The sequence below is a fragment of the Mustela nivalis genome, assembly GCF_964662115.1.
Source record: "Mustela nivalis genome assembly, chromosome: 5".
Lineage (NCBI taxonomy): Eukaryota > Metazoa > Chordata > Mammalia > Carnivora > Mustelidae > Mustela > Mustela nivalis.
Genome location: NC_139024.1, coordinates 34,134,684 through 34,278,862, shown reverse-complemented (window position 1 = coordinate 34,278,862; position 144,179 = coordinate 34,134,684). Strand labels below are relative to the sequence as shown.

General features: G+C 37.3%; 1 long non-coding RNA gene across 1 annotated transcript; it reads right to left on the bottom strand.

Moving 5' to 3' along the window:
• Window positions 1–48,679: 48,679 nt before the first annotated feature.
• LOC309864880 lies at window positions 48,680–133,331 on the bottom strand. The gene is made up of 4 exons (XR_014311808.1): window positions 133,242–133,331; window positions 130,934–131,037; window positions 55,910–55,941; window positions 48,680–50,209 (listed from the first exon to the last, which is right to left on the bottom strand). It is a non-coding gene; the product is annotated as an uncharacterized lncRNA (long non-coding RNA).
• Between the last annotated feature and the right edge of the window lie 10,848 nt (window positions 133,332–144,179).

The following is a 144,179-nucleotide window of genomic DNA, read 5'->3' as shown; positions in this document are numbered from 1 at the left end:
TGTTTACATTCAGTAATTCCAGTTGTGCCCAGCTTGACAGCCCTTTCAAAAATTTTCCTTGTATTCAATATATTTCTGTGTAAAAATTCAGAATAGCTAGTTTCTAAATCAAATTTTGACTGTTTAAATATTAGATTTACTTTTTAAATTTTAAATATTTTAAGATCATTTGAGTTGCTTATATTTATGATGTTATATATGTAATTTTTGTTTAAAACAATATTGAAAGCCAAAGAATATATAATTTGCTAAGTCCATATGTATAGACTTTGAGGTTCATTAGACATATTTAAGAATTTATGAAGTCACTTTCATTTGAGTTATAGCTCTGTCTTGTTCTGCATATAATTGTGCTTAAGATAATTAGGTATATTAGATTTAAGATGTTAGCACGAACTAGCTACAACTAATCATTAATCAACTATTTAAACTGTACTAAAACCTAGGGAATTTAGTCTGGTAAATCTATACACAAATTGAACATTAATGGAAGAGAACTAAAATGAGCATTTTAATTTAAGCAAAAAATTAATTGGTTTTAAAAATAAGATTTGTAAGTTAAGCTTTAAGAGTTGGTTTTTAAATTCAATTTATTGAAGTTATAAATTTTAACAAAAATCACTGTCAGTACCTTTTTTTATACACTAAAGCTTTCCTCTCCCAATACTAGGCACTAAAAACCAAAGTGACAGCCCATAACTTTGGATTTCATCGTTTTCTTTTTCCAACAATGTAATTCGTTTCCACTGTGCAAACATCTGCTATTTAAGTAGTCTACCGGTACAGTAAATACTTGTCAGAAAATTCCTAGAGCTTTCATAGATTTTGATATTGTGCTCAACTATATCTTAATTTTATTGTGTAATTTTTTTGGAGATTTCATGACACCATGAGGTGCCAGTAAAAGAGGAAAAAAAGGAGATTCCTGACGACATATAATTAGTAATTACAATGAAGACACCTATTGTAGGTGTAGTAGACATACTGTAGATACACAAAATAGAACAGAGAAGGAATGGAGTCAAGAGAGCAAAAGGTAAGGCCAGAAAGTAATAGCTAGAACATTCAGGAAACTGCATTCACCAATGCCTGCAAGTCCAGCTCAGTCTGTACGCTTGGCCTATCCTAGCATCAGCCACTGAGACACATAAGCCACACCAAAAATGTAGCCTGATTCTTCAGACTTCTACAAAATCTGATGTTATAACAATGCTAAGAAAGAAACAACAGATAAATAATTCAGTATATGCCATGTAAGGTATTCAACCCTGATAAATGCAAGAAAGCATGGTAATACTGAATTTGGGAATGGAGAGAATGCATAGGAAAATTGCCACTGTCAGGTGTGCCAATGTAGAAGACTGAAGAAGATGGGAAGACCAAAATCAACACTGTGGGATCCAACTAGAGGTGGTATTGGCTCAGAAGAGATGGTGTTCTGATTATCGGATTTTGCGCCAATAGGATGTTTAGAGAAAGAGTGGAAAGGAACTTAGCAAGTTTGGGCCACTTACCTTTTAATCTTCAAAATCATACTATGAGGGAGATAGTATTTCCATCGAAAAGAGATAAGAGATGGCACAAATTAGACGATCTAGAACTTAAGCGAGGCTGCCACTGATTTTATGACAATCACTTAGGAATTCACAAAAATAGTGATGAAGACATTGTGACATTCAAAGGTAGATAAAGTAGATTTTGAGGATTAGGGACAAACTGGTAATAAGGTAGCCCATAGGATTTGGGGATATCATTTATAAGTGGACTATCTCGAGGAGAACTTCAAATACCAGATTTAGGGTTTTTTCTTAATAGTAAATCATAAGGTCACCTTTTATATTTTTATATTATTTCTTCCCCACCCAACAAAATGTCATGTTGAGTTTCTCAACAATGTCTGTATGTTGATATCACTTCTAAGTAGGATTAGGAGTTGCCTACAGAATAAGCAAACGAAATGTGTTCTTTGTGTAGTCTATATCTCAAATTAAATAATGAAGTGTTGCTATAGATAGAGATGTTGCTATAGAAATGTATACTTGAAAAATGTGCTTCTTGACAGTAATGAAATTGTCTACTTTTTATTTAAATGTGCTCTGATGTAAAAGTAATAAGGCAACTTCCAAATAATTCTTTTAAACATTTCATCAGTTCCTTTCTAGCAATGGCACACCTTTGAGGTTATTAAAACTTTAGCTTTACTTGTCAAACCCAGACAGGTACTATATCCTCTTAAGAAAGAATCGAAGCGTCATGGAAAGACAGTAATGCCATCAGAGATGTGGGGTTTGAGGGTGAACCTGTCATGAATTCTAAGTGTGGCTCAAATAAAATCATTTTCTGCCTATGTCAAACCAGGGCTCAGTTAGTAAGAATACCTGTGTTCAATGAGGCTTAATGTTTTGTCGGTCATTTATCTTCACATTGAAAATACACTGTCAACCATAAGTCGACTTCTACTAAAATGAATTACAAACCTCCAGGGAAAAATTCCCTTTTCCCCAACCATAAAGGATCCTCAGAGACCAAAGAGATTGTTTTCCTTGCCTCTTTTAACTAACGAAAACTTCAGTACCCAGAAATTCTCTTCAGTGTGAGTAAATACCAAATAGATTTGTTTTTCCAGGGTTAGTTTTTAAAGGGTATGTTTATAACTTATGTATAATATTTAATAACTAGAACAAGAAGTATAGTAAATTTCCATGTATTAGGAATTCAAATAGCAAAAAACAACAACAACAACAAAAAAAACCCCTCAGGTACCTGGTGTTTTAGATAAGCTTTCATGGACTGAAAAAGTGAACACATCATTTCCATAATTTTCAAGAAAAATGGGTTATAAATAAGTTTCAAGGCCGAGATTTGTCTGCTTATTTATCAGCAGAATAATAAAAGATCATTAAAGACAACTGCTGTTGACACCGCCAGTGTCAAACAAGAGACACAGAGACCACTAAGGAACTGAAAACTTTGTGACAAGGGTGAGGGAAAGGAGATGTAAATTTATTCCTTGGTATATGTTATCATGTGAGGTAGTGCAACTGGAACAGTAAGAGAAGAAACTAGGTCGAGGAGGGACATAAGCATAATCGTAAATCTAATCAGAGCTTTGAGTAAGGGCAAGTTCAGGGGTGTTGTGAGTAATGGGATTACCCACACTCCATGGATCTCAGAAAATTTGTATTGGTCATGTTTATTTCATACAAGTAGAGTAGCTGGCACATGGTAGGTGTTCCATACTTTGAGGAAATGAATTCTGAACTTTATGTGACGATGACATTGGATGTCTGCCATTGACCCATGCATATAGATGACAGAATAGGATAATAGAGACTTGGGTCACAGGCAGACTTTGGCTTAAACTTTAGTTCTGCATTTTTAACCATATAAACTCTGCCTTTCAGCAGGTCACTTGGCTAACTGACTTTAGTCTCCTTAGGTACAAAAGGAGGGTAATAATAGGATAAGCTATAAAGGCTGCTGAGAAGATTAACTAGGATAGGTAGCTTAAGAAAAACATTTAGCAAAGTGTTTTGCAAAACACAAACAAGAAACTCTCTAACAATGGTAGCTAAAAATGTACTGATGATTCTAATTAAATGACTTAAAAATTGTGTTTTATATCAAAATTGTTTTAGACTTATGGAAAACTGACAGAAGATAGTACACAGATGTTTCTGTACACTGGGGGGGGGGTATAGAAACATTTTCTATAAGGGGGCAGCAAATATTTTAGGCTTTGTGAATGAGATGCCCACTGTTTGAATTACTTGACTCTGCCATTGTAGAGTAGAAGCAGCTGTAGATAATACATAACACAAATGAGTACAGCTCTATTCCAGTAAAATGTTATAAAGACTGATGATGGACTAGATTTGGCCTGCCCTCTTAGTTTTATTTAGATGTCTCCAATTTTGGCAATAATGTCTTTTCTGTTCTAGGGTTCAACCCAGGAAACCACATCATCATATCTCCTTGGTCTTCTCCAATCTGAGATAGTTCCTTGGTGTTTTCTTGTCTTCATGAACTTGACACTTCTGAAGAGTACTGGCCAGGCATTTGTAGAATGTCCCTCCATTTAGTTTGTCTTATGTTGTCTGATGATTATATTGAAGTCATGAATTTTTTGGAAGAATATCATATAGATGACATTCCCTTCTCATAGCATCACATGGGGTATTACTGGTGACCTTAACTTTGATCATTGGTTAAGGTGACATTTTCCAGATTTCTCCAAAATAAAAACTATTGGTTTCCTTTCCAAGCTCTTTTTTGTAAGAAGCAAATTACTAAGCCTGATCCCCTCACAGAGAGGGGAACTAAGCTCCACATCCTGGAGGGAAGACTGTGACTAACAGACTGAATATGTCCCCTAAAATTCACGCTGAAATCTAACATCCAATGTGATAGTATTGAGAGGTGGGGCCTTTGGGATGTGCATAGGTCATGAGATTGGAGCCTTATAAAAGAAACCGCAGAGAGCTCCCTTCTTTCATGCAAGGCCACAGCAAGAAGACAACCCTCTGTGAACAAGGAAGCAGGCCCTCACCAGACATGGGATCTACCAGACCTTGACCTTGGAATTCCCAGCCTCCAGAACTATGAGAAATATTTTTTGTTGTTTTTTAATAGGTGCCCAGTTTGTGATATTCTGTTAAGGTAATCTGTATGTATGAGGACAACTATTAAAGAATTTGTGAACATGTGCTAAAAATACCATAGTAATCAGTTAATATTTTAGTGGAGGCTGTGCAAGTGTCCTGTTAATCCTTAATATTTTTTCCACTAATTTTAGCATTTATCAATGTTTCATCTACAACAGTTACTACTGTGCTATACTAATCATCAATATACTAATAATATATTAATTCCTTCCACATCTATTAATTGGAATTCTATAAAGAAAGTTAATTTTTGGGGCGCCTGGGTGGCTCAGTGGGTTGGGCCGCTGCCTTCGGCTCAGGTCATGATCTCAGGGTCCTGGGATCGAGTCCCGCATCGGGCTCTCTGCTCAGCAGGGAGCCTGCTTCCTTCTCTCTCTCTCTCTGCCTGCCTCTCAGTGTACTTGTAATTTCTCTCTGTGAAATAAATAAAATCTTAAAAAAAAAAAAAAAAAAAAAAGTTAATTTTTTCTTCCCATTCATTCATTCATTCATTCCTTTATACTAGTATGCACTCAAAAATATTTATTTTATTCTTTGGCTTATGATCCAATATTATTATTATTTATTCGACTGCTTAAATTGTGCAGTTTTGGCAACTGAGAGCTCTTTCACTAGATGGCTTCAGTGTCCTTGACATGACTTTGTCTTTGTTTTCTTCTGTTTTGTTTGGTGTACCTTCTAACTTTCTGATGCTACAATACTCCAGGCTCATCTTTGTTTCCCTGCCCCAAATCCAGAATCAGCCATTCCTTCAAAAAGCCTTGTGTATTGTATTTAAAAAATTAATATTTAGAAACCAAAATTTGGGTGCTAGTTGTCCTTGTTGCTACTGGGATTTCATGCTCTAGATCCTCTCAGAGAACAAAGCAGGACATTAAAGTATGCATCTTCATATATGTATGTACATATATCTATAATTTAGGGTTGCCAAAAAATGTAAGATTCCCAGTTAAATTTAAATTAGCATAAATATGTTCTAAATATTGCATGTAGTATACTTATATTAAAAGATTATTTGTTTATCTGAAACTCATATTTAACTGGATGTCCTGTATTTTCAGTTGCTAAATCTAGCAACCCTGGTTTTATTTCCGTATATATTTTTTGAACAAACATGAGTTCATCTTGATATGACCACACAGTTCATTCTAAACTCCCTCTGATTTTTTTTTTTTAAAGATTTTATTTATTTATTTGTCAGAGAGAGAGTGAATGAGAGCAAGCACAGGCAGACAGAGTGGAAGGAAGAGTCAGAGGGAGAAGCAGGCTCCCTGCGGAGCAAGGACCCCGATGCAGGACTCGATCCCAAGACGCTGGGATCATGACCTGAGCCGAAGGCAGCCGCTTAACCAACTGAGCCACCCAGGCGTCCCTGATTTTTAACTTCTTTCTCCAGCAGTGAAAAATCTGGCTCTTGGTATATTTACTTACTTGTTCAATCCTAGTTTACATGTAAATTAGTTTAAGGTGAGCAAAACCACACCCTCATGAGAAATAAATTTATTAAACTACAATTTTAGCAGACACTTTATGCTTTTAGCTCTAACAGGATCTAGATGAAACAAAACATTTTATGTCAGTTCTTTTCTTCCCCCGCTGCCTTTAGTGAGGCTATCTCATGCATTCATAATATGCTTAGGATGTATTTGTCCAAATCTTCATTCTATTCTGGGATACTCAAATCTTGGTTAACTTTTTTATTTACATATAATAAAATTTATGCTTTGCTTTTACAGTTTATAGTTTTAAAGGCATAGACAATTGAATAGAATCATGTTCACCACCACCACAGCACCATATAGAGCAGTTAAATAACTCTACTAATTCTCCTATGCAATTTTTGTAGCCAATCCTTATTTTCATTCCCAACCTCTGCAACCACTGACCTATTTGCTATGCCTATGCCTTTACAAGAATGTCATATAAATAAAAGGCTATTACGTAACATTTTGAATCTGGGTTCTTTCATTTAGAAAAGTGCATTCAAGATTTACTTATGCTGTAGCATGAGTCAGTGGTTCAGTGGATATACTATAGTTTTGTTTATCCATTCATGTGTTGAAAACTATCTGGATTGTTTACAATTTTTAGACATTACAAATATTCACATACAGATTTTTGTGTAAACGTTAAGAATTCGGTTCTCTTGGGTAAATACTATGTCTAAGAACACTGGGTCCTATGCTAATGGTGTTTGCAATTTAATAAGAAACTGACAGACTGTTATCAGAATGGCGGTATCATTTTGCATTCCTGCCAGCAATGAATTAGAGTTCTTACTGCTCTGTGCTCTGGTCAATGCTTGGTATTGTTGGGCTTTTCTTATTTTAGCCATTTAATAGTTTTGAAATGATACCATATTGTTGTTTTAATCTGCATTTCCCCATCAAATCATTTGTTAATTATCTTCCTATATGTTCACTTATAATTTGTATACCTTCTTTGGTTAAGCATCTGTTCATATTCATTGCCCATTTTTAACTTATTTTTTATTAGATTTTACATTCTTTTTCTATTATGGAAAGAACTATTTTATTGCATATGGGATTTGCAAATATTTTCTCTCATTTTGTGGTTTGTCCTTTCATTTTCTTACCATTGTCTTTTATAGGATAAAATTTTAATTTTAATAAAGTACACATCAATTTTCCTAATATGGACCATGCTTTTGGTGTTATAGATAAAAACTTATTGTCAAATCCCAGTTGAGTCAGTTTCAACTTTCTAGTTTTATACCCTTGCATTTTTTATTTAAGACTATGATCTGTTTTTCACTAATTTTTGTACAAAATTTGAAGTGTGTGTTGAGATTATTTTTTGTTTTGTATTGTTTTGTTTTGTTTTTTTTGCATATGATTATCCAAATCTTCTAGCACCATTATTTGAAAAGACTATCCTTTTTCCATTGATTTTTCTTTGAGCATTTTGCAAAATGAGTTGACTAAAACAGTAGTCTATCTTTGTGTGGGTATATATCTGTGCTATGGAGTTCATTAATGTGTATATCTCTCTTTTCACTAACATACTGGATTATTATTGTAGCTTTAGGGTAAATCTTGAAATCAGACAAGATGTCTTCTAAATTTAAACTTCTTTTTCAAAATTAGTTGACTGTCCTAGTTCTTTTGATTTTCCATATAAGTTATAGAATCAGCATAATGATACCCAAAAAATAATTGGTTTTCTCAGGGTTTGGTTGGTATTACATTAAATTTATAAACTAAATTGAGAATAACTAACATCTTACCAATATTGAGTCTTCTGAGCAATATACAAGGTGTATATCTTCATGTACTTAAATATTCTTTGATTTCTGTTATCAGAGTTTTGCAGTTTTTAGCATTTGTAACCTGCACATTATTTTTGTTTAATTTATACCTAGTTCATTTTTTGAACAATGATAAATGGTATTTTTTAATTTTAAATTCCAATTGTTCTTTGCTGAAAATGACTAGTTTTTGAATATGGACTGTGCAGTCTACAGACTTGCTAAACTCATTTATGTACTCTGCAACTCTTATAACATCCATGGGATTTTCTAGACAGAAAATCCTGTTGTCAGCAAATATAGATCATCTTATTTCTACCCATCTAATCCATGTATTCTGTCTCTTATTCTTGTCTTACTGAATTAGCTAACACTTCCAGTGCATTGTTAACAACATTAGTGATAGACAGTATTCCGGCCTTGTTCACACCTTATGAGAAAGCATTCAGACTGTCAACACTGAGTATATAGCTTGATGTAAGTTTTCTGTAGATGTCCATCCTAGTTTGCTGAGGACTTTTTTTAAATCATAAGTGGAAATTGAATTTTATTGAATATTTTTGCATCTACTGATATTGTCTTGAGGTTTTTTGTTTTTTGTTTTTTGTTTTTTTACTTAATCTGGTAATAAGGTGTATTGCACTGATTTTTCAAATTTTGAATAAGTCTGTCACTCCTTAGATAAATCACATTGGAGTGTGAGATACTATTCTTTTATATATATTGTAGTTTTTAATTTATACATATTTGTTGAGCATATTGATATATATATTCATGAAGGATATTGGTTTCTAGTTTTGTTTTTGTGTCATATCTTCTATAGGTTTTGATATTAGCATAATGCTGACCTCATAGAATGAGCACAGAAGTGCTCCCTTGTCTTCTATTTTCTTTTTTTTTTAAGATTTTGTTTATGTATTTATTTATTTAGCAGAGGGAGAGATCACAAGTAGGCAGAGAGGCAGGCATAGAGAGAGGCGGAAGCAGGCTCCCCACTGAGCAGAGAGCATGATACGGGGCTCTATCCCAAGACCCTGAGACCATGACTTGAGCCCAAGGCAGAGGCTTAAACCACAGAGCCACCTCGGCACCCCTCGTCTTCTGTTTTCTGAAAGAGATTATGTAGACTTGGTATTATTCTTTCCTCAAATATTTGATAGAATTTGCCATTGAAAACATCTGGGCCTGCAATTCTATTTTTGAGAAAGATTTTTAACCATGGTTTAAATATTTTGTATGGATAGAACTATTCACATTTTCTGTGTTTTCTTGAGTGAGTTTTGGTAGTTTGTCTCTTTCAAGAAATTGGTCTATTTCATCTTAGTTGTTGAACATATGGGCATAAAGATGTTTTTAGTAATACCTTGCTATCTGTTTAATAACTGTGGGTTTGTAATGATGATCTATCTTTATTCCTGCTATTATTGTATGTCTTTTCTCTTTTTTTCTTGGTCAGTTTTGCTAGAGGCTAATCAACTTCATTGATATTTTCAAAGAAATTCTTCATTATAACCTTTAGCATATAAATAATTAAATACTCTTTCTGGCAATTGCCCCATCCATATCATATCTGAGCCATGATTTTTTGGTCACTTTAGACTATTTTTTCTTGTTTTCCATTTATTGCATAATTATTTTTGAAGCTGTATATATGTGTAGGCCTGTTGATGCTGAGATAGTATATTTTATGCTTGAGGATAAGCACAACTTCTCTTCTGCTAAGGGTTTTGTGAATCTGGTTAAATGGGCTGAGGTTGAAGTTTTTTGTTGCCACAGTTACCCATAATGCTCTAGACACCAAATTCCTCTGTGTTTCTTTGTGTTTGGAGTATGGGCTCATAAAAGGCTTTTCCCAAGGTTGCTTCCCACTTGGCTTTGGGTGTTCCCTTTCAGTGCCCCCAGGGAGACTTTGTCTCAGATATTTACCACTGTTTTTGTTTTTTAATCTATGCTTATCAGCCTGGAGGGAGTGGTCTGGAAAGGAGGCATTCTCTTATGTTCTCATTAAACCTGTTCTTAGGCAAGCACTGTGAAGGTGCACCTGGGCTCTGTGGTTTTCCACACTGTTCCCTCTCTTCCTCCAGCTGTATGTAACCTGAGGCTAGCATGAACTCCAGCCTCTTTCTTAGAGGTAGGATGTTTTCTTACCCCTTCTCATTTCTCCCCCTAGTCCCAAGGGTTCCCACCCATGAACCAATGCAATAGATTGTGCTGAAGTGTACTAGTGTATCAATGCCTTTATTCCATAAGGAAGATAAAGAACCAGGATCTAAAGAACAACAATGATTGCTGTTTCCCTGGCTCAGCCACAACCACAGGAAACCTTTCTCAGGATTCTCCATAATCACCCCTGCAAGTCTTTGGTGAATTTCATGGAGGAAAAGCCAAAAGAGAGTAAAAACCCCCATGTCTGTGGCCCCCAGAGTCTTCACATTATCATAACAGCCCATATTTGATCTTTAGCAATTCCTTTTAAAAAGCATTTAGCAGCATCTGGGCACCTGGGTGGCTCAGTAGGTTAAAGTCTCTGCCGTTGGCTCCTGGAATCAAACCCCAAACTCCCTCAGCAGGGAGTCTGCCTCCCCCCCCCCACCCTCTGCCTGCTTTTGCCTACTTGTGATCTCTGTCTGTCAAATAAATAAATAAAATCTTAAAAATAAAAAAAGCATTTAGGTGCATTGTCTTATTGGTTTACACAATCTTCAACAACATCAGCCCAAGTAATCAAACTCCAGGATGCTCTTTTTCCCTATCTTTCACCATTTGGGGATTAGTGATTTGCTCAAAAAAATCTTTAATTTGTAGTTAGGCCAGACATTTTTGTTGTAAGGGTGGGAATTATATCCTTTCCAGCTTTCTACATTTTTGAGCTCTCAGCTGACATTTTAAAAGATTCTTTAAATGTACTCAAGGATATTGCTAACATTAGACTGTCTTTACTCAGCTCAAAGAGCATCATGATTTGCAGTGATACCACAGATATGGAAATAGGTAAGTCCTTATGTTACCAATATATAGGTTGGCAACTACTATGGTATCAGTGCACAGGATGATTTAAAAAAAAATCATTCAAAATCTAATTACAAATTCTACAACAGATGTTTCTGCAAATGCTAATGTCTTAGCTGTTCCAATGTAAAAATGTACTTTAAAAATAAAGGTCAACAACACAAGGAATGAATTTCATTAGACTTATATCAACAGTTCTATAAGAAAGAAAAACTATAGCATGATATTTATTCACAAGTAGTGTCACCATAAAAGTTGACAAGAAAAAAGGTTCAGAAAAAAATCAAATAAAACGCCTAAGAAATCCCAGGATAATGTAAAGATAGAATTCAAGGAGCAACTTTCAAATCACCCTCTGAGGCACAGCCAGAGAAGAAACTCAGTCTGATTGCCACTTTCACAGGAAGTCTGGATGCACTTATGTTTACTAGACGATCCCAATAGTAGTTTATGTCTCAGCTTTATATAGCCAATGCATGATATAATAAAAATATTTACAGAGAGAAAGGCTACGTAGGCCTAACAGAAAAATAACTGTTATATATCAACACAAATGCCTTCAAAGGAGTGGGGATATTGTTATGTTGTATCTGAGCATTTTTATGGGTTTAGATTTGCAAGTTTGGGCCAGGAACTAGAGGTAAATGTTGCCCTACATAATGGGGAAAGGGGAGTAAGAAGAAGGAATTGGAAGGTCAGGAGAAGAGCAAGGAAGTTGGCAATCTGCCAAGGTTCCACCTGGGCCAGAATAACCACTATGATTTCTAAGTAGGAAATAAATTTTGTGATTGTAAGTTATTGTGAGGTGATCAAGCTGACCCTTTAGTGAACCTTTAACAAAAAACCCTTCTGTAACTTTTTTTTATCCATGGTGCTTTGGAGCATTATGATCCCTTGGTAGAATCTATTTCCACAACTGGATCAACCCCAGGGTAAAAATAAAGGACTTTGTCTGGAAGCAGGAATCAGTCAAAGGGACTTAAAAATGAAAGTCCCTTTACCTCTTCCCCTAGAAATCAGCAAAGACTCAAAAGAGCTTCTAGATTTTCAGTTGCTCAAATGAGGTGATATTCCTTTGTCAGTAGACGTCTACCTGTGTGTTTAATTCTTTACAACTCCAGAGCCTCACCACCCACTTGTTCATAGATTATATCTGGTTTCCCTCATTTGGGAAATCAGAAAAAAAATGTGGTATTTGTGTTTATGATTATGCAAATAATAATAATAAAGAAACTGCTCCCTGTTTTATCCAGGGCACCTCCAAGCACAGGAACCACAGAGCCTCTAAAAGAAGCATGAGGACCCAGGACCTATGGAATAATAAAAAGTCTCGTCACCATAATTCACTTTTGCTCATTCCTGATGTTGTTTACAGCACATTTTTACTAGTGAGGATCTCATTTTTTGAATGCAGTACTCATCTGAGAGAACTTAGGTCTGACTCCCAACCCAAAGTGCTGCCCATTGACCATAGCACCTCCTAATCACTTTATTACTTCTCCCAAGACTGTCCACCTACAGTCACACAGAATTATCAGGCATAGGTACTGATATATTTTCAACATTCTCATTAGCCACATAGAAAAGAATTTTTAAAGTTCCTTGAGAAAGAAAGAACAATCTTCCTTAAGATCTCACAAAACAAACTGAGGGTTGCTGGGGGGAGGGGGTTTGGGAGAAGGGGGTGGGATTATGGACATTGGGGAGGGTATGTGCTTTGGTGAGAGCTGTGAAGTGTGTAAACCTGGTGATTCACAGACCTGTACCCCTGGGGATAAAAATATATGTTTATAAAAAATAAAAAATTAAAAAAAAAAAGAATGAAGTCATTAGCTAATTGCATTTTTAAAACTGAAAATTAAGGACTTTGAAAGATGTCATTCAATATTGAAAATTCTTGGGGTGCCTGGGTGGCTCAGTTGGTCTGACTCTTGATCTCAGTTCAGACCTTGATCTCAGGGTCATGAGTTCAAGCTCCACATTGGGCTCCATGCTGGGTCCAATTTATTATTTAGTAAAAAAATTTATCTATATAAAAAATATATATAGAATTTTATACATATATACATATACATAATTCTTATGGATATTGACAAACCATCAACTTTCTTTTAAACATTCAACTTCACACTGACTATAATTATAAACAAATTAAAGGGCTTTGTTAGTAATACCTTACAAAATATTTCAGAACAGAACAGAAAGTATTAAAACTATACAGCAATATTTCAATAATCCTCTTTGTGGTGGGTAATCTGTAATTTTCACTTCATAAATTTTGCTTTAGAATTTTGCAGTTCTTTTCCAAGTTATGTGGATTTAACCTTTTAACTAAGAAAGTTGGTTGTTCCACAATTAGGTTGTTTGTGGCAGATATCAATATTCTTTAGTTAGAAGGGTTTTCTTCTGACATAGATTAATTGTTCTATAATTTTTTAAAATTTCTTTCTTCCCACAAAGCCTAACTGTTCTATATTTTTCAAATAAAACATTATCTTAAAAGTAGCCAAGAAACTATTAACTGTGTATAAAGGCATGCTATCAGGTAAACCAAAAAGGGTAAAATCTTGGAAGCAAGAGTATATCTGTTTTAAAATAGGATCTCTTAAATAAGCCAAAATGATCACTTTAGAAAAAGATCAACTAGTCAAATTACTTCATTTTACAAATGAGAAAACTAATACTGGAGAGGCAAAATGACTTCCCCAAAGTCACAGAGAATGGGATGGCCAGAAACAGAGCCCAGGTCCTCTCTCCTTCAGTCCAGTCCATGACATTGATCTGACCACAGAAATATAACCTATTGAATACAAAATAACTTGTGGCCTTTCATAAAAGTGCCTACTGCCATTACCTTCTCCAGTTGCACATCTTAATTGGTGTCAGGTCTAGGGAATAAAAAATAAACTAATGAACCTTAAATCCTGGCTCATCTCACATAATTAAATTCCTTTCATTCTTCATAGGCAAAGGGAAAAAAACAAAGAGGAGAATATCATTCCATTTTGTCCAAACCGGAAGGTAGAGTAATAAATTTCTATTTTAACAACTGGCTCCAGATTCCAGAAAGAAGTGCCTATGCCTAGGAAATACCTTCATAGAACTTTGATGAGAGAATCAATAATGCCTGAGATTATTTTCTTTATGGAAACAGCAGAATAAAATACACCTAAGCTATTCAAAGTAGCCACTTAACAGAAATTTGGTATTGGGGGAAGAAACTATGGAAAGGAAGAAAGAAATCCAAACAGCATGGCAGGATATTTGACAATAAAAATAAGAATCTTGATGATTAAAAACTGACATTTAATTTCATCAATTCTATTTACTAGCAAAACACATTCTCTTTATTTAGTGACAAAAATCCATAAGTCAGGGGTAAATCACCAAAATTTGTTGCACACACAAAAGTTTTGGGGAAATGGGTATCATTAGAAAGAGAAGTTATGTGGTTCATATTTTATGTCTAAAGCAGAGAAAGAAAAACAGCTGAAAGAGTTGAGACTTGGTAAGATTGAGAATTTGGTGGGAGACTTGGTAAGATTGAGAATTTGGTGGGAGCCCAAGCTCAGTAGAAGGTAAGAAATCACATAACTCCAACATGCAAGGTTATCTTCTCCAAGCATCTGACAAGTAGATAAAACATTAGCTTCATGAAAGAATTTTAATTCAATTTGTACTTAATTCTCAAAAAAAAAAAAGTCATTATTCCAGTTTTCATCTAGGTTATACTGGTATCAACCATATGTGGGTAAGTAGAAACATAAACCTTAACATCAGAGATATTTTGCCTCCCAATTTCATTATCACCAGGAGTGACTCCTACCTCTAAGTAAGGCTCCATTCAGTCTGTTCTGGTGATATGCAATGAAGTTAAAACATTTAGGAAAGTTCTTTAGATCATATTAAATGCCATGTACAAAATGAACTTTATGGTAATTAAAGCGACACAAAGAAGACCTTAGAGTAATTAAAAGTTAAGTGTAAGAGCTTAAAGTTGAAATAAATTAATAAGAAAATGGCATGAATGTGCAGAAGATTTTAAAAAACTGAAATTGGTGCAAATTGGGGCAAAAATATGTTGACCACAGAAGGAAAACCTATATGGTTTTGCAAGTATGAAAAAATAAAATAAAATTAAGTGGAATCTGACACGTATGATAGGCAAGGACTAACCCAACATTATATGGATTCTATTGATTCTATCACACAAGAAACATAACTTAAATAGTTAAATGGTCAAAGGACATAAGAGGTTATCCAAAAGAGCATGAATTCAATTGTTAAGTAAACTTTTAAGAAAATATATAACAACATCATTGACCAAAATGATTAAATTTCAAAAATAGTATCTTTATTACTTGATAAATTGGTAAAGGTAACTTCTTTTATGGAAATACTTCCTGCTGATCAGGATGTCTCATCTTCACTGAGATACAATTAATTTGGTAATATTTACAATGTACACTGAAAAAAACCTTTACATTGGTACATTTTTTAGAAAGCAAAATCACTATACTTACTCAGAATCACAACCAAGTACATACCCTTTGACCAATAATCCTAAGGAAATCAGAGTGTAAAAAAATAAAATAAATTAAAATAAAAAACAAAACAAAACAAAAAACCCTTAGAGTAGATGTGGTTCAAAAATAACAAAAAACCAACCTAAACATTCAGAAGATAAGAAGTAAATTACAAAATCAATCAATGTACTGCCTTACAACAATTTTAAATACCGAATATAATGACAGCCTAGCATATAATTTTAGATAAAAAATATGATCATAAAATATAACTCAAGCCCTGAATGTGCATGCACATATATGCACGTGCGTGTACCTATAAATGGATATATATTTAAACAACAGAGAGAAACATGGCAAAGGTGAAAGGAGTGTTCAAGTTAAGTTCAAGTGAAAGAAACAATGAGAATCGTCTTCTAACTCCTTTAATGTTGTGAAAATATTTATGTGAGAAATACACAATTTTTAGGAGAGAGGAAGTAATAGTGAATAGAGCTCATATGTAACTCCTGCTTTTCTACGCTATACCATTACGTCTGTTCACATATCCCCTCTCTTCATTGATTAAAAAAAAAAAAAGCTATATTCTATACCCCAAATTTTCATTTACCAATCACAAAAAAGCCATTCTAAGCAGTACTACTTAGAAGTGGGTCAGCTCCAAACAATAGTGAGAAATATGGCCCTGAATATATATATAAACCCCAAAGTTGACAACAATGAAATAATTTATTCCAAAGTGAATTTAGACATGCCCTGATATTAATAATTTGCCTTCATGAATTACAAATGCTTACAATTTTTTAAATTTAATTTCTTAACTTTTTCACTTATTATTAAGGTTCTATTATTTATACCTAGCAATGTGTGAGTGCTAGGTGCTCCACATTCACTCCAACAGTTAGTATTATTTGGATTTTTCATTTTAATCATTCTGATGGCTTTGTGGTGGTAGAACTTTGTGATTGATGCCAGGTGTTATTTTCGATGCTTTCTTGGTAGCATCTTTTAGCCCCCAATCAACCCATCTGGAAACTGAGGCATGAAAAATGTCAAGCTAACATGAGAATATGAGCTGTCAGACTGCAAAGCCTGAGCTCCTGACCTTTGTGATGGAACCGACTCTACAAGTAGCACATCAATTCTCTTCTGGGTAATTCTGCAGATTATTACATGAGGTTGGTAGTTCTAGTGAAGGAGACTAAAATCAATCATTCTTTCCCCATTAGCTCAAAGTATTAATCAAACTAATGTTGCATTTTGTCCCTTTAACCTATGATGTTCATAAAGCTGTCTTTTAAGCACTAAGAAATTAGCATTCAAGTTGAAATATCAGTTAACATGACTGATGAAACAAACAAAGAGAAATTCTAAAGCTGTCATCCAACTATAATTATATACAATTTAAAGTTTTAAATCATAACACTATGATGAATGCCTCCCTTAACACACCTATAAATACATTTGAGGAAAGCTGAGAGTTTAACCAGTCCTGATGGCATACTAATTTACTTTTTCAGCCATTCTCTATAGAATCAGTCCCAGGATGATAAGCAATTTTTGGTAGCCATGTACAGAAATGAAGTCAATAACTGCTTTCCCTCTCATTCTTGCTGATTTCTGCCTATTTGTTAAATAAAACAAAGTCTTAAAAGCCACAAATTTCATCATGAACTAAATTATACTAGATACATTTCTTTTTTAACTTTGGGTATCTATACTAACTGTTAATGATTTGTTGGTTCTTTCTGTTATTTAAATGAGCCTACTATACCAGACAGTAGTTGGAGTCTAATGAACATGTTGTTATTCAAGTTTCTACAAGTGAAAAATTAACCTCACATTTAATTCATAATCTAGAGACCGAGCAAATGTAACAATTTATTTTGCAATTTTCATTCTGAATTTTGGTTGGTAGTGTTGAGCTGGAGTATTAGAGGAAGTGGCATTCAAGAATGCAGAGTTCTTTAAATATATCTAGACAAAAGTAGGGGAAAAAGAGGTATGGAAATAGAGAATCACAAGGAAAAAAGACCAATTTAATTTGAGGAAGAAAAACATTTCCATTTAGGCTTAAAACTCATGTATCAGGGGTACCTGGGTGGCTCAGTGGGTTAAGGCTCTGCCTTCGGCTCAGGTCATGATCCCAGGGTCCTGGGATCCAGTCCCACGTCGGGCTCTCTGCTCAGCAGGAAGCCTGTTCCTCCTCTCTCTCTCTCTCTGCCAGCCTCTCTGCCTACTTGTGATCCCTCTCTATCAAATAAATAAATAAAATCTTTGAAAAAAAACCTCATGTATCAATAATAGCGTAGTGTTTTAAATGCATAGTATTTTAATGCATATATATCAATAGCATTTTTCTATTGTAAATGATAAACATTTATAGAAAGCTTATTGCACAATTATGTGACTCCATTCATTTCCAGGCCAGTAAAAATGATGACCATGTACATTGGCTTGAATGGATGTCTTCATGAGCTACTTGCAAGGAGGTGATGAATAATATTATTCATGCATCTCATTTCACACACTAATTTTCACAAAGTACTAAGTAGTACGAAGAGTAGCAGAACAAAGAAATTAAAAGCTAAAATCAACACGATTTTAATGAAGAGTGGCATGTTGTTGTTCTCTAGGTGTAATAGAGAATAACAATGGTATTTTGCAATGCTGAAAATCCAGACAAAGATAGAAAAAGCTAAGTTTCGTTGCAGAAACATTAGTCTAGGGACGCCTGGGTGGCTCAGTTGGTTAAGCAGCTGCCTTCAGCTCAGGTCATCATCCCAGCGTCATTGGATCGAGTCCCACATCGGGCTCCTTGCTCCACAGGGAGCCTGCTTCTCCCTCTGACTCTGCCTGCCACTCTGTCTGCCTGTGCTCGCTCTCGCTCGCTCTCTCTCTGACAAATAAATAAATAAAATCTTAAAAAAAAAAGAAACATTAGTCTAGAATGGTCTTATATGACACTGAGAACACCATAAACAAAATGGATTCTTCATATAGAATTCTCAAGGCTCTATTTCAGTTTCTGTTTTCTGTTTTGTTTTAAGAGAACCCAAATGGACAATTAAATCTGATTTCCTAATTTGTTCCACAGTTACATATTTGAATGATTGGCGGAATTTTGTATACTATAGTCTTCTATAATATCCCATTCTTACTGAAAATTAAACCATCCAAACTAAACACTTAACCAATGTTTGCCTATGAGTCTTTCCTAAATCAGTCCTCAATCTATCATCACCATCAAGTAGATATAATCCCAATGTTAACATTTTAAACAAGATCAGAGTTGTAGATCTGCCATTATGTCTGAATGTACTATATGCAAATTAAATTGTACATTCGATAATCAATACTGTCTTTTAATTTATTAACCCTACATAGGTTTCATGTACTTTTATAGACATGAAATTACATACTTCCTACAACTTTCAAGAAAATTTGCAAGTTTCAAATAGCTTCTCTCTACTATCAGATACTATCAGATCTCTAATATCAGAACTTTCTTGGTAATAATGATGTAATATTAAATATAATGCCATTAGCAAAGAAAGATCATTCTTAATAAAAATTAGGCCATTAAAATCTATAAAGTGAAATCTTTTCTCATATAAATCACATGCATAAATCAGACTTTTTTTTTAAGTGAACTACTTTAGAACAGCTTTTGGTCCATAAACAAAATCAACTTGAACTAAATCTATCTCCCTATCATATAGATTATTATCAAGCAGGTCTCTAGGCTATAAATGATCTATGTCATTAATATAATTATAGAAGGACTCAAGGTCCATGTATTTTTTTTAAAACTCTAACCTCTAAATTAACAGAAAAAATGTAAAATTCTTATAGAAATTTTCAACTAGTAGCAGACATTTTGTAAGAGGAAAAAGAACACTTGGAACCAAATTAGGTGGATGTTTTCAAGTAAGATGTAAAATTAAAAAAAAAAAAAAAAGGATTTCCCACCAGAGCCTAAATCATAAATCATTTTCAGAGAAATCAATGTAACATTCCCTTCTGTGTCTGGAATTTCAGTCTCTTATATAATACATCTTTCTAAAACAAATGAAACTATCTTATACCCTTGCTAATAGAAAACTAATGGTAAGTTATGCCTCAGATACCTCATTTACAATATTTTCATACATATTGCTTTGAATCTCTATAAACCTTCATTTTTATGTTTCCCTGGGTAATTTCTAAGGAAAGATAATCTGTTCTAAATCATTGGTTTTGTGTATCGGAAAACATATATTCACTATATATCACATCAGATTTTTAAAGGCAATTAGAATCAATCAATATAAGTATTACATAAGATTTGCAATGCTCGAACTAGTCTTTAATAACTATTTTTAAAAAGCATTCACATAGATCTAAGTGGCATTTATAACTTCTTTCGGAGTTGAATTTGTTCTGGGAAGGGAAATAACAACAGAATAAGATTAGATGACTATTGTACTTTCATTTCTAGCTTTCAAATAACTTTATTTTATTTACATTGAGAGGAAGGATTATTGCTACATTTTGTGGGGCTGGTATCTAGACACTGATGTCAAAGAACCTAGACTCTAAGAGAAAAGGTAAAACATTCCTTCCAATAACTAACTCTAACACAAGATGAGAGTTAAAAGCACCCATAAATCAAGTGGTCGTAAAGAGCTATGGAAGTGTAGTGATTCCTTCCTGCTTGGAAGAAGCAAGGTCTGGGAAGAAAGCCCAAAGGGAGGTAGCTTTTGAACTGGACCTTGAAGGGTAAGTAAGAAAACAGAGTGTCAAAGGGCATGAAACTATTGTTTCACAGAACACTTATTAATGCCTGGTGGCATCTTTTGGAACAGAGTACAAAGAAATACCAGTTTGGGCACAGCACTGTACAAAACTGGTAGCCGTGGCCTCTGGGAGAGAAGTAGGGTCATGATCTGAATGGTATTTGTTAAGAGGTATAGAGAGAAACTTGGAAAAGACTTGGTAACTATCTGATAAATGAGAGTGAGTGGATACTGAAAAGTCAGAGTAGGATTCATGCTCCCACATGGCCTTCAAGAGTGAAAAGGGAGCATCCCTGCTTCCACAGAGGCTGGAATAAACAGCACCACATAGGAAGATCACCAAGACAGAGATTACAGTTAATTTGTTTTCCATATCTCTTCCTGATCCTCCTTTGTGTCTTCTTCACTCGTTTCTCCTACACCCCTTTGCTCCTTGAGTTGGAAATGCCGGGGGTCCGTGTATGGTGGGTCTCTTCTCTTTTCTGTCATTCCTCACTCCCTTGGTGATCTCAAAGTATTCTCATTCTCAGGGAACTGAATGTCATTCTGTGCAGATGAATCTGTATCTATCATCTGATGAAGATGAATTAGTATCACCAGCTGAGAAGTCTCATCTTCATCCGAAATTGTGCATGCGATATAGCCTCCTCGGCGCGTCACAGACTTCTCAGATTCAACATAATTTGAACTGGTCTCCTGATCCCTACTTCCCTGTCCCTGACCCTACATCACCAAATGTCTTCCCTTCCAGTTTCTTATGCAAAAACATTCCTGACCCCATTCTTTCTCTTTAACCCTACATCCAATGCTTTGGCCTTCTGTTAAGTCTTTAAAATTCACCCAGAATCTCACCTACTTTCACTCCCTCTAGTCATGTGTGATTAAAATTACTTGTCTGGCTCCTACATGATCTCTTTATTCCTCTACAGTATGTTCTAAAGTAGAAAAGCCAGAAGGATCCTTTTAGAGTGTGCTTCAGTTAAGATGACTACCCCACTCCAAACCCAATGATGGCTTCTTACTTCACTCAAGATGAAAGGCAAAGCTCTAATAAAACCCAAGTCTCCACATGTTCTTCCTTCTCCTGCCAGGCACCTCCCTGACTACATCTCCCACTACCTTGCCTTAGCTGATTCCACTCTAGGCACAGCCTCCTCTCTGTTGTTTCTCAACTGTGCCAGGCAAACTCCCACTTTAGGCTTTGGCACTGGCTGTTCCCTCTGCCTAGAAGGGCTCCTCCAGAAGAACTATAGTACTAACTCTTAACCTCCAGCAAGTCTTTGCTCGGATGTCACATTCTCAAAGAGAGCTACTGAAATTTTTATTGGTTTGAAAACAACCAGATCTCTCATCCCACCTCGGATTATCAATCTCCTATTATCTTGCTTTTTTAAAATTTTCATCCACAAAATTTATAGAAGGAAATTAAATCATACAATATGATTTAATTATTTATCATATTTATATTTTTGTGTGTATCTCCCTCTACTAGGAAGTAAGCTCCATAAGAGCAGAAATACTTGCTTTATGCACCAAATACCTAGAACATTAATTGCCAGAGTAAGGGCTTAATAAATACTTACTAAATGAATGCATGCATGAATGAATGAATGTACTCTGAAGTGTCTACTGAGATAATTTTTCTCTTATTTTAACCACTAATTAATTATATGATATTTATATATTGATTTATTAACATGATAATATTTAACTACAGTTGGAATCCAGGGAAAAATCATATTTATTTGTGATATTATATATATATAATATATGAATATAAAATATAATATATGTTATATATGTTATATATATTAAATTGTATTCCCTAAATCTTTTTGAATATTCATATCTATATTCAAAAGTAAGATAGATGTGACCTTATTTTGTGCCATCTTTACAGTTTGGGCTTCAAGCTGTGTTTGCTCTTTGAAAAAAGATGGGAGCAAATACTATGAAGTGTTGGATGTGGCATACAAATTTGCCAAAAATTTCAAGACAATTTACCTAAGTAAATTCAGCAGAGATTTTGATAGTATCTCAAATTTTTCTGGTTTTTTTTTTTTTTGGCTACCTTCTATTTAAGAAAACTTTGGAAATACACATACCTATATATGTATTTCATAGATATATGTACTCATAAACGTATATTAAAGTTTATGGATATTTTCTAAATATGTAAGCACACAACTTAAGAGCTTATGCAATGAAGCTTTTGTTTTAAAAACTGGACTCTAAGCCAGGGTACCTGGGCTTGAATCCCAGAACTCAATTTCCAGTTTTACCACTTACTAAACATACAAGGTTTGGCAAAATAGTTTACTTCTTTATGCATCAGGTTTCCCAAAAGTAAGAAGGGATGAGCAATAATATGTATCACTTTGGGAGGTTCTGAATGGTTTGATATATATAAAATTCACCTGGAACTGAAACAAAGAATTCAGTATTTCAACTTCCACTCAACTAAAATGAAAATAAACCACCCAACAAGAATAGCCTGATTTTATGATAATTGAAGTACATTTTATTTAAATTTCAGGTTGATGTTTAGGCAGCAGGTGCTTTGGTTCTCTCTCTTTAAGAATTTAATGATCTGTAAACACACACTTGAGAAGGTGTTACATAAGAGGAGCCTGAGATACTTTTGTGGTGTGAGGAATTCACTGTTGATGGAAATAATTTCATCTGCTAATTTACATGTTTAATAGTAAAGTGTTTAGACTATGTAAAGCATCCTGTTTGATAATATGGTAGAGCACCTCCCAGATTTGCCATATCTGATTTCTTGAAGGACATCAGGCACTAATCTCTAGTTTTTCCCCCAGGGAGCTTTCACTCATTAACCCTCTTCCCTCTGCCAATCTGGATTACTTGTTACAAGTTGCATGTTCTCCGAGCTCTGTTTTTGTCCCTTAGCATTTTTTAGCACCAAAATTATATTTTCCAGTTATTTGTATAATATAATTTGAAACTCAAAATGCAGGCTCCCTAAATGCATAGACTGTGTCTATCATTTTTATTTGTTGTTTCTCTGCTATCAGGTTTTTTTTGTTTGTTTTTTTTTTTTAATTTTTTATAAACATATATTTTTATCCCCAGGGGTACAGGTCTGTGAATCACCAGGTTTACATACTTCACAGCACTCATCCAAGCACATACCCTCCCCAATGTCCATAATCCCACCCCCTTCTCCCAAAACCCCTCCCCCCCAGCAAACCTCAGTTTGTTTTGTGAGATTAAGAGTCACTTATGGTTTGTCTCCCTCCCAATCCCATCTTGTTTCATTGATTCTTCTCCTACCCACTTAAGCCCCCATGTTGCATCACCACTTCCTCATATCAGGGAGATCATATGATAGTTGTCTTTCTCTGCTTGACTTATTTCGCTAAGCATGATACGCTCTAGTTCCATCCATGTTGTCGCAAATGGCAAGATTTCATTTCTTTTGATGGCTGCATAGTATTCCATTGTGTATATATACCACATCTTCTTGATCCATTCATCTGTGGATGGACATCTAGGTTCTTTCCATAGTTTGGCTATTGTGGACATTGCTGCTATAAACATTCGGGTGCACGTGCCCCTTTGGATCACTACGTTTGTATCTTTAGGGTAAATACCCAATAGTGCAATTGCTGGGTCAAAGGGCAGTTCTATTTTCAACATTTTGAGGAACCTCCATGCTGCTTTCCAGAGTGGCTGCACCAGCTTGCATTCCCACCAACAGTGTAGGAGGGTTCCCCTTTCTCCGCATCCTCGCCAGCATCTGTCATTTCCTGACTTGTTGATTTTAGCCATTCCGACTGGTGTGAGGTGATATCTCATTGTGGTTTTGATTTGTATTTCCCTGATGCCGAGTGATATGGAGCACTTTTTCATGTGTCTGTTGGCCATCTGGATGTCTTCTTTGCAGAAATGTCTGCTCATGTCCTCTGCCCATTTCTTGATTGGATTATTTGTTCTCTGGGTGTTGAGTTTGCTAAGTTCTTTATAGATTCTGGACACTAGTCCTTTATCTGATATGTCGTTTGCAAATATCTTCTCCCATTCTGTCAGTTGTCTTTTGATTTTGTTAACTGTTTCCTTTGCTGTGCAAAAGCTTTTGATCTTGATGAAATCCCAATAGTTCATTTTTTCCCTTGCTTCCCTTGCCTTTTGCGTTGTTCCTAGGAAGATGTTGCTGCGGCTGAGGTCGAAGAGGTTGCTGCCTGTGTTCTCCTCAAGGATTTGGATGGATTCCTTTCACACATTGAGGTCCTTCATCCATTTTGAGTCTATTTTTGTGTGTGGTATCAGTTTTAAAATTTGAAAACTTAGGGGTGCCTGGGTGGCTCAGTCAGTTGAGAGTCTGACTCTTGATTTCAGCTCAGGTCACAATCTCAGGGCTATGAGATTTAACATCACAACAGTCTCTGTACTAAGCATGGAGCCTGCTTGAGATTCTCTCTCTCCCTCTTCCTCTGTCCCTCCCCACCCTTGTGCACTCTCTCTTAAAAAAATAATTAATTAAAATAAAATCTGGAAACTTATAGACCCTTAATAAATATTTTATAAAATAAAAGAATGATGATGTTATTCAGCACATACCAAACAATACCATATAGTGTTTAATAGTGTAGACTTTGGAGAAATAAAATTTTTATTTTGTCTCTCTCTGCTATTTTGTGTAAACAGATTTCCACCAAGAAATTTCAACTTTCTGATACTCAGCTTCCTTATCTAGAAAAGATATATAACAAAAATCTCTTTCCTTACAGAATGATTGTGAAGCTGAAGTGATGTTCCTGAAGGACTCAGCAGGGTAGTCATGTCTCAAGGTACAATACACTGTGGCTATTATTTTTAGGGTCATTATGAAACATATTATTATTATACCTTTAATCCTAATTGTATCTTTCATTAATATGAAATAAACCACAATCCAACATTATTTGGCTTGTGTTTAAAATTTCTTTCTTCAGAAAATGTTCTGAAAGTCAATTTCTCTATTGTTAAATTTATCTATTTGCTGTGAACTATCTCCATTTGACCCCCCACAATTATTATATTATTCAGATGGAAGTATTTTCAATGGCCCAAGATACTTAAAAGACTGAAGAGAATTAGAGGTCCTACTCACTACCCAGTAATGGTTTGGATGTTCTAGAGGGTTGGTCTGAACCTGCCACAACTTCCTGATACAAGAACAAGTGGTATAAGAACAGTCATATGGGGGCGCCTGGGTGGCTCAGTGGGTTAAAGCCTCTGCCTTCAGCTCAGGTCATGATCCCAGGGTCCTGGGATCAAGTCCTGCATCAGGCTCTCTGTTCAGCAGGGAGCCTGCTTCCCCCCTTCTCATTCTGCCTGCCTCTCTGCCTACTTGTGATCTCTGTCAAATAAATAAATAAAAATCTTAAAAAAAAAAAAGAACAGTCATATGATCTTTCCATAGGAAGCTTGATGAAGTCCCAGCAACCTGTCCTTTGAAGCATTCTCCCGCACCTTGCAAGATCTACTTGAGGAAGATGTAACAATTTTCTATGGCAGAATCCAGTCAGATTTTAATCTGAATCAGGTGACCGAATTCATTTTTGTGAATGGTCTCAAGGTCAGGATGATTCTAGGACTACTACTCCAGAAGTCATGATGACCTTCTTGATTTGAAATCTTATTTATGAAAAGACACTTTCTTGATTATTATCTCTAGCGAATTCACAAATCTTAAACATCAGTAATTCCACCAATGAAGTAATTTCTCACATCCCTTTATACTGATTGGTAAGCAAAGTAGCTCTAACCAGAGATAAAGAGAGTTGACTTGTTTGTAGCTACAACCTTTGGAACATGGAATGAAGACTTTTAATTAAGTCTTTCAAATTCTAATTATTCTTTCACCCACCCAGCAGCTCCATATTAACTACTCTGGGGTGTATATAAATCAAAACACATACACAGCATTTTCTATGCTGAAATAGTAAATTAAAGCAATGTGATATGTTTACTGAATCATTTTACATTTAACTCTTCACATCCTGGAGATATTGACTTACCCTTTCTGTGTTTCAGCTTACATCTATAATATGGAGGTAATAATAGCAATTTTCTTACAAGATTAATGTGAGTTTTGAACAAGATTGAGGTGAGTTTGAATAAGACCTAGTAAGCACTTAGAACAGTGTCTGGCATAGAATAAGATTTAATAAATTTTGATAGCAGCAGCTACTACCACTGTTACTAACTACTTTTACCATTTTATAATTATTAATATTAATGACAATATAAGCAGATTTTTTAAAAGTCTTTAGGTTCTAGGTTGTAGTTCTTTTGGACAACATTATTTTCCTCTGAGTTCTCAGGATCCTGCTCCCTTTTTTGTGTCACTTAATTCTTTCTTGGTTCCTATGTTCCTTTTTCCCATTTACCCAGTCATGAATAAAAAATCTCCTTGAGATTATGGTCAGTATGTGTGGATTACCCACAGCTTCTATACATATCCCTCTTGGACTGTTTAGGCAAGTCTCCAGAAAACTGGGGACTCCTGAGAAATCAAATTTCCCATTTCAGTTTGGAAGCAAGAATGTGAGTTGCTATGTATTGTTCTTTGCTTAGTCTCCAGATCCTCTGAGGCAATGTACAAATGCCAACTATTCTTCTAGATGTGGAACCAGATTTTAAGCCTCCAGAACAGAAGTGCCCAACTCATGACCCCAAGCTTACATTTAGGTATCAGAAGTAATTGCTTGTCCTACATGATGCTTTTATTGTTGTTGCTTTTGTTTGTTTTGTTTTATAGAATTTAAGTCAAAATTTAAAAATTAAGAGGTCTTTCAAAGACTGAAACATTGCACCTAATGCCATAAAACTCCTAACATAAAACAGAGAAGCTCACCCGTATTGATCTTGGCAATGATTTTTTTTTTTAACATGACAACAAAAGCAAAAATTAACAAATGGAACTATATCAAACTCAGGAACTTCTGCACAGAAAAAAAAAAAAGAAAGAAAAAAATAGACAATCTACAAAATGGAAGAACATTTTTTTGTAAACCATATATTGAACACAAGGTTAATAGCCAAAATATAGGAAGAATTTGGCTAATTTAATAATTAAAAAATAAACAATTTGAATAAAAAATGGGCAAGTAAGCTAAATAGATATTTTTTCAAAGAGGACAACAAAATGGCCAATAGACACATGAAAAGATGCTCAATATCGCTAATTATCAGGGAAATGCAAATCAAAACCACAATAAGATGCCACCTCACACTATTAGAATAGCTATTATCAAAAAGACAAGAGACAACAGGGGTTGGCAAGGATGTGCTGAAAAGAAACACATAATGTTGTGATAATATAAATTGGTTCAACCACTGTAAAAAACAATATGGAGGGTCCTCAAAAAAAAAGTAAATAAAACTATTAAAGGACCCACCATTTCCACTTCTGGGTATATACCCAAAGGAAATGAAAATTGGATTTTGACAAGGTATATGCAATCTCTTGTTTATTACAGCATTATTCACAATAGCTAAGATATGGAAACAACCTTAGTGCCCGTTAGTAAATGAATGGATTAAAAAGACGTGATATAAAAACACAAGGGAATATTATTCAAACATGAGAAATGAAGATATCCTTCCATTTGCAACAACATAAAATGGACCTGAAGCACATTACACTAAGTGAAATAAGTTAGAGAAAGGCAACTATTACATGATCTCACGTATATGTGGAATTTTTAAAACTTAAATCTGTAGGGGCACCTGGGTGGCTCAGTTAATAGAAAATGCAACTTTTGATCTCTAGGGTCACGAGTTCAAGCCCCACAATGGGCATAGAGATTACTTTTAAAAAGTAAATTTAAAAAATTAAGTTTTTAAAAAGTTATACCTGTTAAAAAAAAAAGAAAAGAAAGCATAAAATAGTAGTTACCAGAGGATAAGGTAGAGGATGATGTTTAAGAGTACAAACTCTTAAGGAGTAATAAATAAGCCACAGAGATTTAATCCACAGTTTAATTAATATAGACATTAATATTATACTTTAGTTATGTAATGTGGTCAGCAATCATATTAAAATATATAAATGTATCAAAGTAACATGCTATATGTTAAATTATACAATATCATATGTCAAAATTATACAATAAAATTTTCAATAAAATAAAAAAATTTGGAAGATTTTCCACTAAAAACCACTTATTAGGTTTCTCTCTAAAAGATCAAGCAACAAAAGAAAAAAGTTGTGTAGAGCTGAGTAGCAGCAGCCCCTTCCAGAAAGCATGTACTCTCCCAATTTGTCCCAGTACTTCCACTGGTCCTGTGCTCCCCACCATAAGGTCAGATGGTGCTTGCATTATATATCTGTTGCTCTGCTCTTTCATTTCTTCTAGTACAAATATCTTTCCTGTACTTAATCTACCTGCATCTGTACCCATACCCTCTGCCTTCCTTAATCCGAAAATGGATAAAATGCTAGGCAATTCTACCTCAGTTAACCCTCCACTTGTGTTCCTAATCCCATTATCTTTTTGTATACTCTACTCATTCTACACCCTTCTGCATAGTTTTTACCTCTCAAATGCTTTATTCTTATCAGTATGTAAACATGCAGTAATATCTACCGTCTTTTTTTTTTTAAGATTTTATTTACTTATTTGACAGGGAGAGAGAGAGATCACAAGTAGGCAGAGAAGCAGGCGGGGTGGGGGGCGGGGAGCAGGCTCCCTGCTGAGCAGAGAGCCCAGATGTGGGGCTCAATCCCAGGACCCTGAGATCATGACCTGAGCTGAAGGCAGAGGCTTACCCACTGAGCCACCCAGGTGTCCCATCTAACGTCTTTTTAAACTACCCCATTATTTTCTTTTCCCACATCAAACTACTGCCTCATTTCTTTTTCATAACAAAATTCCAACTGCTTGGTACATAAGTAATCTCTCCTCCTGTCTTAACTCCTTTTCAAAGCCATTTCAATCAGGCTTTTATCCCATCTACTCCACTGAAACCACCCTTGTCAAAGTCGCTGATAACTTCCATCTTGCTAAAACCAAAAATCAACTCTTTGTTTTTATCTTAACTAGATATTGCATCAGCATTTGACAAGGTGTTTGATAATCTTCATTAAATACTTTCTTCTGCTGGTTTCCATGACACCACACTTGCATGTTTTCCCTCCTTAACTCATTAACCCTTTTCAAGGCTTTTTTGAAGGATTCCCCTCATCTTATCTGAATTCTACTGTTTTATTTCCCATTCATATTTAATTCCCTGCATCTCATTTCTGACACCCCTTCTCTTCTTCCTCACACCACAGGCTTTAAATATTCCTTTATAATCTGACAACTCGGAATTCTCTAGCTTCAAACGTGACCCTGAACATCACACTCATGTGACCCAGACCCCTCCAACATCGCCACTTGACTACAAATTAGGCTCTTATGCATACACATCTGCATCCAAACTCTTGAATTTCTTCAGACCCGCTCTTACCTCAGCTTTCTCATCTCAGTAAAAGGAACCACAATCAGCCACGCGCTCATTCTTGACTCTTCTCTTTTCCTCATGCCTGATATATAATCTCTCAACAAATCCACTGACATTTTCAAGACATTTGTCTGATCTGACCCCATCTCACTGTGGATCACCACTACAGACTCCATCCTTTTTCATGTAGACTGCAGCAATAGTTACCCAACAAGTCTCCCTGCTTCTACTCTCATCTTCCTAGTCAGTTCTTCACCAAAGTGGCCTTTATAAATGTTAAACCATATCATGTTGTGCTCCTGGCTTAAAACTATCACTAGCTTAACCACCTCCTCTCAGTTTGAATAAGCCCTTCCTGGATTTAACCTGATAGTCTCGCATCCCAAAAACTCCTACAGTTTGGGACAAACTGAAATAGTAAGTCACCCTGCCTACAGTAAGAGAATAAAAAAAATACAATGAAATAAAAATCTCTACCATACACCAGGTCAACTGTATGACTTATTAATTAATTATTTCTACTCATTTAATATAGAGACATCCAACTGCTTTGCTAATTATATTAGAAGTCTGGTCCCAGTAGCATGTGAGATTTTAGCTCTTGCTCTAAGCCATGCTAAGAAACTCAGGACATGAATACTGTTGTATTAGATCAACTTCAGGAAGATAGAAGGCCGGAGCTGTGCCTGGCATTCAGCTACTGAGCAGTTAATTAATGGAAGCTGTTAACTGACCAAGAGAGAATAGTTAGAGAAGTAGATTTTCTATCAGAAAACATGGGTCCTGATCTTGGATTTGCCACAGGCTAACTATATGACATTCAACGAGTCACTTGTCCTCAGGCATTAGGTTTTTGGATTTTTGTTTTTGTTTGGTCAGTTGATTGGTTGTTGTTGTTTAATCTGAAAGGAGGACGTTAAGGCATAAAGTTGTCACTTAGATTCCAGCTCTGCAATTTTTAAATGACTGATTCTCTTTTGCTTTTCCCTTGAGCTATGCATTCATATTTTCCAGATACAACAGTAATAAGTGTACAATCTGTGTGAAACTGATCTATTATGGATGCCACAATCAGAGAAAAATAATGCTGGCTACATACTGCCTCTCTCACCAAGCCTAGGCAGTATTTTTTGGATGATTTTTAAAGAGATTATTCAGTGAAATGCAGACTGGTTAAAATTATTCATGTCATCAAGCTGTTAACACTTCCTTAGGGCTCTGTTTCCTTGACACTGTTGAGTAATTTTTTGGATGGTAGGATAAAGTTTCCTTTCCTCAATTTCTTCCTATTTCTTTTCATTATTCCCTTTAAGATCAGATAGCATTCTCCTTCCCATCTTGGTGCTTACAGTTTTTAAAGATTTTATAGTAATGTGCCATGTCTTAGTAGCTTTCTAAACTAATTTCAAACCCCTGGAGCTTCATGGAAATTCTGTTGCTTACATTTTTCCAGAGAGGTAGAATGTAAATCAGGTTATTAATATTTCAAATCTAACTTCATGATACAATATTTAAAATTCTATTTTTGTTTTAAATAGAATAAACTCCCTCACATATTCCATTTCTAAATGGCAAAAATACTAAGGAAACTGAAAAGTCATATCTCCTACTGTGTCATTTTCACTGTAGAATGGGATGAAAGTGTCAGCTAGCGAGTTCATAGTTTGATGCTTCAGAAAACCTACCCCGCCTACAATTTTCTTTTTGTTTTTATTTTACATTATTCATCCTCCCCTAGATTCCCCTTAACTATAAATCTTGCTTATTGTTATGCTTTCTGAAATATAATTTACCTTGCTATTTGATGTTAATATATCCCTCTCTCCCCTCTAGGTATTTAGCTCTCCATTTTCTTGCTTATGTCATTACATTTTACTCATTTTATAACTCTACCCATTTATTTGTATGAGATTCACTTTTTCCTTTCCTTCTTGTAAAGGATGGATGATAATTGTCATCAGTAAGCCTTAATGAATTTGTCTTGCCTGTGTTGTTTTTCAGGAAAACATTTAATAATTCTCAATATTACTGCAGCATCTTTCATTTTATAACTCACTGTGTTCTTAAAATTATACAATTGGCACTTATATAGCAGCCTTTGGAAATAATTCAATTGGTGGTACGCATTTTACAAATATTTAGAAATGGAGATTATAAATAATTCTATGCAGCAATTAAAACTAAACTACTTTCTTTCCTTGGAATGGTATATCTGGTTAGGGCATGGTTCACCTGTGAGTATCTCACCTTTTGGGCTTCCTTTGTTGTTGTTTGATGGTAAGGATCTTCAAATAAGCTTATGTTTCACTCAGCTTTCTTTAGTACTGGAGATGGTTCTGAGTGTATCTAGAACATGATAGAACTTAGTAAATGTTAGTTTCCCATTTTTCTGATCAGATATTGAGATGCATTCTGTTTCCTAGAACTAAATATTTTTCATTATATTATAAAAAGTATATGCACATAATAGGTCATAGGATAAATTTCTCATCCTATGCCATGTGTAGTGGTTATCAGTGATGCTCATTCTGTGTGTAGAGCAATGAGGAAAAAATATGTACACAAATGATTAAAATCCACTGGGAGAGTTGTTTCCTGAGGTAAGAGTGGAGTGCAGCGAAATTACTAGAGGTGAAATCATAAATTCTACATTGGAATTTCAATATTTACAAAAGAAGCTAAGATTTGAACATTGTAGTTTGCATGACAGAGGGTAAGAACAGTATGAGTAAAATCAGTATTGAGCAAGTGTAGCAAAAAATCTGAGTAAAGTCAAGCAAGCAAGTTAGTAGCAAGAAAATGAACTTTCTGAAGTTAGTGTAAGTGAACAATAGTATTTCAATTATGTATATGTTGTCAAAACCAAGGAAAATCTATACACCTAGGACACAAAAAGTATAGCAACTAGAGAAGTTCAGGACCTCTATTATTTATAAAACTATTTTCCCATATATTTCTTATTTTCTATTCTACTGCCAATTAATGCATGCTCTCATCACCCTAATTCCAAATTCCCAGTTAAATAATCTAATCAACTCAGTTTGAAAAAAAATTACCCTCTTTTTAATTCCTTCAGCTATTGAAGGTCCAGAAAATGGTGCTATACTAGATTCTTTGAAAAAGGATTTGTGTGAAAGCATTTTCATAGTCTTGGGGACATGTATGGCAGACTAATATGCTCCTTAGAAGGAGCATAGTGACTGATGAGATTGAAATTTAGATATAGGTGAAAATAGGAAAGACTAGTATTTCACTATCGCTATATAACAAGGCACTGTAAACTTAATGGCATAAAACATCAACCATTTTTTATGCTCACATAACCTATGAGCTACAAATTTGGATAGAGCATTTTTGGAACAGCTTGATTTTTTCACATGGTATCTGGGCTCTCAACTGGGAAGACTCAGTGACTGAAAATGACTCAATAGTTGAGGGCTATAATCATCTAAAGTGTGCACTCATCTGTCTTGTGATTGGTACTAGCTATGGCCTGGGACCTCAGCTTGAACTGCAAATCACATGTACACATGGCTTCTCTATGTGGCCTCTCCACGTGGCTGCTTGAACTTCCTTAATTGTTTGTTTGTTCGTTTGAAGATTTAATTTATTTATTTGACAGAGAGAGAGAGACAGTGAGAGAGGGAACACAAGCAGGGGTGTAGGAGAGGGAGAAGCAGGCTTCCAGATGATCAGGAAGCCCAATGCAGGACTCTATCCCAGAAACCTGGTATCATGACCTGAGCCAAAGGCAGATGCTTAACGACTGAACCACCCAGGCACCGCCCCCCCTTAATTGCTATTTTTATGGAAAAAAAAATTTAAAGAAAAATGAAAATTTGGGAAAATTTTTACAACATTTGACATATAGGAAAGGAAAAGAGTTATGCATAATTTTTTAAAAGTTTTTAAACTTTCGTTTAAAAATAGTGAGAAAGTAAAGAATTCCACATAGAAACTAAAGGGCATTAAGGAAAAAAAAAATTACAAAAACCTAGCAGGTGCATGAAAAAATATAAATGTCCCTGCCATGTAAATAAATGCAAGTAAAATAAAAAATAAGATAGCTTTATCTTCACCTATCAGATTGACAAAGATGAAAAATTGGATGATAACTCCAGTTATTAAGAATGTGAGGGAAAGGAAATAATTACTTTTAATAAGAAAACAAACATATAAATTTTCTGGAAATTGCATTAAAATTTTAACTGCATAATCATCAGTGCAGTTTAAATCTAGAAATTTATCCTCAGGAAATTGTCAAGCAAGTGCAAACATGCATATAAAAGGTCATTCAAAATAGTGTGATTTATAATACTGAAAAATTACAAACACTCTGCCCTTCTAAAAGTTTAAGAAATTGGGTTGGTGGAAGACAGAATTGTTATATATGCAGTTTTTGAAATAACTGTGTAGTTTTAGTGTGCCTGGGTGCCTCAGTTGATTAAACTTCTACCTTACCTTGCATCATGATCTCGGGGTCCTAGGACTAAGCTCCATGTCCAGCTACCTATACAGAGAGGAATCTGCTTCTGCTTTTCCATCTACCCCTCACAACTGTTCATATCCTCTCTCTCTTTCTCAAATAAATAAAATCTTTTTAAAAATAAAATAAATAATAGTGTAGATATAGGAGCTCTTAGATGGCTCTGTTGGTTGAGCATCCAACTCTTGGTTTAGGCTCTGGTCATGATTTCAGGGTCATGAAATCCAGCCCAACATGGGTTTCTGTGCTCAGTGGGGAATCTGCTTGAGATTTTCCCTGTACCTCACTCCTCTCTCTTTCTCTCTCTTTAAAACAAAACAAAACAAATCTTCAAAAAGATAAAATAAGATAATTGTGCAGATTTATGTTAATTGACATAAGATGTCCAAAATATTACAATGATCATGACAGAAAACTAACTTATCATGAATTAATTTTTGTTAAATTATTTATTTAAAACTGTGTATGTATGTTTAAATGAATTTTTTTTTTTAAAGACAGACAAAAAAGACTTAACTAAGAAATGCATATTTGAGAAAACGACTTAGTCATTTATTGAACAAAGATTGAGTGCGTGCTTTTTACAGGTATTTTTCTGGGTACTGGAAATAATGGCAATGAAGAAAACAGACCAAACCACAACTTGAAAAGCAGAGGATGGATGTATCTAGGCAGGCTCTTGCCCTATCCAACCCTATAAGAATGTTGAGCATTACTAGACATTCTTTTAAGCTCCTTTTAATACCTATTTTTTTAAAGATTTTATTTATTTATTTGACAGACAGAGATGACAAGCAGGCAGAGAGGCAGGCAGAGAGAGAAAATAAAGCAGGCTCCCATTGGAGCAGAGAGCCTGACACGGGGCTTGATTCCAGGACCCTGGGATCATGACCCGAGCCGAAGGCAGAGGATTTAACCCACTGAGCCACCCAGGTGCCCCAAACTCTTTTTAAAAATTACTATATCTATTTGTTTTTATTTTAATTCCAGTATAATTAGCATACAGTGTTATATTAGTTTAAGGTGTACAATATAGTGATTCAACAATTCCATATATCACCCAGTGCTCATCACTACAAGTGTACTGCTTAATCCCCTTCACCTGTTTCACTAACGCCACCCCCCCATTCCCCGTCCACCTCCTCTCTGGTAACCACCAGTTCTTTCTCTATATTTAAGAGTCTTCTTTTGGTTGGCCCTTTTTCCTTTGTTCATTTGTTTTGCATCTTAAACTCCACATATAAGTGAGACCATATGGTATATGTTTTTCTCTGACCTATATCGCTTGCAAAATCCCATTTAGATTCACCCATATTGTCGCAAATGGCAAGATTTCATTCTTTTTATGGCTGAGTAATATTTCATTGTATGTAGGTACATACATTACATAGCATTTTTTATCCATTCATCCATCCATGAACACTTGTGTTGCTTCTATAATTTGACTATTATAAATAATGCTGCAATAAAAATAAGGGTGCATATATCTTTTCAAATTAGTGTTTTCATATTCTTTGTGTAAATATCCAGTAGTGGAATTACTGAATCATGAGTAATTCTATTTTTAATTTTTTGGGGGAAACTCCATATTGTTTTCCACAGTGGCTAGGCCAATTTGCATTCTCACCAATAATGCACAAAGATTCCTTTTTTTTCACATCCTCACCAATACTTATTGTTTCTTGTGTTTTTTGTTTTAGTTATTCTGACAGGTCTAAAGTAACATCTCATTGTGTTTTTGTTTTTGCTTTTGTTTTTAAGTAGGCTCCATGCCCATTGTGGAGCTCAACGTGAAGTTTAAACTCATGACCCTGAGAAAAATACCTTAGCTAATATCAAGAGTTGGATACTTAACTGACTGAGCCACCCAGGCACCCCCTCATTGTGTTTTGATATGCATATCTCTGATGATGAATGATGTTGAGCATCTTTTCATATGTCTAGTGGCCTCTACATGTCTTCTTTAGAGAAATGTCTGTTTGTATCTTCTGCCTGTGTTTAAATTGGGTTATTAGTTTTTGGTGTTGAGTTGTATAAGTTCTTTATATATATTGCATACAAACCCTTTATTGGATAAGATATTTACAAAATCTTCTCTCATTTAGTAGGTTTCTTTTCATTTTGTTGATTGTTTCCTCTGCTGTACAGAAACTTTTAACTTTGATGCAGTCCCAATAGTTGATTTTTACTTTTGTTTCCCTTGCTTCAGGGGATATAGCTAGAAAAATGTTGTTATGACCCATAGAGACATTACTGTCTGTGTTTTCTTCTAGAATGGTTAGGGTTTAAGGTCTCACAGGTTATTTTTGTGTACAGTGTAAGAAAGTGGCTCAATCTTTTTCATGTAGCACCATTTGTTGAAGATTTTTTTTCCCATTGCATATCTGGCCTCCTTTGTCAAAGATTAATTGGACATATAATTGTGGATTTGTTTCTATGCTAGTACCATATATTTTGAATACTACAGCTTTGTAGTATATTTTGAAATCCAGGATTATGATACCTCCAGCTTCGTTCTTCTTTCTCAAGATTGCTTTGGCTATTCAGGATTTTGTGTTTCCATACAAATTTTAGGATTATTTGTTCTAGTTCTGTGGAAAACACTGTTGGTATTTTGATAGGGATTGAATTAAATCTGTAGATTGCTTTGGGTAGTGCGGACATTTTAATAATATTTGTTCTTCCAATCCATTAACATGGAATCTTTCCCCCTGAGCCACCCAGGCGCCCCTGAATGATTTTTTTTTAATGTATTGTTGGATTCAGTTTACTAATATTCTGTTGGGGATTTATGCATCTAGATTCGTTCCTTTTTTTTTTTAATCATATCTTTATCTGGTTTGGATATAATGCTGGCCATAAAGAATGAATTTGGAAGCTTTCCTCACTCGTCTATTTTTTGGAATAGTTTGAGGAGAATAGATATTAATTCTTCTTTAAATGTTTGGTAGAATTCACCTGGGAAGCCATCTGGTCCTGGACCTTCTTTTGTTGGGAGTTTTTTGATTACTGATTCAATTTCATTGCACCATATCCGTGTATTCAAGCTTTGTATTTCTTCCTGATTCAGTTTTGGGAGATTTTACATTTGTAGGAATTTATTCATTTCCTCTAGGTTGTCCAATTTGTTGGCATCTAGTTTTTCATAATATTCTCTTATAATCTTTTATATTTCTGTGGTATCAATTGTTATTTCTCCTCTTTCATTTCTGATTTTGCTTATTTGAGCCCTCTTTTTTTTACTTTGATGAATTTGGCTAGAGGTTTATCAATTTTGTACATCTTTTCAAGGAACCAGCTCCTGGTTTCTACTGCAATATGTTATTGTTGTAGTTGTTGTTGTTGTTGTTTAATTCTATATCATTTATTTCTGCTCTAATCTTTATTATTTCCTTCCTTCTCTAGTTTGGAGTTCTGTTTGTTTTTCTTTTTCTAGCTCCTTTAGGTGTAAAGGTAGGTTGTTTTGTTTTGGTTTGGTTTGGTTTTGGTATTGGTTTTGGTTTCTTCTTGAGGTAGGCTTATATTGCTATAAACTTCCTTCTTAGAACAACTTTTGCTACATCCTAAAGATTTGGGGCCATTGTGTTTTCATTTTCATTTGTCTCCATGTATTTTGTTTATTTCTTCTATGATTTCTTGATTAATCTATTCATTGCTTAGTAGAATGTTATTTAACCTCCATGTATTTATGCTCTATCCAGATCTTTTCCTGTAGTTGATTTCTAGTTTCATAGTGTTGTTGTTGGAAAAGGTGGGTGGTATGACTATTTGAATTTGTTGATGTTTGTTTTGTGGCCTAACATGTGATCTATTCTGGAGAACATTCTTTGTGCACTTGAAAAGAATGTGCATTCCACTATTTTAAGATGGAATGTTCTGAATATATCTGTTAGATCCATCTTGTCCAATGTGTGAAAGCACTGGGTTTTACACACACCTATTGAATCATTGAACACTACATCAAAAACTAATGAGGTACCATATAGTGGTTAACTGAACATAATAAAAAATAAAAATAAAAGCAAATAAAACAAAGCCACAGTTTCCTTGTTGGTTGTTTGTTTGATCTATCCATTGATGTCAGTTAAAGTGTCCTACTACTTTTTTATTACTATTGATTACTTCCTTAATGTTTGTTATTAACTGCTTTTTGAATTTAGGTGCTCCCATGGTGGTTTTTTTATATATTTACAATTGTTATATCTTTCTGTTGTATGGTTCCCTTTATGATTATATAGAGTCCTTCTTTGTCCCTTGTTACAGTCTTTGTTTTGAAGTCTATTTTGTCCAATATAAGCATTGCTACTCCATGTTTCTTTTCACTTCCATTTGCATGATGAATGGCTTTCCATCCATTCACTTTCAATTTACATATGTCTTCAGGTCTGAAATGAGTACCTTGTAGGCAGCATATAGATGGGTCTTAATTTTTATCCATTCTGTCACCCTATGCTTTTGATTGGATTATTTTGCCCATTAACATTCAAAGTAGTTATTCATAGGTGTTTATTTCCTCTTTTATGGTTGTGTTTATAGTTCTTCTCTGTTCCTTTCTTCTCTTGCTCTCTTCTCTCATGGTTTGTTGGTTCTTTAATGGTATAGTTGGATTCCTTTCTCTTTACTTTTTGCATATCTATTACCACTTTTTGGTTTGTGGTTACCATTAGGTTTATATATAACATATTATTCATATACCAGTGTATATAAAAGTGATGGTCACTTAAGATTAAATTTATTCTAAAAGCACTAAGTTGTTACTACTACTTCTCTCCCCCTCCATGTTTTAGGTATATGGTATCATACTTTACATGCTTTTATTTTGTGAATCCCATGTCTGATTTTTATAAATATATGAATTTTATAAATATATAAATTTATGAATTTTAGTGCTTTTCTGCTTCCTACTTTTCTTACTCTTACTTATGTTCTTTCCTCTCCACTCAAAGAATCCCCTTTAACATTTCTTATAGGGCTAGGTTAGTGATGATAAATTCCTTTAAATTTTGTTTACCTGGAAAACTCTTTATCTCCCCTTCTATTCTGAGTGATAGCCTTGCTGGATAGAGTATTCTATATTAAAGTGTTTTTTGTTTGTTTGTTTGTTTGTTTTTCCCAATACTTTGAATATATCCTGTCACTTTCTTCTGGTCACCAAAGTTTCTGCTGAAAAATCCACTGATAGTTTTATAGGGTTTCCTTTGTGTGTGACACACTTTAAAATTCTCTCTTTATCACTATTTTCTACTATTTTAATTACTATGTGTTTTGGTGTGACCTCCTTGGGTTCATTTTGTCAGGGTCTCTCTGTGCCTTCTGTATCTGTATATCCATTTCTTACACCAGATTCACAAATTTTCAGCTATTATTTCTTCAAATAAGTTTTCTGCCACCTATTCTCTCTCTTCTTTTGGGATCCCTGTAGTGTGAATGTCATTACACTTGATGGTATTACTGAGCTTCCTTAATCCATTTTCATTTTTTACTCTTTTTTCTCTCTTTTGTTAAGTTTGATTTCTTTCCATTACTCTGTTCTCCAGGTCACTGATCCACTCTTCTAGTTCCTCTAGTCTACCACTTATTTCCTCTAGTGTATTTTTAAATTCATTTACTGAATTCTTTGTCTCTGGTTCTATTTTGTTTTCTTTCTCTTTTTTGAGGGACCTAGTGAGGTTCTCCACTCTTTTCTCAAGTCCAGTGAGTATTCTTATTACTGTTACTTTAAATTTTCTATCTTGCACATTACTTATCTCCATTTCATTTAGCTCTTTTGCTGTGATTTTTTCCTGTTCCTTCATTTAAGATATATTCCTCTGTCTACTCATTTTGATTAACTCTCTGTGTCTGTTTCCATGTATTAGGGAAATCTCCTATGTCTCTTGCTCTTGAAAGTAATGGCCTTATAAAGAAAAGGTCCTGTAGTACCCTACAGGACAATGTCCCCTGTTCACCAGAAGCTGGCACCTGAGGGGTGTCTATGTTGCCTATGCCCTACTGTTGTAGTTGAGCCACTTTTGCCTACAGTCCAGTCATACAATGGCTCTTTGCCTGCTATGGACAGGGTTTGGCACTTGTGTTGTTAGTGGGCCAGTCTGGGTCAGCTTGACTTGGGTCAGCTTGACTTGGGTCAGACCAAACATTTTCCAGAACTGCAGTAGTACCAAACCACAGGGCACTCTTCCTGTGTTGTCTCCTGAGAAGCTTTCATTGCTAAGCTGGATCTGCAGTTACATCATATGTCTGCACCCGGCTTACTGCAAGGGCCACAGTCAGATGTGTGTGTGATTCTCTTCATCTCTCCACAAGACAGGAATCACTTTGGAGTGATTCTAGCTCTTGTTGGATACTTGCACAATGCCAGGCTTGTGATGTCACTTTGGATGGATTTCTGTCAAGATGTGTTGAAGGAGCTTGATCCACAGGAGAACATGGGGGTGGAGCATCCTTTAGGAAGCAAGAGAGAGAGCGCTTGAGTTAGCTGGTTCTGATAGGTGTCCACATATCTAGGGTGGGGGAGGGGAAGGAAGTGAAATAGTTCCCATCAGCTCTTTTGTTTTTGGAGAATTCTCCCAAAGATCACTGTCCTTCTAGCACATCCACTGAGATTAGTAGATATATCTTCCCATCTTCCCTAGGCATTCTTCAAACTGCTTCTTCTATGCTCTGTCTCAGAAGGACTATTGTGCTATCTGTTTAAGGGCAGGGACTCAGTTTTTTATCATCCTCTGGCTCTCTCAGAGCCAAGGCCACTGATTTTTAAAGTTCCAGATGTTAAGCCCCACTGATTGTAAGAACTCAGAACATCAGGCTCCTCTGGTTTTCAAAACCAAATATTATGGGGATTCATCTGTAAGGGCCTCATTAGCCAGAGGGAGCCATTTAATTATGAACTTAGATTGACCCTGCCCCTCCAAGAAGAACTTACTTGCAAAGCCCAGATACAAGGACAGGCCAGGCCAGGTGGAGACATCCAATCAGTAGGGCATGCATATATTTACTATAGTAAATTGAAATTCAATTGGCCACCCATATTGCTGACCTAGCATGACTGTGCAGTTTTCCCTGTGTATTGTAATCCCATTGGCCACCTGTATATAAGCCAGACTCAACCACCTCTATAAAAGTTAGTCTGTGAGGCTGGGGTAGGGTCGTCATCGTCAGGGTTGTTGTCATTGGGGTCGTTGTCATCAGGGTCTTTGTCACTGGGGTTGTCGTTGGGGTCATCGTTGTTGTTGGGGTTGTCGTCGTCATCGTTGCTTCTTGGAAGAGACAGCCCTGACCAGTCAGTTTGATTCTTGATGCTTGGTGCAAAATAAAGCTTTGCTTGACCTTCACTTTTCATCATTCTTGTTCCTTTGATCACAGACCCATTATTGGGGGAACCCTAACATTGGGGGCTCATCTGGGATCAAACAAGAGCTGAGGCAGCATCAGAATTTCTGGGAAAAGCCTCTGGAGATAAGATCTTGGGAACCTGTCGGTCTGTCTGGTTGTGGTGCTCCAGGGTATGGCCAGGATATTCATCTTGCTTGGATGACAAATGGGATAAAATGTTAGAGTGCTGGTTGGTGGAACTAGATTTGTGCTTTTGAAATCTGTTGGTAAACATGTTGGTAAATATCCCAGGGCATTCACCAGGGAGAAGCTAGACACAGCTATGCTCCCCAGGGCTGGAGTGGATGTGGGAATGCCCCTTTCCTCCACCAGTAGATTGCCAGGGAGTTAGAGTCCCCCAGATGGTCAGGGGGTTCCAGTCCCCCTCAGCAGTCAAGGGGTTTAAGTCCCCCTAGACAGTCAGGGGGTTCAAGTCCCACTAGGCTGTCACCGGGGGGGAGGGGTTGAATCCCCCTAGATGGTCTCCAGGGGTTTGAGCCTCCCTGGGCAGCCAGAGGGTTTGAGTCCCCCTAGGTGGTCTCCGAGGATTTGAGTCCTCTTGGGCGGTCTCCGGGGGTTTGAGTCCCCCTAGGCAGCCAGGGGGTTCGAGTCCCCCTAGGCAGTCTCTGGGAGTTCGAGTCCCTCTGGGCAGCTGGGGGGTTTAAGTCCCCCTAAGAGAGGGGGGGTGCTCAAGTCCCCCTAGGCAGGCGGTCACCGGGGACCAAGAAAATCCCCACCGGCAGCAGGTTCTGGGTAAGAACTGCTGGGTCTGCTGTTGTCTTTGTGTTGTCTTTCTGTTGTCTGCTGTGATTGAAGGAATGGGGCAAGCAGAAAGTAAGGGGACTCTGACTTTCGCCTCTCTGTTCCTCATAATAGATGTGGGGCTTCTCCCTCACTCATTTCATGTGTTAAGGGCTATAACTGGAACCAACTGGGGTTAGTCTAACTCGAGACAGAGACTTTAGGGAATTCCTTGCCTTCTCTGGACCGACATGGACTGCCTGGCCCCTCTCCCTTGCTGGCGGGAAAGCATGGCATCTGAAGTGGAATGGGCCCAAGTGGAACGTGAAATATGTTAGCAAAGAGATGACTGAACTGATGGTTAATTGTCTGTTCCAGGGTTTTTAATGGGTAATTGTTAAAGTAGCTTTCAAAGTCTTTGGTAACCTGAAACTGAAGTCTTGCTTGGATGACAAATGGGATAAAATGTTAGAGTGCTGGTTGGTGGAACTAGGTTTGTGCTTTTGAAATCTGTTGGTAAACATGTTTTGTGTTTAACTACTATTGCAACATTTCACAATTGGTTAATGTTTAGTCTTCACTAGAGATTGAAATGTTTCTAGAAAATGTAAATGATTTTCTCTTTGCCTGCCCAGAATTATAAATGCTGTAACTACTCCAGAGGTTCTGTACATTTCCTAAAGTTTTAATGTTTTGATAAGGGTCATCACTTGATATTTAACCATATCTATTCAAGTTTTTGTCATTTGTAATTGTTTTAATTCTCTTGTAAGATGAATTCTACCTTAAAGGAAATTCATATGGGAGACTTTCAGAACAAATACAGGTCTTTGATATGTTGAAATCCTGGAACTGAAATGAGTAAGAATTTCCAGAAGTAAATGCTGCACTTGGACTAAGCCAGAATTAATACGGTGACTCAAGGTAAGAATGAGTCTCCAGGAGTTTTCCTAGAAAGGATTATTGAAGCCTTTAAAATGTATAGCTCAATCAACCCTGAGGCACCTGAAAATCAGAGGGCAGTGAATCTTGCTTTTGCCAGTCAGTCAGCCCCAGATCTAAGGAGGAAATTTCAGAAAATTGAAGGATCTGAAGGGAAGAATTTGAGTTAGTGGGAATAGCAGAAAAGGTGTTTAATAAGAGGGATGCACAAGAGGATGAAAAACAGACAAAAAAAAAAAACTGCTTAAGGTTTTGGCATTACATGAGGCAGGTAGGGGATGGTAAATGGAAGGAAAAGCCTAAGCACAGAGAAGGCAGGTGAGAAGACTTAGATTCATATCAGTGCACTTACTGTAAGGACAAAGGACATTGGGTGAGGGAGTGCCCCAAAAGGAAGTTGGCAATGCTGGCCACCGGAGTAAAAATTAAAGTGGAGGGGAAGTCAATTGATTTTTTGGTGGACACAGGAGCCCAATTTTCATCCTGCATATCTTTAGCAAGGGAGTCTCAGCCCCTCTTTGCTTTTGGTGGTACAACCCACAGGAAGGATTCTAAGGCCAGCTCACCTGGATAAGACTTTCCCAAGGCTTCAAGAATTTACCCTACATGAGGATTTGCATGAGTACAGAACCTCCAACCCAAGAGTGACTCTCTTATACAGTATGTTGATGACTTGTTAATAGCTGCTGAGGACTGAGTCATGTTTGTGGGGGACGAGAGCTCTCTTACAGACTCTGCAGGAAAAAGGTTATTGGGTGTCAGTAAAGAAAGCACAGCACTGTCAGAGCCATGCCACTTATCTAGGCTTTGATATCCACGAGGGAGTACGTTCACTGTCTGAGTCCAGGAAACAGGTGATCATCCAATACCCCCACCCCATCACATCCTGACAAGGGAGGGCGTTTCTTGGGATGGTGGGTTACTGTAGGCTGTGGATACCACGGTTTGCGGAGATTGCCTGACCTCTCTACAAACTGGCAAAAGGGGGGGGGGGGCTCACTATAATAGAGTGGACAGCTGAGGCAGAAGGAGCATTTTGGGAATTACAAACAGCCTTACTGAGTGTCCCAGCATTGGCCATCCCAGAAGCCCTTCCACTTGTATGTGGATGAAAAAGCAGGGGTGGCCAAAGGAGTTTTTGACTCAGACTCTGGGGCCTTGGCAAAGGCCAGTAGCCTATCTTAGCAAGAAACTAGATCCAGTAGCAGCTGTGTTCCCCCCCTTGCCTCCACATAATTGCTGCCACAGCCCTCCTGGTCAAGGATGCAAGTAAATTGACTTTGGGTCAACATCTCATCTTGACCACCACCCACGCTATCGAGGGCCTTCTCCAGACTCCACCAGACCGATGGATGACAAACGCCTGAATGACGGGGTATCAGGCCCTTCTCCTCAATGAACCAAGAGTGACCCCCCGCCCCTGGTGATGCTAAATCCAGCCACGCTGCTGACAGAGGAGCTGGCTGACCACCCACACAACTGTGGGGAGGTCATAACCCAAGTCACAGGAGTAAGGCCGGACCTCAGAGATATTCCCCTCCCAGATGTAGAGATGATTCTGTTCACAGACGGGAGTAGCTACATGATCGATGGAAAGAGGTATACGGGGGCTGCAGTGGTTTCCCCTGAGCAGGAACTCTGGACAGCGGCCCCGTCACACGGAACCTCGGTGCAAAAAGTGGAGCTGATTGCACTCACCAAGGCACTGCAGATGGCCAAAGGTAAAACCATCAACATCTATAAAGATAGCAGGTACACCTTTGCTATTCTCCATATACACGGGGCTATTTATAAAGAAAGGGGCCTATTAACAGCAGAAGAAAAAGGAATTAAAGACAGAGGAGAAATATTAGCTCTCCTCCAGGCTATTTGGTACCCAAAAGAGGTGGCCATTATGCATTGCCCAGGACACCAAAAGGGGACTGATTTTATTTCAAAAGGAAACTAATTAGCAGATCAAGCCGCAAAGCAAGCAGCCCGAGAAACAGTGCAAAAGCTGGTTACACTCCCGGCTCTAGCCCTACCAGAAAAACCAAACTAATCAGAGGAAGATTTAAGTATTTACCAAAATGGGCTAAATTAGACTATGAAGGGGATTGGGCTAAGACTAAAACAGGAAAGTTAATTCTTTCTTAAAGGCTAGGTAAGAAGTTAGTAGACCAGATACATCATGGTACTCATCTGGGGACACGCAAACTCAAGGCAAGCAGTTCCAGGTTTCTAAATTAGGGCGTGTGGTTCAGGATGTAGTTGATAGATGTGCTCAATGTTAGGCATTTAATGTGGGAGGAACTAGAATGGGAAGAGGGGAAAGAGAAAGAGGTAAGAAACCAGGAATTTATTGGGAAATAGATTTTACAGAAATGAAACCCAGAAAATATGGGCACAAGTATATGTTAGTTTTTGTAGATACATTTTCAGGCTGGGTAGAGGCTTTTTCCACCAGACATGAGTCAGACGGAAGTGGAGTCACATCCTTACCAACCCAGGGACTTGGTTTGGATACGCTGCCACCAAGTGGGAAACTTGGAGCCTCACTGGAAGGGACCATTTACTGTCATCCTGACCACCCCCATGGCAATAAAAGTAGAAGACATCAGGGCCTGGATTCATGTGGTCACATCAAAGAAGCCGAGGACGAGGGTGCCCCCCACCAAAGATGGAAGCCGCAGGCAATGGACCCCTCTGACTGTGGACTCAAAAAGACTATGAGTTCATTGTTGTTCCTATTGTTACCTGTTTGTGTAAGAGCTTCTGAGTCACCTCATAAGACAAAAAGTATAGGTGGGAAATTAGACAAATGGAATTAGGAAAAATGGTTATACAAAGTGGAGAATGGCTAACTCATCAGCTGACTGTGCACGAATGTCATTTATACAAAAGAAAATTAGAGCAATAAAAATGTTAGTTTTACATGCTCAATATAACTCTTTAGAACTGGCTGAAAAATCAAGGATTTGACTAGTTTCCAAAGAAAAGGGGGGGAAATGTAAGGGCCTGGTTAGCCAGAGAGAGCCATTTGATTGTGAACTTAGATTGACTCTGCCCCTCCCAGGGGAACTTACTTGGAAAGCCCAGATACAAGGATGGGTCAGGCCGGTGGAGACATCCAATCAGTAGGGCATGCATATATTTACTATATTAAATTGAAATTCAATTGGCCACCCGTATTGCTGACCTAGCATGACTTTGCCATTTTCCCTGTATATTGCAATCCCAGTGGTCACCTGTGTATAAGTCAGGTTCAACCACATCTATAAAAGTTAGTCTGTGTGGCTGGGGTAAGGTCGTCATCTTCGGGATCGTTGTCATCAGGGTCATTGTCATCGGCGTCGTCATTGGCGTCATTGCCTCTTGGAAGAGAGACAGCCCTTACCAGTCAATTTGATTCTTGATGCTTGGCACAAAATAAAGCTTTGCTTGACCTTCGTTTTGCATCAGTCTCACTCCTTTGATCATGGACCTATTATTGGGGGACCCCAACACATCTTTCTAATGTGGGCCCCTCATGCCTAGGGTACCTATTATGGGGTCTACTTCTCTTCCCTCTCCACTCCCACAGCATCTCTCCTTCATACAGTTCCTGATGTCTGTTTACCTTCTAACTGCACCCTTCCTCCCACTTCAATGTTGCTACATTTAGCTGTGGAGAGTCTGTTCTGACAGTTTTCAGCCCATTTCCTAGGTATTTACACTGATGTAGATGTTATCTAGTTGTATTCATAAGTCGAGGTGAGCTTAGGATCCCCCTACTCTGCCATCTTTCAGAGAAGTCTGAGGCCACGTTTTTAGCTCTTTGATGGGGATTCAGAGGAGGAAATGAGGAGAGCTTAAGGAATGGCAAATAAGTCCATTTACAAATTTAACCAGGAGCAGAATGTGTCCCTGTGATTTAAAGTTTTCTTCATGGTTTTGAAAAGAGAGGCATATATTTAAAAAAAAAAAAAAAGCTGGTGTTTGTGTTGGCAGAGGATGGAATGGAAGAAGGAATTTATGTAGAAATGTTGGTGACTTTCTGAGATTTTCGAGCTGCTTAATAAATACAAATAAAGATTTGTATTTTTTCTAAATTACTTCAGTTTCTTATGCCTGATTTATGAGCAATAGAATACACAAAAACCAGGGAATAAACTGGGGAACCTAAATCTAATCAGAGAGTCAGAAGACTCCTCACTGAGATTGTGGCATCTAAACTCAAATTTAAAGATGTGTATCCAGCAGATCTCTGTAGACAGAGATCTCAGGGAAAGGGATCAGCATTTTAAAATCCCCTAGAAAAACTATGTAAGGTACCTCAAATTAAGCAAAATAAATGTAGTCTGTTAAAACACTCAGAGATGTATCAACAAGTTCTAGTTGAAGGAAATATAGTTTAGGAAGTTGCAGGACAGCGAGACATGATATATAACTTACAGACATGTAATGTAGCATATACATTAGATTTGAGGCTATATACCCAGGCCTAGAAAAGGATCTGAAACTTGGCTTTCCTTAAGGGAAAAAAAAAAAGATATTGTGTTCATGACTTGGGACACTCAATATTGTTCAGGTATCAATTCTTCCTCACTTGATCTGTTGATTAAATGCAATTCCAATCAAAATCCCAGCAAGATATTTTGTAGATATAGACAAACTGATCCCAAACTTCATATAGAAAGTTAAAGACTTAGAATATCTAACATAATATGGAAGAAGCAGAAAACATTGTAGAATTCACACTTATTTTCAAGATTATTTCAAGATTACTACAAAACTACCATAATCAAGACGTTATCATATTAGTCAAAGAAGGATGCATAGATCAATAGAATAAAATAGAGAAACGAAAAATAGACCTATAAAAACAGTAAACTTGTTTTCAAGAAATGTGCAGGGGTAATTCATGAAGAAATCATAGTCTTTTCAACAAATAATGGTGGAACATTTGGACTTCCATATGCGAAATGGTGAACATAGACCCAGACCTTTCACCTTTCACAAAAATTTAACCCCAAATAAATCATAGATCTAACTGTAAAATGCAAAATTTTAAAACCTCACTGATAAAATGAGAGAAAATCTATGTTACCTTGTCTTTTGTGATGTTTTTAGATACAACATTAAAAGCATGAGCCATGAAAAAAAAATGATAAGTGTCAAATTTTAAAACTTCTGGACATCAAATCACATATACAACAGTGAAAAGGCAACCATGTTTAAATTGGTAAGTTTTATGCAATGTGTATCTTACCACAATTAAAAATAGTTTTAAAAAATAAAAACTTCAGTGAAAGACATTGTTACAAGCAACGGACTCAGAGAAAACATTTGCAAAACATGTATCTGATAAAAACTTTTATCTAAATATACAAAAGATTCTTAAAACACAACAATAAGAAAATCAACAACCTATTTTTTTAAAGATTTTATTTATATATTTGATAGAGAGAGATCACAAGTAGGCAGAGAGGCAGGCAGAGGAGAGGAGGAAGCAAGCTCCTTGCTGAGCAGAGAACCAGATGCCGGGCTCAATCCCAGGATCCTGAGATCATGAAGGCAGAGACTTAACCCACTGAGCTACCCAGATGCCCCAACAACTTAATTTTTAAAAGAGCAAAAGAAATCAATAGGCACCTCAGAAAGAAGATATACAGCTGGCAAATAAGCATATGAGAAGATTCTCAATGGCATGTCATTTAAGGTAATGAAAATCAAAACAAAGAGATGTTACTATGTACCTTTAGAAAGGCTAAAATCCAAAACATTTGAATAGCAGTTACTGGCAAGGATATGGAGCAACAGGAACTATATTATGCATTGCCACTGGGAATGCAAAACCCTATAGTCACTTTGGAAGACAGCTTGGAGGGTTCTTACAAAACTGACCAGAACTTTATCACATCATCCCACAATCCCTCTCCTAGGCTGTTTACCCAACTGACTTGAAAACTAAGCCTACACCAGAACTACAAAAACTCCAAACTGATTTGGAGACAGACAACCTGCCTGGGCTATCGGTAGGAGGAATTATTCTGCACCAAACAAAACCAAAGCTCTTATCTTGCATAAAAATAATACCCCAATTCACAATATCTATGAGGTGCTGAAAGTTTGAACAAGAAACTAGTATATAGTGCCAAACTGGTTGACCCAATAGGGTTCTGGTATCAGTGAAACTGAGATATGGGCACTCATAAAATCCAAGAAATTCCCAGATCTTTTAGGGAAAAAACTCCCAATAGAGACAAACTAAAAAAAACTCATAAATGGATAATTCATACTTCATACTAAAGAAATAGAGATCAAACAGATAGAAAGAGATTTTAAAATGTGTTTAAAATATTCAGAGATCAAGGAAGCAAGAGAACTCCTGAAGAATAAAGATTTTATGAGGAGGAAAACACACACACACACACACACACACACACAGATGTATTTGAAAAGAATCAAATGGAGATTCTGGAAATAAAAATAGTCAATGAAATTTTTAAAAAATTAATAGATATTTTAAACAGCAGGCCTTCTAAGAAACCAAATGAAAGGAGTTAACAATTGAGAATGTCTGCTGCATTAATCCAGCAGAGATGACTGCTTGAATTAGACAATGGCAGTGAAAGTAGAAGTAAATAGAGAAATTTAAGACTTTGAAAGGAGAATCAACAAGATTTGGTAATGAATATACCAGCCTCCCAATACAACTCTTCCTGACTCAGAAGAGACTCATCCTGGATGTGGTTTGAGCTGATGTGGAAGCTTCTTCATGCCTAGCTTGTGGTAAGCACTCATTGATGCTGTTCATTGTGTTGTGGTAGTGGCTGTCATTTTACTATTATTACATTGAAAGTTGATCAGCTGTGGTTGAAAGGTAAAGAAGGAGGCAGTGAGCCTCCTTCTAGGGAACATGGAGGCTGTCTTCTGTTGCTTTCTGTTGTCCAAATATTTTGCAGGAAAGCTTGGCACTACAGAGCTTCCCTGCCTCAGTCACACTGCAAAAAAAGAATAGACCTACTGAAATATAAAATAAACCAGATACCTCAGAAAACATACATCATTATATGTAATTATGTACTACCTGATTAAGGACGCAACCAAGTCAGCAGCAGAAAGACAAAGTTATTAAATCAGTGAGGCTGGTACAGCAGCAGTGAAGACCAACAAAAGACCATCATCATTTCACGATGCTGACACAATTTTAAAAATTCAAAAAGCACGTCAAAAAAAAGTTGTAACAAAATTAAAGACATGCAGCTTTATTTTTTTTTTAATTTATTTATTTGCCAGAGAGAGAGTGAGTGAGAGCGAGCATAGGCAGACAGAGTGGAAGGCAGAGTCAGAGGGAGAAGCAGGCTCCCTGCGGAGGGCAAGGAGCCCGATGTGGGACTCGATCCCAGGACGCTGGGATCATGACCTGAGCCGAAGGCAGCTGCTTAACCAACTGAGCCACCCAGGCGTCCCAAAGACATGGAGCTTTAAAGATTTCTTTTAAAAATATGCAGATGTGATTTTTGTGGAAAAAATTCTCATCAAAGTAAGAAATAACTTTTATGGGAATATGCAATGCTCAACAACGTGCAGTAAACCAAGCACACTCTTGCATTACTGGAGGAATAATAATGAGTATGGCTGTAAGACATTGTCAGCAAGTTTTAAGAGGCCTAAGAATGTTTATGCTTTTTAGTGTAATAATTCAACTCCCAAGAATTTACTCAAAGGAAATTGTAGCAATGAAGAAATATATAGATTGTTTATAATAGAAAAAATACTGGACACAATCTAAGCAGTCAATCAAAAAGTAGTGGTTCTAATACAAGGTACGGTTATTTCAGACTATTACATGGCCATAAAAATCTATTAATAAGCAATTTTTAATAAGTAATATGCTGATTATTCTCCCTTTGCTCCCCATTCTGCCAGAGCTATTCTACCTTGATTTTTCATTCCTTTCCTTGATCTGTCCTCTGAGAAGTTGACTACTACAGACTGCATCATATAGATTGTCACTTCAGTTTCCACTGAGCTCTAGAAAAATATGATGTCTTTCCTTTGTTCTTGAGGCCTAATAGCTTCCTATTGTGGCTAGTCTCTAAAGCCCACCATCTTTGTCCCTAATCTTTTTTTTTTTTTCATTTTTAAAAAATTTCTTTTCAGCATAACAGAATTCATTGTTTTTGCACCACACCCAGTGCTCCATGCAATACATGCCCTCCTTAATACCCACCAACTGGCTCCCCCAACCTCCTACCCCCCACCCCTTCAAAACCTTCAGATTGTTTTTCAGAGTCCATAGTCTCTCGTGGTTCACCTCCCCTTCCAATTTCCCTCAATCCCTTCTCCTCTCCATCTCCCCATGTCCTCTGTTATTTGTTATGCTCCACGAACAAGCGAAACCATGTGATAATTGACTCTCTCTGCTTGACTTATTTCACTCAGCATAATCTCTTCGAGTCCCATCCATGTTGCTACAAAAGTTGGGTTCATCCTTTCTGATGGTGGCATAATACTCCATAGTGTATATGGACCACATTTTCCTTATCCATTCGTTCGTTGAAGGGCATCTTGGTTCTTTCCACAGTTTGGTGACCGTGGCCATTGCTGCTATAAACATTGGGGTACAGATGGCCCTTCTTTTCACTACATCTGTATCTTTGGGGCAAATACCCAGTAGTGCAATTTCAGGGTTATAGGGAAGCTCTGTTTTTAATTTCTTAAGGAATCTCTGCACTGTTCTACAAAGTGGCTGCACCAACTTGCATTCCCACCAACAATGTAAGAGGTTTCCCCTTTCTCCACTTCATTTCCAACACACATTGTTTCTTGTCTTGCTAATTTTGGTCATTCTAACTGGTGTAAGCTGGTATCTCAATGTAGTTTTAATTTGAATCTCCCTGATGGCTAGTGATGATGAACATTTTTTCATGTGTCTGATAGCCATTTGTATGTCTTCATTGGAGAAGTGTCTGTTCATGTATTCTGCCCATTTTTTGACATGATTATCTGTTTTGTGTGTGTTGAGTTTGAGAAGTTCTTTATAGATCCTGGATATCAACCTTTTGTCTGTACTGTCATTTGCAAATATCTTCTCCCATTCCATGGGTTGCCTCTTTCTCTTGTTGACTGTTTTCTTTGCTGTGCAGAAGCTTTTGATCTTGATGAAGTCCCAAAACTTCATTTTTGCTTTTGTTTCTGAAAGACCCCCCCCCTCGTCGTTAAGTAATTAACTGCTCTTTTGTTGTGTAAAAGTACCCCTCCTCCCCTTGCCATGAAAAGACCCTTCCCCCAGGGTTGAATTCAATGTAGCTGCTCTTTTGCTTTTCTGTAATCGCTTGGCTTTTAGGGCATGACACTTGACTCCTGTTTGAACAAGATACCCTCTCCTAATAGCCGGGGCATAGTCACGTAGGCAAGGGGGCTGCATAGTCACGTAGACAGGATGCCTTTCTGCTGAAGTAATAAGATTAAACCTCCCCTCTTTGTTCCCCTTCCCGCCACTTTCTTCTCGCGCGCAGGTCCCCAGAGCCAATCAACAAAACCCAAATATGCCTTTTTCAAAAGTTCAAACTGTTAACCAATCAGTTGCACCCCCCCCAAAAATTTATGTGTACCCTTCTATAAAAGACCCTGCTTCTCTCCGGTCGGTGTGCTCGGTTAGCTGGAGCTGCCGACCACCCGCCGGTACCTGCGTAACAATAAACCTCTTGCTGTTTGCATCCAGTGGCAGTGTTGGATTCTTGGGTAAGGGGATCCGCGGGTCTTTCAGTTTCTTTAGCCTTTGGAGACATATCTTGAAAGAAGTTGCTGTGGCTGATATCAAAGAGGTTACTGCCTATGTTCTCCTCTAGGATTCTGATGGATTCCTGTCTCACATTAAGGTCTTTTATCCATTTCAAGTTTATCTTTGTGTACAGTGTAAGAGAATGGTCAAGTTTAATTCTTCCACATATAACTGTCCAAATTTCCCAGCACCATTTATTGAAGAGACTGTCTTTTTTCCACTGTGTATTTTTTCCTGCTTTGTTGAAGATTATTTGACCATAGAGTTGAGGGTCCATATCTGGGCTCTCTACTCTGTTCCACTGGTCTATGTGTCTGTTTTTATGCCAGTACCATGCTGTCTTGGTGATCATAGCTTTGTAGTAAAGCTTAAAATCAGGCAACGTGATGCCCCCAGTTTTGTTTTTCTTTTTCAACATTTCCTTAGCAATTCAGGGTCTCTTCTGATTCCATACAAATTTTAGGATTATTTGCTCCAGCTCTTTGAAAAATACCAGTGGAATTTTTATCGGAATGGCATTGAAAGTATAGATTGCTCTAGGCAGTACAGACATTTTAGCAATGTTTGTTCTTCTGATCCAAGAGCATGGAATGGTCTTCCATCTTTTTGTGTCTTCTTCAATTTCTTTCATGAGTGTTCTGTGGTTCCTCGAGTACAGATCCTTTACCTCTTTGGTTAGGTTTATTCCCAGGTATCTTATGGTTCTTGGTGCTATAGTAAATGGAATCAATTCTCTAATTTCTCTTTCTGTATTTTCATTGTTAGTGTGTAAGAAAGCCACTGATTTTTGTACATTGACTTTGTATCCTGCCATGTTACTGAATTGCTATATGAGTTCTAGTAGTTTAGGGGTGGAGTCTTTTGGGTTTTCCATATAAAGTATCATGTCATCTGTAAAGACAGAGACTTTGTCCTTAATCTTAACCACACTTCTGTATAGAGTCTCTTCATGAAAGTCTCTTCATTAAAACCTTCTTAGTAAATTCCATGTCCAGACTGAGATGCATATGAATTCTAATGTCATGAACTGCATAATCTAAATAATCTAGTGTGAAAATAAAGAGAAACACTTGTAAAGAAACACATGAACATGTGGACAGAAGCTTCTTCTGAATAGTATAAATGGTTAACTTCTTTCATGTTTTTTACTTCTTAACATTTTTACAATAAGTAAATTATATGCAATTTGTTATTTCATGTAATTATTATTAAAATTGGCAATACTTCTTTTACAGTAGAGTAACAACTCTAAAAATTAGATGAACATATTTTAAATATACCTCTTCTTTTAAAAGTGACATAAGCTGGCTTTCTTTTGACCTTCAATAGATTTCCAATAGTTCGCTGTTCTTTTATAAAAGATTCCAAGTCCTGGTGTCCAAATCACTTTTTTTAAGATTTTATGTATTTGACAGAGAGAAACACAGCGAGAGAAGGAACACAAGCAAAAGGAGTGGGAGAGGGAGAAGCAAAGCCCTACATGAGGCTCAATTCCAGGACCCTGTGATCATGACCAGAGCCAAAGGCAGACACTTAACAACTGAGCCACCCAAGCACGCCATTACTCACTTTCTTCTTAGGAATATGGAGTGTTTTTTCTGACCAGAAGCATAGGAAGAATAACTAGACACCCTCTACCATTCTATTTTCTTCTGCAGCCAGCCTCCTGGAGACTGTTAGCCTTCCTATGCTCTTTTATGCTGTAAATGGTAGAGGAGGCAGCTCTGGTGAGTGGGATGAAAGGAGATCTACCCCAAGTCCAATGTTTCCTGTAAATGGATGAATTGACCCAAATCATGAGATACAGGTGGCAGGCCCATTTGACTAATGGACCTAAAGCCACAATCTGCATCCTGGCCTCTAGTAGTGACAAAGGCAGTATTTTGCCTGACATAGTTACATGTTTGGTTTATTTCACAATTTATTTAGTAATCATACACATTTGAGAGTTGTTATTTGCTGGTGTTCTCCTCAGAAACTGCAAGACATAGTTCTTTTGCAGTCATATATATATATATATATTATATATATATATATATATATATACACAGTCATATATATATATGAATGATATATATCTTTTACTTAATAGTCAAGCTTTCTGATTGGTTTGAGTTTTGCTATATGTTGTCATAATTTGGATGCCAAAGGACTTCACATCATTCTTAAATAGTCCATCATAACTTCATAGAGAATTCAGAAGGTCAAACAGCAAAAGAGAGAGTGAAGATCATTTGGAGAGCTGGTAACTCTCAAATCTCAAGAGTATGAATTCTGTTATTGAGCTTTATGTAGATGTTCCCTTTCCTCTTATCATTTTACACCTGGATTCCCAAAAATGTTGGCAAAATAAGTATTCTATATTATTTTTCTTAAAACTTTATTTTTTGATATGACTCAGTAATACTTCTTAGGAGTTACATAATCAGGCTACCCTAATATGATAGCTATTTCTTCTAAATACCAAGATAGGAAATTAGAGGCATGACTGCCTTTTTAGCTTCCCATATCTTAAGCATTAGTCATTCAAATAATGTTGAAATCTTTTGTAATAATTGTATTAATTCCACTTGAATATATCTTCATTTCATGAGTCACTGTGCACCCTTATTTTCTTTTTAAATAAAATAATTTTAACGAAATAATTTTGTGTCAATTTAGATTTTATTGTTATTATTAATGCTACATTTTAATGTTACATTCATTATGTGATCTGTTAATAATAATCTACTAAAGTCAGGTCATTAATCTATTTCTTTCAGAGTTCATGATATACTTGCTTGACAATTTGGCAGCAAGTGATCATTTAGTATAAGACATACTTTACACCATACGATGAAGCATGATCATTCAGCTTGTGTGGAATGGATAAAAGATTGTTCATTAATCCCATAAAAGTGTATTGAGTACTTACCATGTGTCAAGCACTGTGCTAGTTACTGGACCCTAAAAGAAAAATTGTACAAATGATATACATGAATTGAGTGATCACATAAATAATTATATAATGATAAATTATGAAAATACAATAAATAAAAATGTATAATACAACCAGGGTTGTCAGTAAAATGTAGGAAAACTTGATAGATAGGATCCTTTTGCCTTAAAGTTAATAGAAATTTTTAACCTCTAAAATTTACTTCTTACCTCTAAGTTGAATTACCATAGGAACTTAAACTTTTTTTTTTTAAGATTTTAATTATTTACTTGACAAACAGAGAAAGACAGTGAGAGAGGGAACACAAGCAGGGGGAGTGGGAGAGGGAGAAGTAGGCTCCCCACTGAGCAGAGCCCAATGTGGGGCTCCTATCCCAGGACGCTGGGATCATGACCTGAGCAGAAGGCAGCCACTTTACTACTTGAGCCACCCAGGCTTTCCAGAACTTACAACTTTTTTAAAGATTTATATATTTTAGAAAGAGAGAGCGTGAGTGAGCGTGGGTGCACACAAGCAGGGGGAGGGGCAGAGAGAAAATCAAGCAAACTCTGTGCTGAGTGCAGAACATGAAGTGGGGATTGATCCCATGACCCTGAGATCATGACCTAAGCTGAAATCAAGAGTTGGAGGCTCAACAAACAGAGCCACCCAGGCACCCTAGAACTTGCAATTTTTATAATCAACTCTTTCATTAAAATTCACCCAAAGACAATTATATGAGAAAAACATTTCTTTCAGTGTTATAGACATTACAATCCAGATAGCAGGACACCTGAACTACATATATAACCCTTCCAAACTCTAAAAGGAACATTAGGAAAGTAGCTTTGCCTCTGTGGGCCCCAGTTGGTCATCGCAAAATGAAGTGTTGCCAAGGTCATCTCAAGGACTACACCAATCTAAATTCTCTGATCTGTAACTTCAGAGAAATAATCCCTATGACTACAGAATAAGTCTGTGCCTGTCATATACAGATTACCTGTCATACAAAAGACACAAGACTGTTGATGGTAAGTGAAAATACAGAAGTGGATCTCTTTAGTCCTTCATTAATATACCACTATGTAGAACTACTACTTGAGATGAAAACAGCAATTGCTTCCTGTTGTGAATATAGCAGTTGATTTTCCTGGTGGATAGGGCACATCTGTTCTTTAATGGAATAAGGGATGACACATACTAAATAATGACTAGAGGCTAAATTAAATAGATTTATATATACATAGTAGCCACCAAGATTTTCCTCTTCCTCCAAACTAGTGTAATACCGGCTATGCATACTTGCAGAAACATTCCATTTCCTTGAAACACTAAGAATATCAGTAACTACCTTTTTAATGTCTTTCTTTTCCACTAGACATAGTATCTTATTCACTTCTGCATTAGTCTTCAATGCATTAACAAATAACCCAAATTTGAGCCTGACAAGAAAAAATCTTTCTTCTTCATGATTTTGTGTTGACTATAGCTTGAGCCAACTGGACTCAACTAGGCTTGACTAAGCATAACCCCAAGTTGTTGAGTTTATGTTTCCTTCACAGGTTTCTCATTCTGGAACCAAGACTAAAGAAACACTGACTTTATGCAGTATGGTTTTATAACAAATGACAATAGTGTAGGAGGAAACAAACAATAAGTTCTTAACTCTTATTAAGAATGGTCACACTGTGTCTTCTGCCTGCATTTCATTGGTCAAAGAAATCACATGGACAAGTGCAGTACCAATGGAATGGGGAAGTATCTCTGCCCACATAATGGGGAGAAGAGGATGAATTAGTGAACAATAATAAAGTCCATGACAACTGCCCTATGCTTCACCACTCAGAACAGCTCATGGCACATAGTAGATGTTTAACTTTTTTGAGGAATTCATAAAATTTGATAATATGTCATTCATTTTCCCCAAATAGTTCATAATCTCTTATCTATCTTTGTAATACAAATACATTTTTCATTTCATGTGATAATAGTACTTTATTTATGCTTTAATTTTCCCCAGATTCATCATTGCCAAGGGAACAATTTGTCACCATATCCCTAGTTTCAAGTTCAGTGACCTTTGTATAGTAAATATTCAATAAGTATTTTTTAGATGAACAAAAAAATAAAGGGATGAATGAGTCCATGAGCCAGATGCTCTATGTTTTTCTTTGCTTCGGTTTATGTTTGTTTTTGAAGAAATTTTTTTGTTGGATTCATTTACAAATATAAAGATAAATTTGACATCTAATAAGTGGTGAAAAAAAAAATTCTTTTCAAGTATCTATTATATCCAAACCTCTGATATACAAGATATATAAGAAACAAGTCTTTTTATTTTTGTTCAGGGTTTGCTATCTGTTTGAGTAGATATACTGTGATTCAAAATAGCTGCAGTAATATATGTGATTACCATCTTAGGAAAACATAAACCCATAGAATTTAGATAAAGGAGATAAGGCCTTGTGAGAATGATTAGGAAAACCTCTTGGACAAAATACAGTGCAATTAAACCTAAGAAAATGAGTAGGATTTTTATAAGTGAATTAGTATTTCGAGAAGAAAGAATATAATAAGTTAAAAAAGCAAAAGATATAACTCAGCAACATCAAGAAAGTCAGAGTTAAGGCTGTGTAGGAAAATAACTAGACATAAGGCTGGAAAAAGAAGTAGAGAATAGATTGTGAATGAAGACATAAAAGGATGAGCTAAGGATTACCAATTTCATTTTGTAAGTACTATAGACCCATTGACATTTTTCACAAGGGAATGTATCACAGTGAATGTTTATTTTTAGGACTATTAATTTGGCAATACTATAGACAACGGTTTTGGGGAGCACTAGCACAAAGGCAATTTACGGAAAAATTTCCATCATCAAGGTATGAGGTAATCACACCTAAATGAAGCTAGATGTCTATAATGTAAGAAAGGACTAATTAGCAAATACAAAGTCAGATGTACTGGGACTAAAACAAAGAGCAATATGGCATAGTTCCATTCATGACCCAGGAATTCAGATTAAAGAACACTGGGGCAAAGGTACTGAAAGAGGGCTGCCTGGGTGGCTCAGTGGGTTAAGCCTCTGCCTTTGGCTCAGGTCGTGATCTCAGGGTCTTGAGATGGAGTCCCGCATCGGCTTTCTGCTGGGCAGGGAGCCTGCTCCTTCCTCTCTCTCTCTCTCTACTTGTCATCTCGCTCTGTCAAAAAAAAAAAAAAAAAAAACTTTAAAAAAAGTACTGAAAGAATATCAAGTTGGGCTAAGACCTCAATCTAAAAATGGAAACAAGGGCAAGGGCAAGGGCTGGGTATTCCTGAGACAGGCATGATTCCTAAGGTATGAACAAATCCAAGAAACTTGGCTCAGGATATGAGCATTATTCACCAGAGTTCAAACTGAATGGGACATCTAGAGTGTGGATTTTAGAAAAGAGAAACTATATGTTCATTTAAAAAAAAAAAAACAGCTAACATTAGACAGAATTTATTAAGTGAATAAATTGAACTAATGTTGACTCTTTTGGCCCAACCTAAAAGGAATTTTTCTCGTTGGGAAGTATGAAAAATTAAAAATGGTGTTTGTGGAAGCCACGGGATTGTAATGTTCACTGTTGTCATGCAGTACAGGTTGAACACAGACATGCACCTGAGCACCAGAACTAGAAGCAGAAGGGACAAGATGATGGTGATTCACTTCAGGGAAGTGAGTCTTACATGGTCCATACTGAAAATTTGTGATTTCTTATCAAATGAAGGATAATTTGCATGGTCTTTGAGAACCAGCCACTTACTCTTCATCAAAGAAAGGAGTGTTTCATATCCTAAATCTTATTCAGATTTTAGAATTTTGAACTTTCTCTTTCTTACTCTAGAAAATTTTTCTATAGTAAGATTTCTAACATGAAGTAGCAAACATACCAATGAGCCTAGATACACAGAGAAGCAAAGAGATAAGTGCTATGGTGGTATGGGGGGGTGGTGATTGGAAAGAAGAAGAAGAGGAGGGGGAGGTAGAAGAGGACTAAGGAGTAGGAGGAGGAAGAAGAAGGTGAAGTAGGAAAAGACAGAGGGGAGAGTTTTTGTATTAGGTTAAACTGAAATCACTAATCAAGATATAATAAAAAGACAATTTGCAAATGTAAAGACTATAAGGTATAGTTCCTTCTTAAAATGACCTTTTAAAAATATTTTTATTATTTATGGATTATTATATTGCCATGTAGAATATTATCAAGTGATGAATTTTTTCAACTGTGAATATATTCATTTGTATGATTCATATCCCCAATATACAGAAGCCCGACTTGTATGTCACTGAGGGGAGATTTTAGAGGTAGCACTATGCCTTTGCTCCTTGAAAACTTGTCAGAAGATACTGAAAATAATCATGTATGCTCTACTTCCTTCTGGGTACTAGGATACCAAATATAAGATTTCTTCTTGCTAACTGAAATGCTTCAGTGTATAAGATCTAATGATACAAGATTTAGTGCCAAGATAAACCATTTATTATTAATTGTTCACGGAACTACCAAAAAAGCAAAATGCTATAGGTTTCAAATATGTAGGTATCCACCAGATGTTTAATGAAAATGAAATCAGCACAGTACATCTGTGGTCATCATCAACACATCCTTCTATCCGAATTGAAATTCTCACTCACCTCTCATTCTCCACACCTACCCAAACTCCAAAACTCTTTTTACTTGTAATAAGGTTTACCATTTGGACTATTTCTGTCAAGATTCTTAAGTCTATCAATCTCTTCCACTTTGATCTCTCTTTTGGTTTTGTTTTCCCAAACATGAGAAATAGCAGTCATGCATAAGAAAGAAATTCAGGAAATACACCAATTTCAAGATTGAATTGTTGTTTTCTTTCCTCCACCCCAACCTTAAAGCTAGCCAGCAGCATTATTGCTTCACAAATAGGAGTTCAACAGAAAAAACATACTGATAATGATTGTAAATCAATGGAGAAAAATCTAACAAACTCCACCCAGTTGAAACTGTGATCTCCTAAAATGGTCATCTGAGTCAGAATCTCTTTTGGAATTTATTAAAAATACAGATTCTTTGGGATCTACTCCCACTGAGATTCTGATTCAGTAGTTCTGGCGAAAGGCCAAAAAATATACTTTTTTAACATGCTGCCCAGATGAACCAGATGTATGGACTTACACATTACAATTATTATTCTAGAAATAGAAAGAATCGATACTTTTTAGTCCTAATTTGACTAACAGACTAATTGATAGCCGAATTGATAGTGATGGAGACATAGTTTATAAAGATCCAGGGTAATCATAAAACTCACAGTACCTGAGAGAACAACACAAGACCAAAATTAGAGCTTAGACATTAGGACCTCAAATTTCTGAAAATTAAGAGAAAAAAATAGATTGGATCTTAGGAACTAAACAAACACATTTCTTTCAGGTTGCTGCCATGTACACTTAAATATGATAGGTCCTACACATTGCCATTTTTAGCCCTTCGCTGCATACTTTTCCAGTCCTTTCACTATTTTTACCACTTACCACTTTACCATCTCTTTCAAACCCAATTCCTTGGTCATCCTTCCCTCCATGTCTATAAGACTTTACTAGTTTCACTGTCTAAATTCCAGTCCCAGAGTCCTTCATTCCACCCAGCCTATTGTCAACACCTTCAAGTACATGTCACTGTTGCCTACACTACTTGTTTTATTAAATTCCTGAACTAAGATGAACCCAATCCTGGCATCTAATTCTCTGCCTCCTTTGATCATGACTGAACAAAAACTACAAAAAATAGCTAATGCTATTACAATATGACTTTTCCCCTCAGCTGGTCTTTTAACCTCACAACAATCTTTTTGTTTATTTCTAGTCAGTTCTGACTCTCTTTTCTCACAGTAGCTACACTAAATCTTCACCAATTTGCTTCATGGCTCTATTAATTTTCTCAATACAAACAATAAAGTCCATCACACACAAGCTACTTTAACTTTCCATTGCACTACACGTAAATGCCCATGTCTCTACCAAATACTTTTATCTGTATCTGTATCTTTTATCTGTATCTACATCTGCACTCATCCTTTCCCTATTTCCTCTTATCCCAGAAAAATAAGTGCTTCTAAACAGAGCTAACATACTGATCCCAACTTCTCCAAAATTCTGTGTCATTAATTTTACCTTTTTAAATTCTGTAGCCACCTCTCTTTCTTCACTGCCCCTTCTTCATCATAGTTTCATGACTCTCCCATATTTTAAAAATGCTTACCAAATTCTCATTCTCCCTTAAATCAACCCTTCCTCATTCCCTTAATTTATGTTGGAAACTCATAAAACAAAGGCTTAAGCTCTCTATTCATTCTTTAGGTCTCTATATTCCACCTCACTACTCCCATCTTTGTACTCAAGCTGGTATTGCTAACATCATCAATGAACTCCTCATTTATAAATCTAGAAAATGGTGTTCATTATTTATCTTAAATTAACTCTGGCATTGACATGCTGTGCTCTGTGTTCTCTTCCTTTTGACTCTATGGCAGGCATCTCCCGGTTTTCCTTTCACTTGGCTGCCTCTTTCTTAGAGTTGTGGGCATGGGCTTTAGAATCAAACTGTTTCCAATACTTACCAACTATGTGACCTCTCTGACCCTAGCTCCCTTCTCATATATAAGGGAGATGTTAATAATATAAATTTCATAAGGTGGTTGCAAGAAATATATGGCAAAATATGCTATAAATGTTTCACAACCCAATGTCTGATGAATAGCAATGTGGTGCCGTAACTGGTAGACAGTGTGGTGTTAATCCATATGTTGTTTAGTTGTTACTATTATTATCATAACTATTCCTTACATCAAAATTTTTCCAAGTGAATCCTTTTTTGTGTTTGTTAGAATATACATTTCTGGGCCTCACCCCAAACCTAACAAATTAGAATTTTTGGAATAGATCCCAGTAATATGTATTTTAAGAATTTCTTTGGGTGACTATTCTGTTCATTGAAGTTGGAATTTCTTTGGGTGACTATTCTGTTCATTGAAGTTGTCTTATCTCCTTCTTTTAGTGGGGACCTTAGTGTCAGACAGATCTGAGATCAAGTTTAAGGATAAAGACTTGAGCAAATTATTTCTTTCTTACTTTTAGTTTTCATGTCTATAAATGTGGCTTAGTATCATCAACTACACAGGTTTTGTTGAGAAGAGAAAATTTGATTGTATGTATAAATGGTCTAGCACAATATTGTTAATATAGACCATTCAACATATATTTATAATACACCCCATTTTCATCTTCAGACAAAGGTGGAAATAGTATGAATGCGACATTGAAAGCAAATCTTCTCCCACCCTGTGTACCGATCCCCAAGATGTATCTGTGTACATCTTCTCTAAAGATAGAGTTTTAGTTGCCTTATTTACTGAGAAGTCTAGTAAGAATAACAGTAAATTAGAAGGCAATAGAGCAGGGAAAAACTGTAAGTATGGCAGTAACTTAGAACCAATAGACCAGGAAAAACAGAATGAAGTTAGAGTGTCAGATATTACAAAATAAATTTAAAGTAGAAACTAGGTCATTTGTCAGCTAGGTCCCACCTAACAATGGATATTGTTCATGTGTTGAAAATCTCCAGCACAATCAGCATTATGCTTGCTCATGTAGCAAACCCAAAGAGTCTCAGATTTGACCTCTCCCACAAAGACTTTATATCCAATTGGGTTAAAAGACTAAAACACATGAAAAATAAGATACAAATTTAAGCCATATTTTTCTTTAAATTAAAATATAATCAGCACATACCATGTGTAATGTTACACTATTTACTAGAGGTGATTCAGTTGCTTAAATATCTTATAAAAAAAGATATCTTAAATATCTTATAGTCAATAATCTGTATAGATAAAATAAGGTAACCCAGAAAGTGGATTAATATGCAAATAACCCATCTCAAATTTCCATATTGGAATTTTTATAGTATCACAATTTTAAATTCTCTCCCAGTTTCATTCTGGGTTTGGGGGGAGGTCTTTGTATGATTAAGTACTAAAGTAAGTATATTAATTTCTCCTTTCAGTTGTGAAAGAGAAGAAATATTGCCAAAATAATCATGGAGTTCTCCATGGGGAAATTGGGAACAGGGATGGGACCAGAAATAAGGCTTGGATAGCTGAAAAGAAGACAAGATGGCACTCAAGCCAAGGAAACATCAGCAAAGTCTTAGGGGTTAGGATGAATATGGCATGTCCGTGGAATACCAAGAAGGCCAGTAGTACGTGAGCAGCTACCTAAAGTCATGTTATACAGAGAGGATATGAGTAAACATGGGAGAGACTCAAAAGCCTGTTGGTCATGTTCATTCCCTCAACAACTAGCCACTGGCAATTCACATAGTCAAAGCCAAATGCTACGCATTGCAGGAAATAAAATTGAATGAGACATAGTACACTGCTCTCAATGCCCCTGAAAAATTAGGACATAAGATAATGACAAAAATAATTATAATCACAGCAGAATATAAATGCTACCAGCTATAGATCCATGATATTACTATGAGAGGAAGTAGGTAGATTATGAATAGCAGTAACTCATGATATCGAATGGGACCTTGAAGGATAGGGGTTATGTAGGTAAAGGCAAGAAGAGAGGCCTCCTGGGAGGAAAATAGTATGAGCAGAGGCTGCCCATTTCAACAAGCTTGCCCACTGTGTGCCAGGTCCTGGATTAATACTGGGGTATAAAGAAGTTTTATAACCTCTGCTCTTAATTGCGTAACAGGCAAACAGAGCACTCGTTCTCGGGGACATTTGGGGAGTTCCATTCAGGCAAAGCATTTATACATGAGGAAGTAATAGAATGAAGCTGGCAAGATAAATTGAACCAATATATTAATGAAAGCCTTAAAAGCCAGGTTATGGGTTCAGTAGAAATCTGTTGCTATCATTTTTACCAGGGGAGGGAAATTATGAGAATTGTATTTGGGGCAATCTAAGCTGGGAGGAATATATAGAATAGATTTTAAAGAAAGAGACTTTAGAACTAGGAGGTTATTATTACACTAATAAAGTATGGAGAGATAATAGCCTGGGATAGCTGGTGACAGCAGAGAATACCAAGAACATGGTAATGCTCTACTCATTTGCTAAGAGCTTAATGAATCATCTCCCTCAGTCCTCACAATATCCCTATGTTACGGGTACTGTTATTACTCCCTATTGACAGATAACTAAATTGAGCACAAAGACATCAAGGAACATGCCCATGTTCCACAACGACTCAATGATGAAGCTTAGGCAGTCTTTAGAAACTCTACTTTTTAACCATTGACTATGGTGTAAAAAAACAGATACACATTTTTGAACTTCCATGTCTAAGTAAGAAAAATTAAAAAAAAAAAAAGTTCAATTAACAAATACAAGGAGGTTTAAATACTTTTTTCATTTAAAAACTTCACCAGCTAAGGGGCACCTGTGTGGCTAAGTGGGTCAAGCCTCAGGTCATGATCTCAGGGTCCTGGGATCAAGCCCCACATCGGGTTCTCTGCTCAGCAGGGAGCCTGCTTCCCCCCACCCCCGCCTCTCTGTCTACTTGTGATCTTTCTCTCTGTGTCAAATAAATAAATAAAATCTTAAAAAACAAAAAAACAAACAAACAAAAAAAAATCCTTCACCAGCTAAAAAAAAAAGCTGTATCATTCCTTTCCTAAATCACACTCACTGAAAGGTTTAGGGGTTTTCAAATTCAATAATAGAATTTTAACAGCAGAATTTATCTCAGAGAGTATTTATTATAAACTCAGAACTTTATAGGAGAAGTACTTGAGACCAAGATTAAGGGAATTGACCAAAGTCAAAAAGCTAGCTAGGAATCGGGGCAGGAGTCAAATTAAAACCCATACCTCCTGTTTCTGGTCTACCATAATACAGTACCCTGATTTTATCATATAGAAAAGGGTATACTCTTCTATTATGGTTTTCATAGCAAATATAAGGAAGATCCCAGCACAGACTCATAAAGAGAGAGTAGTTTTGACTATACATTTTAGAAGTATATATAGTTGATTGCATAACTACTCACTCAAAATCACAGCAGTAAGTGTATTAATAATTTTAAAATATTATTGATTTATTTATTTGACAGAAAGAGAGATCACAAGTAGGCAGACAGGCAGGCAGAGATGGGGGGCAGAGTGGGGAGCAGGCTCTCCACAGAACAGAAAGCCTGATGCGGGGCTCGACCCCAGGATCCTGAGACCATGACCTGAGCGAAAGGCAGAGGCTTAACCCACTGAGCCACCCAGATGTCACTAGTGTATTAATAATTAAAACCATTTTTATTTTAACGGTCTTAACAGATAAATTTATCTGCAACAGTGGATTTGTAGGCAGTGATGTCAAGTAAGTCCACTTCTTTATTATAACAAATCTTCATAAGCAAATAAATAAAAATCCATATACTACTTATTACCTCACAATGATAAATGTCAGGGGTTTTTTTGGCAGAGTGAGAAGGTGGAGGGGGCACCAAAAAATGTTCAAATTTGAAATGCATTGCTGTCTTGAGTGTACATCTTTCCAGAACTCTGACTTTTTTTTTTTTTTTTTTTTTTGGCTCATTACCAGGTATTTCCCTTTGCAGCACCAGAGTCGAGCATTGATAGTAAAAGCATGGCCAGACCAATTTGCTCTCATCTATTTTGAGCCATTACCAGACTCAGAGAAAAAGAACAAAAGGAAGCATATCCTTTTTATGTCTTTTTAAATTGAGTGATCTTCCATGAAACATCTTCATACTATTAAGTATGTTAGAGAATGTCCTACATTGATGTAGGACCAAAATACCTTTGAGAACTCCGTAGGTTCAGGGCTAATGGAATGTGCCAAGAGGGCTATCGCACAAGCAGAGAGACCACACTGGGCAGCTCAGAGAGTAATGGTGTAGGGTTCTCTGTCAGGAACAAGACAAGTCCAAATAATAACTAAAAATAGTCTGTCAGTTATTTCCCCGTGGCCTTCCCTAGCCACAGTTTAGAAAAATAAAAATGAAAGGAATTTGAAGTAAGAAGAAAATATAAACCAGGCAGGTTGTAAAGGAAAGCTTTTTTCACTTCAGATTCACTGGATGAGTAACTGATTAAAGATGAACGCATAAATACCGGAGTTCATATCACTGGCTAGAAGAAGAAAGAAGGGCGTAAAACCATACATCCGAGTGGGGTGGAACGAAGCGGACAAAAAAACGAGAAGAGCAAATAAAATGTAAAGAGCAAAAGAAAGAGAGTAGAAAGAAAAATGAAAAATTAAGCCGACAGGAAGGAACATATGAAATGCAGCTGTGATGCTCATTTGTTCTTTTAAAATGTAAATTACTTGTGATTTTGAAGTCAAGGTCTTGATATTTTCCTGTGGAAATATAGCCATGTACACTTAAATAGTCTCTTCTACAAAAGAGAGAAAATTAGGAGAGATCATGTAATTTTACTGCAAGGAATTAAAAAATAGTCCTAAAAACCTAAAGGCATCTCAGTGTAAGTTGTCCGCAATAGACAACAGCTTTAAAAACCTCCAGATTTCCTAGCCTGATGTAGGCACAAAGAGAGCCAGGGACTTGGTTGCCTGGCAACCGCGCTCTTCACAGGCAGCTGGAGTAAAAGGAACCGCCTGGTGCCAAATGGCCTTTCACCTGCTTCGTTAAAGGGAAATCAAAGTGAAAGCGTTACTTCGCAAGGGCCAAAGCTCCCCTTGAGAAACACAGGCAGGAGAACCCCTCCTCTAGCTTCATTTTGTTTGGGGAATCATTTGAAGGGAGTTTTCTAATGCCTCAGTAATCCGGAGTGCGTTCTGTCTCCTTGCCCTCTCCTCTGGGTACCACCCTGCACATGACAGGCTGTAAGCTTGGTATTCTGACATTGTATACGAGGCAAAGCCATCGTTTTAAACTTTTCACTCCAAACTGATAGTTAAACTCTGAAAACCAAGCAAAAGGCTTATAACTCTTTTAGGGACAACCTTTCAGGAACATCTCCCCAGTTTTTCATTGGATTTGCTTCCTGATAAATACTAGGACTGATAAAATTTATTCACGATGAAAAGAAACTAGGAAATAATTACAAAAGTATTTTGTGTTTACATAAACACCTGGTGAATGAATTTAGTTTAGGAATCTAGTTGGCTGGCTATTTGAGTGGAAATGTGAAAAGTGCCTAGAGGTGATTTCTTATAAAGAGTACAGAGAGCTCCTCCCAAAAGAACTCATACAGCCCATTCCTAAAATGTAAATTATTCTATTTTTTAAATTTATTTATTTGAGAGAGAGAGAGAGGAGGAGGAGGAGCAGGGGAAGGGGCAGAGAGAGAGGGAGAAAGAGACAAGCAGACTCCTTGCCTAGCGGGGAGCCCAGTGTAGGGCTCCATCCCAGGACCCCAAGATCATGACCTGAACTGAAGCTGGGCACTTCATTGACTGAGCCATCCAGGCATTCCTAAAATATAAAGTATTCAAATACAAACCTTTGTCTGTGGAAATTTTAGATTTTGCTAGAAAATGCAGTTTTTTAATGGCAAAACTTACAGCTTAATGAGTAACTCCCACTTAGTCCAGCTAAATGAGTAACTCCCATTTAGTCCAGTTCTTTTACAATCCAATGGGAAAATGGGAGTGGAAATTGGGCAGTAAGCTGCACAGCAGTCAGAAATAAAGCACTGGAGAAAGCTGTGGATTCTGGTCTTCACCCCAGCCACCCAGCACTGGCACCTCACCGGCATTCTAACTTGAGTAGCACACACGTGAGTAATGTACTTAGTTTGCATTTAGATTTTTTTCTCCAGGTAACTTCTGAATAAAAAACATAAAACATAATGTTAAACTTTTCAGGTTACCCAAAGTATATGTATTTATTTCAGTTTTATTCACTATCAGTATGAAGTATAATTACTTTTTATACCTTTTATAGCACTTATTCACTCTTATTCTTTTATTTTACTGTACTTTACAAAAACACGCTTTTTATGTTCAAAATTGTGTGTATGTACCTATATTCCATAATCCACCTCCAGAGTTGAGGAGGGAATGTATTTTTATTCTCCACATGACTTCTCAAGGCAGTCTTCTGTGATTGTCAGTGGCTATAGAATCACCCAGAAGACTTTGGTCAATGAAGGTGAAGAGGTGTCAAGCAGCCAAAAAGAAACAGAGAAGAGCTTATAAGCACTCCAGGTACTTCTCCCAGAGGTCAAATCAATTACTAAACACCTGGGTGAAAGTAGAAAGGAGTGTAATTTCTCTCCAAGCTGAAGCTACATCTGACCCAAAGTATACGGCTTTCACCTTCTCAGCAGTGACTATAGGAATATTAGCTGACATTATTCCTCGTATAATCTTGGGTTCAAAGTAAAAACTCCTAGAGAATGTATTATGTGAGAAAATATGGTATATTTGGTTGATCAATGATTCTTAAGTAATTAAATATTTAAGCAGAAGACTATTTTCTCTTCCAGGATGCCTGAAGTGTTTCTGCAATAATCAAATATTAAATAGCTTTTTTAAAATAGTCTTCATTTACACAGTTAAAATGGAAGGTGATTTTGTTTTCCTTTATTTTAAAAACCTGGCACCCTAATTCCTTCTAGGAAAAGCAATTTAAGGTAGAAGGTAACACCCTGAGGCCATAGGTGAGCTCACAGTTTCTTAAACTTGACTACATGTTAGGAGGGAACTTTTTAAAAAATGCTGATTCCTTCCCTCCACACCTGCCTCCCCATCAAGTCTATAATCTTGATTCCACATCCAAATCAATTCTATATGAAATAACATCAATATGTGCCCATAAACTTCTAAGTTATCTTAGATTTAAAAGTTTAAAAGGTGTCATTTTCTGGGAGATGGACTTTAGGAGATTAATTACACTATTGCAGAAAAAATGAGCACAGTGTTTAATGTTACTCATGCCTAATTGCTTGCCTGACACCAGTGTCTTTCTAGTCATGTGCTCATGTAGCCTTCACTTCTAATGCTGAATCTTAATGTTAATGTCCTAAAAAAAAGTTCAAGAAGCATTTAATGATAAAAAAAAAAGTTCTAAATTATATAGAAGTGTAAATAGTATAGCAAATGTTAGCTATTACTGTTAGTATCTGTTCAGGCCACACTTCAGTAGTGGAAAGCCATATCAGCTACTGTAACCATACAACTTCAGGTACACACACAGTTTACTTTATAGGAAAAAAATATGCTGAGCAATTTTTTCCATAAGACCATATACATATTTTTCTTTAAGGTGTAATATTATTTTCTGATAGAATTTTTAGGGTGCCTGTAATATTATGCTATCTCATGATAGAATGATCTGTTTTTAATAATTCTCTACCTCTAACATTACTGATGAAAACAGTGATATGTGTACAAGAATTAGGATACGCCTTTTGTCATTTGCCACCACACACCATTTACAATAATCTGTAAATTTCATGAATCTATACCTAAAAATAGAATAAATTCTAAACCATTGTATGTCACATATATTCACCTGACTTATAGCTTCAAGCTGAGAAATTGGTGCTATGGCTACCTAGAAATGAGAGATAAACTGGATTTTTATAACTGAAGTTCTGTTTATTGGCAACAAACTATCCTTCTGACCTTTGTCCTTGAGTCCTAGAACTGTTAGGGTTCCTGATTTCAAGAAAGAAAATCAGTTCTAATTTAAGCAGAAGTGGGCCTTACTAGAAGGAGGTAGGACATTAAGAATTGTTAAGAAAACTGGATATCAGGCTCTCAAATCAGGCAAGAACCAGACAGGCAGAAAAGCATCAGATGAGGGTGTCACTCTGCAAAACCAGTCTGGTCAGAAAGTCCATTAGCTCCACTGCCCTCACAACTGTCCACTGCTGCTATCACTGGGAATTACTGGAGAAACCACTGGGTACCACTGTAGTTACTGTTGTTCATTACAACTAGTACTATATTCGAAATTGTCCCTCCATCTTCATGTTGACTACTTTGGAGTCAACATACCTGGCAGAAGAATTCAATCCACTGAGCTAATATCACCTACTCATATACCTTAAATCCCAGGGGCAGAGGGAAGGAAAGAAAGTTTGGTCTCCTTTGGCTACTATAATGGGAGCTGGGGCTCTGCATCCAACCAAGATTTTAGGAATAGAATATTTCTTAAAATACAAAAGGGGTTTGGAAGACGGACAGCTGAAAAAGGAGGAAGCATCTTTCTACCGTATTTCCCAAGGACTACTCATATGAACACAATCATAACTCTATCGTAATAGAGGTTGATGTAGAGGGGAGCATAGATTCCAGGGTAATGAATTTATAGAATCAATTTCAAAAATGGAGCACAGACAAAATGAACATTAGCTAATTTTGGATGACTGGCTCTGGGATTAAGTACAAGTTTTGTGTTACAACTTGGTAACTATGGCCAACATAGGCCATGAAAGCAAATACCAGGAGCCTTACACAGAAGGAAAAAATATAGTCACCAACATGGTATGGGTACCATTTAATGGGTAAATGATTTGATGGCTGAATATTGGACAGCATTTCTGATGAATAATGGTAAATACACTATATCTATATCTATATACACACAAATATGTCAATATTTGTAAAGCAATGGTTAGGTGAAATTTCATAGTTTTAAGTGATTATATTATAATAAGTAAGATTTGAAATCATATACTTAAGAGCCCATGATAGGAATCCAGCAAAATATGAGCAAATGAAAACAAAGGCAAGTAGAACAAAGAAAATAAAGAAGATAAGAGGATACTATAAAATAAAAAAAACATTAATTTACAAAACTACAAGTTGGTTCCTTGAAAATACCCATCAATGTAGCTCATCTTTTTAAGAGAATATAAAATAAGACAAAACCATCTCAATAGCTGAAGAAAATATTTTACAAAAGTCAATACTTAGCGATATTAATAAATGGAACTAACAAATAACAAGGGAAATACATAATAAGCATTTGGAAAAGTGCTTAATATCGTAAGTTACCAAGCAAATTCAAGTTAAAATCACAATGAGATAGTACTACACGTTCACTAGAATAATCAAAATTTAAAAGAGTGAACGTATTAAATGTTGACAAGGATATAGAGGAACTGGAACTCTCATACACTGTGGTGAGAACGCAGAAGGATGATATCACTGCAGAAAAGAGTCTGGCCGTTGCATGTCAAATGAAACATATCCTTACCACATGACCCAGCAATTCCACTCCTACATATTTACTGAGAGAAATGAAAAAAAAAATATATATATATATATATATTGGGGCGCCTGGGTGGCTCAGCGGGTTAAAGCCTCTGCCTTCGGCTCAGGTCATGATCTCAGGATCCTGGGATCGAGCCCCACATAGGGCTCTCTGCTCAGCGGGGAGCCTGTTTCCTCCTCTCTCTCTGCCTGCCTCTCTGCCTACTTGTGATCTGTCTGTCAAATAAATAAAATCTTTAAAAAAAAAAAAAAAAAATATATATATATATATATATATATATATATATATAATCTCCACACAAAGACTTGTACATAATGTTCATACAGCTTTATTCATAACAGCCTAACACTGGGAACAACTCAATTGTCCATCAGTAAAAGAAGGGATAAATGGTATTTTATATAATGGTACACTACTGAGCAATAAAAAGGTATGATTTACTGATACATGCAACGTGTGAATCTCAAAAACATTTTACTTAACAAAAGAGGCAAAAAGGAGTTAGATATATCTATATATATCTATAGATATAGATATAGATATAGATATAGATATAGATATAGATAGATATTACAATGATGCAAAGCTTTTAAAAAGGCAAAAGCCAATCCAAGGTGAAAAAATCAGAAGAGTAGTTTTTTTGGAATTTGAGAGGGTTCATTAACTAAGAAGAGGAATCAGAGAATTTTTTTTTTTTTAAAGATTTTATTTATTTATTTGAAAGACGGAGATCACAAGTAGGCAGAGAGGCAGGCAGAGAGAGAGAGAGAGGGAAGCAGGCTTCCTGCGGAGCAGGGAGCCCGATGCGGGGCTCGATCCCAGGACCCTGAGATCATGACCCGAGCCAAAGGCAGCAGCCCAAACCACTGAGCCACCCAGGCGCCCCCAGAGAATTTTTTTGTAAAGAATATATTATATCTCTTGTTATGGATATGGTTAAATGGGTATATTATTTTTTCAGATGTCATTGAATTGTGTCTTTATGATTTATATATGTCATTTTGTATGATTTTTACCTCAAAAAGGAAACTTAACAAATGTTAAACTCTAATAGGTAGGTTTGTTTTGCAGCTTACCAATTCTGAAATTCTCTTTTGTGTGTTCTAGGTTTAGCAAGTGAATAAATATACTGAAGCTAACTGGAAGAAGTTTTCACACACACACACACACACACACACACACACACGTTTTCTATCCCCTGAGAAGGCATAGGAGCAAAGACACCAATAGCGATGGCATACCTACTTTCCAGTAGATTCTAAATTTATTCTCCACTAAGTGGAACCAGGATTCCTAGGAGAAACAGATGATACCAACACTAATGTCTGGAACATCTTGTTGTGACAGAAAGTGAGGATATAATGAATAAGGAAACATATCAAATGAACAGATCCAAAAGACTCACACTGGCCAAATCTGGGAAAATTTGACCACCAAGTAAATACCAATAGTAACAGATTATAACTTAGTGAGGAAAATAGGAATCCATGACCCCATACTAATGTAAATACATAAATGAGTAAAAAAATAAATGCAAAAAAAGGAAATGCACTATCTCTGGTAGAATGCAGACCAGTAAAAGAAGAAAGGAGGATGGAGTTGGAAAACCATTAGCAAATATCAAATATAGTAGATCAAAGTTTGATGAACAAGCTATTTACATAGTCTATCCACAAGCTACCTATTAATTAGGAAAGGAACATAGTGACTTCACCATGGAGGAAGCTAGTAGACATCACTTTACTCAAGTGATCAAAGCTAATATCACTAATATTAATGTAGTTTGAATCATGTGCCCTGATATGACTGAGAAGGCTAAATTAACACTTCAGTGAAATTCCAGATGAAAATCTGTAACTTGAGACTAATAATGATGAAATATCATATAAACTCAAGTTGAGGAACATTCTATGAAATAACTAATCTATAATCCTTCAAAATTTAAGACCAGAAAAATTTAAGACCAGAAACATTAAGTATGACTGATGATCTGTTCCAAATTAAAAGATACTGAAGAGACATAAAAAATAAATGTAATCCATGTTCCTGGTTTGGATCTTGATTTGGCAAAAAATAAGGAAATGTCCTCATTTTGATAAATGTGTTGTCAATAGGTAAGAGAAAGAACATGCTCTTAGGAAGCACACAGTGAATTATTTAGGGGTAGAACTTGTGATCGCTTCGATTTATTTCCATATGATTCAAAGGGAAAAAAGAATAATATGCAAGTATACAGAAAGGAACTAAGTGTGACAAAATGAAAATAATAGAATTTGGGTTATGTGATATTTCTGGTTCCCTGTACTATTCCTGAAACATTTCTGTTAAGTCTGAAAGTATATCAAAATAAGAAGTTACAAATAAATAAATAAATAGAAATCAGGAACTCATTTTTGTACCACCGTACTACCTCCCCTCCCCAGAAAGCTGTTACACAGGAGATTAGTGAGTCAAAAAAGAATAGTACAAAATTCTAGTGTTTCTAGCTCCAGGGTCTTTGGAGGGTAGTTCCTAAACTTAGGATGGAAGAAAGCTCCTCTTTTGTCCTACTAGGAACAGACCCTGAAGGTAATACATGCCTTCATCTCAAGTCTGGTTCTATTTTGATTGATTGCAAGAATAGGACTAAGGAAGCAAGAATCAGGCTAATTATTCTCCTGCCTTAGGAAAAAAATCTTTCATTGTTGGTGAAAGGGTTTTGATGCATTTTTTATGAATGATAAAGAAAACTTTTTCTAAAGTAGCTGGAGTTTTGTGAGCCTACAGCTATGCTGAAGACTCGAAATACACACAGCAGTTTGAGTACTATCTGTCATTAACCGTGTGAGGTTTAAGCATTCTGTTTAATGAGATCAAGATTCTTTTTGTTTGAGAGAAAAAAGGACTGACCTTGTTAGGAGTGGAATGCCAGGACATTTATATCCTTTTCCTTGCCAGAACATTTTTTTTCTATTCATTTGTGTCTTGTAGTCCATAGTCTTTATGTCTTAAGATATGTTATAATTTTTACTCACTAATGAACTCTGATCAGAATTCAACCCTTGTAGGTGAAAGGAGATGTATCTTTCAGATATGCCCTCAGTAACTCTTGGAAAAAATCCACAGTAATAAATTATCCATTCTTTTCCAAATTTGCTATATTTATTGGAAGTGACATTTCCTATCATTCAGCCTAATGCTGAATGCCTAATATATAAACTTATCATAGAATACATACTCATAATCTTGCCATCAGCTAAGGCTAGTACCTCGTGGGATGAAAGACACTCTATTCATATGTCTATTTTCTTATTGTTGCTTAAAAAAATTTTAAAGTAAAGCAGCTAATTCTCATTGGAATAAATTTTCTGTTGGACATCTTATAATTATATTATTCTTTATAATATATAAATATATAATATATAAAGTGATCCTCACTTTCCTCATATGTAAAATAAAATTAGAAATAGTAAATGAAATAACATATATAAAGTCTTATAGTACAATGACTGGTACATAATAAATGCTCAGTAAATGGATCCAAAGATAAAAATTATTTTATATTCAACAACCTCAAGCTAAGACTACTGTTTTTAGTTTATGTTTATTAGCTCTGAGATCAAGAAACTAAAGATCTCAGAAAAATTTTAGCCAATACAGCAGCAAATAGAGCAGATAGAACCCCAGGCCAGTGGCATGCAGAGGGATTGATAAAAAACAGGCTAGTTACCACTACCAGGCCCTTCCAAAATCCAGAAAAGCACAAGACTTGGAAGCATTTGATACAGAGGAAGGCAGAAAATTAGAGTCTAAAACAGGTATGGGGCAAGGGTAAAGGAGGGATACAGAAGACAAGTTGACTCTCTATAATCAGCACTTTCAATTTCCCTCTTCCATTTCCACACACTGAATACAAGTGGTCCCGTACCTTATCCCTAGGGACAGAAAGGCTTAGGTTTAGTTACTGACAATATTGAAGAGTGGAGATAAAATCATCTGAATATGAGGCACATACTAGAGCAAGGATGAGGTACGTAATTGAAAATAAGAGTAATTACCAAACCACTGTAAACATGACAGACTGATCCCAAGACCTGTCCTACCTTACACAGATGATTAGAAACCAATAGGCTGACTCCATGTAGAAGAGTGGGTAATTTTTTTCTGGAGAAATTGAAAGATTCCAGACATTGACCTCCTTGCATGGATATTTGAGGCCTGAGTGACTGGCCATCATTCGGACCAATTTCACAAGAGTGATAAGTATTCATTGCAAGCAGCAGAGATCACAGGGCTTCCAATCAAAATTTAAGGGCCTTGTTGCTAAATAGGAATGATTGTCAAGGGCCAGGAAACATGTGTGGAAAGTCTGCAGAATGTAAGAAAGAGGCTAAGAAAGCAAACCAAGAAAAGTAATCCAGAGAGAGAGAATGCATGACATGCAAGTACATTTCAAATAAAAACAATGCTGCAAATTAATGTACCAGGGAGACAGAAATTTTTGCATCAATAAAAATGGATGCCACTTAAAAGGAAGAACCAAAGTATCATAGTTGAAGCAAAAATATCTACAGAAGCTTGGACGTAAACAAATGTCAAGAGGAAGGAAAATAGGAGAGAAAAGCTAAGAATTAATACCATCAAACCCAGAGCTCAAATGACTAATTACTATGAGTTTCATAAAGAGCATAGAATGAAAGTCATGGAGATAAAAATATTTTTTAAAAGCAGACTTTTCCAAAACTAAAAAATGTGTATTTCCAGATTAAAAGAACCCAAAAATGTACCATCCCAATTAATTTTTTTCATATCCAAAACAAGGCATATTATCATGGCATTTCAGAATACCATGCTAAAAAGACAAACTTAAACAATTATTATTAATAATAATAATAATAATTTTAAAAAGAAGTCACATCCAAAGAAAAGAATCAGAATTACATCAAGCTTTTCAACAGCAGCACCTGATGATTCATACAGAAAGTAATTTTCTACCAAGACTCTTTTCATTCAAGGGTAAGAATAGAATAAAGATATTTTTATATATGCAAAGATTCACAGAATTATCCTCCTTTTCTTGGGCAGTGTTGGAAAGGAGTGCAGAATGGAATCATTCTACACAGGGATTCGTGCCAGAGTTTGACAAATAAACTGTTTACTTATAACCAAATACTAGTTTATCTGTGATAGTAAGGGAGAAAGAGGAACAATCTATAAATGATGAATCAAAACAAAATTACAAGGTAGCCAATGCATAAAATAAAAAGTAATAAAATTAGAATGAAAGGAAAAGGGGGGTAATATAAGTGAGATAAATTTTTACCAGAGAAAGTTCATATCATGTTTGACATTGATACTCAAAAGTTGTTTCTTTAACATATCTTCATATGCCTATAGTTGCAGTTTAGATCTATAATGACACACGTGAGGAAAATGCCCATTCCCATCTTTCCATGGAAGCCAAGTCCTAAGAAATGAGCAAATCCAGAGAAATTTTGAAAATTACAGTGAGTTGTCAGAAAGCGTCCTTTAGGCACCATGACTTGAGTATTAGGAACAAGTTGTGGTTCCGGGGGTAGCAGAAACAAGCACTTGAAGTGGTTCACAAGGATCTCTGGCTGCCAAAGTTGGTGAATTCATCTCAAGCAGGATATGAAGAGGGTACAGTTCATCTATTTGTAAGCCACTAGAATAAATATTGAGAAAATGCCAACACTTAGAGCCTATAACACTAAGTATAGTTCAGCTCTAACCCATGGGGAAGCCAACTGGAGCCATCAATAGGAATATCTCAACCATCTCTTTCTCTTCAGGAGGCACAAATCAGTAACTGGAGCAAAGGACAGCAGAGACTCTGATCTTGATTACAGGTTCATTTCCACCCACACTGGAGCCAAATCTCTTTTGGAAAATGTGAGAGACAAAAGAAGTAGGCTGAGAGCTTCTAGTCATCTTGATGAAGTTATTCATTCACTAGAGGTAGATACAAACTGCTAAAACAAGTCTTCCTGGAAAAACTTCCAATTTGAAAGACCTAACAGGAATTTTTATATCTGAGATCTAAGATTATCACTCACCATATTCCTGAAACAGTTCTCTCAAGAGTCTCTGATGGAACTTTGAGAATTCTCTAGACCCCAAGTTGGATGACAATTATAGAAAGCTCTCTGTGATTATCTCTTAACCCAACAGATGTCTGCAGAAACAGGGGTTTGGGGGGGGGGGGATTTTGGTTCTTTTTCTTTTTTTTCCCTGAATCATTTACACTGCAAACATCAAGCTTTGTGAGTGAGAGGCATCTCAGTGGGACAGCTGCAATAAGGGGCCTCAGAGAGCATATCACGGTGTACTTTCTTCAGATTATGTCATACACACATGTGCTCACGTCATCCTGTAACATCGGCATGAGTCAGAGGGAAAAGACAACTCTACAATCTAAAATATAAAACAGGATAGGGCATGAAATACGAGGTCTATAATTGGTGATTCTGTTTGTCCTGTGGCAGTACAAATATTTGCAAGTTCTTAAAACAAGGATCCTGTGGAGAGATCTATCACAAATATAATGGATTATAATTCTCTGATTATCATTCCTTGGGTCTGTAGTAACCTGTAAGGAGCAGGGGATCTTGAGACATGCTCCACTTTGAAAGTCAAGCTTTTCTCTGGTTGTACTGTGATATAACCAACTTTTCCCTCTGGTTGGTAAATGATGTTCATTTTGCCCTTGTCCTGTTGCAGTTTAAATGTTGGCCTTTAAGGGAAAGTGTGCTTTTTGCTTCCTCTTTTTTTCTCTCCTTTGCCCTCCTTCCCCCCACTCTTCCTGACCTCTGAGTGTTGATCCCTGTCTTTGTGCTGAGCAGACCCTTCCCTTCCACTCTCCAACCCTTTCCCTCTCTAGGAGGCCAGATTTTATAACTGTTTCAGAATCTGTCTGCAGTATTTAACAAGGTGGTATAACAAGTTATTCCAAACTTGGTGGCTTAAAATAACAATAGCAATTATCTCACAGTTTCTGCGGGGGTCAGGAGTCTAGGCATGGCTTCACTCCCAGGGCTTAACTCACCTGGAAAGGATCTTTTTTTTTTTTTTTTTTAAGATTTTATTTATTTACCTGACAGACATTGATCACAAGCAGGCAGAGAGGCAGGCAGAGAGAGAGGAGGAAGCAGGCTCCCCACGGACTAGAGATCCCAATGCAGGGTTCCATCCCAGGACCCTGGGAACATGACCTGAGCAAAAGGCAGAGGCTTTAACCCACTAAGCCACCCAGGCACCCCTGGAAAGGATCTTTTTTAAAGATCAGTTCTTCATAGCTGCTGGACTGAGGCCTTGGTTCCTTGTGAGCTGTTGGCCAGAAGGCCTCCCTTGGTTTTTGCAACGTATACCTCTCCAGAGAGCATCTCACAACCTTGCAGCTTGCTCTGTGAAAGTGAAACCAGTTATAAGGCAATAGAGTGTTAGTAAGATGGATTCACTCTTTCTAATCAAATCACAGGTGTAATAGCCAATTAATTTTGCTGTGTTCATCTCATCAGATGCAAGTCACTAGATCCATTGGAGGAGAATGGATTATCCAAGGGTGTAAATACCCAGAGGGGAGGATCACTGGAGACCATTTCAGAGATTACCTACCAAGCATGCTTAGAATAAAGCAGAGGGCAAGTATTTGGAGGCTGGAGGAGAGAGAGAGGGTTGGAAGCTATGTTAGGGCTGCCTACCACCCTGGCTGTATGGCTTGCCCATTCCAGATCCAAATCTATCCTTTCCTATCTCCTTTGATTCACCCTATACTCTCACTATGTCTTTACCATGAGGTTGTATACTCATTGAATCCTTGATTTTAGCCATTTTTGCCCTGATTGTCTGATTTTCTGTCCTAACCAATAGCTAACATGTATATGTTGGTATATGCATAGAATATAAAGCACTTACCTGTAAGGAACTGAGTTTCAGAAAGAGATATAACCAAAAGGCAGAAAAGCAGTGGTCAGAGAAGTAGAAATGTCCAGATAGTGCAGGATCATAGCAATGAGTTGTTTTAAGTTCAGTGGTCAGCCTTGTGTATTCTACTCAAAATTAGATTCACCAAATCACCACTATAGACCCAGGGTATTACTAACAATCTGCATTTTTTTTTATCATCGGGTTCTTTTGTAAGTTTAATAAACTTGAAATAGTTGATGTTCAATTACTATAATAATCACAGAGCATTGTAAATTTTAAGTAGAAAAATATCACATTTACTTTGACTATAACCATAGAAACTGCATTAATATCAGTCCTCTTTGCTTATTAAGGTCAGGTTCTGACAGTGGTTGCTATGGTTGTGTTTGATGGCTTTCATTGACTGCATAACAATTAGAAACATTTTCCTAAAAACTAATTTTTCTGGTAACCAGGGACTGAAGTGAATTAAGTTCCAGCCACCTTTTGTACTTTGATCTGGCATTTCTTCCACAGTCACGGTCATAGCAACATACAAAATCAATCAGCAGAAAATGCTTATTTATGTCATCTATAGATTTCCAACAAATAGCTTATGAAAACACCTTTCATGTGGATAATGACTAGAAGTGAAAAATGGACTGATTCCCAGTAATTACAGCTTGGTGTTGCTTTAATCACCAGTAGGTAGTCTATCCTTAAGAAACTTACCCTAAAAAAAAAAGAAAGAAAGAAAGAAACAAACAAACAAACAAACCTACCCTGCCCAGAGCAGGTCAGGACACAAATTGTGACTAAAATGAGGGGATAAATGGGAAAAAGAAGAGATAGTTATCTTATTACACCTTGTGTATTTCCCCTGTACCATACCACACTGTATTACATTTGTGTGTGTCTTCTTATTTAAATAAAGGTATTGAAAGGACAACTGATGAAAAGCATGTTTGTATTCCAGGAACACTCTCTCATAGGTTTGGATTATATACAGATGAAAAATAGCCCATATGGCTTTTGAACAAAATGAATGGCTGCAAGCCCTGAAAAATGCTAGCAGAAAGGTTGGCATACTAAAAGGTTAATTAAAATTTGACTCTGCAGGACGGATACTTTTATTTATAGAACCTTGGGCTGATTTTCAGCAGCCATGTTTTCTTCTAATTAAAATAATATGAACAGCTAATAGCAATCAGCTTAAAGAACTGAATATTTTAGAGAAGGGATGATTCATAAGCTTTTCAATAACCATTTTACAGTAGGTGTCTCCACTAAAGAGCGCATAAAACATTTGTATTCAGCCATTGTCTGGTTCAAATGTCAGGAAATACTAAGTTGGAAAAAATGAGGAGTGAATTATTTAAAGTGGCCTAAAATAAGTCATTGATATTATCATGTAAATTTGTTATTTCCCTAAAGGTTCTGGAATCATTCCCTGACATGGCGTAACTTATAAATTCTGAGAAAGTGGGCCATTAGAAGCATTACTTTAAAAAATAGGAACTTCCTTATACATTCACATAGATAACAAATTGGTAAATAACAATATTTTACAGAAGCAAAGTTTGTCATGGAAACATTATGTACACATTCAGGCAGACACAAAGATAGATCGATGATAGATACAAAGATAGATAGATCAATCGATCTAGATAGATACAATAAGAATCATTTCATCATAGTAATTTCTATAGGATTCGACATCTTTTTCGCCAAGGCATTGATAAAGAAACAGATTGAAATCTGAAGTGGAAACATGGAAAGCATGAATAAATTACTATATATAAGAGAAGTAAACTTTGTTTAAAAAGAAGAAGAAATGTATACTTCCCAGGTACATGTACACGCCCACTGCGATAGAAACAAGCAATCCATCCCCCCACTCCTGACCCTATTTCTCTTTTCCTCATCGTCCTCAATAATAAAATTTAAATTTCAGCTGGGCACATCGCCTTTGAGAATCAAGACTCCACATCCCCACCTTCTACAAAGAGAAAGAGGACCGAAGGCTTGGCCCTGGCCAGTGGAATGTAAAGGGACAGTGGTGTCTGCATGTCCTGCGAAGTGTATCCATCCTCTCCTTTCCCCTTTCTGTTGACTGGGACATAGAAGTCCATGCTCCAGACAGAGCGTCTTCTAAGGTGATAGGTAGACTTGGGAATGCAATATGTGCAAGGCTGAGGATAAAGTGAAAGAAGCCTGAGACTCTTAGACTGTGGAGGGTCAAACCAGTCCTGGATCGCTCTTCCCAACTTGTACTTTAAGAGAGGAAGCAATTTCTACCTTTTAAACCCACTGTTGCTTGGTTTTGCTGTCCGTTTAGGGTGAACCAAATCCTAATGAAATACACTCAAAGATGTGGATTTATTCTAGAGAAACAAGTCAGGCAATACCTCCACACTTTAAAACATACTACTAAACTTTAAAAACCCAAGCAGAGTCTCCATGGAGAGACAGAAGTGCACTAGACCAGTTATTCTCAACTTCCATTGTGCATCAGAATCACCTAGAGAGCTTGTTAAAACACAGAAACTCCCAACCCCCAAAGATCTGATTCGGTAGGTCAGGATGGGGCTGAGAATTTGCATCACCCGGGGGTGATGCTACCGCTGCCTGACTGTGGCCCACACACCAGGTCTCACAGCTCCAGAACACACCTCCACCTCCAACATATGCGCATTCTGTGAGTCCTGCAGCGAGATACAACTGCTCCTTGCCCTAACATCAGGATATTCTAATTTCTAAATGTCATGCAAAGCCACTTTTAACATCCTGGAATACCTTACCAAGGACATAAAAAGCTCCATACTCTCATTATTTTAAATTGATTAGAGCTTACAAAATAAATAGTGAAATGAACATAATACAAAAATCGTGTTTTTTAGTCATTATTTATTGTAATGCATTTATTTCAAGTTCTATTTCAGAAATCAGGTAAAATATAAACAATCAAATTATAGAAAAGGGGTTTTCTGGGAGGACTGGGTAATGTAATTATCTGACCATTTGTTTCAGAATCACCTAAGGACACTTACTAAAAATGGAGATTCTAGAGGTGCCTGGGTGGCTCAGTCATTAAGTCTTTGCCTTTGGCTCAGGTCGTGATTCCAGAACAGGATTGAGCCTGGCATCACATCTGGCTCCCTGCTCTGCAGGAAACCTGCTTCTCTCTCTTCCACTCCCCCTGCTTGTGTTCCCTCTCTCATTGTGTGTCTCTCTCTGTCAAATAAATAAATAAAATCGTTAAAAAAAAAAAAAAAAAGGAGAGAGAGATGGAGATTCTGAGCCCCATCCTACACTGAATTGGAGTACCTAAAGGCAGAGCCTAGGAATCTTTTATTTACAAGTTCCCCAGGGGATTCTGATGAATCCAGATGTTTGCTAATCACATTTTGTCAGTGAAGTGCCATCAGAGACACTCCCTCAGACTCCTGGAGGATATTTTTCAGCATGACTGAGCATGAAACAGACAACCAGAATGTCCTCCATAATGCTGCAGGGAAAAAGCCTGAAACACACTTGTAGTAACCAGGGGGTGAGATGGCAAGTATTACCAAGCAAAATTATCTAAATAATGGAATTCTTCTATTGAACACTGTATGAAAAAGATACTTTTGCCACCAAATTCAAGTAAGGATATGAAATCCCACCCATGTAGTCACGAAAGGCATTTTTTTCTAGGAGACCTTTTGCAGAAGACACTAGCAGAGATGTTCATATTGAAAAGAAAGCATAGAAAATCACATCTCTATTTTTGTCAGCATTGCACAGACCTAAGCAGTAGCAACAAACATTTAAGATGTAAGCCAACAGGTACATGAAAAGGTGCTTAGCATCACCAATCATCAGAGAAATGCAAATCAAAACCACAATGAGATATCACTGATGAAGTTCTAGAACCTAGGTGAGGTTTGGTGGGCTGAGGTCCGGAGCCGATGACCAAGAAAGAATTCTTGAGACATCTTTGGTGCAAAATGGTGGTTTATTAAAGCATGGGGACAGGACCCGTGGGCAGGAAGAGCTGCTGCCCCGGGTTGTGAGGGATGGCAGGTTATGTACCCTGCTGTTGGGGGAAGGTGAGGGGAAGGGAGGTTTCAGTGGAGTTTTCATATGCTAAAAAGAGGGCCTACAAGGTGCCAGGATGTTCCAGGCCTGCCAGAGGCCTTGCCCTTGCTGCTGGATCATTGTTGTCTTTAGACCAGCCATTAACATTAAGATCTTTGGGAGACTTTTTGGTGGGGTGTCACAATCCTGCTATCAATCATCTTTGTTAGTGAGATTTAGAACATTTGTAAGCCAAGGGAGACTCCGGTCTAGCAGGATTGTGAGCTCTGCAAGTTAACTATTTGCTTATTGTTCATGGCAGTCAGGGCTGCCTGAGGGATGCTACACATATGGAGGGGAGCAGATGAAGGGGGCGGGGGGTGCAAGGCGCCAGCTTTTGCTTTGTCCTCAGCCAGCCTCCTGCTCCCTCATCATTCCCCCCTGAACAATTTTGACCCTTAAATCTTTAAGGTGGTTGAAGGTGGAAGGTCTCATCTTCTGTAACTTCTTCCTGCTGAATAGGGGCGTAGAGCTGTCCCTACCTACTGGGGTCAATATTGATCAGTAGAGGAATGTATAGGGGAGTTACGAAAGGCAGAGGCAGCCGAATCCAGCGCTGACAGTGAAGGAGTGTCTTTGCGCGTGGTAAGGATCATCTGTCGTGGTGAAGTCATTGCAGCAATGGAGTCTCGGCACCAAGTAGAGAAACATGGAACAAAGCAACATATTAAAGTTAATAAGGCGATAAGAATGAGAAGCCCGAAAAGGAGATTTGGCCATAGTCCTCCTTCAAACCAGGAACTTAACCATTCACTGAGAGAGAGAGAAGGATCTTGTAGGGCCTTAATCTGGGTATTCATGTCTTTTATTAGTTCTGTGACATTTTTGTGATAGTCTGGAATGTACACACAACATTCTGTCTTGATAATTGCACATGTGCCACCCTGGGCTGCTGTCAGGACATCTAAGGCCATCCTTAGTATAGCGATAAGGAGGGTTTTGGAACTTAGGCCCATATTTGATTGGGGAGTTATGGCTTGATAGCAATCCCCTTTCCTTCCAAATTGCTCCATGGGCATGTAGTACCAGGAAAGCACATTTGGAGTCAGTATAAATGTTAATTCTTAGGCTTTGGCAATTGCAAAGTGCTAGTGAGCACTATGGCACACTTAGCTTATCTTATTTTTTCCTATGAAAACTACTGTCATCAGAAAACCAACTGTCATTTGCATTTTTAACAGGGGCATCTTAAATCTGGACAAATAGAGTAAGCAAGATCAATAACCTCTGAACATTTTTGCTCTATAGAGAAAGGAGTACAGGTCAGGTTCAGGCATACAGGTAACTAGGTTTAAAGTCTGACAAATTTTACGTATTATTTCTGGCATATCTGTAAGTATAGTCCAATATTTAATTAGTTGGCCTACACCATCCATTGGTGGCCTTTGGCTTCTAAGACAAATCTGGACCTGATGTGACATCATTACAGTCAAGGACTGTCCCATAGTGAGCTTTGAGGCTCTTTTTATGAGGAAGGCTGTTCTAAGTTTCGCTAAAGCATCTGTTTGCAATTGCACCTCAACAGAGGTGAGTTCTAAGATAAATATGACTAAGGGATAAAACCAATAAGACCTTTGAGTGGTCCAGCCTTAACAATATCCTGATTACAGAGGATCACTGGCAAGTGAGAAAACTTGTCAAGAGATAAGGGGAGTCCGCCATGCATCATCCAATCCACTCATAAAAAAAGTGGGGTCATCCATTATCTCCACAAGTCCATAGTTAATCCTATGGAGTGTGGTATGGTGGCTTTTAGGCAATTTCATTATCCCAGCCACACATAAGGGGTTAGTTAAGTTATACAATTGTAGGGGAATCAATCCCATTTTCCAGTTGTTTAATCATGTGCTGTGGGGTCTTGTTCATATATCCACAAAATAATAAGATCGACTAAAGAAGCTATTGTGCAACTTTTCTGAAGTTTACCTCAAATTGTTTAGCATAGGTAAACAAACATTTAAAGACAATCAAATCTAGAATTTAACATCCATAAAGGTGTTACTAAAACAATTTTTCTCTCTAAAAAATAACCCTCATTTACAGAGATAGCCAAATCAGGACTAATTCACTTGTGAAACAAGTCCAGTTTTAACAAACTTGGCCTATTATTTACATAAGCTCAGCAAGAACAGTGAGTGTGATCAATAGATCTTTTAGAATCTGCTTTGCTGGAACTTTGTATAAGGAATCTCTAGGTTGAACTTTTAGTAGCCTCTCCGGGCCAGAAGCCAAGCCACATACTTGCCATCAGGCATGCCTGCAATACCTGTTAATTTGGGCGAATGAGTCTCCGCACCTACCAAAGAGTGACATTCTTTACTCACCTGGTGAGGCTGCTGGGAACTCTGTAAGCAAGGTATCAATCAGGCCAACAGTCCCAAGGGGCTTTATGGCTCCAGGTTTCATAAAGTCAACCTTAGTTCCTTTAAAGCTGTCTGGTCATATCTGAGTCTATGCATGTCTTTCTCAAATATGACATTCCAGCCAAAGCCTTGGTAAAATAACCCATGTTTCCAATGGTGTCCTGTTAAAGGAGAACAGACTCTTATTGAACTTATGCAAATGACTGATTGCCATGGAAGAAAGAATACTTAACTGAGACCTTTTGGTTTCAGAGGGTTCAGATAGAGAGAAAAGGTGAATGCTTTGAGCACTTTTACAAATGAGCACTTTTACATCTCTGTAAAGTTACAGATAACTTAAGAAAAAGTATCCCTAGTCTGGAAGAGCAAACATTAGAGAGAACCAGCAATGTTTAAAGTAAGACAAAACATTAAGAGACACAACACTATAATCTTTTAGTTCATTTAGTCCCAGGTTACTAATTCTGGTGAATGCGGCTTAAGTCCATTTGGAAATTCTTACCCATTTCAGTTTTAGGATTTTCAAGCATATCAAATATCTGTATTTGTCCTGAAAGTCCTTTACAGGAATCTCCTTGAAGATAATTTTACAAGAGAATTAAAACAATTATAAATGACAAAAATTCAGAATGGATATGGTTAGAGTTGATGAGGAGAGTTTATACAATTTAGCTGCAAGGAAATCAGGTTACAATTTCTGTGACACATAACATTCCCATAATTACAGTATCAAGCGGTGATCTCTCAAAACGTTAAAACTTTAGGAAGTGCGTAGAATCTCTAGAATAGTTATAGTATTTTCCCAAATGTAACCCAATGTTTGTCACTGGTTCAGTAGTACTTCATGAGCAACTTCACATACCAAGGAAAAGCCTGAGTTAAAGAGATTTACAATTTAAATCTTGTCAACATTTGCTAAAATCTTAGAAAGTGTGGAAGCACATGCCTAAATATAATTAGGGATGTTAAACACCTAATAAAACAAAACATAGAAACTGGTTTTTCTGGGCAGGCAAAGAGAAAACCATTTACATTTTTTTTTAACAGCAGATCAATTGATCTAAGAAAACATTGTCCTTTCGAACAATTTCAGTCGTGTACCAATGTACCTTTAAAACCCATTCATTTCAATCTTAATCCATTCTTGACCATCGCTGAAATTCCTTTTCTGAAGATTTCCCTTCACAAACCTTCTACAACTTTCCTTTGCATTCAGGTTTTGTCCCAAGTCATTTCTTTCTAAACAACCATCTCATTTAGGACAAAATTACCTTCCCTTACCTTCCATTTCTTAAGTCTTTCTTACATATCTCCTACTTTCCTACATACAGAGTTTCCCTTTATTTCCATCAGTCTTAGTTACACTAAGCAGAACTTTGTATTCTTAGAAACACCTTTAGTTATTAACCAATTGTGAACTGCTACAACAATTCTTTAGATGACAAATTTATGAAACCGTGCAAATTTATGAAAAGTGCAAAACACGTTTACCAACAGATTTAAATACTCTTTCGTTTCTTTGCAGTTAAGTCAAAAGCACAAACCTACATCCAGTAATTAACGACTTAGCATTGTATCCTGTTTGGTTAAGATATAGATGTCCACAATTCAATTCCATTTGTCATCCAAGCAAACTTTCAGGTTACAAAAGACTTTGAAAGTTACTTCAGCAATTACCCATTAGAACTTTGAGATAGACATTTAACCACCAGTTTAGTCATTTCTTTGCTAACACAAGCTTATTTAACCTTCAGTAAACTTCCAAGTTTCACATTACTGCTGATAACTTAAAAGACACGTCTTTCTTAATTAAACCAACAAACTTAACTTAGTTCCAATAGTGATTTACTTTCCACCTGGGCCCACTCCACTTTGAATGTTTACCTGACATGCGTGGGAAAATCTGGAGTGGGGGTGTTCTTGCTCCTTGACAGTGAAGAGAGAAGGAGCCGTGGTGCATGATCTAGAAGCTAGTCATGCAGGCTGCATGCACCTTGGTGCAGAAACAGAAGGGGAAAACAGAGGAAACAAGGTGCTGCCACGAGGCAGAGAAGGGATTCCCGGTTTCAGAGCTCATAAGCCCCAACAGAGGAACAGACGCCATGCTTTCCCACCAGCAAGGGGGGAGGGGTTAGGCAGTCCAAGTCAGGCCAGAGAACACAGAGAAACTTCCCCGAAACAAAGAGAGTTTCGGCAGCTGCTTGGGAATATTCCTTATAGTCTCTGTCTCGAGTTAGACCAACCCCAGTTGGCTCCAGTTATAGCCATTAACACGGGACGTGAGTGAGGGAGAAGCCCCCACATCTATTAAGAGAAACAGAGAAATAAAGCCAGAGTCCCCTTTGCTAGGGATGGCCCAGCAACCTGGGTTTACTAGAAGAAGGCTTATTTACGTAATTACCATCCAATATGTCAGGAGAAAGTTTACTAGCTGACTCATTTGGGCAAACACATTTCGCAAAAGCCCCTTAGTCTAGGGTCCTGGTATAGAGCAATAAAGGCCTAGGTATGAGCAGTGAAGGTATCCTAGGTCCATTTGCCCTGTTTCCTGCAGAGATCTAATAGATCCCACTGAGGCCATGCAGTGTTGCAGGAGCTCAGTCCTTTCCTAAGTTTTGCAATCCAAATTATTTCCAGTGGGTTAAAAGGCACCCCAAGGTAGAGTCCTTGGGAACTGAAGAAGCCTACTGAGGCCATGCTTCCATAAAAATAAAGAAGGTCCATTACCAAATCCCCCCTGACTCCTGGGTGGCGTCCCACGCAGGATACGTCAGAGGTTCCTGTGTGTCAAAAGCGACCAGAGGCGTCCCTCAAGATATCGCTACTGATCACCATCCTGCCTTCCCTGGGAAGACATTCCTGCCGTTAAAGGCCCTGGAGGGGTGCCGGCGTCCCTCCACTTCCCCATCGCATCCTAGGCTGCTGATGGGTGCCCGGTGAATGGACCAAAACGCTTGTGCCATGCTATCCTATGTCCTGAAGACTGCATACTGTTTTGCCATATTAGCCCACAAAAACGCTAGAGGAATTTTGGCAAGGGAAATTACTCAATTTCATAGCTTTAGGCGGTTTGCAGAAGACACTGACATGAAACAGTAAAGATTGAAATCCATCATGGTCTATGCGACATTCCAACACATGTGGTCCTTACAGCCAACTTCCCTAGGAAACGGTCCCCGGTTGCGTTTTAATTCAATCGGGTACTGGTTTCGGCCGGCTCCCAGTGGAGGTCTCGTTGCCAGAAGTGGCTAGACCGGGCATGTGGAGGGGATCACATTAGATCAGTCAGGAGGAAACCTCACATGGGAGTCTTAAGATTGGCAGCCGTCCTGGTGACTTAGGTGGCTGTCCCGTGCCCAAGAGAGACAACTTTCTATAAGAACAGGAATAGAGTGAGGCCATCAAGTTTCTGGGTCTTATTGCCATTCCGGCCAGGGTACTAGCTTACAGCCAAAAGGCAGATGCTCTCCTCCCCGTGGAGTAGCCACGGGCTAGAGGATTACAGCCTGAGCAACTGACATGCAAGTGTTCCAATAAGACCATACTCCTTGAAAAGCCCCTGAAATCAGAGTAAATGGAGAGAAAGTACTCACCAATTTTGCAACGAAGCTCAGAGTCCAAATGTAAAGACTCACAGCCCCACGTTGGGCGCCATATGATGAAGTTCTAGAACCTAGGTGAGGTTTGGTGGGCTGAGGTCCGGAGCCGATGACCAAGAAAGAATTCTTGAGACATCTTTGGTGCAAAATGGTGGTTTATTAAAGCACGGGGACAGGACCCGTGGGCAGGAAGAGCTGCTGCCCCGGGTTGTGAGGGATGGCAGGTTATGTACCCTGCTGTTGGGGGAAGGTGAGGGGAAGGGAGGTTTCAGTGGAGTTTTCATATGCTAAAAAGAGGGCCTACAAGGTGCCAGGATGTTCCAGGCCTGCCAGAGGCCTTGCCCTTGCTGCTGGATCATTGTTGTCTTTAGACCAGCCATTAACATTAAGATCTTTGGGAGACTTTTTGGTGGGGTGTCACAATCCTGCTATCAATCATCTTTGTTAGTGAGATTTAGAACATTTGTAAGCCAAGGGAGACTCCGGTCTAGCAGGATTGTGAGCTCTGCAAGTTAACTATTTGCTTATTGTTCATGGCAGTCAGGGCTGCCTGAGGGATGCTACACATATGGAGGGGAGCAGATGAAGGGGGCGGGGGGTGCAAGGCGCCAGCTTTTGCTTTGTCCTCAGCCAGCCTCCTGCTCCCTCATCATCACCTCACACCTGTGAGAATGGCTATTATCAAACAGAAAAGAACTGACAAGCACTGAAAGGGTTTTGGAGAAAAGGGAACCTATGTGCACTGCTGATGGGAATGTAAATTGGTATGGTCACTGTGGAAAACTGTATGGAGGTTCCTCAAAAAATTAAATATAGAACTACTACATGATCCATCAATCCTGCTTCTGGGTATATATCCCAAGGAAGTGAAACCATTATCTTGAAGAGATACCAGTACTCTCCTGTTCATTGTAGCATTTTTCAGAATAGCCAAGATATAGAAACAACCTAAGAGATCATCAACAGATGAATGGGTAAGATAATGGGATATAAAGATAGCAGAATATTATTCAGCCTTTAAAAATAAGGAAATCCTGCCACTTGGAACAACATGGATGAATCTGAAGATCATTATGTTAAGTGAAATAAGCCAGACAGAGATAAAAAAACACTATATGGTACCACTTATATGTGGAGTCTTTAAAAAATAAAAATAATAAAAAACCCATAGAAACAGGAGAAAATTGCTTGCCAGGGGTTGAGGGGTGAAGGAGGAATAGGGAGAGGTTAGAAAAAGGGTTCAAGTCTCAGTTATAAATTGAATAAGATCTGAGGATCTAATGTACAATGTGGTAATAACACTACACTATACAACTAAAATTTGTGGGAGAGTAGAACTTAAATGTTTTCACCAGATACAGAAGTAAATATATAAGGTGAAGAATGTGTTAACTAATTCATTAACTCCATAGGGGGGAATCTTTTCACAATGTATATGGGTATCATGTCATAAAGTTGTACACTTTAAATAGCTTACAGTTTTGGGTGCCTGGGTGGCTAAGTTGGTTGAGTGTCCAACTCTTGGTTTCAGCTCATCATGATCTCATAGGTCATGAGATTGAGCCCCCTGTCGGACTCCACACTCAGGGGGATGGCTGCCCGAGCATTTTCTCCCTCTACTTCTCCCCCTACTTGTGCCCTCTCTTTTTCTCTCAAATAAATAAATAAATAAATCCTAAAAAATAAAATAATGTAAATAACTTATAATTATATCAATTACACCTCAATAAGGCTAAAAAAAATCTTAAACATTAAAACGTTTTTTTAGAAAAAAAATATTAACCAGAGCAGTCAAAAACCTACCTCTTTAACACCCCTCCAATCCACCCACTTCTATTGAGTTCCATCCTCACTACCACTGTCTTGGTCACCATCAAGTGTCCCCTTGATTCCTGCTATTGCCTTCTACTTGGCCTTTCTTTTTCAGCCTTACTCACCTCCAACCCATGCTTCACACTGCCATCAGAATGACTCTCTAGACACACATCAGATCATGACAGTGTACCACTTAAAATCTTTCTGGACTCCTCATGGTCATGAGGACCAAGTCCAAATCCCCTAGCCTAGCAAAAACCCCTTGTGCAGCTTCCCTTTCCTATGCCTCCAACGCCATCCCTCACCAACACCCTCTTCTCACTTTCAACACATCTAACTACTTGTAGTTCCTGTTTTGTGTCCCACACTCTCATCTTCAGGATTTTTCCTCATCTTGGAAAGCCTTCTACACAAATCTCTACTCACCCATCCTTTCCTCCCTAGATAACTCCCACTCAGCTGTCAGGACTCTGCTCAGGTGTCACCCATTTCTAGAAGTCTCATCTGACACTCCACCTTGCATGGGGTTTCCTGTTGTTATCTCTGAAGTCATCTTTGTTCCTTCTTTCCCTCCTTTCCTTCCTTTCCTTCTTTTTCCTCTCTTCCTCCCTCTCTCCTTCCCTTGCTCTTAACATATATACTAAGTGAATAAAATTGCTATTTCTTAGCCCAAAATTATGACTTACAACTCCCAGTAAAGGTAAACACTTCTGGATCATAACTCATCTTTGATATATTTTTCATACTCTGTCATATGATTTGAGCAGTGGTGTCCTGAGGAAAAGAAAGGAACAGAGAGTTTGCCTTAGTGCTCATACCATATAACTTTTAGGATCTCCCCATCTGTTTGTTGTTTTTTTTTTTTGTTTTTTTTAAAGATTGTATGTATTTATTGAGGGAGAGGCAGCATGCACATAGAAGTTGGGGGGAGGGGCAGAAGCAGAGGAAGAGAGAGAATCTCAAGCAGACTCCATGCTGAGCATGGAGCCAATGTGGGGCTCAATCCCACAATCCTGAGATCATGATATGAGCTGAAATCAAGAGCTGGACACTTAACTGACTGAGCCACCAGGTGCCCCAGCATCTCTGTTTTTACGCCTTAACTGAACCAGAATGTTTTTGTTCCCACAAGACACCTATTAACAGAACTATACACATACACACAGGCACATATGTATCAGTCTGTGCAGACATCAGGAAGCAACCAGATGAGCATGGCACATGGACCTTTGAAGGAGAGGCACTGGCAGAGAATAAGGTAAACCAGAAGATAAATGAAGAAAGAATTGCCTCAAAGGCACTACTGGACTCAATCCTATTTAAGATCTCAGCAGTATTCTATTATTGAGGTACCAGTCAGCACTTCCCTGTGCCACACATCCAGCCAGCCTATTATAAACAGCCCCAGGCCAGGAAGAGATGCAGTTTACTTAATTAACTTAGATGACCCAGTATCTCCGCCCCCTGCCATCTCACCTGATTTCCACGTTTGTGTTTTGGCAAAATCTTTATCACTGCTCTGGCTCAGCTTTCTACTAAACTTTCACTGCTGGCATCCGGTCTTGGCTCTTTTCCACACATGCATACCCTAGGTCTCAAATACTGTAGCTGATTCGCTACATGGCTTCTCCATCTTCCTTACATGTCCATGATTTCAGATTTTTATGCCTCATACCACTGCAGGTACATCAACAGGAGATAGGTTTTCGAGCTAAGCCTTGGCAACACTGGTGTTTGGAATTTCATTTAACATTTGGTGAACTCTACATACTTCATGCCACATTGAGGACTCAGTGGCTCTCTAAAAGTTCCAAGTTAAAAGAATCTCTTCAGGTACTCCCAAGTAGAAACATTGGAAGGGACCAGATAAAGTCAGCAGATTGAGGAACCCCATAATACTTGGGAGTGGTTCCTATTGGGATGAAATCTCTTACAAATACCTCATGGATTTCCTAATCCTTCTGTTACCTGGTCAATCACGCCTCATATGATTCTGGCAATATCTATATGAGGTATTGATGTTACTATGGTTTTAAATTACTTTAAATGTTTGATCAATATTGATTTTGAGCTACTTTTTTATTATCAATATTAATTAATTTGGAATTTTAAAATTCAGCTTTGCATCCATTACTGGGATTTATTTCACTGATCCTTACATAAGAAGAATAACTTTCTTTTTCTTAATCTCATAGTGTAAATTATAAACCTACATGATGAATGGAAATATTTTTCTCCTTATACTGGTCACCCTCTTAGAAACTATCATCTCTTTATAGTCTATATTTTGAAAAATCTCTTTGTTTTACAGTTCAAAGCGAATTCATCATAGAAGATGTCAGCTTAGAGCAGAGGGCAATAAATGCCTCTTTATCCAAAGACCAGGAAAAGCATTAATTATAATAAAATGCTTCAAACTTCCCTACTCTGCTTCAGAAACTCTCTTAGTTCTTTTCCACTGGGACACAATCTAATATTATGCATTCATATTTTGGCCTCTACTGTTAAAAAACTGATTAATAGTGATGTTCCTCAGACTAAATCTATCAAAAGCACAAGTGACAGATGATAGATTTAACCAGCAATACACCCACCTACACACATACACACACACACACACACACACACACACACACACACATAATCCAGAGCTCATGGGATATTAAAATATATATTTAAATGATCTATTCTCAAGTATGAAATCAGAGGACTGAATGTCAATGAAACTGTTTCTTCTTTCCTTCCTAAAAACTAAAATTTCTAAACTTAGAAATTCTAAATTTCTAAAACAATCTAAGTTTCCTGGTGGTATTTTTCCCTTTTTAATCTAATTTTTGACAGGCAAATTCTGAGGTAAGAGAAATAAGGTAAAATTTCTATTTGCTTCTTTGCTGGTATTCGAGGAAGTTGCTGCAAATGTCAGTTGTCATAGCACCTGGGCTGTGTTCCAAGGCTGTCTGTCTGTCACACTAGACTGACTGTTACTAGTAAAAGCTCCTCTCATTGCCTTAGCCATTCTTACACTGATAATTATATTGGGACTCTTATTGCTGTTCTATAAGCTAAATTTTTCTGGCTATATTTTTATTAGGGAAAATAAGAGTTCATATTGAATGATTGAATCAAAACATGAAATGGATTGGTAATTTTGCTTAATTCTTTTTTACACTTGTGACTAGAAGTACTACCTCTTATTTTCCTTGATCCCATTAATACAGTTTGTTAATATTTTTGTGTGTTCTTTTTCTGCCTTTTTGTCATATCTGTACAAGTTATTTTTATAGTTCAAAACAAACGTATCTCCATGGATGTGTGAAAGTAAAAAATGTTTTCGGTAAGGCCTTCTGGAAACTAAATGTTAATTCCCACATTATAATAAGAAATCTCAAAAGATGTAGGATATACAGAAAACAAATACAAACACATAAGATTCATTTCTCTGAATATGCTAGTTTAGAAATATATAGTCACTTCACTCAAGTTCAAGGAGGTGTTTTCTTTTCCCCTTTCTAAATTCTATAGGAAATCCAATTCCATGTAAGTGCATTTTCATGGGGAAAAACTCCACAGTCATTAGGGACCACTTGAGTATCATAAAAAAAAAAAAAAAATCAATCCAGAGTGATAACTGAGTTAGCGGTAATAATCATAGCCATAAGTAATAATAATGTCACTGATAATCTTCTAACCAAGAACTATAGGTTGTATTTCTGTTAAAGGTATTAAGAAATCCTTATGTAGCCTTCAAGAACCTGGGAAAGAGATCGTGAACCTATCTTTTCCTCTCCTCCATACATTCTCATTTCCAAGATTAGTAGGCAAATGAGCCTCCCATTCTTTGTGTCTGAGGCTACATCATTGAGACCTGTGTGACTGAAGCTAAAAACTTCGGCAGAATGATTGCACTCAAAGAGCACTGTCATGATCAATAAATAGACAAAGCAAATTTAATGTCAGTCTCCCCATGGCAGTAAACTCACCCGAGTTATTTGAGTAAATCAGAGCCATTTATTTAACAAATATTTACAGAAGGCCTATTTTGCGTCAAGTTATTTGTTAACCCCTGGGACTACAAAATCCGGTAAGTTAATTTTCTGCCCCCATTGAGTTTTCCATATATTGGGAAACACAAATCAATGAATTGTCTGACAATCAGGGTCACCCTGTAGTCTCTATTGAGTTGTGAGAAAGTGACACCTGTGAAGTCAGATTAAATTAAGTTCAAATTTTCCCTCTGCCATTCACTGGCTGTGTTACTCTTAGAAAGTCATTTAACCACTTTGAGCTTTAACTTTTTCATCAGTAAGAGAAGGATAACAATATCTTGCAAGTGTATTAAGGAAACTCTATTTAGTCAATAAACTAAACTTTCTTGACATGTGCTATGTGCTGGGCACTTTTCCAGATCTCTGGAGTATACCATAAACATAGCAGAGATCCCTGCCCTTGTGATGGCTTGTATAATTCAAAAATATTGCCTGCTACTGTTCAATAATAACTAGTCATTACTATAGTAATACAAAGTATTTAGTAATTTTAATTCAAAAAGAATGAAAAAAAGTTTATGCTTTCAGATTTTACAATCAACAATAAATCAGACAAATACAAACTGAAAATAAGGCACCTAAAGATACAAAATTTAGAGCAAGCCATATATCTAAGGCAGAAATGTATCTGTTTCAAATAAATACCAGGAATATGAATTTGAGTAGAGTATTGAGATTTATACTCAGTTACAGGGGAATAGTCAGAGGAATTCAATCTGAGCTTGTGTGGTGAGAAGGTTACTGACTCACATCTCATCAACCCAGGAAGGCCAACCAAACCATGTTACTCTCTGTTCCAAAGGCTGTGCATTTTCTAAAGCACTGGCTCCCTCTCACCTCTACTGAGCTAGCTCCTGTTGCTGCTGGAAGTCTAGCTGACTGACTGTGGAGACTAACACTATGTCTTCAATATGATACCACCCCTCTAGGAAACCAACCAGCTACTTTGATAGTAAATTTGTTATTTCGGATCTTGTCTACCTCAGCAGGGCAGCAATTCACCTTTTAACAAAATTAGCACGTATTCTGGGTATAGTTTTGCTCTCCTAGTAGGGAGTCCCTTTACCAGCTGCACTCTGTAAGGGCTTACAGAGTCTTTATTGTCATGGGATCTCTTCTATTGTCACTACAGTCCAAGGGACCCACTTCAGAGGAAAGACAGCATGATGATGAACATACACACAGACTGTCCTTGTCTTACCACAATCTTCATCACTCAAAAGTTCCTCTCCTAATTTAACATTGTAATGGCCCCTTAACAGTAAAGCTGAGGTCCCAGTTTGTGTGTGCAGGGCTGTTCTTCAAAGTGCAGTGTGCACACTGAACCAATTTTACAGTATTATGCCCCTGGTCTGGGAACTGAAGTGTAGACCTAGGGGTGGTTTTTCTAAATGTCACTCTCAGTAATCCACTCGGAGGATTCACACTTCTTGTTCCCACACCTTTTGCCTCTGCTGATTGGCTCTGCTTCCTGGAAGTAGAGGGGGAGATACTTCCATCAGGGGCACAGCAAAGATTCCACTCAATCTAAATTTATGTCTTATGCCTAGCAATTTTTTTTTTTTTTAGTGCCTGGCAATGGCCATAATTATGCTCCTCATGCCTGAAGACCACAAGGCAAAAACAAAGATTTGCTATAATATATTAACAAGAGTGATTGATAATGAGCTACTCCCTGATTATCGTGAAGAGACAGAATTGCTGTTAGATCATGGGCAGAAAGTCCCCCGGCTTTCTCGTGGGACTCATGAAGGATTCAGCAAAGTCATTGATTTCCCTCTGAGCACTTCCATATGTGTAACAACTCTTAATGGACAACTGTAGCAAGAATTGCCTTACAGGGGTACAAAAACCGCAGTTTCAGATCCCTCGGGGATAAAGATCTGAATTGCCTGATTCACTAAACATTCTAAATCAACAGACATACTGGCTGAGGATGAGGAATATATTGAATGTGTAGTAAATAAAGTAGGTGATGAGTATGAACGGTGGCCTCAGCATCAGCAGCAGCATGACAGAGTATAGCTTGTCCTACAAACCCTTCTATGTAAATCATTTTTGATAGAAATTTTGAGTGTTGGCCAACCTGAAGAAGACTGGACAGAGTGAAACCTAATAGGAACAGGAGTGGCTCTAAATGGTGAACGGATGGAATGTAGCCAAAGCTGTCCATACCCTGGTGTTCCTGACTTCCAGATACCAGTATCTCCATCTGTCTGACAGTTTTCTCCAAAGCCTTGGGAGAAAACTGTCAGACAGATTTGGCCTGAGGCCAGAAGCACCAAGGAATCAACACCATCAGGGAACCATTGTCCAACCATTGACAGAAATAAGGTAGCTCCTTTCCTTCATGTGCTTCTTCTATACCATATTCCAGAGTTTTCCTTTGAAATTAAGCTCTGTTAGCTCATAGTAATAGTTGGTTGATAGCACACCTATTTTTGCAATATTTCTTACTATTTCATTCTTCATTCTCTTGCCAGTGTATCCTGCACCTTTCAAACAAACTGCTTGCACTGAAATCCAGAAGGTCTGCTTCTGGGGAATTCAAATATTCCTACCAGTCCCACAACACTCCGTAATACCTAGACTCTAAGATCCTTAAAGGCAAAGAATAAGTTGTTAAATATATCTCCTGCACCTAACCCAGTGCCTCACATATAAATGCTAGTTACTACTTATTCTACTTGCACTACATTTTTCTCTTTTAGCTTCTTTTGGACTAACTAAATATATCTAATTCATTTTCCCCCCACAACTAAGAGTATGGTTTATATATTCTTTTACTATTACTGTGCAACTGAACCCTTATCTGTGATTATAACCTGACTACTTGATTGAATAAAGACTTATAAGTGTATATTTCCTTTCTTAAACATTTTTATGTCATTTTTGTGTGTTTTAATTTTCAATATATTTAAGACCTCATAAGACATTATTATTATTATTCCTTCAAAGATAATATTCATTTATATTTACCTAATATTTATTCCTTCTGATACCTTTCATTTCTTCTTTACCTCCAACATTCCATCTATATTCATTTACCTTTGTCTTATAATCTCCCTTTGGAATCTCCCTTTCTGTAGGTTTACTGTTGATGAAGTTTCAGTTTCTGTTTCTATGATAGTCTTTTTTGTCCTCCCTTAGGAAGAATATTTCCTTTGGGTATAGAATCTATGTTGGTAGGTATTCTTTTCCAACAATGTGAAGATATTATTCCTTTGTCTTTTGAGAAGCCAACTGTCAGTTTGACAGTGTTCCTTTGAAATAATATAAATTTTCTCTGGTTTCTCCTAAGATTTTACCTTTGTCTACATTCGTTATGGTGTTACTGTGTGGGATTTTCCTCATACTTACCCTGTTTGAACGCTTATACTTTTGTATACATGATTTGATATCTTTCATCGGCTTTGGAAAATTTTCTCTTATAAGTCTTCCCAGATTGCTTCTGCCCCATTCTCTCAGTCCTCCCCACCAAAGATTCCAACTGAAGACATTTTAACTACACGTCACATTCATAACATTTTCTTTCCCACTATTGCATCTTTTCCATCTTGTATCTCTCGGTTTCACTTTGCATCTTTCTTCTGACCTAATCTCTAGCTCACTTTTTTCTTTGAGAATTGCTTCCAATCTGCTGTTAAAGCCAAAGATTGCATAATTAATTTTATTTATTTTGGTTTTGTTTTAAATTTCCATTCAGGTATTTCATTATTTCTCATCCTCTAGTTAAATATGTCAACTTGTCACTGAATATCTTACAATATTAATACAGTACCTTTAAAATTTGTGTCTTCCAACTTTAATATCTACATTTTGTTTGGACATGTTTAGTTTTTTATTTAGTTTTTATTTAGTTCTTATTTAATTACCTTTTTTTTATTTAGTTTTTATTTAGTTACCTTTATGTTTTGTTACTTTTTTAATCGAGTGTTGCAAATTATATGTAGAACCATCTAGAGATCATTTGAACATATCGTAATTTTTTCCTCAATCAAAATTTATTTGCACTTTCTCTGCTGGGAGTAAGTCTATGAAAATATCCCCTAAATCCAAAATGATTTGAAGGTGAGGTCAGACCTTGCAACAGCTAGTTAGTGATATTTTCACCCTTCCTCCTAATATGTAGTTCTTCACAGTTTCAACTGAAAGCCTATCTTGTTTGTGATTACACTTCCTTGTTGCCCAATTTCAATATTTTTTCTGCTAATTCTATGAGTGTGATAGAAGTTCTATACAGCTTCCTAGGCTCTCAGTCATTGTTTCCAAATTGACAAGTGCATGAAGGGAAAAAGCAGGACCGACCCAATGTCTGACATACACTTCCCTGGGCTTCTCTTTTCTTCGTGTCTTAATCTGGCCAGCCCTCTCTACCAAGGCAGCTCTGCAATGCCTTCAATCAGATCTTTGGTTCTTACCTTTCTAACTCTTGTCTTTGTTTTACAAAACTGTTTAAGTGTTCTTCATTTGTCCAAATTAGCTAGCTCACCATTTTTGGAGCCAGAAGTCTTTCAAAGAGCATATTATTAAAAGATAATAAAGAAAAAATGCTCCAAAACCTAAAGAGTAGCAGAAAGTGTTGTCTAAGGAAAGTTAAATATGTTAAGTAGGTGACCAAAAGTTAAAGAATCATCTATAAGAGGAAGAGAAGTTTAGTAGATGCAAATGATGATCCCTGAAAGACAAATATGAAATACTCAACCTATAAAGCAAAAATTCCAAAATAAAATGGAAGAAAGGGAACAGTTAAAGAGCAAAAAAAGCTGATCAAAAAATGTTCTTCTTCACTAAAGAAAACCCGGAGTTTGCAAATCAAAAGATTAAAAAGCTCAGAGTTCTAAGAATAATCAATGAGAAAAATATATATTTAGATGTATTCTGATAAAATGTCTGAACATGGAAATTGGAAAAAAGGAAATGGGAAAATGTTACATGCACAAAGAGAGTAAATCCAGTCTTTGTTACTGGTATGAGAAGAGTGATTATTTCATGAAGTTATCACTCATTGTTTCCTTACATAAAAGATACTGAAATTTATGTTCATTTACATCTTTACAATAATAAAAGCTTATACTTTTAAATTGGTATCTAAGTATATCCAAAATTTCTTTCGATTGACTACTGCTTGCTAGCTACTTAGTGGTTGTGTTTGGAAAAAGCTATCATCTTCTTTGTTGCCAAGTTCATCATGGGAAGCTTAGGAATAATGCCTTCATCTACCACAATATATGATGATTTCATATTGTTCTCAATTTCCTTATGATGCTTTGTACTTACAGTCTGTTCGTGATTGTACTTCACACATCCAGGTTTCAAAGAGAAATATATTTTTAAAAATTTTAAAAGGTAAATGAGGACACTTAAGTAAGTTAAAGAAGGACAAGTAAAATAAAAGGTAATAGCTAAGGCCATTTTTTTTGAAAGCGGAATTCATTTTGATTGGAAATTAAAGAGAGCAAAGTCCTATGTTTATAAATTAACATGTATTGAAGCACAATTTCAGCACAGATTTTAATTGATCAGTTGATGGAGCTGAGTTTGGTAGGTTGGTAATGAATTAAAGCGGAGGAATGAAGTAATGTTCCATGAAGTGGTGAATATTACTTAAAAAAAAAAAAAAACAGCTATATGGACCGCCACAGACTTAGTAAACCATCACACAACACAACTCCTCTACATGACAGACTTGCAAAAGCTATGAGAGTGGATGGCAAGAGCATATGTTTTTAACACTATGGCATACTGCACTTTGTTTTAAGTTTTCCATATACTCCCTGTGTATTTTCTTTTATCTAGGTAATTTACCTCTCTCTCTCCCCCTAATCAAATACACACACACACACACACACACAATGTACAATGTACAAAGATATGTACAGAACTGGGATTCTGCTGATTTCTTTGTAAATATACATGACAACAAAGATTTGACAATATTTCCCTAAGTCTTCAGAGAAACAGCATTCCAATAAAATAAGCCATCATTTTCTGGTTAAGATAAACTTAGGTAAGGAATACCCCAGGAGAATGTAACCTCAGTTCAAGAAATCTCACTCTAAATAATTTGTGTTAAAAAGGCTAGGAAGTAATGCTAAATATAAAGTCTAAATGGGGCTCAAATGATTGAAACATCATTGTGCAGGTTTATGAATGTAATAATTAAGTACAACAATGCTAGAATGAAACTGCTTTGGTTTGAATTTCAGTTCTTCATAAACATTCTCTCATTTTGGGGGTAATTGCTCAATAGAGAGAAGGAGCTTCAAATATGGTATAAAAAGTCATAAATAGACACTAGTATAATAAAAGTAGAGAGTAGACTCTCCAACTCACCAGAGGAGAAAAACAAGCCAACACACTGAGTCCAAATTGGAACACAGGAAAGAAAAAGAGAAACTAGCAAATCTGAAGAACATAAAAGCCTATAATAAGTAAGTCAGAACAAGGTATTTTCCTCATCCTCGTCCCACTCCCCCCATGTTCCATTCCTGATTTCTAGAAAGTGCCAGCTCTCTTCTGGCTTCCTGTTACATACGTAAGCAAGGAGAAGAAAAGCAGACATTTGGTATTACAACTAAAGCTAGAGAAAGAAACCAGGGTGCTCCTAGCATAAAAGAGCACAGGACATATGCACTATAATATGTCCGAGTAATACGTGTGTTTGCTTTGCAGCTTCCCCTTCCACGCAGTCCAAAGTACAGCTGCCCCCACCCACATAATTTTAACCCTATCTGAAAGAGAAATAGAGAGAATTGAATAATCATTCCCCTGAGACTGAGTTAAAAACAGGGCCTCGGGGTAGCTGGGAGGTGAGAAGAGAAAGCAGAGGAGGTCAAAAAAAAAGCAGAGGTTTTGAATTTCCAAATAACTATGAGACTGGAAACCCTATAAGGAGCTCCAGAGTTGAGCCTAAAAAAATGGGAGGCATGAGATGAACAGGATAGAGGAGGCATTCCTAAATCCCCTGGACTCTGTAGATTGGAGTGTCTGACTCAAGGAGACACTCACTCCAACACAGACACGGACACAGAAGTGTTACTTTACATATCCCTCTGAATCCTATAAGCATTTGGTCAGCCAAGAGTAAGAACATTTAACAGTGAAAAGTTCCACCCCTTCTAGCTGCTAGGAAGGACACTAGAGTTTCAAACATACAAAAGTATGATATTTCTGATAAATCAGTATGTATCTTTGTGAAGAACATCTTTCATTTGCTTACAGGCCTCTGAAAAGAGTTTGCCTTCTTAGTAACTATGTATCCCCAATATTAACACATAGTTCATTCTCTGACCCCTTTTTCAAATGTTCAACAATTGGTCATTCAACTCCACTGAGTAGAGAGTCTTCCAGTAGCCAGGGAAACAAGCTTAGAGAGTCCAGCATTCTAGGATGTTAAATGGTCTGCCATCCATCTTGAGATTCTCCTTTGGGTCAGCGTGACCTGTCCTGAATATCTGACACTTTTTTCAACAAATCTCTATCCACTAGAAGACACAACTACACATGGTGCCAGGGCCTTGATGTTTTAATTCTTCTTCACTTTTGTTGCACTCCACAGTGTCAAGGCAACTGATTGAAAATGCTTCCTTGGGGTATCTGAGTGGCACAGTTGGTTGAGCATCTAATTCTTAGTTTCTGCTCAGGCCATGATCTCAAGGTCATGACTTCAGGATCATGAGGCCAAGCCCTGTGTCTGTTTCCATGTTTGGCAAGGAGTCTGCTTAAGACTCACTCTATCCCTCTCCCCTTTCTCCACCCCCCTGCCTCTCTCTCTCTCTCTTTCTCAAATAAATTTAAAAAATTTTTTAAAGAAAAGAAAATTCTTCTTTATGCTGTCTATGGCCCTAAGTGAGACTCTCTGCTCTAGAGTTGTCAAAATCCCAATGTTTTTGAATCCATGTTATTTAGTTTCTTGAATCTATTCAGCATGACTAAATGCAATCTAGTATCATGGACTGGATCCTGAAACAGAAAAAGAACATAGTGAAAAAGCTTGTGAAATCTAAATAAAGTTTAGAATTCAGTTAAAATGAAGTACCACTAGTTTTTTGAGATATGTACCATGAATGATCGGTTGTTAACTTTAGGAGAAATTGGGTAAGAGGCATACAGGATCTCTATGTATTATCTTTGTCTTTCATTTCTTTACTCACGAGGTCCAAGAAGTAGGGAGTTAGAGCCCTAGACAGTAATTGGAGAAAACTACTAAAATAAGGCACTCCATTGTATATACTAAAAGGTTTTGAAGGAAAGATAGCAGCCAGTAGCAATGGCAGATCTTCAGTCAAGATCATCTGAAGAAGACTTATATTTAGTCTGCTCTTAAATTTCATGTAAAAATTTTATAGTATTCTGTTTTATTAAATTAATCAACTTCCTTCTAGTAATGAAGACAGTGACAACTTTTTTCTTTTATGTACAAATGTCCTTAAGGGACAAAATCAACACAATAATTCAGAAGAATGGGACCTATTCATCAGATTCTATTCATGAATGAAATCTCTTATAGTCATCTCATGCTAACTAATGGGATTCTCAGGCATGGCCAATATAACAGAAAGATCAAATTTGTCTATAAAGCAATAAATGTAAATGGGTTAAATTCCCCCCATCCAATCACAAAATTCTTAATTTGGAACCAGAAATGATAATAAACTAAATACATTTTGTAAGAAAATAATCATGCTGAGAGATTTCTGTATGAAAATGGCAAAAATAAGTTCATACACTGAAAATTGTCTCTGTATCAGAGATATACAAATGATAAAAAAGTAATATAAAAGAGAAAACCAAGAAACTTAACAGTTAAACATGATGGACTAGAAATAGACAGAAAAGCAAAATACTGTGTGGAGACTGAATCCACAGAATGGCTGGCCTTTGGGCCAGAAGCTGATACTGGGGACAAAGGAAACTCAAAAATTCCACATAAAACTAATGCCAGGCTCACTTTGAAACCAGGGTCTATGTTTTGGCTATGCCAACTCATGAAAGAAAGCTGAATGCTATCTAGGATTATAGTCAAAATTAGGGAGGCAGAGGATTTAGAACAGTCCCTAAACCAGGACCTAAAACCAGGGAAGTTTCTCTCCCCCACCACATTAACTCTGTATTCACCATCTCCAATATCATCACAGGAAACTGGCTTTAAAAGGATTATACAGCCTTGTTCTAGACTGGAACAAATGTGCTAAGTGGTGGCAGCAGCAAAACCACTCCCCAGAGATGGATAACAAAAACAAGTAAAAAAGAAAAAAACTGCCACATACAAGGAGAAAAGATTATATATGGCATGTGAACCAAGGGACAAAAATCTTGAGGGTCATCCTAGAAGTCTGTCTGTCACATATGTATTATAGATTATTTGGGGAGGGAGGTACATGTACATTTTTAAATTTTGTAAAGACTATATTTTTTTTTTTGAGAGAAAGGGAGAGAGCACAAGTGGTAGAGAGGGGTAGAAGGAGAGGGAGAAGCAGACTCCCCACTGAGCAGGGAGCCCAGTGTGGGGCTGAAATCCCAGGACCCTGAAATTATGACCTGAGCTGAAAGCAGATGCTTAACCAACTGAATCACCAGGTGTCCTGCATGTAAGTTTTCTTAGTTAAGATGCTGGAAATAGAAAATATAGCAACTGGAATGAGAAATAAAATGGTATAAACTTTATAGTGTACACAAATTGAGAATTAACAAGTTAGAAGACATTACTGAGAAACTCACTGGAATGCAGAGCATAATCATAGAGATTTATAAAAACACAAAAGACTAAGATTAAAGCTTATTTGTGGGTTGATAATAAAGGGTTATACTCAAAAACTTTAAACAATTTTAATAATATGGTAAGGAATTTTTAACAGATAATTAAAGCATAACAAGGTCCCTCTAGTTAAGAGAAATATGAAATAATGAATAAATGTAGATGGCATTCTAACTAATATAAACATTAATCTTAGGGCATAGAATAACCCAGTTCCTGCAATTTGACAGACTGTTAATAAAAAAAAAAAAAAATCATTCCAAATACAAAGGCCCTAGAAATGAGTGATAAAATTTAAAGTATGAGCTACAGAGAGTGAGGAGAGTGAGGATGCTAGACCCTGGCATAGAATAAAAAAGAATGTGAAGATTTAAGGAGAGAACATTCAAATAAAACTACTATATGCAATCTGTGTAGCCATCTCTAGCCATTCCTCCTGCTGGGACCCAGAGGACATTGCCTTTATCAAGGTATTAACAAATATATTGGTGTGGGGAAGACCAACATTCTCAAAAAGCTTTATGGTGGTTGTTCTCTATAGGATAGACATGATGTTGCAGATGCTGTCACAAAATTGGGCTCCCTAGTTTCATTTCCAGATGGATAGCGACCAGGTGGCACTGTTTAATCACTAGAGACTTGCTGTGTGCAATTACTATAATAAGCCAATGGGGTGGAGCAGTAATCAAAGTCTTTTAACCTAAAATGATCTCTGGTGGTGGCTAATTGAGTATGAAAATTCTGAGGGATAAAAAAAAAAAATGGGCGGACATTAAAATACTGCTTGACAAATAAAAGTGAAAAAATTCTAGGTCTAGTGGCATAAACTTAATGTGAGGCACTTACAGCAAGGATAAAAGACCACTTAAGTGGTTCCTAAATTTAAGCCAGTTCTCAGACCCAGAGTCCCTTGATGGCGGCTTGAGGAAGACCCTCCACATGCCACACATGTTTATTAAACACTTCCTTCAAGCCTTCCCCAGGGGGACATATGACCATGCACCAGGTTGTCTGTGCCCTGGAGAAAGGGAAATACTCAGACTTTCAGGGATTAACAGATACTACCCTGAACTCATGTTCACCCCCAAAGCCTAGAATGCCACCATGGTCAGACAGTCAGAGGAGCTTCCAGAGGTTAGGTGGTAATTGGAGGTTTGGCCCAAGTCCATCTCACAGTTGATCCACTAGGACTGCAGGCCCATTTTTGTGGCTCTTTTCCTCCAAAATGAGGTGTCCACACATTAGTTCTATAATGCAGAGTGTGATGGCCATTACAGAAAAAGGCCCTTTTATGTCCCCCTGCCCCATTATTGAAAGCAGTACTGTATCCCTGGATGGTGCAGAGACCTGGTGATCAAGAAGTAGTAAAAGAAGATGCTTTTGAAATGCACATACATGCCTAAGGGAGGTGAATGAAACCCCTTGAAAAGTCAGAGACCTACCACACAGATGAACTTTCTAGAGAAGCAGGGGTCTCTGGGAGGCTGGCACTTGGCACTCCTACCATCAGAGACATGAGAGATGCAGAGGTAATGGTTCCTATCATATCCTCTTTTTACTCCCCTATTTAGTTAGTGCACAAGCCAGATGTATGTTCAGGGATACTTACACATTATCATAAAATTAATCAGGTTGTGACACCAATTGCAGCTAGCATTCCCAATGTGGTATCGTCACTGGAGCAAATCATCACAGCCCTTGGCACCTTTTACACAGTCATTGACCCAGCAACATTTTCTTTTCAACACCAGGTAATAAAGAAAATTAGAAGTGATTCACCTTCACTCTTTTACCTCAAGGCTATATGAGCCCTTGGTTATCAGTCTGATGTCCTAGAGGAACCTTGATTGCTTTGGTATTCCACAGAATATCATGCTGGTTCATTACACTGATGATGAGATGTTAATTAGACCTGGGGAGCAGGAAGTAGTAAAAGAAGATGCTTTTGAAATGCGTATACATGCCTAAGGGAGGTGAGCAAAACCCCCCGAAATTTCAGAGACCTACCACACAGGTGAAGCTTCTAGAGGAACAGTGGTCTTTGGCAGGTCTGCGCTTGGCATTCCCCACCATGAATAAAGAGGTACAGTGCTTGCTGGTTTGTTTTTTTTTTTTTTTTTTTTTTTTTTCAGATTTTGGAGAGAATACATTTTGAACATGCTTCCCCAACCCATTTGCAAGGTTATATATAAAACTGCCTGTTACATAGTGACTACATGACCTGGACTGCCCATCGTGAACCAGGCCTTATTTGATGTGGCAGGTGCACTCAAAACGAAGCTCCAGAAGTTCTACACAGCAAAAGTAAATTGCATGAGTCAGTGAATCACTAATGGTTATAGGTTAATGGCTATGGTTTGCCTCGCTAGTCAGGGACCTTTAGAAACGTGAAGATTGATGACAATATCTGAAGAAAAGTTATATGGATGAATGTGGTGGCCATGAAAATACATACCCAGCTCTCCTGCTTTAGGGAGCATAACTGACTTATGGCTCAAGCTATTGCTTTTCTGGATCTACCACCACCTTCCTGTCCAGGCCACAATCCCCATAGGCTGCACTAACCCAGTGGCTTTGTGAATGGGCTTATGGATATAGACCCCTTCCTGCAGATACAAGACCTTTTCAGTGGAATACTTTGACTCAAGGGCTCTCTATAAGCCTACACAAATTTTCTGGAATTACACTGCAGTCTGAAACACTTTTACACATTGCTCCTTTCTCCTCACTCTCTTTCAGAGACATCAAGCCTGTAGTGAAGTCTTTCTTCACTGTCTCTAGACCCCTCCCCTTTTTTCCTCATGGATATATTTCCCTAATAAATATCTTGCATTTTATAGAAGGTTATATTTTAATATCCTGATATTCGACCATATCAGTTCATAATCCCAGAAATCTGTAAATGTATCTAATTTGGAAAAAGGGTCTTTGCAACTGTAATTAGTTAAGGATTTGGAGATGATGGATTGATTACCCTGTTGGGTCCAAATGCTATTACAGATGTCCTCAAAAAAGGAAGGATGAACAAGATTTGACATAATCACAAGCAGAGAAGACAATGCGAAGATAGCAGTGAGAGAGAGAAAGAGAGAGAGGCTGAAGATAATGCAATGGTGTGGTAGAAGTCATCAGAAGCTGGAAGAGGCAAATAACAGATTCTCCCTTAGAGCTTCCAGACTGACTGTGGTTCTGCTGACAATTTGATTTCAGCCAGGCAACCTGATCTCAGAACTTCCAGCTTCCAGAACGGTAAGAGAATAAATGTGTGTTTTTTGGAACTACTAAATTTATGGTAATTCGTTAAAGCAGCCATAGGAAACCAATACAAAAGTCTAATTCTGTTCTGGCCCCTGCTTCCTGAGGACCTGAACAAGCACAGTTGGTGCCACTTGTGATCCAAGAAAAGAGGCAGTAAGATGGGTTTGGGGGATGAGGTCTCTCACTGCTCCACAGGCAAAGATGACACCATCCTGAGTAGTATATGGGACGTGGATAGTTCCTGGCATAAGTCAACCCCATTACTAATAGTCCTTAATAGTGACCCAAAAGGCATTTGGAAGATAAGGAGGAACGATACTTAGACAGCAGAGTTGGTTGATTACAGGTAAATTACAGAGTTGGTTGATTACTGTTAACTACAAAGGAATAACAAGAAAAGCACTTTGAAAAAGCAGTTAAAGGCTAAGTGTGAGAGCCGTTGGCCTGTTTAATAGCTTACAAAGTGGAAGAGAAGACAAAGTTGAGCAGGAAATCGAAGCTTTGAAAGTTCAAGTGTCAGAGCTCCACAAATGATTAAATACTCAGTCAAGGAGGGTCTGTTGTCCTCAAGTCAGAGCCCTAGGCAGAAAAACATGGGACCTTAACCCCTAGGTCCCTGTGCTAGAAGAAGATGCAGAGACCTTTCCCATGCAAAGTAACAGGTATACCTCTCAGAAACTGCCTGTACCTCCTCTTATGGTTATGAGCCTGATGGCTAGGGTTATGTCCCAGCCTCACCTGTGTGGGCCACACTGGGCCTACCAAAGGAAAGAAATGATATACCCAAGGTGCTGCAAGAATTAGCTACCTCACACCAACAGGAGCCAGAAGACTGAATCAGGTTTTCGATTTAGAGGGAACCTAATAAATGGAGCTAGAATTTAAGACTGGATTAAAAAAAAAAAAAAAAGATTTATTTACTTGGGGCACTTTTCCACAGCAGGAGCGCTAACGAGTTGGCAGGAAGTTCAAGGAGTGGTTACCTTTGTTGCCAGAGTGGCTCCTGGAAGTCTAAGGAGAGTGATGGCCCCCAGTGAATGAGGTGGGAATGTCTGATTTGCCTGAGAGGTAGTAAGAATAAAGGGGCTCAGAGAGGTAGGTGAGCTGGAATAAAATGTATCAGTTAAGACCAAAATACTCATCAGAGGTTCATGTTTCAGTGGAAGAACAGGACAGCAAACATTGTGGCATTCACCAAGGCCATGAAGAAAGCACTGGTGAGAAGGATGCCAGCATCACTAAGAAGTTGTATGGTGGGTGGTCCTCTCTGCAGGCCAGGGCTAACTATGGGACAGGCAGACCCAGAGCTGGGTTTGTTCATATCCATGGCCATGAGAGTCCACATAGTGGTGCTTAATACCAGAAGCCAGGAAGCCACAGTTGTCTGAACAACTGGCAGGGCCACAGGGATAACCCCCAGGCTTTGACTCACAGGGAACTGTTGAAAGAGCTTGACACCTCTAGGGGCAAAATAGACCTGCAGCCAACAGTGGTGCTGTTGGTGCTTCATTTCTATAACCAGGTACAAAGATGAGAATGGGAGAGCAGAAAGGTGAGGGTCCTCACTCCAATAAAAAGTCACAATCCCACTCAGACCCCCAGGTCCAGAGCACATTAACTGAAGAGATGGACTAGATCCATCCAATTTTAAAGAAACTGAGACACAGGCAAAATACACAGAATTCCCAAGATCACACAGCTAGAGTGTCATGCACTAAACTCGGGAAAATATATTTGCAATATTTATGACAAGGTGTTAATAGGTGAAGGGATCAATAAAGCAGATAAGTACAAAAAAAAGTGCAAAGGAATACAGATGATTAATAAACAAAAGAGGGGCGCCTGGGTGGCTCAGTGGGTTAAGCCGCTGCCTTCGGCTCAGGTCATGATCTCAGGGTCCTGGGATCGAGTCCCACATCAGGCTCTCTGCTCAGCAGGGAGCCTGTTTCCTCCTCTCTCTCTCTCTGCCTGCCTCTCTGCCTACTTGTGATCTCTCTCTGTCAAATAAATAAATAAAGTCTTAAAAAAATTTTTCTAAAAAAAAAATAAAAATAAATAAATAAATAAACAAAAGAAAAACTTCTCAAACAAAGGGACATAAAACAATTTGTCATCATATTAAACTTGATCAAATATTTTCAAACGATAATAAGTTGAGCTAAAATTCAGGAGTAAAAAAACTGGAGCACCATCTCTGGAGGTAATTTTCACTACATTTATAAAATTCTTAAACCTTGGGAATCTTTAGATTTCTACAAATTATACACTTAAAAATTTATTATACACAAATCATCAGACATATGAATAAGAGTTTATTATAAAGACAATAATTGAGGGTAAAATATAACTGGAAAATTAGGGAAAAAACCCTAACATTTAAAAAGAGCTTGGTAAAACACTACACTATAATCTTGGATAATATAAAGCCACTAAAATTATATTGTTTAATAATATTCAATGACATAGAAATGTTCACAAAATATTGTTAGGCATGAAATGTTGGATTCAACAGAATTTTCATATTGGTGTGCAAGAGATTACATCCAAAGAATATGTGAAATTTCTTAAGGTCCATAGAATTGGTGGGGCTAGACCTCAGAGACCAATTATAGCAACACCCTCATTTTTTGGAAAACCTAGTAAGACCTAAAAGGTTAATATTTGCAGGGTCATAGGGAAGCTCTACTTTTAATTTCTTAAGGAATCTCCATACTGGTCTCCAAATTGGCTGCACAAACTTGCATTTCCTCCAACAGTGTAAGAGGGTTCCCCTTTCGCCACATCCTCTCCAACACACGTAGTTTCCTCTCTTAGTAATTTTGGCCATTCTGACTGGTGTAAGGTGGTATCTCAATGTGGTTTTAATCTGAATTTCCTTGATGGCTAGTGATGATGAACATTTTTTCATGTGTCTGATAGTCATTTGTATGTCTTCATTGGAGAAGTGTCTGTTCATGTCTTCTGCCCATTTTTTGACATGATTATCTATTTTGTGTGTGTTGAGTTTGAGAAGTTCTTTATAGATTCTGGATATCAGCCTTTTGTCTGTACTGTCATTTGCAAATATCTTCTCCCATTCCGTGGGTTGCCTCTTTTTGTTGTTGTTGTTGACTGTTTCCTTTGCTGTGCAGAAGCTTTTGATCTTGATGAAGTCCCAAAACTTCATTTTCACTTTTGTTTCCTTAGCCTTTGGAGACATATCTTGAAAGAAGTTGCTGTGGTTGATACCAAAGAGGTTACTGCCTATGTTCTCCTCTAGGATTCTGATGGATTCCTGTCTCACGTTGAGGTCTTTTATCCATTTTGAGTTTATCTTTGTGTACGGTGTAAGAGAATGATCGAGTTTCATTCTCCTACATATAGCTGTCCAATTTTCCCAGCACCATCTATTGAAAAGACTGTCTTTTTTTCACTGTACATTTTTTCCTGCTTTGTCAAAGATTATTTGAGCATAGAGTTGAGGGTCCATATCTGGGCTCTCTACTCTGTTCCACTGGTCTATGTGTCTGTTTTTATGTGAGTACCATGCTGTCTTGGTGATCACAGCTTTGTAGTAAATCTTGAAATCAGGTAACGTGATGCCGCCAGTTTTGTTTTTCTTTTCGAAATTTCCTTAGCAATTCTGGGTCTCTTCTGATTCCATACAAATTTTAGGATTATTTGCTCCAGCACTTTGAAAAATACCGGTGGGATTTTGATCAGAACAGCATTAAAAGTATAGATTGCTCTAGGCAGTATTGCACTACTGGGTATTTACACCAAAGATACAGATATAGTGAAAAGAAGGGCCATCTCTACCCCAATGTTCATAGCAGCAATGGCTACGGTCACAAAACTGTGGAAAGAACCAAGATGCCCTTCAACGGACAAATGGACAAGAAAGATGTGGCCCATATACACTATGGAGTATTATGCCTCCATCAGAAACGATGAATACCCAACTTTTGTATCAACATGGACAGGACTGGAAGAGATAATGCTGAGTGAAATAAGTCAAGCAGAGAGAGTCAATTATCACATGGTTTCGCTTATTCGTGGAGCATAACAAATAACACAGAGGACATGGGGAGATGGAGAGGAGAAGGGAGTTGAGAGAAACTGGAGGGGGAGATGAACCATGAGCAGCTATGGACTCTGAAAAACAATTTGAGGGTTTTGAAGGGGCGGAGGGTTGGAGGGTGGGGGAGCCTGGTGGTGGGTATTATGGAAGGCATGTATTGCATGGAGCACTGGGTGTCGTGCATAAACAATGAATTCTGTTATGCTGAAAATAAATAAAAAAAATAAATTTTTTTTAAAAGGTTAATATTTTAAAGTAGAAACAAGAGAAATAGATTGGGAGCAATTTGGAATCCAAAAAAAAGTATGTGTGAATTTTACAAGAATTATAAAAGTTTACACCAAAATGTTAACTAGTGTTCACTTATCTGTGGGCTATGTGGGTAAGTAATCATTTCACATAATGTTTTTCTCTATTTCTGTTGCTTTTGCAATGAACGTGTGGAAACAAACAAGAGATGTTGTTTTAAAAAATTTGTTCAAAGAATTAAGGTATGATTAAAAGCTCTCTGTTTCAAAATGCTTCCCAAGATCTGCCTATAGGCACCTGACAGTTCTCAGGTGGGCACTCATTAGCATTCACACAAATCCTTTAAGCTCAAAATTACCTTGGTCAGGATGCAATCTAATTTTCCTTTAAGATACAAAACAATTACCCCTTTGCATGAGTGGAGAACTAAATTATATGAACACCAAAAGTACATGAATAAAATTGAACGATGAAGTAATAAAAACCATGTGACATATATAACTACATATATATATAATTGTTATTTTGCTGCTCAAAAAATAAACCTAAGTTAAAACTGGGTCACAAAAGTACTATAATTAATATTTTTTTCATAACCAAATTAAATTTTGAATTTTCCCCACTTATATTATATCTGTTATGAGCACAGATTTCCAGTAAATGTCCCCAATGACATTTATTTTTTTTTAAGATTTTATTTATTTATTTGACAGAGATGACAAGTAGGCAGAGAGGCAGAGAGAGGAGGGAAGCAGGCTCCCTGCTGAGCAGAGAGCCCAACGTGGGGCTCAATCCCAGGACTCTGGGTTCATGACCTGAGCCGAAGGCAGAGGATTTAACCCATTGAGCCACCCAGGCACCCCTCCCCAATGACATTTATAATTCAGTTCTCTTCACCATCAACAGTATAATCACATGCACACCAACACTGTGCTGACTTATTAGAAAAACAGGCCCTGGAGTTCCAGTACCACTGACTTCTATCTCACACCCTAGTATTGACATTAGATGTATTCATACCCATCGGTGTTGTCCCAGGCCCATGACCACAATATGAGAAGTCTGTGAGAACCTGGTCACCAGACCACCCCTGACAAGCCCAGGAGCACTGGGTGAGAGAGAGCTTTAAGGCCCTTGGAATTTTAGAGAACAAGGCCATAGTTTATCCAGAGGTCAGGTCAGTAAATACAAGCAGTTATAGGTGGCAGGAGAAGGGAGAATGAGTAATGGCTCTGCGTTTCTGGCACTTAAGAATTTAAGGACTTAGAGATCAGAAAAGAGAGACTTGCATTATAGAACGTGGAAGACGGAAGCTAGCCCCCAGGGACTTGACTTCCAATGCAGACTCTAGAGCATTCTACAAGACTACAGTGGTTTTACCTTCAGGGTCAGGCTTAAATCCAATTTAATTCAAGAATAAAGAGGCTATTTGCCAAAAAAATGTTTCTAACTATTCATGCCTAAAATTGTTTTACATACACAAAGTAAGCCTTTATTACCCAATGAGAGAAACACAATAAAATACTAATACCAGGAAGAGTTCATCCGAAGAATAAGCAGATTTTGCATACAGATTAATAGAATTCTAGTGCTGGACCTTTGAGATCAATTATAGCAATATCCTCATTTTATGATGAGCTCACTGCAACCCAGAGGAGCTATATTATGAAGAGTAGAAGTAGACTATGCAGTAGTTTATTAAATCCCAAAACACTGGAACCAGAAATAACCTTGAAATTTTAAAGATTCTTCTTTTTTTTGAAAATTTTATTTATTTATTTGAGAAAGAGAAACAGAGCACATGCATGAGTTGGGGAAGGGGCCCAGGAAAAGGGAGAAGCAGGCTCCCCCACTGAGCAGGGAGACTGATGTGGGGCTCAACCCCTGGACCCAGATATCATGACCTGAGCCAAAGGCAGACACTTAACCAATTGAGCCACCCAGGCACCCATAAGGATTGTTCTAAGACAAAAATGCAATTTTTTGTGTACCAATACTTTAATTGAACCTGTAACTCTGCAAATGTCATTGAAAAACAAGGGTTTGGATAACTATAAAATGATAGACCCCAGTAGATTATTAGAAAAATTTGAGGTTGATATTATGACTTGGTCTAAGGACCTCTGGACAAGGGTCAGAACATGTGGCCCCCTGGGGCACTTGTGTGGCTCAGTCAGTTAAGTGTCTGCCTTCAGCTTAAGTCATGATCTCAGAGTCCTGGCATTGAGCCCTGCATCTCCCCACTCAGTGGAGAGTCTGCTTCTCCTTCTCCCTGCTGCTCCCACTGTTGTGTGCTCTCTCCCTCAAATAAATAAATAACATTTTTAAAAGAAGAAGAAGAAGAAGAAGGGGTCTGCTTTCCTATTCCACTAACCCACTGTATGGTTCCCAAGATAAGGGACCTCTTAGGTGCTCCTCCAGTCCCTTGAATATAAAAGAGAGCCAAATTCAGTATCTGTAGAGCCTATATTCTACACAATACCATGAAAGTCACATTTCCTGCAAATAGCAAATTTCTTGAGGACTCTGTCTACAAATACTAGACTGCCTACACCTTTGGTCTTACCCATTAAGAACCTCTTTGAAGTCTCATACAAACAAAAACCTTAGATCATTCAATCAATATATCAGTATTATTACTTTTTTTATCAAAATTGCCTTAGAGCTCATACAGTAAACCTTAAAATGATGCATGGTATAAATCTCTGTTACAAACTTAATATATACTATAGAGTGATAACATTCTAATAAAAAATGATGAAGTGTGTCCCACAAGAAGGAGACAGCAACAAAAATACAATAACTACTTAACCCCATGAGTGATGAGCTTATAAATTACAGAACTAGCCTGGTAAAGCCAGTGAAAATTTTCATAACTAAAGATTAAAATCAAGATTTTTTTTTAAATCCCCTTTGTTATCACAACTGATATGAAAGAGTTCTAATCAACACTGACTTTAAGCAAAATTCTATGTACTGGCTCTTCAAATACCTCCTCAATTAAAGCGTTATTTTTTTTTCATAAATCGCAGCTTCTATTTAAATTACATAACCATATCTGGATGATTTTTAATCAATAGAAGATGATTTTTAATTATTCTCCAGAAACTCCATGACAAAATTATTCAAAAAGTTGGTCTTCAGAGACCCAACATCGCCAAATGCTGCACCCTCCCTACCTCCTTTCTAAGAGTTAAAGAACTTCATAATAAAGTGGTTGGTGCAGCACATATTAAGCTAATACTTTCTACTCCAGCAACAAGAGTGCACAGAAGTTAACCACTCTCCTACAGGTTAAATTTAGGTCTAAAAGGAAAGGATTTTTTTTTTCTAAAATTATTGGAAAGAAAAAAGGCTACTCATATTGTTTCTACAAAGAGTGAATATTATTCATTAAAATTCTCAACCATCTGTAAAAAATAATTATTGAAGAAGTTCTGAGGGCTTTAAAAAATCATTTCAAGTTTAAGGAAAGACAGTGAATAGAATTCTCCTTTCTTGTTAATTTATCCAGCAATATTAGAGTATCAGGCACATTCATTTCCATCAAACACCTGGCCTCCCTGACATTTGGTGCTCTCCCAGACATTTATCAAGAAATAGTTCCGATTTTTCAGCTTTCCTCATTTATGGTTTCAGGGAAAAATCCTGACATTGATTTTTGCATATGACTCTGATTGACTCCAGTGGGAGTCCTGCACACAATTTGGTAGTACAAAATGATCCCTAGCCTAGCAGTTGATGCCTCTTCCATAAAGATATTTTACAGTTTCCAACCCCAGCCTCTTATTTCCTAAATCATTGGTTCAGATCTTTAGAGCTTTCTCCTCGTCTCCTGTAATATTTTAAAGCATAAAGTTCAAAACTTGGGTAAACTGTTGTTTAGTTTAATCTTAATTCAATATTTCTTTAACACAGTTATTATGGACTCAGGTGCCTAGAAGATACAAACACTGTTACTGACACTGATTTTCCAAAAGAAAAATTAGAAATTATAATAACCTTAAGATTAATTCACAGTTTGTAGCAATGCTGTTAATGAAAGTAAGTAGTCATATACTTTCGTTCTGTTCCTGATAAGCATGACTGGGTTTTCTCCACAGGAGTTTGTCAGTTAGAAGTAGTTCTGCTTCAGGTAACGAAATATGTGAATTAAAGTGGCTTGAACAGGAGCACCTGGGTGGCATGGTCCTTTAAGTCCAACTCTTGGTTTTGGATCAGGTCATGATCTCAGGATAACCAGACTGAGCCCCGCATCAGGCTCTGTGCTCAGAAGCAGAGTCTGCTTAGGTTTCTCTCTCTCTCTCTCTCCCCTTCTGCCCCTCCTCTCTCTCTCTCTCTAAAATAAATACATCTTAAAAAAAAAAAAAAAAGAATTATTCTAAAATGTCTTGAACATCAAGGACACTTATGTATCTTATCAAAACTCTTTGAAATAGAAGTTTCAGAGTTGGTTACTATAGCTGCTCAAAACTGTCAGGGCTCTGGGTGGTCTTCTCTACTACTTTATTGGCCCTCCTCTTATGGTCACAAAATGGCTGTCACACCTCCAAGTGCCTTTCCCTCACACCACAACTCCTAAGGCATGAAAGAATATGGGCTTCCCTCCACTTTTAACTCCCTGGAGCAGGAGGGCTTGAGTGGTATTCCACCTTCCCTGCTCACATTTCAGTCATATATCTGAACAAAATCAGAGATTTGTTTGCAATGAAGTGGGAGGAACAAATATAGGACAGCCCATCAGTAGTGTCTACAGCTGGAACTCCGTACTCTTCCACAACAGAAGTCACGTTTATCAGCTATTTTGTGTGATTATTCTTGGGGTAGTCATACGTGAGTAGAAGGTTCCTGACAAAGATACAGAGAATGTATGTATGTATGATGCCCAGGTACTCAACAGGCTTTTTCTTCTAGCAAGGACCATATTTTCAAATAAGGCAAGTATAATCTGAAAAGGTGAGATGGTTTATGGAATGCTTCAAGAACACCTAATTATCTTCACTTTATGAATAACCCCAGCATTAGCATGTATTTTATTTAACTATGCATCCATTTATATGAATGCCAATGGTAGAGACTTTGAAAGATGTTCAGTACACTTGCAATGAGTGAACTGTAAAATATGTGAATTATACTTTAATAAAGTTGCATGCGCACACACACACACACACACATACACTAAAAAAAAAAAAAAAGGTAATTTGGCTTTTGCACTGGTGGTCTCTATCTTGAGATAATTTCCCTTGAAAGTAGCCATCATGTTGTGAGAAAGCCCAGGACTGATGGAGAGGCTTTGTATAGATATTCCAACAAAAGCCTCAGCTAGACCCTCGGCTGACAGCCAGCATCAACGGCCAGACACGAGAGTGAGCCTTCAGATGATTCCACCCCAGCTTAGGCTTCAGACATTATGGAGCAGAAATAATTCATCCCTGTTGTACTCTATCTGAATTCCTTACCCTCAGAAACCAGGAAACATAGTAAGTGATGATTGTTGCAATGAGCCACAGAGTTTTGGAGTAATTTGTTTCATCAGTAGATAACTAATACTGACACTAGTGAAATCCACAACACAAATGAAGATAAAATAATGACTATGGCAAGATGTAAAATGAAGATATTGGAAGAAGTGACGGTATATAATTAGGGGATGAATTTATTTCTCACAATAAATCCATAAAAATCTAGGGACTCGGGAATGGCTTATGGCTATGATATGCTGAGTGAGTAGGCACTAACTAGAGTTTATAAATAAAATAACTTTTTTAGAGATTATGGAAAGGTAGCAATGAATATGGACTTTGATAAATCTCCTAGGTGCATAGCCCCACTCTGCCACATTAGCTCTGAGACCTGGGAAAAGCAACCTCTCTGAGACTGTTTGTTTTCTTATATGAAAAATCAACATTTTGGAGGATTAAATGAGATGATATGTTGTTAAATACTTAGCATAGGGCCTGGCTCAGTACTTACTGGTTATTGTGGTTACTATCATGGAATACTTGGGGTGATACCAATAACGTGGCCCCAAATTACCCCTCCCTCGAAATGTGCCACTTAACCCACTGATAGGAGATGAAGATAAGAAGTCTTATGAAGTCTGTCTTGTGAACATATCTGTGAGGTTCAAGCATTTCTAATGAATTTTCAAAGTCATTTGTAGAAAATAATCACAGAATCAAGAATTTCAGTGGCGCTAAGCAGCTAACGATGGGGTTATTTCAGTGGCTGCTAAACAGCTAGCAGATGGGGTTTCCATTTATTTATTTCAAGTAAGTCCTGTGATTTGATGGTAGTATTTCGGAGGATGTCTTCATTGCTAGAGAGGTAGGATGGCCATGTTATTCTTTGCATGGCTGTTTAACGGATGATGGATTTTTCCACACGCTATTTTCTATGTTAAAAAACAAATGAAGCAAGGTTCGAAGCAAAAATGATCTAAAATACAGAGATGATAAAAAAAAAAAAAAGAGTTGACTCTTTTTCTTCCATTAATGTTATTGCATGTCCGTGGTCTGAGTAGCTTATCTGGAGTCAGCAGGTTAATAAGCAGCTTCAAGCAATCATGGCTTACTACTGATAGCCAGCGAGGACACTGTGAATCAGATTCATCTGACATGCACATCTTCAGTTGTATTTCACTGAATGACCTGAGGTTGTGCACAAAAAGGCAGGTTGACCTCTACTAAGAAATAAGCATGCATTTGGAGCTTTGCATTCTCGCTGTATCATTCCACTCCTTCAAGGACATCTGCAAAGAATTGCCATCAGAGGACACTTATAAAATAAAGAACACCTTCCTGAGATTTAATGTGTAGTTTCATCTGTATCTTACCTGTCTTTGTGTCCCTAGCACTTTACATGATTCCTAGATCATAAGAGAGACTCGATAAATGTATGTTGAATTGAATTGAACTACTGAGTCAGAAAGTAGATGCCAAAGCATCAGAAGAATCCCCTGCAGAGCCTTGAGAATAAAAAAGTGATATTTTTCCCTTAAGCCCAATAGAGGCTATGCTACACTGGTTGCTATACTTTTCTTACTCTCTCCAGACCTTTTCCCTGGTCAGGACTATACAGTTGAACATGCTAGATCAGTGCAAAATCTCCGGAGCACAATGCCTGACTGCAAGCCTCAGTTCTGCCACTTTTCTAGCAACATTACCTTGGCCAAGATCACTTACGCTCTCTCTGTCTTAGTACTTCATTTGCAAAGTGAAGTGCCTACCTGTCAGGGTTACTGTGAGCATATGTAAGTAAAGACAGTGAAGCTAGCACACAATAAGCAGTCCCTAAATGTTAGTGGTAATGATAGACATCCAACCTGGTATCATTTGGGGCGTGCAAATGGGGCCAGGTCCTAATTCCTACCCTTTGCTAAAGGGGTGAGGGAGCCACACAGATACTGCAGCAGAGAATGCTCCTGGCACTCACACACTCTCCGAAGGTTGCCTGGAAAGGGTCTTCTTTCCATCAAAGCTCTAGATGCTATGATGGATGGAGAATCACCTTAGAAAGCCCAGCTGTGAACAAAAACACAGTCTTGGTCCCTTTCTTTCTCTCTCTCAATCCCCCCCCCCCAACACCCGCCAACCTTTCTTTCTTTTTAAGATTTTAAGATTTTCTTTATTTGACAGAGAGATAGAGACAGCCAGAGAGCACGAGCAGGGAGAATGGGAGAGGGATAAGCAAAACCCCTGACTAGCAGGGAGCCCGATGTGGGGCTCCATCCCAGGATCCAGGGATCATGAACTGAGCTGAAAGCAAACGCTTAACCTGCTTAACTGACTATGCCACCCAGGTGCCCCCAGTCTTATTTTATTTCATTGGCAGTTATTTTCCTGCCAGTTTGGTTTCAATTAATGACAAAATGGCCTAAAACTTGAACAAGTCCTTGATTTTTCTCAGCGAACTAGGCAGTTTCCTCAAATCATCACTAGCCACCTTGTTCTGCACATTTAAAAATATATACTACAAAGGCTTGAAATGCTGCCACCTAGAGACAGTTATTTCCTAAAACTAATCAAGGCAGTAATCTTGAAAGACCAATGAAGAACTTGGGTGTGCATTCACAATGCCATTTTAAAATTCTATACTTTTATAGTTATAGAAACATGACTAACTGAACATAATAAACACAACAAAATAAAATACAATAAAATAATTCTATAATGTAAATTGGTTACTTACCTAATTTATATAAGATACATAGGATCAAGAAAAAGGGGAAAGGAATTCAAAATAGAAAAAAACAGCAAATGGGACTATCTAGGAGATTGAGCCTCTTGCCTTCTGGCCTACCACCCAAGCATGGGGTGGGAGTCCCCACTGCTGTGCTCTGATAAACCACACTCGTCAGGAGAACAGAGACCAGATGGTATATACCTTGGCCATTTCCTAGAGCCTCATCTACAGGCTTTCTGTATCTCTCTACAGGTTTCTCTGTGCACACAACTCTGGGTAAACCATTTTTAGGATTCAGGGATTGAAATTACACAGTAGAGGACAGGACATAAGCAGCAGTTAAATTTTTGGGTTATAATTTGAAATTGCATGAGGATCAGAAGAAAATGAAGGAACATATTTCTACCCCACAAGAAAAAATGTTTTGTTAATACTATCCATTATGCATGGGGGGGGGGAATCCAACCATAAATACACTGAAGTTTTCCATGACTAATGACCAATGTCTCCTTTCCAGCCTTCAAATCTCTTTTGCTGACATGACATTTTTATAAACTGTTACTGTCTTTGATTCTTGGTAGGCAAACTTCATTTTTTTCTCCTATTTTTTCATTAACCCCTCCCTACACTGGTCTACTTTGCATTCACCTACAAATTTTAGGAGTAGAATCATTCCATAATCACCTGCAACCGTCCAGCCTACAATGAAAATAGAATGAAGCAAAGTCACGGTGACCTCAGATATATTTTTAGGTCATTTGATAGAAAGGTGTCACACTTAGGAAAAAATAATAAAGAACTTTAACTCCTAAACAGTGTCCTAGCTACTACAATCCAGCAGATACTTAGAAATCTAAAGTGAATAAAAGCTGGTGTTCCTTTCCTTGGACACTGGGCCAAGTGGCAATCCAATTTCCCAAATACACTCGGGAAGAGGCATGATCACGGCAACCCCCTCCCCTCTATTTGGTGCCTGAATTCTCAGATAGTATATAATGCATTCAGAGATGAGATATAAACTTGTGTCTCCATGCTTACAACAGGATAGTATTTTTTGAAGTTTTTAATCTTAATTCCAGTTAGCTAACATACAGTGTTATAGTAGTTTCACGCATACAATATAATGATTCGATAATTCCATACATCACCCAGTGCTCATCACAACTGCTTTCTTTAATCCCCATCACCTATTTAACCCATCCCCTACCCACCTCCCCCCTGATAACCATCAGTTTACAGGATAGGATTTGATTGCCTGTGTCTAAATGCAATCACAATAAAATAATAGATTTCAATTAGGAACAGGCATCATAATAATACTGTATCACATTTGCTCTGGAAGGCTAGACCAAGGACAAGAAAAAAATGTAAGTAAAAAGAAGTTCTTCTAATTTTTTTCTCCCTCTATTACCATGATTTTGCTCTGCTACAGTCAAACTCAGGACTATTCCACTGTTTTGAAGAGAATACAAAGTAGGTTCTGTTTTCTCTGCCAACTCCATGCTAAATTGAATATTTGAAGCTGTTTTATAATATCTGTTATAAGTAATGTTTTTGAATGCCTTTTGTTAATATGCTACTTCAAATAAGTAGGCAAAATTTATGAGAAAAAGATTCATAAGCCGCATGAAATTACAAAAAGAGAAAAAGCAAGGAAGTGCAGTATTCTTGAGATCAGAAACTCAGACATACACAAATACTTGCAAATGCAAGTGAAAATAGCCAGAATAGAGCCATGCCAAACTAAGACATCTCTAAACCATTGTGAGATGCAGATAAAAGTCAACATGTGAATAATCACATATTCATCACTCTTATTTATATGTAGCATTCTTCTATTTCATGCAAACTAAAAATTTATTCATGTGAAATCTCTGAACAGGAGGATGGAGGACAAAATAATCTTTTTCCATCTCTGAATGGCTGCCCTCTCCACACTTCTTAAAGGTTAGTGGAGAATAATTATCCTGAAATTTCCCCATGGTGGAAATGGCCTGGCCAAGGTTTGGTCCAGATTTTAATGAGCAGGATATTTTTGTGAGAAAATTTTCCCTGATTTCTTGTAATGGTTTGTCTAAAACTAGGTTTTATGTAAGACCAGGGAAACAATTCAAAAGCTACATCTTAATAATTACTAAACTTTCTTCTACATATAAAATTACTTTGAAGCATATAATGCTTCATTCATTTAAAAGTCAGTAATTCTGACTCTCTCTAATGTACTCAAATTGCATTAGGCTTATAGAATTCTGGATAACCTTAAATGAGCTCTGCATTCACCAAATCTTAATAACACATATGATTCAAACCCATATATAAAAGCCAAAAATGAAAATAAATCAGAGTTAAATCGTTTCCTAACATCTTCACCCATATTACTATATAAATCATAACCAGCCTATTACCAAATTTTTCCCTGAAATGATTTAACAGGTAGTGTCACTGCATCATCAAATTGCAGAGTCCTCTTCCATACTGTTGCCAGGGCCCTCTTGGACATAGATAGCTTTCTTGATATGCCAGGGAGACATAAGCAAGGCAGAGAATAATTCATAATTTCACTGACTGACACCCACTAGCATCATGGGTACAGATTACAATATCACGAGAAAAGCTCAAAAGGATCCATTTTTCTCTAAAGTTTTTTTCACATTAAAATATCTACTCTAATTCCTTCCCAACTTGGGTTGTGGACCCAATCCACAACGCTTCACAATAAATAAAGCTGTTATCAAGAAAAGTAGAAGAAAAGAGCTTTTGATATTTCTTTCGAAGAGTACCATCTGATGTGCTTATCTGGTGATGTACCATATTGCCAATTAGCACTCTAAAGTTTCCATATTCATTCAGGTGCTCTTGATATTTTGGTACCTGAGTTACATAAATCTTCCACAGCAAATAAGTAAAGATAAAAGTGTGCCTCCACTTTATCACAAAGAAGGTTGAAATAAGCCTGAAACCAAAATGAAATACAAAATGAAAACCTCTATGGAGGCATTATTAATTCATTTTTATTAATAAAAAAATTGCATTTCTATAGAAAGCTGCCATGCCCCGTGAACAAAGGAGAGATAATAAAGTCACAGCAGTGACAGACTTTTAAATTCTGAGCCTTTCTCCTGGGGACCTATGGTAGTTCATCTAAATTGAGTGCTAGGCTATTAGAAGATATAACTGTATGATTACTAAAAGATCATAACTAAGGTCACATAAATTTCCTTGTGCTTAAATTCACAGATACTCAACAAGTGTAATGTTGTCATTAGAATGGTTCCACAATTAACAATATTAGCATTTTCTTATCTGCTTTATAAAGGTGGACTATAGTAAATGTACTTATTCTTTTCTCACATGTTACTCTGCTTTACTCAAATCTTCCTCTGACTGTACTCAAGTCCAAACAAGAGGAATCTTCGTGCCTCCAACCCAGGCAACTCTTCAAAACTAAGTTTATTTTCATACCGTCTCCACCATATTACATTTCTCCTTGGCTATAGCCAACAGCTTCCTGGTGATAGTCAAAATAACCTGACCGGTATCCACTGTCTCCATAAACTCTTCCCAGCCTGCCTTTCCTGTCTTAGACCCTGGTGCACAGCCACTCAAAACCTCTGCTATAGTTGGGCTAGTTGGCCCTTTGTTTTCAAGCGCATGTAGACCCACTAGCACACAGCCCTGTTCTTCAATTTTCTTTGCTTGGAATGAGCTCTCATCCTTTTCTCCATCAGTCTGAACCCTACCTTGACTTCAGGGTAAGGGACAGTCTTAGGTTCTCTCTGAAGCTGTTCCTAACTAGCCCATCTCACAGTTGTCTATACTTCTTAGGGAGTTATATTACATTTATTATCTTTACCAGTCAATTAATAGTTGTCATATTTCTTACATTTTTAATTAACTGCTTGAATATTTACATAGTTCTCTCCATACATATATTTAAATTTAGTAAGAAATAAAGACACTTTTTTATTATTGTTTTTGCCTTTAATTGTCATCCCTCAGTGTACTATACACAGCAGGTGTTCGACAAATGCTTAATTTACTCAAATAAACTCAAAGAGCAACACAAGGGATTCATGCTACATCTAAAACATTCCTTTCCAGAGAAACCTGCTAAGCATTGCTCTAAGTTGCCAAGAGGAATCTTATCCCCTGGGTGTCATTAAAAATAGATACAGACTACATTGTGTTGGATGATATAAAGGAAAGTAATAACTCTGGGAAGAAATAACCAAGGGTGTATCGGCCCCCATTCTCCTGTTTTATTATTCTTGAGGTATTTCGATGCCTCCAGACTGTAAACATCCAAAAGAAAAAGATGATTTAGTATCTGGGTGGGAGCTTTAATCTCCAGTGGATGCAGGGAATGAAGTAAACCATTAGGGATAGCGAGCTCTGTTCGCGGCTCTAACGTTAGGCCTGATAAATCTGTGAAAGCTCTAACATATAAAATAGAGCACTATCATTTCATATCAGATAGTTTTCACAATACACACTTCCTACATTAGCCAGAATCTACTACCAACGCATCCCTCCATCTCATCCTTCAATTTCGTCTCTCCTGTTACCGACTCTGCCTTTGGCTTGGACTGCCAGACCACGTACGTTTAATGCAGTTATGGATATATTGCTGCTTGGTTCCTATTTATCCTGTGTTTTGATTCTCAGTTCCTCCTTTCCTTTTTTTTTTTTTTTTAAGACTTTATTTATTTATTTGACAGAGAGAGAGATCACAAGTAGGCAGAGAGGCAGGCAGAGAGAGGGGGGAACCAGGCTCCCTGCTGAGCACAGAGCCAGATGCGGTGCTCAATCCCAGGACCCTGGGATCATGACCTGAGCCAAAGGCAGAGGCTTTAATCCACTGAGCCACCGAGGCGCTCCCTTTTCCCGACTTTGCAAATAGTTGTCAGTATTTCATTTTAATTCATATATCAACTTTTTAGCTATATCTGTTTGTATTATTTTGGGTGGTTATCCTAGAGATTAACACCACCCTCTACTTAGACTTAATAATGTATTAATTCATGTAAAATTAACAATCTTGTGAGAGTAAAATTCCACTTAACTACTTCCTATTGTTTTGCTATTGTTTTTATGTATTTTACTTGTGTTATAAATGTCATGAACCTCAGTCAGTTATCTTATGCAGAAAATAGGAGTAGAAAAAAAAAAGTAATGTTTTATATTTACCTACATGTTTGTCATTTCTTGCTTTTTCCTTCTTCCCAGTAAGCTCAATTTTCATCAGGTGTTTTTTCTCTCTGGCATGAAGAGCAGCCTCGAATATTTCTCGAAAGTATAGGCCTAATGAGAACTAATTCTCTGAGCTTTCATTTATCTGAAAATATTTCTATTTTGCCCTCATTTTTTTTTTATATTTTATTTACTTATGACAGAGAGATCACAAGTAGGCAAAGAGGCAGGCACAGAGAGAAAGAAGAGGAAGCAGGCCCTCTGCCGAGCAGAGAGCCAGATGCGGGGCTCAATCCCAAGACCCTGAAACCATGACCTGAGCTGAAGGCAGAGGCTTTAACCCACTGAGCCACCCAGGCGCCCCTGCCCTCATATTTTAAGAGTATTTTCATTGGATAAAGAACCCTAGCTCAACATTTTTTTTTTCTTTCAGCATTTTGGAGATGACATTCTGTTGTCTTCAGTCTTCCTGTGTTTCCTTTTTTTTTTTTTTTAAGATTTTATTTATTTGTCACAGAGAGAGAGCACAAGCAAAGTAGCAGGCAGAAGCAGGGACAGAAGCAGGCTCCCCTGAGCAAGGAGCCCAATGCAGGACTTGATCACAGGACCCTGGGATCATGACCTGAGCCGAAGGCAGCAGCTTAACTGACTGAGCCACCCAGGCGTCCCTCTTCTGTGTTTCTAATGAGAAGGCACCTAACGTTCATATCACCAGTCCTGTGTGCGCAATGTGACGCAAATCCATGTTTGCTTTCCAATACTTGACTATGAGGCGCCTAAAGTGTGACTCCTCTTTGTATGTTTATCTTTTTTGGCAAATGCTGAGCTTCCTGGATCTGTCAGATGATGTTTTTCACTTAACTTGAAGCCATTGTTTTCTTCAAATATTTTTCTTCCCCAGTCTGTGTTCTCATTTTTTTTCTGAAATTCAGACTAGTCATATGTTATATTACTCAATATAATCCCATAGCCACTGCAGTGATGTTATTTCTTTCTTCAATGTTGGTTTTCTTTCTCTTCTTCAAATGAGATCATCTTTATTGACCTGTCCTCTCTTCTGCTTCCTCCAATCTGCTGTTAAGCCCATTCTGTGAATTTTTATCATTTCAGAAACTGTCCATTTCAATTCTGAAATGGCTAGTTTTTTTTTTTTTATAGATTTTCATTCCTTAATACTACAGGAGGTCATCAAAAAGACATAACTGCTAATTGACTCGTGAGGGGACTCAGGCAATCAGAAGCTCCTCGTTCTCTTCCCTGTCATTGAAATGTACATTCCAGCCATTCTAGGAGCCATTGCAAGGACACAGACTTGCGAGAGAAATGTGTTGTTGGAACAATCTGGACTGAATATGATTGAACTCCACTGAGGCTTCTATATAAACTTTAGATTCTGGTCGTTGGTTATGGAGACCTATTCATCTTGCAGATGCCCAAGGTGTTTATTAAAATTACCATCTACCTACCTGTAGTGGTCTGCCTCTTTATTTGGTCTCTGCTTGCCTTATGTGTATGGGAGCCAGTTTTGAATTTCACTCTGGGAACTCTGTAGATTGTGAATCAACATTTACTGAGATTTCTCATCTCCTGATATTTCTCTGAGATTTCTCATTTCCCTTGATATCTATTGTTCCCCTTAGGTCATTTAACATATTTACAAAATCAAGCTTGAAGTCTTTGTATGCTAATTTTCACATCTGATTAATGACTTTTTGCTTAATTATGGGCCACATTCTTTGTTTGTTTGTTTTTTTTTTTTGCACGTCTAAAAATTTGTGTTGTATATTAGATACTGTGTTTCATTGTAGAAATGCTGGAATCTATTATTTTTCTCCAGAAAATGTTGGGTTTTTTTCTGGAAGGAAGTTAAATTACTGGATGATTATTTAGAATCTATGGAGGGTTAGTGTTGTGCTTTGCAAGGGTAGGTGGGTAGAAAATCCCTGCGGTTTACCAAATTCCCTAATTTAAAAGGACTCAAACTCCAACCTCTGTCTTCTCTGCTTTGAGAAGCATCTAAAATTTCTATCCATTTGCCATCCTTTCAGCTCTTACTTTCTAATGGATTTCTTGGCATCTTCCCCATGCATACATGGTTCAGAAGTCAGCCAAGGACTTGAAAAGAGTTCATCTTCATATGTTTAGTCTCTCTTTCCATAAACTCCTCCTTTGCAGGAGGTTATTCTAAATGTTCAGTCACTCTGGCATTCTCAAACTCCATCCTCTCATTTGTCAAACCAGTAGAATTCTGGCTTTCAGTTTAGGTAAAGATATTCTATATCATGCAGGTGGCATGTGACTTGTGTTTTTAAAAAATTATATAAATGTCTATTTCACCCAGTGTGTATGACTGTCTTCTTTCAAGGATTAAATTTTAAGTTCTGCCTGCTTCTGGCCATTTTTCAATTCCTTCTAATCATATACACACACAACCACATGTGTGCATAGATGTATGCATACATACATGTATATATGTATGCATATGTGTGTGTATTATAATTACTATCAGTGGAAGAGTCAGTTCAGTTTTCTGCAGTTACTAGGATTGGAATTCCATCCTTGGCATTCATTTTCAAGTCATCACTCTGAATTACAGCAATAGCCTCTAGTTCCCAAGGGCCTTTAACTCTTCTTTGACTCACAATTTTGCTCTGTTAAAATATATTCTCCCTGCAGCAGCCAGAGTTATTTTATTAGAAACCCAGTATTAATCATGCCACTCTCCTTAACATCTTTGTATGGCTTCTCATTAAACCAAGAATCAATCCAGAATTCTAAGTATCATCTTTAATAACTTACACATTTGCCCTCTGTCCACCATTTCTACTCCAACTTACCTGCTCTATTTGTCCATCAGGTTCTGGTAATACACCAAATATTTAAACTTACTAAACAATAACCCTGCTCAAGAATTTCAGATATTCTGGGGTGCCTGGGTGGCTCAGTGGGTTAAGCCTCTGCCTTTGGCTCAGGTCATGATCTCAGGGTCCTGGGATCGAGTTCCGCATCGGGCTCTCTGCTGGGCAGGGAGCCTGCTTCCTCCTCCTCCTCTCTCTCTCTCTCTCTCTCTGCCTGCCTCTCTGCCTACTTGTGATCGCTGTCTGTCAGATAAATAAAACCTTAAAAAAAAAAAAAGCAAAAACAAGAATTTCAGATATGCTGTGCCCACAGCTAAACCAGTGTTTCTACTCCCTATATCGGCCACCTGACTTAACCTTCAGGTTGTCATCTAAATATTACTTCCACAAAGATGGTAGGGCTGATTCCACAGATTGTGTTAGTCAAGTACTACATTATAAATGGTGAAACCCTAATACCCTTCTACTTCTGGGCTTGGAGAAAACTGTCAATCCAGTTTCAATAATCCATAAGTCAAAAGCAGGCGACTGAGGGATTTCTTTCTTGGGGTGACCATCCCTAGAGGAAAGCCCTAACAGATCCCTTTATGACTAGTGTTCTGCAGTAAAACTGCCCGGCTGGATTATGCTACAGAGAAACCCACGAGTCAATACTCCAGTCTGTGTACATGCAGAGAAGGCTTCCTCTCACCTACTTGGGTCTCCCTCTGAAATGTGAACAGACAGGGACAACCAGAGAGTTGAGGGCAGGGCCCAGGATTAAAAACAGAGGAATGCAACATATCCTGCAAAAAGAAACTTTCAGGAAACAGAAATTTTGGATTAAAAAAAAAAAACTTTTAAAAAATCTATCATTAATGCCCTCATAGAACTAAGCTTTCCTCCTGTAAAAGGACAAAACAGGAAATTTTAACTGAGGCACCAAGATATGATGAGCACTAGATACTAAAATTTGTTAAGAGACAACATACAGTAAAACTTAAACATTTCGAAGTGATGTGGTGGAAATGTAGACAACTCTAAATCTCATACAGAGAGTATAAATGGGTTAGCGGAAATGGAGAAAGGATTTAAAAGAAAGGTTTTTGTGGGAAGAGCTGTTGGGATGCTGTGAGCCAAGGTGGGGTGCAGAGAATCTTCAGAAGGAACACTCAGAGAACTCGATGTGTGCCCCAGAGTTAGGAGGGCCATGTGGACTGGTGACTGCCTCCTGCCTAGGAACTCTGGAGGGCAAGAGCACACTGATAGTTCACTTAGGTGGTAGCAAGGAGAGGTGTTCCTTCCTGCTTTGGGGTTAGCAAAGATGCATCCCTGCATTCTGTGGACAGATGTGGCCACATATTAGAGAGAACAAGCTGGAGAGGTATCTCAGATCCTTTCCAAAACCTACCTGGAAAAACAGGCGTCAGCAAAGAAGTTAAAGATGGACCGCTCGACTCCTGGGGGCTGATTGCTCTATTCAAAGGGGTGACTACTCAAATCTGGTTTATGAGTCTAAACCAAGAGAGAAACACACCAGGGGTTTGGTTTCCAAATAATTCTGTAAATACATTCCAGGTCTACCAAAATAAAGTCATTAAAGGACAGAAACAGTAGTATAATGATTGCCCAAATGCATAGAGAAAACAGCCAAAGTGTTGATGGAATTAATGTTGAGATGGTTCTTGTCTTTCTTCCCTTTCATAAAAGTTTCTCCAAAGGATGATTCAAGTTCTCCGTGTTACTTTATCAGAAAGGATGGGAGACTAAACATTTACCTAGCACTAACGATATTCCAGGCACTTTCTGGGAATTTCATCTTAACTCATTTGATTTTTCCAACAATCCTATTATATAGGTAATATTATTACTGTCCTTTTACATATGGATCTGAAGCCTAGAAAAGGTTAAGAATTACTAAAATCATGTAGCCACTAAGTGTATAGCCAGGGCATCAGTGCCTCAGTCTGGTTCCAGAGTCTGTGCTCTTAATCAGTATATTTTATGGTCAGCTCACTTGTTCCAGATGAAAGATTATTTCCTGGCATATATCCTTGATTATAACACATACTACTGATATTCTGACATGTTTTCTCTTTCATTTAAAACCACGTTGTAAGGGAATAGGTTTCTATTGTTTATAGCTGTCTTGCTATTCATGATCTTTCTTCAGAAATAGAAGCAAAAAGAATCTGTACTACTCAAAGTCTATTGCTGTCATGGGATTAGTCTCTGGGGTCCAACTACTTTACACTGAAACAAGGCAATAAGTAGCTTATTACTTTGATCAAAATTTTCTTAGTTGAGACAATATTTATGTTATTACATCATAACTGAGAGTTAAGTTTGAAAGAGTCTATGTTTTAGACATGCAAGTCACATTAAAAATAAGCCTGGCTTAAGAAGCTAATAAAAGAAAATCAATTTTTTCCCTGGAGATCACTATTTTTTGAATATAGTTTGTGTTCAATCTAAGTAGTTGCCAATATTCTCAACTATAAATCTCACAGTTTAGGTTATTCAACATAAAGCTAACAGACCTCAGGAAAAAAGTGAAACATTTTCCATCCCAGTTGTATCTAAAAGGCAAGACTGTTAACATCATAACTGAGATTTTTCAGGTCTCTCAGAATATGGCACACATCTGGGTAATGGGAAAGGTCTAGATTTCCTGATCACTGTAACTAATTTTCATTTATTCACTAATTCAACAAATATTTATTGTGCTGCTACTGTGTGGTAGGCATAGACACTAGAAATCCAAAACTGAATAAGATAAATGTGGTCTCTGCCCTCATGGGGTCTGCGATTGAGTGGATTTCTCAGAATTATCTAGATCTACTTATCCCATGTACCATTTGTAAGTGGGAGAAAAAGTAGACAATCAGGTGACCTCTGGATGAGGACTTTCCTCTTAAAAAAAAAAAAAAGGCATTAGGGGCTTATGTGCAAAGTTTAAACACTGAGATATTTATTTTACTTTCTCTTTGGACTCTTTTTTTTCTTATAGCACCACTTTTTGTAAGCTGTCATCTTTACATTCATAAATAAAAATTTTATTTCCTTTAACCATATTTTCAGTGAGCATGTTTCTGTTCATTTTCAGTTACTCCACATAGCCTGTCTCCTTTTCCCAAGGCAGAAACAGAAGCAGGGAATGGATGGGCTGAAGCAGCGTGCTGTCAAGGGAGTAGCACGTAACAACTGGGTGGTTTGGAAATAGTAGCTTCCTTGAGCTTCCTAGGCTAAGTCAAAATAGACTCACGTCCATGAGATGCTTGGCAAGAAGTTTCTTGGCCCTGATCTCATTTTAGTCAGGCCAAAAATAGACATCATCCTAATTCTCATTGCCTTCCCCAACAGTACAATGTTAAAATAACAAAAGGAAAATATTGGCAACTTATGAAATCTTGAGTAGCAAAATGGAATGTAGCAACTAAGTTAAACAGAGTTCTATATTACCTAATGCTCTCATAAACTCCCCCTGAGGGGTACTCAGCGGTTAGCAGCCTCCAGAGGAGATGCACTTGCCAAGGAACTGGGTGAGATGCCAAGGGCACTGGCATCAGACCAACTCTTGACTTCCTTTGACGATGGGCACTTCCCAGGCCTCGCTCTCTCACCAGACCAATGTTGGGGATGCCCTTTCTTCTCAGCCTCTGAATTTCACAATTCTTAAAATTGTGTCTTACCTTGTTTACTTTTCCACCTTATTTTACCTTTTATTGTTTCAGCTCCCCTTCATTTCTCCTCGTTTTTCTCTTGTTTCAGGATGTCCTGGACCAATGTATTTTTTTTTTCCACGTGGAACCTGCTGGGAGTAAAATCAACAAGGATCTCTCATCTATACTTAATTTTCCTCACAGCAGGTGCTGTGATACAGCAGCAATTCTAGACAGAAATGTGGTAAGGCTTTTGTTGCTGCTGCCTTGCTAGTTACCAGAAAATCAATAAATGATTAGAGCACCTAACAGAGTGAATAATTCCAGGAGCATTAAAATGATGATGGAGGAAATCACTTAAAATTCATACATGTACTTGTTCTTTGGCTGTCAAGATTCCAAATTAACATGCATAGTAACCAACCAGTTTCTTTTTTTTTTAATTTTTTATTTTTTATAAACATGTATTTTTATCCCCAGGGGTACAGGTCTGTGAATCAGCACCCACCAAAGCACATACCCTCCCCAATGTCCATAACCCCACCCCCCCTTCTCCCAACCCCCCTCCCCCCAGCAACCCTCAGTTTGTTTTGTAAGATTAAGAGTCACTTATCAACCAGTTTCTTAATATACTGTTTAAAAGAGTTTTTTAAGGTTGATTTTTTTTTTCCATGCTTTGCAAAGAGGAAAACAATTTAGAATTTGTGGCAATCAATATAATCGGATAAAAATAAAGAAATTCAGGGACGCCTGGGTGGCTCAGTTGGTTAAGCAGCTGCCTTCGGCTCAGGTCATGATCCCAGCGTCCTGGGATCAAGTCCCACATCGGGCTCCTTGCTCCACAGGGAGCCTGCTTCTCCCTCTGACTCTGCCTTCCACTCTGTCTGCCTGTGCTCACTCTCGCTCTCTCTCTGACAAATAAATAAATAAAATCTTTAAAAAAAAATAAAGAAATAAAGAAATTCAGTAAGAGTTCATTTGTCCAGTATTTGTTCAGGTAAATAAATTTTTTGGATAGCTAATGTTTAATCTTTATAACATAAAAACTTTAAAATTTATAATCACTTCAACTTCAACAAAAGCTTTCAAAATTCCTATGCACAATTCCTTCCTTCTTGAAATCTGAGTATTAAATAGAATTTCATATTTTTCTTGATGCAAGAATTGCAGTTACTCCTTTGCCCCTGCTCTAAATATGCCTTTGGTTGTAATTGGTTTTTACAGCTTCCATCTTCCTACACCTGGCAGAAAAGGCCACAACCTCACTAAATGAATATAGCTCAAATTTTCAAGTCCACATTTAGGCACTCAACACCGATCATCAGTCCTTCTCTTGTTGATCTTCCTGTCCTCCCTACAAAATCTAAACTGTTACTCATGACCTCGAGCTTTCAATTCCAGTCCTCATTCTCACGTCCTTCGGTCTTCCTATTACATTGAGGAAATGGAACCCTTCATCAGTCACGATCTTGTTCCTGCTTAATTCATATTTCAACCTCAGCTTCCCTTCTTCAAGGGATGAATGGGCCCTCTTCCTTCCTTCAACCTCTGTTCTCTATTCTGCTAGTGTGTTCAGGATTTCTGTCAACTATTTGCCCTGATTCTTTCCATCTAAATCTGGTTTGGATATTGTCCTAGAAGCATACTTAAGTCTGTTCCATTTTAATGAAGAATGAAACAAAGCAAAACAAAAACTCCCACGGATGCTATGCCAAATTTCAAATTCCATTGTTGTTCATACCGATTCTCGCTCATGATGGTTTGTTTCTTGGGTGTTTTATAATTCTGAATTTTGAGCTCTGGTAATGTAAATCTATGGAAATAATGATAGGATTGGAGTTAAATGTGGACTTTTCTGGAGAGCAATTGTATTTGTTTCTGCCAGACACCCGCAACCACATCATCCTAATTCCTAGGATTGGGATTCTATAAATCTGAATAACAATTCCACAAGAGGTCAGTGTTGTGTATAGGAGTTCTTAAGAAATTCTTTCTTTTTGCCCTAGCCAGAACCAGAACCAAGGATGAACCAGCGACCTTGTCATGTATCTTTGCTGATGGGAATATTTCCTTTTCTAGCTTAACTTTTTACTGAGAAAATATTCCTTCGAGGGAACTGACTATTGGAATCATTTTGCGCAGGTACAAGGTTATTGAGCCATGAGAATACAAGCCTCTTTGCATCAGAAAATACCTTCATGCAGCCACAAATCCAGTATTGGCTTACCACACCAGATTCCTGCTTTTTCTTTATTTATGGACAATGAGGAATTCCCTTATAAATTTTAAAAAGTTTTTGCATTATGTCCATCACATTTTGTAGTAGGAGAGCGAACCCTCCATAGTGATAGGAGCAAAAATTCTCAGGTTTCTCGAACAGTAAGATTGAAGTCCATTCTATCAAGATAATGTCAGACTGAATCATTGTGATTATAGGGAGCTCCAAAATACAAAGTTTTCTAGAACTACAAAACAAAACGTTTATAACTTATTTCGTTACAAAAAAGAATTAGTACAAATTTCCTCACCTTATATTAACCAAACAGATAAAAACAAATATCAACCTTGCAACCAACTATGGGAATTATATTTAAGATGATTTCCATTTCAAAGAAATGAGGGAAATTTAACCGAAAATTTAGGCAAACTGCCTAAAGTCACACAACTATTAAAAAATAAATCTAGGGGTGTCTGTGTGGCTCAGTCCTTTAGGCATCTGACTCTTGGTTTTGGAACAGTTTGTGATCTCATGGGTTGTGAGAAGGAGCCCCGGGCCAGGCTCCACACTCAGCAAGGAATCTGCTTGATATTATCTCCCTCTGCTCCTCCCCACTCATATACGTGTTCTCTCTCCCTTTCTCTCTAAAATAAATAATTAAATCTAAAAAAAAAAAAAGAAAGAAAGAAAGAAAAAAAGAAATCTAGGATGCAAACGCAGAGCTCTCTTTTTTAAAAGCCCACAATAAACAACAGATTATATCCTCTACTACTTCTAACAGTGTAGTTATTGAGCAGCCACTATAAAATAACTATATTTGAATAAAAATAAAAGATAAAAGTCATTTATGCATCACAAGCCTCATAAACAACATTCTGTAGCCTGCCTGTGTAGAGTGGTCATAAGCGACAGGGCAAGTCACAGGAACCTCCATCCATGTAATACTGAGACAGAGGCTAGACACCCAGTTGAAGTTGCAAAGGAAAGAACTGAAAGATAAGAGAGAAGCCAGAAAACTCTTTAATGTGCTGAAAGTAACTGTGCACCTAGAACTGTACACTATGGTAACTAATCATCAGAGTAAGAGTGAAATAAAAGATATTTGGATTCATTCATTTACACATTTTTTTCCCCAAGGATTATTATTGGGCACTTAGATTTATCTAGATCTAGTGACATGGTATTAATGAAAGTAAAGTTTTTGGTCTCATAGTTCTGAGTTCTGAGTTTCTGAAATGAAGTGAATAGGATAAGAGTAAGGATGTCAGCAGGTCTGGTTCCTTCTAGAGTTTCCAGGGGGAATTCTATGCCTTGCGCCTCAGGCTATCAGAGACTGCCTGCTGGCATGGCTTCACTCCAGTCTGCCCTCTCTCTCACTGCTCTTGCAATCCTTTTATAAGGACTCCTGTGATTATATCAGGCCCACCCAGACAATCAAGGATAATCTTCCATCTCAATAGCATTAACTTAATTACAACTGCCAAGTTCCTTTGTCATGTAAGGTAATACCGGTTCTGAGGACTAAGGTGTGCACATTCTTAAGGGGGACATTATCCATCCTACTGCAATACACATGCATTTCTATTGGATTTTACCTTGGAGTATAAAATATTCATTATGTTCAGCATTAGTAGATAAGCCAATCAGTGTTTCTAAATTGTTTTATCTACTTACATTTCCACCAGCTGTGTTTCACATACACACCAATACTTGGTACCATCAGTCTTAGTTTTAGCTGTTCTGGTAGATATATATTGTTTTATCATTACCTTAGTTTTCATTTCATGTCATTAGGAATCTCCTAATAATTAATGAGGTAGAGCAGATTAGCCCATTTCAAATGTTTAATTGTAATTTAAATACTCTCTTTTGTAAAGTACTTATTAAATCTTTTGCTCATTTTCCTGTTGGGTTGTAGTATTTTTCGTACTGATTTGTAGAAGTTCTTCCTATTTCTTGCATACAAATTCTGTGTCAGATGTATGTGTTGAAACTATTTTCTACCACCCTGTGTGTTCAATATCTATTGTTATCCTTGATGAAAGTTTTTTATTTTAATGTACTTTAATTTCTCATGGTTTTCCTTTAGGTTAGTATTGGGGGGGGTGTATAAGGAATTTTTAACTACTCCAAAGGTGAAAAAAATGCTTCTTTATGGTTTCTCTTACAAACCAACATTTTCAAAATATTTCCCTAGCTGCTTTGTGGGCAGTAATCTTAAACTGTATCAATTATATCAATTAGAATTAAATTATATCAATTAGTAATTCGCCTGGATTCACTTTTTAGATTTTGCTGAAATTCTTTCTACCACTTTCACATGATAGACATTAAAATGCAGGAAGAAGTAATACAAAAATGGTGTTCTTCCCAGACTTATCAGCTCCTTCAAATGGGAGCTTTCTCCAAAGCTTCACCCAGAGACAACTGTAACACCTTCTCAACCACTTCACTTGCAAGAGAGGTAAGGAATTGTCATTTTTTTAGCTCACTACTATGGCACTTCAGTATAATAGGTACAATTTTTAACAGAAGAGGAGAGAAAGGATCATTGGGAGGTACTTAGCAATATTTACTGAGAGGATAAGAGTAGAAGCAGGATGATCAGGTAACAAGCTGTTCCCATCACCCACTTAAAGAGGACTAGAATGATGGTGGGGGGTGTTGTAAAAGTGGTCAGATTCTGCAGCCATTTTGAAGATCAAATGGGATTTGCTGATGGACAAATAAAGACTATGATAGTTTCACTACTGATGGCTATTTTCAGAAAGTATTTCTTTTTTTTTTTAAGATTTTATTTATTAATTTGACAGAGAGAAATCACAAGTAGATGGAGAGGCAGCCAGAGAGAGAGAGAGAGAGAGGGAAGCAGGCCCCCTGCCAAGCAGAGAGCCCGATGCAGGACTCGATCCCAGGACCCTGAGATCATGACCTGAGCCGAAGGCAGCGGCTTAACCAACTGAGCCACCCAAGCGCCCCTCAGAAAAGTATTTCTAATGGATCTATCTCATAATGAAGGGATTTGAACCAAGAAAGAAGGAGTAGAAGGAAGATGAAACGGGGGGGGGGGGGGGAGGGAGATGTTATGTCTTTGACTAATTTGGAGAATAAGATAATGGAATAAACTTTAAAAATTATATAGGTGGAAAAAATTAAAGTTTTCTAAGATCCTTCTATTATTCAAGAGGAGAGCAGATAAAGGCTATTAGAGAACAGGAGGGAGAAAATGACATGGCCAGGGATAAAGAAGAAAGGAAAGTACCTTTTGGAAAGACAAACTATTAGGTACAAATATTCAGAGCTCTACAGGAATCCTGCAAATTTTGAGAGGGACAACCATGTGGCATGTGGCTGGATGCCAACCTTCATTATGGGTGCTGAGGAAGATTTGTATATTGCTGGAGCAGTAAATGGGGGACAGAATGTATACGGTTATTTCAGGAGATTTTTAGGAGTCTGTACTTCATTGTTTTGACCAATGCAGAGCCATTAAGTATTTTTAAAAGCATGTATGGCATGAACCATGCTTTTAAAATAATTATATTTTAATATAAATATGTTATAGAAATGTAAACTGAATTGGCAAAACAGGTAAGTGACTACTGTAATAATCTAATATATAATGTGACAATATCTCACCTCAAGGCACTATGTTATATGAATGTGTGAGTACAAAACTGAATGACATTGACCTTAAAGCCAGGAAACTCATAAGACAGGTTGCTGGTGTTTGAAAAGAGAATTGAACCAGGTGAAGCATGTCAGAGTTTAGAGGCAAAGAATATTTGGCGTTCGAGAATTGCTAGAAGATGTCCCTGATGGTTGGTTTTTTATACCTTCTAACCACTCCCTAGCATGTGTGCACACACACAAACACACACATGCACATATGTACAATGTCCCTTTCCACTGTGTGGCTGTGTGTTATTGAACAAATGCCATGAGGAAGAAAAGCCACTTTGGGTTTAGAACATGATTTCATGCTCTATGCTTAGAGAATTTCATATTTGTTGTTTAAGAAAGCAACGTATCAAATTTCTGAAACCTAGCTAAACAAATAATTAGTAATACTTTAAGGACTTCATGGGGTGCCTGGGTGGCTCAGTGGGTTAAAGCCTCTGCCTTCAGCTCAGGTCATGATCTCAGGGTCCTGGGATCAAGCCCCTCATCAGGCTCTCTGCTCAGCAAGGAGTCTGCTTCTTCCCTCTCTCTCTGCCTGCCTCTCTGCCTGCTTGTGATCTCTCTCTCTTTCTCTCTATCAAATAAATAAATAAATAAAACATTTTTAAAAATACTTTAAGGACTTCTAAACACATTTCTTTTTTGATGTTGTTGTTTTTAAGATTTTATTTATTTCTTTGAGAGAGAGAGAGAGAGAGAGAGATCCTAAGGAGGCAGAGGGGCAGGTGGAGAGGGAGAAGCAGGCATGATTCCATGAACTTGGGGTCATGACCTGAGCTGCAGGTAGACGCTTACCTGACTGAGATACCCAGGCACCCCAACATGTTGCTTTCTCTACCAAATTACTCAAAAGAAAGCCATCGTAGACAGAAATGAAATGTGTGAAAACCTCCACATCATAGAAGTGAAATGTGTGGCTTTTCATAGTGTAGCTATAGGGTTGAATCTCAATTCTGTCTCTAGTGTTGGAATCCAAGTCTCAAGTAAAACTAGGTACCGAGTCTTTTTTCTCTCATATCGCTATCGATTCTAGTGCATATCATTTGCTTGAAAAATGAATGTCTCATATTGCAAAGAACACAGATGTGCCTTTCTTTCTCAGCCAAAATGATGAACAACTCCAGTAAGCAACTATTTTGTGAATGGGTTTGTATGGAATGCCAACTTATACTGCAAAACTAATTCATCCTTCTGCTAACAACAAACATTCACCCAAATTTCCCCCCCACCCACCTGACAGAATAAGTATGATAACACATACAAGATTTTAGATAAACAATGTATTTATCAAGTTCTGAAGCAGTGTTCAATCAAAGCAATTTTATAGATTTTCATGAGGAAAATCCATTAGACTTTGCTCTATTACAGTATATCACAATCTAGAACATTGTACTGTTATAGAATTTCAAAGAAGCAATCTTGTTATGAATGTGGTTTGCCCTCAGGAAAAGCAACTGGAAATTTCTAACTTTACTTATAAAACATGCATATCTTGAGGAGTTGGGTGTTTCATTACTGACCCTTTGTTTACTGTCTGATTTTTTAAAAATTTATAACGAATATTTCATGAAGTAAAATAAGAGGTTTTGATGTTTGTTGGTAAAAGGTTGGCAAAAATTTTTTTAAATCTCAATGCTTTCTATTATATTTGGACTTTAGTCTGAACTCTGGGGTCTCTACTAAATTAAAAAAAAAATCAGATAAGTTTGTGAGGCATTAGTACTTGGAAAATGAATAGTCTTAATTATGTCGACTACTTCGCACTTCCAAGGCAATTAGTGTATAAACAACCCTACTTTTGTACTTCATGTCTAAAAGGAAGAAATTTCCCTGTGATATCCAAGCTTAGCCCATCTTTATTGGTTTTCTACGACTGCTATAAGAAATGACCACAAACTTGGTGGCTTCAAATACCGGAAATACATTCTCTCCTTTCCTCATCCTGCTTCCGGTGGCTACAGGTTTTCTTCAGCTCCAGGCAACACCACATTCCCTTCCCCCTTTCTGTGTGCCTCGCCCTTAAAAGGACACACATGGTTATGGTAAGGGCCTACTCAGGTAATCCAAGATAAACTTGTCCTCTCAAGAGACCTAACTTTATCACATCTTTTGTCATATAAAGTAATATTCATAGGTGCTCTTGGGTGGCTCGGTTCCTTAAGATTGACTCTTGTTTTCAGCTCAGGTCCTGATCTCAGAAAATTACTTTTCTTTTTTATGTCCTAAGACATAAGTGTCTAAGGTCAGTGGGGAAGCCACTTGAAATTCTCTCCCTCTGCCCCTCCCCACACAGGTGGACACACACACTCTCTCTCTCTTTCTTTTAAATGAATAAATAAATCTTTTTAAAAAATAAAATAAAGTAATATTCATCAATTCTAGGAAACGAACCTGGATATCTTTTGGTGCTGTTTTTCAAAAGACCACACACCAGCTCTCTGTGATTTTATCTCGTACTTTTCTACAGGTCTGGAATTTTCTCCCCTTGATTCCCACCTCTCTGCTGTCTCCTCCCTTTCTCTCATCTTTGATTATTTCCCCTTCAATAGTTCCTTCCCTTCATCATATATGCATGTTGTGTTAGTTTACTAGGGCTGCTATAACAAAGTACCACAAATTGGGTGGCTTAAAAAACAGAAATTTATTTTTCCACAATTCCAGAAGCCAGAAATCTGAGATCAAGGTGGGTGCAGTCTTGCTTTCTGAGGCCTCTCTCCTTGGCTTGTAGATGGTTGTCTTCTCTCTCTCCTCACATGATTTTCCCTCCGTACATTTCAGTGTCCAAATGTCCTTCTTTGGGAGGACTCCAGTCATATTGGATTAAGGCCTACCCTAATGACCTCATTGTACCCTGATTACATCCTTAAAGACCCTATCTCCAAGAACAGTCACAATCTGAGGTGCTGGTTTTAGGACTTCCACATATAAATTTGGAGAAAACACAATTCACTCCATGACACAGAGCATCCTTTCCGATTCTGGAAAAAAACAAGAACAGAAAAACCCTCCATCTAAAGAAATACTCCCTCAAAGTATCAACTGTATCAAATATTTACTTCCCATCAAATAATCTGTGTTTCTCCACATTTCTTGGCCTTCTTGCTATAAGGTGTAACCTTGGGACTAATTTTGGGGAAGCTGTACCACAGCTCTAATGGACCAATAGAAGCTTATACTATGAAATGTGGACATAAAAAAGAAAAGTAATTTCATTTTAGGGTCACCATCTTCTAAGACCTACAACAAATGAATGATAATGCTAGTTTCACAAAAAGCATTGTCTGTGATACTCTCAGCTCCATTTTGTTCTCATGTCCTTGGCTTTCATCAATGGAGGCTATAATAAATAGCTTCACAAAATCTACTGTGACGTTTACTGTAGGAAAACTATTTACTATAGCACATCTCCAAAAGCCTTTGCTTCCCCTGAGGGTCTCTCTTCAATTTTGGCCAATGATAATCCTGTAATTGACATATTTGTTTTTGTTTTGCTTAAAAGCTGTATTTGGGGTGCGAGTCATACAACTAAAATGTAAGCTCACATGAAGGTAACAACCAATGAAGGTCGTTCATGCATCCTCTATGCCCAGTATAGGTGTTTAATAAGTACGTATTAAATAAATGAATGAGCCAACTTTATAGAGCTATATGGCCTGAATACCTGCAGTATTTTCCCCCAGATCTTGACTTTCTATGTTTACTTGTATGGGGGGGGGTAATACTTTCTCTAAATTATGAATGTAAGTATTGTAAAAGTTATGAAAATCTCTTTAATAAACATTTTGTTGAATGGATTATCTCAGTTGATTATGTTGTTTCCACAGATCTGATACTTTTAAATGATGAAATGCCAAGAACAGCCCTAGCAAGAGACTTCACATATTCATTCCATCTCAGGTCAGCAGTCATCACAGAAGGGGTTGAAGCATCACTTCTGAAAGGGTCAGTCAGGGACAACTGGTGTCCCTACAATCTTTCAGGGGGTCTCTGAGGTGAAAACTATTTTCAAAATGGTATTAGGTCATTATTTGTCTTTTTCACACTTATTTTTTCCCGAGTATATAGTGGAGTTTTCCAGAGACTACATGATATGGGGTATCATAACAAATTAAGAAGCCTCTATTAAGTTTCAAAATGAAGGACACCATCTGAATATACCCGAACACCAAACATTAATAGTCATGTAACCAAAGTTTAAAGTTGTCCTGACTTCCAGAAGTGCTGACTCTGACCTTACACAAAATTTATGCTTTCTTCATATCAGCATGACTTTATAGCTTCCTAGCCAGTCAAGGAAGCAGATAGGCAAACAAATCAGTATATAGAGTGCTACTACCCTAAAAGGAATGAGAGTTTCTTGTAACAATCACAACAGAAAACAATACACTCCCTCGTTCATGCTTTAGAAACTGAGCTGTAACTTTGTAAACCACTTTTAGTTTTGAAGTCTCCCTGCTTATGAATAGTTTGTTTCTTCTCACTAAAATACTCATATCAAATAAAGTTCTCTGAATTTTCTTTTAATAAGCCAAAAGTTAAAAAGATTTGAAAAAACATAAAACAATGCCACTCGTCTCACTAAATTTTTTGTTCTACAGATCAATTTTCCAAAAAAAATATTATTTATGTTGTCATTTTACTGTAGTCATTTTCAATAACTAGTTTATTTCTGCTTTAATTTTAACACAGGAAATATTAATAGTTATAACCCATATATAAAAGCTTTTTGAGAGATTCTCAGACTGTTTAAGACCACACAAGTTTCCCGAGACCAAACAGTAAGAACAACTAGAGAAAGAATGAATTCTGTCTTTTAAGAAGCTCCTTCCTCTCTGCTGTGGTAAAACAAAACTAAAAGTAAATGTGTCCTCTTTCACTACTTTGGATCCTTAGTCCCAGGAAACACCTATGATATCACAATAAAGCACCACTGTGAGATACAAAAAACTGCTCAGTAGAATAAGAGGAACCTGAGTGACAGCCACACAATTTATAGATTTACAGATATAACCCCAAAGTATGTTTTCTCTTTTTGTTTCCATCCTACATTTACTCTAAGTCCAAACTAGAATTATCTTTTCATCTGGCTCCTGAGA